The 144,179-nt window shown below is 35.7% G+C and overlaps 10 protein-coding genes and 3 long non-coding RNA genes across 23 annotated transcripts in view; 4 read left to right on the forward strand and 9 right to left on the reverse strand.

Annotated features, from left to right (window-relative positions):
• The first annotated feature begins 320 nt into the window (after nucleotides 1–320).
• On the forward strand, nucleotides 321–1,707 carry LOC140986057 (uncharacterized). The gene is made up of 3 exons (XR_012176882.1): nucleotides 321–453; nucleotides 978–1,037; nucleotides 1,504–1,707. It is a non-coding gene; the product is annotated as an uncharacterized lncRNA (long non-coding RNA).
• Nucleotides 1,708–14,483: 12,776 nt separating this feature from the next.
• Nucleotides 14,484–16,509, reverse strand: LOC140985763 (L-ascorbate oxidase homolog). The gene has a single exon (XM_073453676.1). The coding sequence runs from the start codon at nucleotides 16,497–16,499 to the stop codon at nucleotides 14,742–14,744; it is 1,758 nt and encodes a 585-aa protein (XP_073309777.1). The 5' UTR covers nucleotides 16,500–16,509; the 3' UTR covers nucleotides 14,484–14,741.
• Nucleotides 16,510–23,141: 6,632 nt separating this feature from the next.
• On the reverse strand, nucleotides 23,142–24,962 carry LOC140986036 (uncharacterized). 3 transcript variants are annotated; one of them, XR_012176878.1, is made up of 3 exons: nucleotides 24,443–24,962; nucleotides 23,356–24,199; nucleotides 23,142–23,267 (listed from the first exon to the last, which is right to left on the reverse strand). It is a non-coding gene; the product is annotated as an uncharacterized lncRNA (long non-coding RNA). The 3 variants fall into 3 exon arrangements; XR_012176877.1 differs by having other exon boundaries at nucleotides 23,145–23,459; nucleotides 23,950–24,199; XR_012176879.1 differs by having other exon boundaries at nucleotides 23,173–24,199; nucleotides 24,443–24,653; nucleotides 24,743–24,962.
• A 3,588-nt stretch (nucleotides 24,963–28,550) lies between these two features.
• LOC140986503 (uncharacterized) lies at nucleotides 28,551–33,215 on the reverse strand. Its single transcript, XM_073454778.1, has 9 exons — nucleotides 33,154–33,215; nucleotides 32,810–32,934; nucleotides 30,701–30,788; nucleotides 30,457–30,516; nucleotides 30,013–30,075; nucleotides 29,667–29,870; nucleotides 29,448–29,559; nucleotides 29,126–29,343; nucleotides 28,551–28,919 (listed from the first exon to the last, which is right to left on the reverse strand). The coding sequence occupies exons 2-9, from the start codon at nucleotides 32,932–32,934 to the stop codon at nucleotides 28,827–28,829; spliced, it is 963 nt and encodes a 320-aa protein (XP_073310879.1). The 5' UTR covers nucleotides 33,154–33,215; the 3' UTR covers nucleotides 28,551–28,826.
• Nucleotides 33,216–37,229: 4,014 nt separating this feature from the next.
• LOC140986837 (uncharacterized) lies at nucleotides 37,230–41,809 on the forward strand. Of its 4 annotated transcripts, none has more exons than XM_073455206.1 (5): nucleotides 37,230–37,829; nucleotides 38,941–39,027; nucleotides 39,136–39,262; nucleotides 41,098–41,196; nucleotides 41,528–41,809. In XM_073455206.1, the coding sequence occupies exons 1-4, from the start codon at nucleotides 37,531–37,533 to the stop codon at nucleotides 41,146–41,148; spliced, it is 564 nt and encodes a 187-aa protein (XP_073311307.1). In that variant the 5' UTR covers nucleotides 37,230–37,530; the 3' UTR covers nucleotides 41,149–41,196; nucleotides 41,528–41,809. The 4 variants fall into 4 exon arrangements, with proteins under 4 accessions (XP_073311307.1, XP_073311308.1, XP_073311305.1 ...); XM_073455207.1 differs by having other exon boundaries at nucleotides 37,230–37,757; XM_073455204.1 differs by having other exon boundaries at nucleotides 38,941–39,262.
• Nucleotides 41,810–61,203: 19,394 nt separating this feature from the next.
• LOC140986615 (E3 ubiquitin-protein ligase SIRP1-like) lies at nucleotides 61,204–62,533 on the forward strand. The gene has a single exon (XM_073454921.1). The coding sequence runs from the start codon at nucleotides 61,204–61,206 to the stop codon at nucleotides 62,338–62,340; it is 1,137 nt and encodes a 378-aa protein (XP_073311022.1). The 3' UTR covers nucleotides 62,341–62,533.
• An 833-nt stretch (nucleotides 62,534–63,366) lies between these two features.
• On the reverse strand, nucleotides 63,367–71,754 carry LOC140986343 (glucosidase 2 subunit beta). Of its 4 annotated transcripts, none has more exons than XM_073454544.1 (16): nucleotides 71,502–71,753; nucleotides 71,278–71,403; nucleotides 71,045–71,140; nucleotides 69,593–69,832; nucleotides 67,611–67,798; nucleotides 66,706–66,816; nucleotides 66,551–66,619; nucleotides 65,411–65,723; nucleotides 65,186–65,290; nucleotides 65,002–65,103; nucleotides 64,843–64,900; nucleotides 64,693–64,761; nucleotides 64,477–64,564; nucleotides 64,104–64,165; nucleotides 63,969–64,020; nucleotides 63,367–63,655 (listed from the first exon to the last, which is right to left on the reverse strand). In XM_073454544.1, exons 1-16 carry the CDS (start codon nucleotides 71,626–71,628, stop codon nucleotides 63,590–63,592), a joined length of 1,872 nt encoding a protein of 623 aa, XP_073310645.1. In that variant the 5' UTR covers nucleotides 71,629–71,753; the 3' UTR covers nucleotides 63,367–63,589. The 4 variants fall into 4 exon arrangements, with proteins under 4 accessions (XP_073310645.1, XP_073310644.1, XP_073310647.1 ...); XM_073454543.1 differs by having other exon boundaries at nucleotides 65,411–65,726; XM_073454546.1 differs by lacking the exon at nucleotides 66,706–66,816 and having other exon boundaries at nucleotides 71,502–71,754.
• A 5,759-nt stretch (nucleotides 71,755–77,513) lies between these two features.
• Nucleotides 77,514–80,778, reverse strand: LOC140986816 (protein MET1, chloroplastic). The gene is made up of 7 exons (XM_073455183.1): nucleotides 80,331–80,778; nucleotides 80,101–80,207; nucleotides 79,550–79,644; nucleotides 79,367–79,443; nucleotides 79,168–79,288; nucleotides 78,105–78,164; nucleotides 77,514–77,952 (listed from the first exon to the last, which is right to left on the reverse strand). The coding sequence occupies exons 1-7, from the start codon at nucleotides 80,684–80,686 to the stop codon at nucleotides 77,812–77,814; spliced, it is 957 nt and encodes a 318-aa protein (XP_073311284.1). The 5' UTR covers nucleotides 80,687–80,778; the 3' UTR covers nucleotides 77,514–77,811.
• Nucleotides 80,779–112,195: 31,417 nt separating this feature from the next.
• Nucleotides 112,196–117,823, reverse strand: LOC140985770 (uncharacterized). The gene is made up of 4 exons (XM_073453685.1): nucleotides 117,569–117,823; nucleotides 117,153–117,258; nucleotides 112,665–112,761; nucleotides 112,196–112,542 (listed from the first exon to the last, which is right to left on the reverse strand). The coding sequence occupies exons 1-3, from the start codon at nucleotides 117,678–117,680 to the stop codon at nucleotides 112,683–112,685; spliced, it is 297 nt and encodes a 98-aa protein (XP_073309786.1). The 5' UTR covers nucleotides 117,681–117,823; the 3' UTR covers nucleotides 112,196–112,542; nucleotides 112,665–112,682.
• On the forward strand, nucleotides 112,768–116,762 carry LOC140985771 (uncharacterized). The gene is made up of 2 exons (XR_012176843.1): nucleotides 112,768–113,590; nucleotides 116,482–116,762. It is a non-coding gene; the product is annotated as an uncharacterized lncRNA (long non-coding RNA).
• Nucleotides 117,824–136,526: 18,703 nt separating the features above from the next.
• LOC140986610 (uncharacterized) lies at nucleotides 136,527–137,093 on the reverse strand. Its single transcript, XM_073454914.1, has 2 exons — nucleotides 136,919–137,093; nucleotides 136,527–136,798 (listed from the first exon to the last, which is right to left on the reverse strand). Exons 1-2 carry the CDS (start codon nucleotides 137,091–137,093, stop codon nucleotides 136,527–136,529), a joined length of 447 nt encoding a protein of 148 aa, XP_073311015.1.
• Nucleotides 137,094–137,328: 235 nt separating this feature from the next.
• LOC140986611 (uncharacterized) lies at nucleotides 137,329–138,612 on the reverse strand. Its single transcript, XM_073454915.1, has one exon. It carries the CDS (start codon nucleotides 138,610–138,612, stop codon nucleotides 137,329–137,331), a length of 1,284 nt encoding a protein of 427 aa, XP_073311016.1.
• Nucleotides 138,613–139,298: 686 nt separating this feature from the next.
• The window catches only part of LOC140986096 (DEAD-box ATP-dependent RNA helicase 37-like), a 6,748-nt gene continuing 1,867 nt past the window's right edge, over nucleotides 139,299–144,179 (reverse strand). For all 3 annotated transcript variants that reach the window (XM_073454091.1, XM_073454092.1, XM_073454089.1), the window contains 4 exons: nucleotides 143,078–143,320; nucleotides 141,434–141,601; nucleotides 141,080–141,193; nucleotides 139,299–140,017 (listed from right to left, as the gene is read on the reverse strand). In XM_073454091.1, coding sequence (XP_073310192.1) covers nucleotides 139,520–140,017; nucleotides 141,080–141,193; nucleotides 141,434–141,601; nucleotides 143,078–143,320 — 1,023 coding nt within the window. In that variant the 3' untranslated portion in view covers nucleotides 139,299–139,519. The remainder of the gene's footprint in view (nucleotides 140,018–141,079; nucleotides 141,194–141,433; nucleotides 141,602–143,077; nucleotides 143,321–144,179) is intronic.

Raw genomic sequence — 144,179 nt, forward strand, 5'->3', positions numbered from 1 at the left:
CTGAAGTAAATATTATAAGTTGTTGATTTAGTAATATGATATTACTAAATAATTAATGATTTTTAAAGAATGAAATATGACATATTTTGGTCATATGAAGTTCAAATGATTTGAAATTTGGATATGACGTAAAAAATCAAAGATATAGAAGTTTCGTGTTTTGAGTTTTGAAAACTTTGATTGTTTGACTGGTCCAAATTTAAATATTGACGTTGAAAANAATATTTAAAAAATTAATATAATATAATATTAAAAAAATATAATAATATAAAATAAATGGAAATCGGTGGAATTCAATCAAACTCATTGAGATTGACGAGAAACAGAGAGAACGAGAGAGGTGAGAGAAAACAGTATTTCGATTTTTCTTTTCGATCTTGCGACTTATCGGTTTATCCAATCGACGAACCGACTTCAGTTCTGGAATCATTGACACGAGGTCTTCAATTTGAGGTATAAATTTTATAGTTTTGGTGATGTTTGAAATTCGTCGATTTTTGGAATAAATCCGATAAATTGTTAAATCATACTGAAATTGAAGATTGTTGAATAGTATATGATTTTAACGAAGAAGAGAAGATTATAGTGTTGTTGTGTTGAAATATTCTCAATTTATTATAATTAGGGATTTTTAATCGTTGGATTGAGATTGGAGAGTTGTTTGTCAGTTGTTATTAATTATGATTGTATATTCGGAGTCTACGAAGTATAGGCTACACGTTGATATAAAGTTTTCGCAATTTGACGGATGTTGTAAAATAGCATATTATTTGATGTTAAATTAATTAGTGTGTATTTGATAGCAGTATTGTGAATTAAATAAACTAGAATATTAAATTGATGAACAATAAGAATTTATAATCGAGTTTATATGTTGTGAATGAATTATTGTTGGGCTATTTGATGTTGTATATTGAAGATGTTATGATTGTATTGATACAGTGATAATGATTTGATAATTTTGTTGAATTATTTAGATACAACACAAGCCTCGGGATCAAAGAAATAGCTAGATTATGTATATACTCGATTATCAGGTACGTATTGACGTACGAGCATATGTTGTTATTGTTTAGTATTGATGAATACTATTGCGTTGAACGATGATAAATCACTGGTATTGGGTGATTTGATATTATATCTGTTGTTGTTTATTATCGTTGATATTGTTGGCTGTCGTTTGTTGGGAGACGTCACGTTGATGTTGTTCGTTCGACGATATTGCTGTCGCCGGTGTTGGGGTGCGACGTATCGTCGATGTTATTCGTTCAACGATATTGCTGTCGCCGGTGTTGAGGTGCGACGTATCGTCGATGTTGTTGTTGCAGTAGTATTGGACTTATGACGTTGATATCGTTGGTGGTTGATTGTCCAGAGATAGCAAGTGGAGTATTTCTGTTATCATTCCAGTTATATTTTATATTGTTGATGATATAATTGTTATGTATTACGATGATAATTGTTGTGTATGCTCACCCTTTGGGGGCTGTTTCTGTTGGATAGGTTACAGGACTCTGCTGTGAGACAGGATAGTGGTGAAGGACTAAGTGTGTCTAGTCAAACAGTCCTGTAGTTTATAGTAGATAGAGACAGTATAGTTTATTGTCTTACTTGAGTTGTATGTGTGTATTTATTATACTGTTTCTGCTGCATTGACGTAGATAGTGTGGTGATTGCACTATTTTGTCGTATATGTATTATATTATTACGTCGTTGAAAAGAAAATTTTTATGCATATGGCGTCACATGTTGTATGATTACGTGACGAGATTTGGGGCGCCACAGTTCGAGTCATCCCAGACCACGACTCAGACCCACCAGGGTCTGGTCCAGGGCTGGGGATGACCCTCGCACAACCGGAGCAACAGAATTTCCAATTGAGCCCCCACACAAGCCTCAACTCCGATCGGCCCTCAACAATCTCAACGAACCCGATCGAGCTTCGACTGCAGCATCTAAATCTCATCACCCTCGACCTTAACAGCTCTCTTTCAACCTATTACAGCAGCCCCTTACACCACAAACTAGAAAATTCGTGAGTGAACAACAAAATAATGCAAGAAATACATTATATCACCGAAATCTTTCAAGCACAAGGAGGGATCGAAAGTTTTCTTGCATTTACACATTCAACAACATATAAAACGTGTGTGATGAGTAAAGAAGAGATATAACGCATGCCTTGATGATTCCTACGCAAGAACATCGAAGAAATGAGCAACGGAGAAGCGCAGGAAGAATTTATTTGCAGGAACAAGCCAAGGCCGATGCTATTCAGCTGTTGGGGGTGCTGAAACCGAGAGGAAAGCCTGCTGACGGGAGGTTGTCGGCTGAAGGAGGGATTATGTTTAGGTTAAGTGAGGTTAAGGTGTTAATTAAATAATAATTTAGTATATAATGGGCCCTAAATTGCCAATTAAGAGTTTAAAAAAATATTTAAGCCCAATAAGCTTAAAATTAGGCCCATTAAATCCAAACACACTCTCGAAAAATATTTCGTGTTGGAAAATTTTTAAAAATATTAGCCGAACCCTCAAAAAGTCTTCTGATTTGATAAATTTGGCGTATCGGATAAAAATAAAATCATGCAGGTAAAAATATCCAATAAAGCAAATTTTTAAAAAATACACTTAAAAACACTCCATATTGATTAATAAAAATTAAACATGTAATTAAAATAATTTTCCTGATAATTCTCCGGTCTCCGTTCCTCGTTCGAGCGCGAAAAGCAACTTAAAATCCTAATGCATGAAACTTTAAATAAACTATTAATTAAAACACAAATTAATGAAATAAGCATGCATTTAATGCTTTAAAACAATTTAATAAAATACCAAAGAAATTTAATAACTTGCATTCATGTGGTACTTCACGTGGACCTTCAAATTTTCGGGACGTTACAATCGAAGTATATGTAAATGCTTAAGAAGTATATGTAAATGATGATGATGAGGCCTAGGCACAGTGGATGGGTAACACTGTCATTGATGTCCGACAACCGTCGGATACCGCGGTTCTATGTATGATGGATCCATCGTAAATGATGATGATGTACGATAGTCACCTCTAATAAACTGAATTCACTAAAGAAAATGATGAATGATAAATGATTATTAATGAATGATGATTAACGATGAGCTATTTTGACATGTAAGGATTTCATATGACACGTTTACATTATGCTGTTAAAGTTCATGAAATGTATGTTGATTACATGATATTTTCACTTATGTGTGCTACGTATATGTACTTGTTATTCCTGGTACAGGTGTGTTGACTCTTTAGATTCACTAGACGTGTGTGATGCAGGTGAGCATGATATCGATGGGACTGGAGGTGCCGGACTCTGAGTAGGCAGGTCTGGTGGGGCGACACAACCCGAGGACCACATGTTTTCCGCATATTTATGATTTTATGAGTTGAGAGGATTTGACTACTTTTATATACGCTGTTTTATTTCACTGATGGATGTTAAAATTTTTCTGGTTTATGTTTTCGCTATATTTTTATTGGCAAATACTTATGATTATTTTTTATTGGACTGCATGCATGCAAAATATTCAAACGCCTATTTTCATAATGTGAGCTTTAAAAAAAATATTTTCGCCTTTTTAAATAAGTAGATGTTTCAGTTAGTATCAGAGCAAGGGTCCTATATAGGATTGTGTCGCCGCCAGCTTCTGCAGCTCAGTATTCAAACATCAAGTCTGTAAGCTTTTATGTTTTAATTGTTTTAAATGATTTACTATCATAACCTGCGTGTTTACATGATTTACGCTCTGCGACGATTTACTGTACATATTTAGCTGCTTTGATGATTTAAGGATTTATTTTTTTTAAAAAAAAACTAGATTAATTTCATGATGGGTTACGTTTATAAATTGGACTGTATTCAGATATGCCTCCCAGACGTGCTCCTAGTACAGACAGGCAGGATGAGATTCCTGGAGGTGGCAGAGGACTACCACCATCAACGCCTATGGATGCAGTTACCCGAGTTCTGGAGGGTATGGCTAGGCTACTGGAGCAGGTACAGCAGGCTCCTAGGCCTCAAGTGGATGTTTTTTTAGCATTTCAGGTGACTAAACCCGAAGGAGTTCGGGGGAACTATTGATCCGTTCATAGCAGAGGGATGAATTCGTTCACTAGAGCTGCATTTCGAGTACCTTCAGGTGAGAGATGGCGACCGGGCCAGGTGAGACATTTATATGTTGAGAGATGATGCATCCCTTTGGTGGGAGGGGGCCGCTCATGCACTGGACTTGGCTACCCTCACCTGGGACAGGTTCAAGGAGTTGTTATATGGGAAGTATTTTCCAGCTGACGTCAGGGACCGCCTGACGAAGGAGTTCATGAGTATCCGCCAGGGGGACTCATCTGTGATGGAGTTTATCCGCAAGTTCGACAGAGGCTGCCATTTTGTGCCCATGATAGCGATAGATGATGCCCATAAGCTGAGGCATTTCTTAGATGGACTGAGGCCCACCCTTCGTCGGGACGTCATGCTGATGAGGCCGGCAGGTTATGACGAGGCCACCGCCTGCACTTTTTAGGCGGAGCAAGCTCTGCGGGATATAGACTTTGAGATGCAGAGGAAGCGGCATCAAACTCAGTCCAGCTCCCAGCCTCAGAAGAAACAGTTCTCAGGGCCACCGAGACAGCAAGGGCAGCAGAAGCCCCAAGGTCAGTTTAGGAGGCCCCAGCAGCAGAGATCTCCTCAGGCGCCAGGAGCGACTAAGCCAAATGACATGCATCCATACCCGTAGTGCAGCAAGATCTGTGTCGGCAAGTGTTTGTGGGGGATCCACAAGTGCTTCGTTTGCGGGCAGGAAGGTCACAAGGCAGCGGATTGCCCTAAGAACAAGAGCCCCACTACTAGCTGAGCATATTTGATGCACGTCGAGGAAGCCGAGGCCGTCCTAGACTCGACGCTGATTACTGGTAACCCTTATGCTTAAGATTTTAAATTATCACTCGATTGCATGGGTTATATGTTTGTTATGATTTATTTGAGGGAATTGAGAACGTAGAAAGAATTAGGATGCATGCTCTACCTAATTGGGATTAAGAATTTAATTGTTTGATTTGAGAAATTCTAATAAACGATAATTTGAGGACCTAATTGCAAAAATCGAGATTTCAGGGGACACTTTTCGAAGGTTTTGGATTTTTGGGAGATTTAATTCTTAAATTTTCGGGACTTATGTGATTGTTTTGGGGTTAGGATTCGAAAATTCTAAGGGGACATTTTGCAAATTTTCGAAACCCTAAGGACTAAACTGCAATTTTCGAATTTTTGGGGAATACTTGGGTTAAATCGTTAAATTTTGAGGATTTTGGGATAATTTTCGGTAAGAAATTACTTAAGTTTCAACACGATTAGATTTGATTATATGTTTTGTCGCAGGGAGGATATATATTTCAGGTCTAGCCACGCATGCACTACTAGATTTAGGGGCTACACATTCGTTTATATCCGAATCTTTCGTCAAGCGACTAGGAATCATACCAGTAGCGATGGATTCAGGGTTTAGAGTATCGATCCAATATGGAGATCAGATGTTCATTTCCCAAATAGTGAAGAAATTGGAGCTTCGGTTACATAAATATGCAGTACAGGCAGATTTGATATTGCTACCCTTACCGGAGTTCGATATCATCTTGGGTATGGACTGGCTATCTTCTCATGGTGCAGTCATAGACTTTTTACATAGTTCAGTATCTGTCTGACCGCCCAGTGGTAGGCCATTTGTTTTTGAAGCAGCCAGACACCAGCAGCTGCCGCACGTCATTTCCTGCATGTGTGCGAGGAAGCTTATCAAGAGAGGCTGCCAGGCATTCTTAGCCAGCATTGTATCAGTGGCAGAGCCACTCAGTCAGAGGCTGGAGGATGTGGATGTAGTCAGTGAGTTCTCATGTGTGTTCCCTGACGATGTTTCAGGCATTCCACCAGACAGAGAGGTGGATTTCTATATTGAACTAATGCCAGGGACAGTGCCGATCTCTAAGGCATCCTACCGTCTAGCACATACTGAGATGAAAGAACTGAAAGATCAGATACATGATTTGCTAGATAAGGGATTCATTCGCCCTAGTTTTTCTCCATGGGGAGCACCAGTTCTGTTTGTCAAGAAGAAAGATGGCAGCATGCGACTGTGCATTAACTACCGAGAGCTGAACATGGTGGTCACAGTCAAGAATAAGTATCTGTTGTCGAGGATCGATGACTTGTTTGATCAGCTTCAGGGAGCATCTGTGTTCTCAAAGATAGACCTTCGATCTGGATACCACCAGCTGAAAGTGAGGGACGCTGATGTGCATAAGACATCCTTCCGGACGCGATACAGGCACTATGAGTTTTTGGTGATTCTCTTCGGCCTGACGAACGCGCCAGCGATCTTCATGGATCTCATGAATCGCGTGTTTCAGCCATACTTGGATCAGTTGATCATAGTTTTCATTGACGATATCCTGATTATTCGAAGAGCAGAGAGGAGCACAGTCAGCACCTGAGGACAGTACTGCAGACTCTACAGAACAGACGACTGTATGCCAAGTTCAGTAAGTGTGAGCTCTAACATGACACGGTGGCATTCTTGGGCCACATTGTATCTCAGGATGGCATAGAGGTCGAACCCAGCAAAGTAGAGGCAGTCAGAGATTTGCCAATTCTTAAGAGCGTGACAGAGATTCGTAGAGTCTTGGGTTTGGCAGATTACTACAGGGCTTTTCTTCCATTGTGATGCCTATAACCGCCTTGACGAAGAAGAATGCCAAGTTTATCTGGGTACCTGAGTGTCAGGAGAGCTTTGATAGACTGAAGCTAGCATTGACCACTGCATCAGTAATAGCTATGCCATCAGGGCACGGAGAGTTCGTGGTTTATACAGATGCATCAAAGCTCGGTTTTGGGCACGATTCTGATTCAGCAGGACATAGTGATAGCCTACGCGTCCAGACAGCTGAAGGTCCATGAGAAGAATTATCCGACTTATGACCTCGAGCTATCAACAGTGGTATTTGCCCTGAAGATCTGGAGACACTATCTGTATGGTGAGAAGTGCAGGATTTTTATTGACCATAAGAGCCTGAAATACTTTTTCTCACAGAAAGAACTGAATATGCGACATATGAGGTGGCTTGAGCTGGTGAAGGATTATGATTGTGACATTAGCTACCATCCGGGTAAGGCTAATGTGGTCGCGGACGCTTTGAGCAAGAAGCACGCAGTGATTGCTCATTTGTCAGTGCAGAGACCGCTACAGGCTGAGATTCAGAGATTTGAGCTTGTAGTTTATGCTAGTGGCGAGGCCCCAAATCTTGCTACTCTGACAGTACAGCCGACTTTGAGAGACAGAATTCGAGCAGGGAAAATTTCTGACGAGTAGTTACAGAAGTGGAGACAGAGGGACGAGGCTAAGGGTCACAGACTGTATATAATTGTGGACGACATAGTCAGATATGGGGACCACCTATGGGTTCCTGACAATGATTCCGTTAAAGTAGATATCCTGAGCGAGGTTCACAGCACCCCGTACTCCATCCATCCATAGAGTAAGAAGATGCATAAGGATCTACAGACTCTGTATTGTTGGTCAGGCATAAAGCGGGATATTATGTGATTCGTCTCCGAGTGTTTGACTTGTCAACAGGACAAGGCAGAGCATCAGAGACCTGCAGGGAAGCTGAGACCACTCCCAATTCCCGAGTGGAAATGGGAGAATATCACCATGGATTTTGTGACAGGGCTTCCGAGGACTACTGGAGGATTTAATGTCATCTGGGTGATTGTTGATCGGCTCACTAAATCAGCTCATTTCTTCCCGATCAAGAAGACTTTCACCATGACTCAGTACGCAGAGCTGTACATCAGAGAGATCGTCAAAATGCACGGGATTCCAGTGTCAATCGTGTCAGACAGGGATCCGAGATTCACGTCTGCATTCTGGAAGAGTCTCCATCAGGCGTTGGGTACGAAGTTATTATTCAGTACTACTTTCCATCCTCAGACAGACGGACAGTCAGAGATGGTGATCCATATTCTGGAGGACCTATTTCGAGCTTGCATGATCGACTTCCAGGGCAGCTGGGACTCGGAGTTACCTCTTGTGGAGTTCACATACAACAACAGCTATTAAGCATCGATCGGTATGGCTCTATACGAGACACTGTACGGGAGGAGGTGTAGGTTGCCAGTGTATTGGGATGAGGTAGGAGAGAGAGCAGATTTGGGTCCGGATATTGTGAGATAGATAGCAAAGTTAGCGATCAGGATTCGAGACAGAATGAGGACCGCTCAGAACCGTCAGAAGAGTTATGCAGATCAGAGGCGGCGAGATCTTGAATTCGCAGTAGGGGATCATGTTTTTGTGAAGGTCGCACCGATGAAGGGTGTGATGAGGTTCGAGAAAAAGGGCAAGCTTAGCCCAATGTTCATCGGACCATTTGAGATCCTAGAGAGAATAGGGACACTTGCTTATAGAGTTGCATTACTGCCGAATCTGACGGGAGTTCATAATGTATTCCACGTCTCTATGCTGCTTAAGTACATATTGAATCCTTCACACGTACTGAACTATGAGCCGCTTCAGCTGACACCGCACCTGTCATTCGAGGAGAAACCCACGCAGATACTGGACAGACAGGAGAAGATGCTCTGGAACAAGGTGATCCAGATGGTTAAGGTCAAGTGGCTGAATCATTCCGAGGAGGAAGCTTCTTGGGAGACCGAGACCGAGATGAGGAGTCGCTACCCGAAGTTATTCGATACGTTCTAAATTTCGAGGACAAAATTTTATTTAAGGGAGGGGGAGAGTTGTAAGGTCCAGGAATTTAATTCACGTGCCTGACTGCATGCAATCTAGGGTTTTATTTAAATTATGTGTTTAATTATTTTTATGCATTTTATGCATAATTATTGCGTGATAGGATTTATTTCATGTTATTTTGAAAGTTCATGCATTAGGTTTTCTAGATGCATTTCACGCTTGATCGAGGAAAGGAGACCGGGAAATTATCAAAAAAATTATTTTAATTACATTTTAATTTTTATTAATCAATATGGAGTGTTTTTAAGTGTATTTTTCAAAAATAGGCTTTATTGGGTATTTTTAGTCGCATGATTTTATTTTTGGGTTCGAGCAATAATTTTAAAAACGTACCTAAACAAAATATTTTTCAGAAGTGTGTTTGAAATTAATGGGCCTACTTTTAAGTTTATTGGGCTTGAAACCTCTTTTAAAAAAAAAGTTCCTAGGGCCCATTAGTGCATACTTAGCATTTTTACTTACCCCTTAATCATCCCTAACCTAATATTATTTTACACCAGCCGACACCCCTCCTTTCAGCTCAATTTTCTCTCGGTTTCAGCACTCCCATAGCAGCTAGGCTTCGACCAAATACTTTTGTTGCAAGAAAAATTCATATGGCGATACCCCGACACTCGTTCTCTGACATTCTTGCATAGAAAACATCAGGCATGTCACGTACTTTCATTTATGCATCTTATACACCATATACATGATATTTTGTGTTTAATCTTATGCGAAATTCACGATCCGGCCTTATGCTCGGAGGTTGTTCGGTTTGCTTCAAGTTTATGCATTTCCTTTTTATCCACTCACGGTTTTCTTCTGAATTGTTGCAAGGGGGCTGATGTATTGTGTGTTGAGGGTCTGTTATCACCGAGAAAGAGAGGTTTTGTAAGCTGGAACCGAGGCCTTGTCGATTTGGGAGGGAGTTGGGTGCATTCTTTGAAGTATTGGCTCATAGAGGAGGAGATCGGCGAATTTGCTTGAACCAGCGGTGCAAGGGCTGATCCAAGCCATGGACCAGACCCTGGTGGGTCTGAACCACGGCCTAGGAAGGCTCGAGCCTTGTTGGAACAAACCTTGTAGCCGATTGTACGTGGGGAAGTGGGTTCGGACGCGAGGGGGGTTTGGGGGTGAACTTCGAGCAGGCGAGCTGTGCTTCTTGCATGGGAGTGTAGGTGTGGTTTCTTTGGGTCCAAAGGAGTCCTAGGGTGGTCTAGGAAAGGCTGAGTAGTGGCTGGTCCGCTTGGTTTTGGGTTAGGGACGAAAACGCGGATAGGTGTTGCACATGGGGTTCGCATAGGTGAGTTAAGAATTTTTCCAGCAACTTACAGGTCATGGCCGAGGGGTTTAGGGCTTAGTATTGATGGTTTTAGGGCCTTTTAGATGTTTATAAGGTGTGGTAACAAGTTGGAAAAATTTTGGTTAAGTTTCGGTTCGAGTCGGGTTAAAACCGGGATCCTGATCCAAGTTTTAAAATGAATCAAATAAGTTTTGAAACGGGCTTGAGTTTACGTCTAAGAAATACATTTATTTATGTTTTGGGATGTTTTAAGGAGTTTGGTAGGCTTCAGGTTGAATTTTAGAGGTCCATAGATAAAACGGTCATTTTGGGTTTCTAGAGGAAAAATGGTCGAATTTTAGAGGTCCAGGGGTAAAACGGCCATTTTGGGTTTCTAGGGGCAAAATGATCATTTTGCACTCGGGGTGAGATTTTGGTCCTTGAGCGCCCTGAGCGCAAATTTATCTTTTTTTAAATGTTATGCATCATGATCACGATTTTTATGAATTTATGAAATGTACGTTGCAATCTTGGTTTAAAGAAAAATTTGTTTATGTGCATGGTTTTGATAAGTGATCAAAATGATGATGTTTTGAATGATGAGAATTAGTTGTGGCTATCGAAGTATATATAAATGCTTAAAACGTATATGTAAATGATGATGATGAGGCCTAGGCACAGTTGATGAATAACACTATCACTGATGTCCGACAGCCACCGCGTACCGCGGTTCTATGTATGATGGATCCATCGTAAATGATGATGATGTACGATAGTCACCTCTAATGAACTGAATTCACTAAAAAAATGATGAATGATAAATGATGATTGATGAATGATGATTAATGATCAGCTGTTTTGGTATGTAAGGATTTCATATGACATGTTTACATTATGCTTTTAAAGTTCATGAAAGGTATGTTGATTACATGATATTTTCACTGATTTGTGCTGTGTATATGTACTTGTTATTCCTGGTACAGGTGTGTTGAGTCTTTAGACTCACTAGACGTGTGTGATGCAGGTGAGCATGATATCGAGGGGACTGGAAGTGCCGAACTCTGAGTAGGCAGGCCTGGTGTGGCGACACAACCCGAGGACCACATGTTTTCCGCATATTTATGATTTTATGAGTTGAAAGGATTTGAGTATTTTTATATACGCTGTTTTATTTCACTTATGGATGTTAAGATTTTTCTGGTTTATGTTTTCGCTATATTTTTATTGGTAAATACTTATGATTATTTTTAATTGGACTGTATGCATGCAAAATATTCAAATGCCTATTTTCAAAATGTGAGCTTTTAAAAAAATAAAAATTCCGTTTTTTAAATAAGTAGATGTTCAATTGCATTGGAAATCCGTGAAGGACATTAATCTTAAGTACTTGAGAATAACTAAGAAATTTTTCTTGGTTTACAAGAGTGAAGAATTGAAATTAGAAAGCTATACTGATTCTACTTCCAATTAGATGTTTATGATTCAAAATAACATCTGGATTTGTATTCAAGCTCAACGGTTGTGTTGTCTCTTAGTAGAGTTCCAAGCAAGATACCATTGTGGATTCAACCATTCAGGCCAAATACATAGCTGCATCCGCTATAGCAAATGAGGGGGTTTGGAAGATGTATTCCGTTTAAGAGTTGGGTGTTATTCCTCAAACAGTTGATCTAGTCTCGGTATACTGCGACTACGATGTTGTTAAGCAAGCAAAGGAACCGAGGTCTCATCAGCGATCCAAACATATACTGAGGAAGTTCCACATAATTCGAAAGATTGTGAGAAGAGGAAACATATCAGTAGAGGGAGTTGTCTCTGCAGATAACGTTGCTGATCCACTAGCGAAGCCCTCGCTAGGACCATTGTTTGTAAAGCATCTTGAAATAATGTGCATAAGATATATAAGTAGTTGGTTATAGGGCAAGTGAGAGATTGTTAGAGTAGGTGCCTAGTGAGCCAACTTGTGTTTCGGCTTTACTGACTCTAATGTAACAAAAATCTTTATTTTAATGATATTTTACGATTTTATCCAATAATAACATTTATTTTATCTGTATACTTATGCAAGCTGCGTAGATAAAGTTCTTGAATATATAATATGTACCATGATATCTGTCTCTCAACGTAAGATCATGAAAATTATTAGGAAGTTTACCATATATTCTAAAAAGATTCCTAGTCAAATCAACAGCCTAAAATTAGGATAATGGTCACTTGAGCTTGAGACTAGTATATGTTACGTAAAAGTCATGTTTTATTGGTAATGGCATGAAGATGTTCATTCATACAGATGGGTGATCATTTGATGATTCACTAAACAACCCTTCCTCGACTGTTCAAGTGGTTATTATTTATCGAGTAGAATAGTTTTCGGTTACGGTTGCACTCTATTAGTCCTTTGACCCTGGACAACGTAGAGGCTCTACGTACTAACATGCATTTTGATCTGTTTACCGACTTTATTGAGGGTTATTTGATGACGAGGTTGGATGTAGTTTCGAATATGTATGAGCAAATGCATTGTAATCGAGGATTCACTGTTTGCCTACGGGTGAAAATATCATATATGATCTGATGAATTATATTTTTAGGAATCTCTTGACAGAGTAAGACGTGCACATTTTGGAAAGGTGTTTTCTCAGTTGCATATATCATGTCACTATTATTACTGAAAGATACATCACAACTTTATCGAATTGATATGCAACTCTCGATATACCTATGGTTGTCGATTCGATCAAGATATATGAGTTGAAGGGACCGTACTATACGCTAACCATAACTTAATGTTATTGCAGGCACTATCAATGACACCTAGGGGATCATGGGACAATGCTACTAGATGCTCTTACCATGATTCGATATGTGCAAGCAGACTTGAGTTCTGGCATTCTTGATCAAGGGGTTGATGAAAAGAATGTGGCTAATTAACGTAAGTACGAATAAGAATAAATTTTATTATGAATCACATGAAGATGTGAACTCACAACTATCTGTATCCCTGAACAATTGAGGATCACACAAGTATCGGACTCTGTGTTCTCGTTGAGATAGTCAAGTTCAAGGTGTTGAATTTAGTAACTATAGTTTGATGGAGATCAAACAGATTGCTTATAAATGATTTTATAAGTTGATTCCATGTATTGGAAGTTGTCGAGGTTAGCATAATTGCTAATTAAGTAAGAATAGTAAAACTTCCTGTTTTGGTAAATGAGCTAACAAAATTGAAAGCGGCCCAAAGAAGATCAGTGAAAATTTTGATCTTCGAAATTTTCAATTTTCATTATTTGAACAATATTTGTATCTTTGATACAGCAACGTTGTCAGATCATCAATTAGGGTTATAATGAATTCACAATTATTTATTAAATGAATTTAAAATTTACTAATTAAATAATAGTATTACTAGTAGTGACTATTAATATGTACAAAATTCTAATTAAATGTTCAAGAGGAGTTTAGAAATAATTAACTAATGTTAGTTTTGAAAATTAAATAATGATTATTTAATTTTAAATAATATATTTATGCATATAATATATGTGCATGTATAGATGTATTATTATATATATTTTAAATGGAGATATAAAAATGTATATATAAATATATAATACATTATCAAGAGTTGATTAATATATGATATAATAAACATGAGAAATTTAATTAATGAAAATAAGGAATCCTGATGAGAGTAGAATTATGAATCCTGATGTGATCAGAAATCAAACTTTATAAATATTTTCTTAAGGGTCATATGAAATAAGATTGTTTTTGTACACAAATTTTGTCTGCAAAATTTTTCTTCTCCACCCTTCACTCTAAGTCTCGACCAACACAATTTTTAAGGAAATAAATTCCGCTGCCCCTCTCCTTCCACCTCACGTCCCCATCCCTCCCAGATTTCTGAAATTGCAGTGATCAAGTCTCCACGCAAAATTTGTTTAGATCTCTTGTGCAATCTAAACAAGAAACCCAGTGATCAAGTCTCCACGCAAAATTTGTTTAGATTTTTTGTGCAATCTAAACAAGAAACCCAGTTTCGATCGTTGATTTGATTAGGCGATCAAAATGAGATAGATCTATTCGAAAGGATATACAAGAACGACTATCTTCGTTTAAAATTTGAAATAGTTTGGAGCCAATGTTGAATAAGCAAAACTTGCAATTTTAAACACAAATTCATATTATGCCTAAAGAGTCTTTCAAACATCGAAACAAAATTTTTAAACTTCTGATGTGCGCGAGAAAACGAACCGTAAGTTAAAGGCCAGTTTTCAATATTAGAATTTATGTTTTTAAATTTTACCGAACTCGAGACCTTTCGGCCAAATAACATTCAAAAAAAATACTAATACACAGCATTTCTTGTTTTAGTTTTAGGAAAACAACAAAATTTTTATTCGTGTCAAAAAAGGGCCATAGTTCAAAGGCTCAAAAAGCCAAGAATTCCGGCTCAACTCATCTACTCAAATTTCCATGCATCATGCAAAAATACATAAATGTAATCTGTATCAAGAATTCAAGATACAATACTTGTTCGCTCATACGTCTTTATTGCTAAATGATTATCAATTAAGATAGAAATAATAATAAAAGCAACATCTTGAATCAAGTAGTTGCTAACGATCGAGTTATATGTTTGTTGAATTTTAAGTGCCAGAATATGGAGTAGGCTTGGGCAAACCCTTAACAATGCCACAAAGCTGCTGTGATTCAGGAATGTTGTACTCATCCCTCAAAGACTTTGCCGGAGACAGCACACTGACGTACATTTGTTGTCCTAAATAGGTCCTCTCCAACATTTCCGACCTCAGGTTCCACATTCCAGCGTTGTCCAATGTTGTCATTACTGTGGCCCACGAGTTCGGGTACACCTGGATCGTGTTTCTGCTCACAGCATCTTGCAGGTTGTAGAGCTTTCTCTTGTCAGGGCTCCACCTCCCGGGCTCGATGGCCACTGCGAAGAACGAGTAGCCGTCCAAGTGCCAAGTTTGGATCGTCTTCTCGTGGTTCTCGAAGATGATCTCCACGAAGTTCCTGAAAACAGCATTAACCACACTAGGGGCCACCACGACTGGCCCGTTTGCCGGCTCGTCCTTCACGAGGTCGTACTTGAATACCTTATCTGCGAGCCCGAAGTATTCCGCGAGCTTCAATGGGGTCTCGGTATCGACATGGGAGACACCGTTGATGCCAAACCGTAGCTTGCCGTTCACCAGTGACCTGGTGTTGGTTACCTTGATGGTGCGGGTGATGTTGATCTTTCCATAGTGGTAGGAGCCTTGAGGGTTGGGGCGGGCCGCGCTGGCAGTGAGATTCCACCTGAATGAACGGAACTGGTTCATCGACCAGGCAATGCCGGCAGAGTTCTCAGTAGGTGCTGGTGGGAGCACTGGGGATGCGGGGCCGTTACCATTCGCATAGCGAACCACCGCTACAGCCACATCCGGGCGTCTTGCAAAGCGGCTTGATGCCACGAAGTAATAGTCCTTTGGAACTTGATTTGCGGTCACCAAAACAGACAAGCATTGCCCGACATGAAGGTCGATCGATTCATACACGTTCTGCACGGTGTGGGAGCCCTCCAACTCGACAAGCTTCATAGTATGGCCTTGGAGCCTAAAGTTTATGGAGTTTTTCAAACCCGCATTGCAAACACGGTACCTGTAGGTCTTCCCTTGCTCCATGACAGCTAGTGGCTCGGCAGCCAGGTCACCAACCTTGCCAGATTTGCCATTGATGACAATACCATCAGGCTTTCCGATGGAACGGCCACTGTCAAGAAGCCTTTTGAGAGTCTTGTGGCCTTTCTTATACCAATCTCCAAGAATGACAGCGAATTCGTCGGCAGGCCTGTCGAAAGGTACCGGGATAAGGTCACGGCTGTGGACCTGGAGAATTCCAATGCCACCGGCAGCCCTGTGGAGGCCAGTAGTTGGGAAGTATAAGTAGCTACCGATCTGGTCCTTGACCTGGAAATGATATGTAAAGTTCTGGCCAGGCAAGATAGGACACATGGTTCCAGGAGTACCATCTTGCCAAGAATTCTTCCTCTGCTGAACTCCGCTCCAGGTGAGTAGTAGCGGCTCATCCAAATAATTAAAAACGTTAACGACGATGTTGTTGTTCGATGTGCAGTTGATCTTGGGACCTGGGAACTCACCGTTGATGAGAATACCTTGCTGGGGAACGCCTAGAGGGGCGATTGTGCCGTAAGTGACTTTCCAGTCGAAGAATAGATATGGGTCCTCAGCCATAACCCCCATAGAGACGCTGAGCAACAAGGCCACAAAGATCATTCTTGACCCCATGGCTTGCTTATTCGAATCTTTTCGGCAAACTCCAAGAAAATGAGGAAGAAGAAGGATATGGGATCCGACTTCTTCCTGCAAGAGCTTGGGAAACATGATTTTAGCTATGAAGCAAGGCCCTTTATAGAAGATGAAAACAAGTTGGCTGAGAGGTTAAAAAAAAGATGGGTTATTTTCTTCCATCAATCTTCATTCAAAGTTCAAATAATTTGAGCCTTTTGTTCTTCTCGATTCATTCGGGTTCCGGTTATTGCTCTTTTCCTCACTTCTCTGATTACCAAACTAAAAAATTACGCGGTATATGCGAAAGATACAGGTGAAAGGGTGATGTTATATATACAAATAAACTTGCATGTGTGGTATCATAAATAAATAATTATTGATGTTAATAAGTATAAATAATAATGCTCAGAATACATGAATAATCAATTAATGCAGTGCGAAATGGGACTCTTGGAATTTAAAATTAACTTGAAAGTTATTTTAATGACATCAAAATCTTGAAATATATTGAAACCGGGTTTTAGCCCAGTGGTCTCACCCGTCAGATTAGCTGACTCCCTCCCTGGGTTCGATCCCCCTCTCCAGCGTGTGTTGTAATAAAAAAAAAATCTCGAAATATATTATAATAAAAAAATTGTAATACTAAATATGTCACTCTTGAGATAACAAAGGCCAACCCAACATAGCGTTGTCAAAATCAGATACGACTTATCAATCCGATACGATTCAACTCGAAAAAATTCAGGTTTGGATTTAAGATTTTCAGATCCGGGTCAGATCAAGTTGGACCCAATAGCTGACCCGAAAAAATTATTGGGTTGGCTTGGGTTCGGTTGATTCGGATTGACCCGAAAATTTAATTTTTTTAAATATAATTAATAAATATTACCTACATTTTTATATATTGTATGTCTGAAAAATATTTGTTGTATATTTAGATCATAAATTTTCATAATTTAATATTTATTTTGAACATTTTTTTATTTTTTAAACAGTTGTTTATTTGATTAAGTAAATATACTTTATGTTTTTACAATTAGACTTTCAAATTTAAGTCATATATACGAGAGATATTTTGTTATTATGTTTTAAAATTAAAATATTATTTTTTTAATTTTATTTAATTTTCTTTAAAAAAATTTCAAAATCTAGTTAATAGGGTTGGTCGGGTTCGAATTGAGAGTTTTCGGGTTGGCTCGAGTTCATGTTGAGTTAGAGTCTGTCCAACCCTACCAAATTACCCAATCCAGTGTAAATTGGATATTTGGTCAAAATCAATTACGCTATTTCTCATGCTATGGCGTCCGACTGCTCTGCAGCAGATATTAGCTTTGCAATGCTTCTCGCCTCCAATTGAAAATTTCCACAAACTTTAGCAAATTTCTCCCAAAGAAGATCGATCATTTTACTGGTGATTCTATCTGGAATCAACGCTTCTAAATCTTTGAAATGCAGGTTCTTCTTTGTCGTTAATTTGATTCTGGATTTTTTCTTCGAATTTATTTGTGTTTTTTGGGAATTTTTGTAGCCTTATCTGATTCATTGTATTGTGAAGTTCTGGTTGAGCCTTTCGTACCCGTGAATTAATGCAGCAACCTGGGGTGGGGTTGTAATTCTTCATCCCTCAAAATCATGTGTCCTGCTCGAAATACAATAAATTGTTGGTAGTTTTTTTTTTCCTTCACAATTTTCATTTAATAAGTTGCATAATACTTTTACGATTGTTTCATTTTGAAACTCAACTAATCATAGATCGATCTGTTTCCATTACTATATAAAATAGCATATGACTGCAGGTGATACTTTGCCATTAAGTATACTCTGTGATCACCCCCATTTTCTCATAATTTGTTGTTATGTGAATGCGCTTGTCTCTTCATTGGTCACCAATAAAAACACAAGTGAATATTTATAAATAGGTACTTGGTTGTATTTTCTGTTATGAAATGGAACCCAGTTTGTGCAAAACAAAGGTTTTCCTTTTCTCTTGAGATATGAGGGTCGAGGCTGGGCTGCTGCATTTTTGCTTAGCTTTTTTGTGAGTGTGCGATAATAAGTTTCTAAGATCTTATGATCACGGAATATGTCATGATGGCTTTTCTTTTCCTGCTGAAGGTCTCTTAGACTGTGGTATATTCTATATACCCTGGGCAAGATGATCGAGGGGATATTTTTGAAAACTAAGTGTGACATCTGGGGGAGTTATGACTCCACTAAGTTTTTCCATTTCTTGAGGATGTTTATGCAGTTATGGTGCGAAGTATTGAAAGGGTATTTATTTACGGATCGTATCTTAAAACCATGTACCTGGGATATGGTCCTAACTGGTTACTGAATCATTCTTATATCTTTTCGCTACTTAGATACTCGATGTCTATATATTTTGCCACAACGAACTTTTTATGTCCTCAAGAAATTTATTCAATCGATGGTGTCATGCTCTATAGGTTGATCTGCTCTATAGGTTGATCAGAATGTTGAAGGCAATGCTCAAGTTCCATCAAAAACAGTTTCAAGCCATCATGGAAAGTAAAATACGGAAGCTTAAAGCCAATGCTGGTCTCAAAACTGATTTGAGCTCTAGGGCTTCCACTGTGCTTGAAAGGGAGCTTAGTTTGTGATGTGGCCATTTTAGTAATTGGATTGGCTTTCAAAAATCTTATGTTGAATCTTTGAACGGGTGGCTTCTTCTTTGCCTTCAGTATGAACTAGGCGAGACTCCTGATGGACCTGTTCCCTACTCCCAAGGTCAGATTGGAGCTCCTCCCAATTTTGTTAGCTGTGTTTGGAAGTTATTCGATATATTTAGTTAACAAAAATTGTGTTGAAACATATTGTTTATGTTCCTCTACTATAGTTATGCACATGTGGAATTTAGAAGCACCAATCAGTTGTTTCTATGATAGTTAAACTCATTATTTTTTCCCATTATTATTTTCCTTAATGCTTACTTGACAGTATAACCTTTGTTTTCCTCTGGCTTATGTCTAAAGGATATTAATTCTTCTATCAAGTGGCTTAAGTTTAGGAGTCAGATATTGGTTTTAGTGATTACTAGTGACTTATTATCATTTATATTGGGAATATTTTAATTTTATTCCTATTGCTCTTTGTTCATTTGATTTATTTGGTTGAAGAATTTTGGTACTTCTTATGGGGTTTCTGGCATTTGCATGCACATCTAGATACATGATATTAATTGCTTCATTTGATTCTAAATTTTTCAGAAAATTTTTGTTGATCTATCAATTGATATGTTATTTTCTGTGATATGTTACACATAATGACATAATCAATTCAATTAGCGCAGTCACTATTTAGAAGTGTAAAACTCGATGTACAAATTTTGTTTTTTTTTAAAGAAAAGAAACACTGTGTAACGGGGGATTCGGCAAAAACCTACTTGTAAATAAATAAAACATGAGAAGTGTCAAACGTACAACGAAAATAAAATCTAAACGAAGAGGGAGACTAAACCAAGATTTCCTCAGGAGACTAAACTCATATGAAAACAAACATAACGAAATAAAAGTAATCAGGTTCACTCAATGCCGAAAACACCAAGGACCTCGAGTGGAAGAGAGCAAATTAGCGATGTGAAACCATCCTCTGAAACCGGTGAAAGCAGTGGACTGCTTAGAGTCTCGATGGAGTGGTGTCTAATGTCAATGTCTCTGACTGGAGGGAGCGTCTGATTCCGCCAGGGCTCCTTGATAGGTGGAGGATGATAGTTGCCAGACAATAGGGCAGATAGCTTCATAGCTGGCGCCTGAAGCTCCGTGGCAAAATGAATAATGTACAATGAAGTAATTGTGGTGGCATGTAAGCAAATAATGTTTGCTTAGTTGATGATATATCAAAACTTAACTCAAATCAACCCTATCATAATAAATACTAATGAATTGAGTATAAATATTTAAAATCTCGATTATGCAAAATAATTTTTTTGCAGTTAAAACTAATTTTTTGACATAAAAATAAATATTTTTTTTAGTCAAATGTATTACTTTTGATATTTTAGAAGTAAAAGTAATATTTTTGTTATAAAATGTATTATTTTTTAGTGAAACAAATATTGATACTTTTGAAATGAAAAATGATACTTTTGACACATAAAGAAATACTTTGGAGTCAAATAAACATATATTATCAAGTAATATTTTTTATATAAAATATAATACTTTGTAGTGAAAATTAATACTTTAACACAAAAGAAATACTTTTCAATCAAATAAGTATATTTTTCAAAAAAAATACTTTTGACATAAAAAATAAAATTTTTGCAATGAAAAATGATATTTTTAACATAAAAAATAATAATTTTTAATCAAAGAAGCATATATAATAAACTAATACTTTTGATGAACAACATAATGCCTTTGTTGTGAAACATATATTTTTGACATAAAAAATAATATTTTTCAATCATATAAACATTTATTTTAAAAATATATATATTTGACATAAAAATTAATATTTTAAAGTCAAATCAGCATATATCACGTAATAATATTTTTGACATAAAAAATAATATTTTAAATCAAACGAATACATAATAAAAAGTAATATTTTTTTACATAAAAAAATACTTTTGTGGGAAAATCTAATACATTTGACTTAAAAAGTAATAGTTTCATTTAAATAAACATATATTACAAATTAATATTTTTGAATTAAAAAATAATATTTTTATCGTAAAAACTAATATTTTTCAATCAAATAAACATATATTACAAAGTAATACTTCTGACATAAAAATAATAGTTTTTGACGTAAAAATTAATATTTACTTAAAAATAATATTGTTCAGTCAAGTAAACATATATTATAAAGTAATATTTTTTACATTAAAAATAATAATTTTACTATCAAAACCAATATTTTTTACATAAAAAACAATATAAATAATTATCTCTCTCTTTGTCTTGCATCTTTCTCCCCTAATTATCTCTCTACATCTTTCTGCCCTATTCTCCGCTAGCCATCCCGATATTTATTATCTTTGTTGGTTTCTTTGTGGTATTTTCCACCTCCTTCGTAACATTTTTGTGGTCATCTCCATATATTTATGTGAGAGCTCAATATCCATTTTGGGTCCAATCTATTTCACTCTATTAATTAACCCAACCCATTTGATATAAGAGATAAGGCTCAATCCAGAAAGATCTTCTCCCTGCCTTGCACCCCGTCGCTTTTCTCTCTTCTCTCTGCAGCCATCACGTCGCGCCGCCAGTAGCCAGAGGAATAGTACAGCAGCCAGCAATCTTTTTCCTCCAGTCTATTAGCTTCTTTTCTGCCATGAATCAGAAGATTTCGAGCTCGATCGGTTTGTTTTCCAGCAACTGTGTGTGTGAGCTTTGATTCGGTTTTAGGTAAGGTTTTGGCTTCGATTCTTAGTTATTCCTGGTGGATTAGTTTATACAAGTGAAGTATTAAGTTTTTCTCTATTTTCCAGCTTGTTCTCTTACCGTGAACAGTATTTCTTGCAACTTTTCCGGCGAGCCACCTTCACGAGATCATCGTTGTGAATTTTAGCCTCGATTCTTGAGATATTAAGCTTGAAATTCCAGATTTTTGAATGGGTTTATAGGTTGCCGAGAATTCGATTTTTAACCGCTCCGATTTAAATTGTTTTAATCAGTTGGAATGCAGCATATTAAAGTATATAGCGAATTTATATTGTAGGTTATATCGTTGGCTCATCAGAAAGTCCTTAAGAATTACTGTGGTATTGTAAGTTGTAGTTGAGATACGCTCAAACCTATATTATTATGACGCTTATATTGGCGTGTAAAAATATTCAATGGATGTTGTTGTTTGCTATTATTTGTCTTGAACGTTTATTCTGATGCATTCATGCATAAATTGTATTGACATAACATATTGAGCCTTGACTCCTTTGACGGTAATTTATGATGATTCTATTGAGATATATTGAGTCATCAGAGGGACGAGTTGGATAGGTTTAGCCACATTCCCAGATGACAAGCTAGGGATGAGTGACTTAACTACTCGCATTCCCGATGCTACGTGCATGGACGAGCGGTGATTTGATGCTGCATTCCTGGCACGAGTGGTCACTGTTACTGTTGATGATGCTATTCGTTTGGACTCTGTTTGGTATCCGTTATTTCATTGTTACCATTCATGCATCGCATATCATTGCATTTACTTGGTATTATTACATGTCTTTTATATACGTCGTAATTTTATTGATTTGTCGTACTGAGGTCCAACCGCTGTTTTCTTTTTATGTTGTAGTTGTTTTAGATGTCATAGCAGGTCATTCTCGGGGATTTGACGCGTCTGGTGGAGCCTCAGCGAGTGGTACTCAGTAGTAGAGTTGGTTTATGTCAGAGTTCCAAGATATCTATATATTATACTAGTTTGATACATTTGCCAGGGAGATGCCTGAGTAGCTATATTGTGATGGTTTTTATGTTGTTTTAGATTTTATTTGTGGTATGTTGTATCTAGTCCTGGCCATTGCGGCTATATGATATTGGTTGATTGTGAACTTGATGTTATTTTCGAACGTATGTTGTTGTTGTTGTGTTTTGAAATTTTTGAGATGTCATACTTACAGGGAGGTTATGCCAAAATTTCTGTAGGCCGAAATGAACATTTTAAACTCGTTTTCGCTGTTTAGACCAATTAATTTTTGTTATTTGGTAATTAAATATTAATTAAGAGAACGGACCTTCACATTTATCTGCATAAATTTCACTTGTGCTTGTCATCTCCATATTAGGCATCCTTGCCACGGTCAATTCTTGATGTGAATCTTTTTTCCTTTCTTTAAAGTGACGTTCAATCTGCTATTTTCGATGCTTCCAAGGCATAAACACCCCTTGCACCAGCCTGAGAAAATAACTGGTGTTGATTTGTGATATTCAATGATATGCTGATTGAATCTAAACTCTGAGAATAATCACGAGTACTTCAGAACCTAAGCAGCAAATAATGACAAGATGTTGCTAGCAGCACCAACATCAACTACCATGCGATCAAGAAAATCCACACGATTCTCCATCACTGCAGCATAACAACTTCCTGGAACACAAATTTCATCATATGAGTAAGTAAAAGGCAGACTTATGATCACCAGCGCAACTACAAAAGCACGACAAGCTCTTGAACATCCTACAATCGGATTTCGAATGGGGATGAATACTAGACCTCAACATTTGACAATATACTCAAAACAAGAACAGAAGTTATCAGCAATCAAAATCAAGTCATGACCATTGTGACATCAAAAATTTGCAGTCTACAAACTGTAGGAATTTGATACAACCATATATCATATAATCTAAACTTCTTGATTAAATATACCAAACTAAAAGCATCAGTAACCAGAAAACAACACTTGTTCCCAGAATATGATAGCAAATCAAGCACAGAAGCAAGAGGATTTATGCTGCATTATAACCTCAGCGTGATCCAGAGAAAAGTGATTATAAATGTTCAGGTGTATTGAAAGGTATTTTCCCCAGAAGTCTAAACAGAACTGTTTTTCCATTAATGATAAATGGAAACTTACTTTTCTCCTAGAAATAACTTCACTTTTTTTTGTTCATCCGGGTAACTCTTGTTGCCTTGATATTTTTTAGCAAATCCAATTCCAAACTTGTAGAAGGATCCTTGTAAAGTGGAGTGCTGCTTTTCTTTAATCTAATTCTTTGGTCCGTGGTCTCATGCTTTGCAAGATCATCAGACCTCAAATTTCTTCTTTGTACTTGTTGTGTCCCATGAAATTTAGCCAGCCCAGAGCAAACACGATCCCGGTATTCCTATAAGCATTAAATAGATAACAACGAAAGAAACAAAGTCAATACTGCTGTAATGATAATCTTATGATAAGCAGAGGATTACAAAATAACCACTGGCTTGATGGTATAGTATTTTCATTTTCAAACTACACTGGTTAGAAGATTAAGATACAAAAAATTCAGTTATAAAGAAACGAAGACATCATATAATAATAAGACTCGAGAACAGAAAATACATTGTTAAAAATGAAAATAAGGTATTACAGGATCTGCCCACTTGGCAGCAATGGGTGCAGCTATCTTTCTCTTCTGCTCAGAAGATTTGGGTGCCCTTTTTCTCCCTTTGGGTCTCTACATATTTTTTCTAAGTTCGACACTCTAGTGCCATTCTTTCTGACACTGCTTATTCAAAATATTGTGTCGATCCCATTGCAATTCTTCCTCACCAAGAAGGCCCTCTCAGGAAGGCTTGAAGCTGCAGCAATTAAAATTTTCCACTCATAGTTTCTTCATAATATAGACAGAAAGAAGGAAACAACATGCCGTAAAACAAGATTGTCGCACCGAACACGCCACCACATGCGCCCACTTACTCAATCTGTTCTTCACCATCTCCGGGTTATCACCTATTTTTAGAGAAGAATCTTCCGTTTTCCCAACAGAATACGAATGATTAAATCAGTTGAATTCTATCTGGATCAATAAAACTAGAGCTGTCTCTGACGTAAGAAAGCGTCGAATCGGACTCAGAAAACGAGGCCGTGGTAAAACCCGAGCACCGGAAGGTATATATTAGTGTATTTTAATTTTATATATAATAAAATTTAAAATTTTATTAAATTAAAAAAATTAAAATTCTAACGACTCGCTTTTCATCATGTTTTACAGAAACGGTATCGTAACGGTCGTCCGTTACGGGGACGAGGCCCACCTTGACGAAGTTCCGGGGTGTGAATGTTGATAATTTGGGTCGTCGTTACATAGATAGAAAACACCGTGTTATCAGTGGAACGACGCAGATCGACGAAACAAAACGTTAAAATCTTAAAAAATTGGGTTGAGTCCTCGACCTATCTCGGGGTCGAGGTGGGTCGAGCTCTTTTTTTGGATCGAGCTCGACCCAAGAGTTCTTTACTTTTGTGAAACTCACCCAAGCTCTTCACAAAAGAGAAGATCTCGACCCAAGAGTTTTTCACAACTCACACCTGGGTCGAGCTGTGACATTGCATTGCAGTAAAATTTGATTGATTCCAATTTGGGTTAACATATGTACCTCCAATTAAATTTTTTTCAAAAGTTTAATTGATTATAACCCAAAACTTTCTTAATAGTATATTTCAATTTTGATAGGGTTGTGAAAATTTCGATATATAATATAATTTCGATATATAACAGCTTGGAGTTTTGGGTAGAGCTCGACCTAGAGTGGAGTGGCTCGACCCAACTTGGGTCGAGCTCGACCCAAAGTGGAGTTTTTGGAGGTGACTCGACCCACGTTCAGTACACGAATAACATTGAAGCTCGACCCATTGAGATACATTAAACATTCATTCGAGTGAACATGTTGGAGTGAAATTTGTTATGGATTTTTTAGGTTCCACTATTTTTATGAAATTGTTATGAATTTTAGATACATTAACCATTCAGTCGATATTCAACTCACATGGCTCGACTAAATGATACATTTTTGACATAAGGTTCTACTATTGTTATGAAATTTTTAACAACATACTTAAATTATAGTATATAACTCGTATTAAAATGTTTACATAATTATAAATTTTTTATATACTTCATATACATTCTAATTTTATTTAAATAGATCATCATAAATATTAAATATATATTATATCAAAAGCTCAAAATCCACCAACTCTATCCACTCGACCCAAAATCGACCCAAACCCTAAACCCTAAACCAAACCCCAAACTCCACTCACTCGACCCAACCTTCTCAACTCGACCACAAAACTCGACTTACTCTTATGTTATTCTATCAATTTGTTAAAAGTTCATTTAATATGTATCATTTATGAAATCTATACAAATTAAGAAAAGTGGGTCGAGCTATACAAATTATGAAATTTATACAAATTATATGTATCATTTATCATTTACCCACAATAAAAAGAGTAAAAATAAAAAAAAATTAGAAGAGTGGTCGAGCTCATTTTTTTTTTAAAATTTAAAAAAATTAAAAGAGTAAGACTTGAGCTCGAAAAAAAAAATTTAGAAGAATGCTCGACCCACTCTTCTAATTTTTTTTCTTTTTTTTTACTCTTCTTATTATGGGTAAATGACTTGAGCTCGACCCGCTCTTCTAATTTTTTTTAAATTTTTTTTACTCTTCTAATTGTGAGTAAATGATTTGTATCATGAAGAGCTCGACCCACTCTTCTTATTTTTTATTTTTATTTTTATTTATTTATTTATTTATTTTTCATTCTTCTTTTGAAGAGTTCGACCCAGCACCTCGACCCACTTAGGTCAAGTTCTTCACACCTGGGTCGAGAGTCTGAAGAGTGGGTCTAACTAACTAATTAATGATCTCACCTAACTAACAGATTCAACTCCTTTTTCTCGATTTAAAAAAGTCAAAATCTCTTTTATTTAATTAAATTTTAAATATATCGTATATTTTTTATTGACCCAAGCAGAGCATAGTTTATTTTTGAATTTAGTGAGCAGATTACAATTTGGGAGACGATGGTAAATGAGATTTCTTATTCAAATATAATCTTATTAACTATTGAATATAAACATCACGGGTCTGAAGATTAGAGATGTTCATCGGTCAGTTCGATTCGGTTTTCGATTTTTTATTTCGGTTTTTGGTTTTACAAATATATAATCCGATATCCGAACCATTTTTTTCGGTTCTGTTCGGTTTTCGACCGAAATGGTTCGGTTATTTCGGTCGATTATTTCGGTTTGATACAATTATTTAAATTAATAAGATAAATATATTGTAAAATATAATATGTTATATTTTTAAATAATTTTTTAGTAAAACATTTAAATATAAAGTCTAAATGAATTATATAAACAACAATCAACAAACTATTATTGAAAATAATTCATCATTCACTGATATCATATCAAAAAATATGTAATAAAAATAAAATTATTAATTTAATGAAATTTCGGTTTTTTTTTCGGTCGGTTCGATTTTGACTTATTTAATCCGAAACCGAACCAAATAAATTTCGATTTTAACATTTATATCCTAATTATAAATTTTGATTTTCAGTTCGATTCAGTGTTCGATTTTTTTGGTTTGAATTTTCGATTTTTTCCGAAGTTTGAACACCTCTACTGGAGGCTGAGTCATCACCCTTGCCTAGGGGTGTGCACCGATCGGTTTGGTTCGGTTTTAATAAACTTCGGTTCTGTTTTTCGGTTTACGGTTTTTCGAATGCTTAATCCTAAACCAAACCATTTTAATTCGGTCCGGTTTGGTTTTTTTGTATTACGGTTTGGTTATTACGGTTTGTGTAATAAATTTAGTTATAAATGAAGTTGTACGTTATAAATTTTAAAAAATATATAATAAAAAAACCACAATCAAATTGATTTTGATTATCTTACAAAAAATTAAAATAAAGTAATCAAAAACAGGCATAGCTATAATTCTTGTAACAAATTCGTTAAGTATCTCACAAACGTCAAAATAAAATAATAAAAAATATAGCTATGACAATTTTAAGCCATAAAAAAACCTAATGAAATTACTTATATTAATTATTTTATTATTTACAAATTACTTATATTAATTTTTTATTATATTTTAAATGATCGGTTCGGTTTTTTCGGTTTTAAAATTTCAAAAACCGATAACCAAACCGAAAAATCGAAAGTACAAAAAATCAAAACCATAATCGACCGAAAAACCGTTTAAACCGAACCAAAAAAACCGAAATTTATGGTCCGGTCGGTTTTTTCGGTGTAAACCGTTTAATGAACACCCCTACCCTTGCCACTAAATTAAAGCATTATGTCAATATTTCTAAATCAAAATATGTAGTAATTTCAATTATTAATAAGATAAAGAAGCAAGAAATAACTTAAAAGACTCTTTAAGTACAAGTCAAGTTCATGTGTTGATCGGATTTTTGTTTGCACAAGTTTCTAAGGAAGTTAAAATAAAAATGTGTCAAAGATTTGCATGAAAAAATCTATTTTCGGCTTCTTAACTCTTCAAGGATTAATTTTCAACATGAGCTGAATCGAGTGTTATTTATACATTTTCGACATGCAATATAGATCTCTTATGAAATACTTGGAAATAGAGGATGAGATAAAAAACGGGGGAAAAAGAGCATGATACAATCGGGCCATAAAACTGTCTGTCCTATTGATGACAAGGGGAGCAGCAAAAGAAACAAGGAGATGTAATTCAGAAACCAACAGCAAAATACAAGCACTGTGAGCATGCTTTATTAGATGATTCAAATCATGAAACTCATGAGTGAACTAAAATTATTAACCAACTTTCCCAATCATTTAACTATTTTCCTGGAAATGGACCACTGGTGCAAAAAGGAGCAACATAAATCATGATACAGACAAAGGTATGCGAATGCCCCAATAGAAGCGCATATCCAAGATCACCACCGTATAACATATATATATTCCACAAGCAGCTAGATCAAGAATCCTGTGGAGTCTCGAACCTCGTTGGGGTATCAATTCCCATCATGCAGCAAAGCCCAGATATCAAAATTATGAGCAAAACAATTGCCTGAAACATTGCAAATAGCATGAATTCGAGTGTCGTGGCTATTGAGAATGACAAGCAACTGAAATAAATAAATAATGCAGCACAGAAACTGATAAAGAGCACGGAACTCCAAATTCAGAAACCGGATAAGACTTATTTTTGCAGTCAAGCTCCATATCTCTCACAGCAAATTATATAGACATTGGAAGAATATTCAACTGACTTACCACAAGAATCCCCTCCAAAAGAGATGACTTGATTTGGCAAACTCCATCACAGGCTGATAAGTAAGATGATCCATTTCCTAAGTGAGCTTCAGTGAGAAACCTTTCTATACCCTGATGAGATGGGTGCTGGATTGATCTGAAGGGATCCGAGACATAAAGAACCGAGTATTTCACACCTAACTGCTCCACGACATTGAGAAGTTTAGACAGAATGCTACCTACATGTTAGTCAAATTACAAAGTCAAATTGCCCGCTTATGGAATAATAAGCCTGTGAAACACCAAAGTGTCTGGTTAGAAAAACTTTCTAGGCCATTTATACTTTCAGACTGTCGTTGATCAGAATCTTGTGATGAATGAGAATGTCCACGGCAGAAGACAATCAGATTTGTGTTCCCATCTGAAATTTTTTCCATCCTTGAGTGCACATAATCCTATCAATGAATTTGGTTAAATATATCAATGAATAAGGTTAAATAAAAAGGACCATCTATAAGTAAACACAATGAATAAAGATAACACTGCCGTTTCTAGTACTTACATGAACCGAGTGAATATCTTCTAGTTTTTCAAAATTATCACTCTCCACTAAGCAAGATCCCATTAGAGCAACATTGTTGATTCCCATTTTATTCTGACAAGAATCAGCAAACTCTTCCATGAGAGTATACTCAACTGCCACTTTCTCCTCTGATGCAGCCACATATGGGAATGCCAATGAGAAGTTGGAGTTCGAAAAGGAATCCTAAAATGAAGAGACACTGCAATCAACACCTTTCCTACCATGTGCTGCAGTGATTTTATCTCAAATAAAGGAAGCTGTAAATGGATATAATCATGTAGGTTCTAAAATGGAAATTTATAAACAACCGGACAAACTTGTTGACCTTGAGAAAGTCTACAAGTGCTGCATCTGCCTTTGTGGGTCTGGAAATATCAATAGATTGTAGCTGCACATGGAAACAAAAATTTGGATCACCGAAAGAAAATGTCAGATCAAAAATAAGAAAATTGTTTACAGAGTTAAATATTTCTTGATTAATTAAGACATACATCCTTAATTTTGAATTTGTTGTCCATGCATGTCAACGGTGGAGATTTAGATATGAGAAAAAGTAATGACAGACACTTGACATCCATCCTAAGTCATGTTCATCCATTCTAAACCGAGCATCTACTGAAGTTAGGAATAAAATGTAAGTAATCATCATCTAAAATAAATATGGGACATTTTGTCCCCAATTCCTCTTTATTTGCATGCGTATCGTGAAAGAGAGAAAGGTTGCTAGCTTTTGCCTTGACAAAAGAATAGAGAAGAGAAATACTGCTACCTCTGTTCCAACAAACAGAAAGGCAAAATTCTGTGACTCTTGAGCTTCCTCTCCAGAGCACTGAAGAGGATTTAAACACTATAAGATTTCGCTTCAACTGTAATCAAAAAAATTAATGCCCTCAACTACTGAGGGAACAAATGAATTATTGATCATACTTTCTGGGCCAAAAATGCTTTGATTCTAGGATAAGCATGGCAGGACAAAATTCAATCAAAACATAAAGCAAGTGCACAGAATATACCAGGTAGTTCGACCACCTTCCTTCTGTCATCACAGATTTTGCTAAATCTTTTGGAGAGAGGGTTCTATAGTCAACCATTTCTTTCAATCTGCCAGGCAATCAGAAACACATATGTGATGCTGTATATAAATTAGTGTGTAAAAAGTTCAGACATAAACTACTACATAAATCAGAACAGATTTTCAGAAAGTCGAATAAAGACCGGGTATGAATCAAGGAAAAAGAAGTTTATTTGGTGAAAAGTGGTACAAAGAAAAAGGAAAGAAATGCAAGGATTCTATACATATAAAACATGTAAGACAGAATAGTGGTGACTTCTTTGAGCTATATTCCTCTGCTTTACCCCATGTTCAAGAAGTAGAAAGCAAGAGTTTATACCAACGTGAAAAACTGGCAAAGTAAAGAGAGAGCGAATACAAAATTAGTCAGAAGGTAAGCAAAGGACAAGATATTGAGACTTTGTGAGAGAATCGGGAAGAAGCAGCCCATTTTTGTCAGTTTTCCAATCTGAAATTTGTGCTTGAGGCGGCATAGAAAAAATTGGAACAGAACTATATTGAAGAGGGAGAGCTCTTTGAACTATAGATTTATCCATATCCCATGTCACCTTCCCGCAGGTAAAAATTGCTTATATCGATATTGCTTCCAATATGTGAGGATATTAATATCTATCCATACTGAAATGAAGAAAGAAACGGAACAAAGGATATCATATTGGTAGTAAAAACATTAAGCTTGAACTCTACGAGACATAAATAAGGGTACGCCATATCGAGAATTGTATGCTGAGAAGTGGACCCTGGACTGTAAGTTATTCAGCATCTTTAAACAATAGGCAAAAGGAATGTCATTCAACCAACAGCATCATTGCTATTTACTCATATGAACCACAGTGCGCTACACAGACAGGAAATGGTTAAGAATTTCTGGCGGCAACTGGAATTAGAGCATTCAGAATGCTGAGATTCCTGATGAATTACATATTAAAGGTAGTTAGCTAAACAAAATCCTTTAGCTACTTTCGAAAAATGATCCAATTTGAATCAAAATAGAATTCAAGTTTTAAAAAAGTAGCTTGAATTTAGTCCATAAGTACAACGCATTCAAGGTAACATAAAGGTTTCTGTAAAGGATGGACACATATCAACTCTCAGATAAACGACTATAAGGATCCTATCAAGGAGATCAAACACAATTGAAGTAGCGAGTTAAACATAGACCTCATCCTTCCTTGAAGCTTGTCTCTACCTTATGTGCTAAATGACCCACATGTATCACAAACTAGCATATCCTCGCAGCGCACATCGAAAAGAAAACTCTAATATGTCTAAAAGCTTTACTCATAGCACACAAACATGTGGTATAAGAATTTAAATAAAGAAAATTCTTATTAAGCTACTCACTAAGGCCCACAATCGTAGGTGTTGTCTTGGTGACTTGGTCTTGGTCAGAACTCATGGGATTCAGCATCCGTGGAAATTACAGTTGCAACAGTTAAGAAGTCAACCATACCAATCAAGCTAGGCAAAGAAATGTGAATTTGGTGGTGACGAATTGGTTTACAATCATATAGTCTGAGTTTTTTCATGTAAGGATTTCAAAGCCCTACAGATCTACACTAACAGCAACATCTTTCATACAACCCACACTCCAATGAGATGAACCATACAGACTCAATTGGGCTCTCGTGACATGGCAGTTAACGAGGCAGATTTGCATGTCTGAGTAATGTCTTAAACCAAACACGGAGACCTTTCCGCAAAAAAAAAAAATCTATACTCTGCCTGACAAGGTAATTCCCCAGTAGGCATAATCACAAGTCACCGAACATCGATGTCATTACGAACTGCAAGTCATCAAGATTATGGGCCCTATCAACCTTCCAGTATTCATTTTCAAACGCTCCCTTACACCATCCATCGTTATTTTGCAGTCATTCCAGCAGGAATAATGACTCAAAAACACAAAACTGAATGTCACAAAATCTAGTATAAGTATATGTCAAGCTATAGAAGACTTCCAATTTAGAAAGACGCCACAACGCAAAAAAAAAATTCAAAACAAGAAATAAATAAAACTAGAAATTATTAATAGAACGCGGAATCGTACCCATCTAAATGAGGGGACCATAGGAATGCGGGGACGGTTGATTGGATAGCTATACCAAGGGGAAGTTGAGCAGCTACAACAAGCAGCGCCGCCACTACTGCCGCCGCAACTGTTTTCATCCTCATCTGAATACCAAGAAAGCAAATCGAATGAGTGGATCAAACAAAAATTAGATAAAGTTGGAATATAAATCTATAGAAGAAATTTGCAGGTAATTACAGATGGAAATCCAAAAATTCTGCGACGAAACCTGGATCAAGGTTCCTTGGGATGAAGGAATTCAATTGGCAAGATTCAGTTTCTATTTCAATTTCAAAGATATAAAGGATAGATCCTCTCGTCACCTGTACAGTAGAGGAACCGCAGATATTGAATCGCACAGGAGAATACGAGTTAATTGCAAATGTCCCTCAAAATTTGTCTTGATTTTCATTTTAACCCCTCATATATAGTTTTGATATCCTGCACAACTGTGCACACCTATGTGAGCTAAAAAATCATCCATAAAAATCTTCACACGTCATCTCTTGGAAAACAGGCAAAGAGATACAACATGGACTTATAAATTCATGATTAAACTCGAACATGTTTGTTTTAAAAAATAATAAATTTTTCTGAATTTAAGAGTTAAATAAATTAAAATCATATTTTAGTAAGGTTATGATCCAGCACAAATGATTTAGGATATCATTTAGACTAGAAATAAAAACTAAATATTTAGATACTAAAAATTTAAAATTTAAAATTAAATAAATATAAAGACTTACAATTTGTACACCAGAATCTAAGAGTTTTATTATTTAGATAAGAAGATTTTACAAGGAGAAAAGAGAGAGAGTGGAGCAAACTGGACAGTGCTCTTAGGACAGAAACATCTCTAATATTTAGATAGTAGAATCATATTTCAAACTTTGGATTCCAAAATAAAATATAAACAGAAAATGCTTTTATGAAAGCTAATAATATGTTACATAGTGGTGGTATGTCACTTCTTCACAAGGTCTGTGGCGGTATGTCACTTTCTTCACATGGTTGTAGATCCGTCTTTTCATTTGATATTATTTTTTAATGATTCTTTTAATTTTTGAAATACATTATCAATCAAAAATTCGGGAATATCTTCATCAGGTTCTTGAACATCTTGTATTTGCATAAGTTTCGTAAACTGAGCATCACTTGATCCGGAAGTCATTAATTTATCAAATTTTGAATATAAACAACCTATATTTTTATAGAGGTCCTTCTTCATTTCTTCAATACATATGTCAATCGTTTTTTCCTTTAAATAAATCGCATTAAATTTGTAAGTGGTGATTTTGAAGGGACTAATAGAATCATATATGTTTTCTTGTTCTTTATCAAATTCTTGTTTGTATACTGCAATTTTTTCTTCCATATATTGGATAGTTTCGAAGTCATAAGACTTTCTTATTTCTGGATCATCTCTTAGCATCTTTTTCCAGAATTTTGTAAGTCTGACCCACCATAAAAGAGGAATTTCATTTTATGTATAATCGAATTCTTATTTCCATTTCCATATCCATGGAATACCAAATTCCATAAAGAATAGACGCATAGTTTTTCCATCCATCAAATTTTCAGAAAACTGTTTTTGAACACTTGGAGAAAAAAAGATCTATTCCTCCATGAATTTTTTTTTTTGAAAGGTTCTAGCATAATTGTTGCTGAAGCACCAAATATCTTCAACAAGGTGAAAAACCAGATCGGGATCGAGTTTTGAACACTATTTTCAAAAGTTTTTAAAAATCAAGAATATTTTATTTTTTGGTTTTAATATAATAAATTTTATTAGAACTTTCAATATAATCCCAATAATTGAATTTGAAACTCATGTTATGAGTTTGAGAATAAAATTATGTTTAAGCTAATAGAGATATGTCTCATTTTCAATAAAAATAATTTTCTTTATAATAAATTTGTAAAAAACAATAACTTCCTTGTTGATGAGTATTACTTTAAAAGTGAATAATTTCTACACTTTTAGTAGACAACAGGAGATTTTCATAAAATCTTCTTTATTTGTATGAACCATATACATATAATATATTGGTTAAGTATCTTTCTATAATAATCCATGAAGTTTTTCTCACTGAATATTTTTTTCTTCTATAAGAAGAATTAGGTCATGATATTTCTTTGCTATATAAAAACCTGAATCATTTTCCTTATCTTTAGCAATATTGACATATAATGCCTGAGAATCATAATTCTCATATTTTTTCTATTTTTGTTTCAAGATTTTTTGGAACTCCTCGTATAAAGGAACATTGTTACTGGCTGATGAGCTAAATATGTTTTGGGCTATAAGCATCTTTTACCATGTTTTACTGTAATATTAGGGGTTTTTCCTCTATCTACTCTGCCTCTATAAGAGGAATAGTCTCCACGGCCACGCTGAGTCATTTCTGTAAATTTTCATGAGTAAAAAAGTCTAGTAAGTGAATATCTTCACATTTTTTTTATAAACTATTTCAAAATCAAAATGGGCTAAAAGAGCCTGCAAACGAGCAAATTATTGTTTAGAAACATAATGTTTAAAATTTTTTGGAACATAAACTTTGTAGATTTACAATCAGTTTTTATAATAAATTTCTGATTGTATAAATCATCTTGAAATTTTTATATACATTTAACAATAGTAAGAATTTCTTTATCTGCCGTTGAATAATTTTTCTGGGCATTATTCTATTTTTCAGAATAAAATCTTAATAAATATTTTTGTTTTATTAAAGGATCAAATTGTTTTAAAATTCTTTTGAAACCTATATCAGAAGCATATGTGTTGCATTTAATGCATTAAAATAATTTAATAAAATACATAAGAAATTCGATAACTTGCATACATGTTGTTCACGTGGAGCTTCAAATTTTCCAGACGTTACAAATAAAATATTTTAAAAATTTTCTAACTTTGAATTGTTTTAACATTTTTTACGCTGTTAAAAAATATTCTTGAACTGTTAATTTTTGTTAGACCACTAAAAAGTAAATATGTGCGGAAATTGTTTAACTTGACTAGTTATGAACTATATGATGTAATCAATAATTAACAAGAAATGGCTTGAAAATAATATGAAAAAATGTAAGGTTCGTAATGAAATGAGACATATATTTTTATGGATGCTTGGAGATATCACTTCTATTTCACCTCTTCTTCCACTTATGAAGAATTCTACTAAGGGACTTTGGTTTTACAACGTCTTGTGACCACTTACTTTAGCTATGACTTATCGCTGTTTAAGCCGAAACTCTTAGTGGTCACTTTACAAGATCTGGATGTATAAGAATCCTCGATTCACTATAAAACAATATAAAATAACCCAACGGTCAGCTTGACATTTTGAGTTGGTAATGTAGCACATAATGATCTTTGGAGATCTGATATATTCTGATAGGTGTTTGCTAAGTGAATAGCTTGAAATTGAAAGCTTGAGTGTACTCGAATTTTTGGAAATATACAAGATTTGAGAAAGTAATCAAACAATTCAAATGGTTTCAATATGTTCTACTCTTTGAAATCTTCATATATATAATTGAAAAAATCCAACGGTCGGATTTGTTTTTCGAATTGTTATCTGACATAATGGACATGTCACTTTCAGTCTCCATACCTATCATTAAATTTTCATTTAATTTTTTTTTTGTGTTTTTGCGATTTAAAGGTCCTTGCTTTTCAAAAAGCTAACAGATCATGGATGAAATATGCAATTTTATGTCATTCAGGAGTTGGTAGAATACCGTGTAATCATTTTAAATATGACAATTGTTGAACGGCTTGACTTCCAGTATCCCTTTTGAAATTACTCAAGTTTGTGACCGGTTGCAGCGTCGTTGGAGTTTCAACGGTTTGAGCACACGTATTCAAAAAGAACTTTGATCCGGTCAGTTTGACAGATGATATCTTGTAGCTAGAGTTTAGATAATATGTCGTTTGACTTTCTTGCGAGAATGACTTGAATCTCTGATGTTATATCTGAACGGCTTGAAAAGATACAGGGTCAAAAACCTGAAATTATAATTAAAGAGCAGTTAAATCTAAAACAATTCTATGATGATATTTGTCAATTACAAAAACTTATGGCAAAAACTTGTGTGAGACGGTCTCATGGGTCGTATTTTGTGAGACGGGTCTCTTATTTGGGTCATCCATGAAAAAGTATTATTTTTATGCTAAGAATATTACTTTTTATTGTTAATATCGGTAGGGTTGACCCGTCTTCCAAATAAAAATTAACGAGATCGTCTCACAAGAGAACTACTCAAAACTAATAATACAAAACTTATTATAGTAGAAATATTCGACAATAGAAATATGGATAAAAAAATTTAAAAATAAAATATTCTAATAAAAATTCCCAAAATCGCCGATACCGAACTTTTTCAAGCCGTCTCTGTTTGTTTGTTTTTAGGGGAATGAAAAAGAGTAATAAATGTTAAAAACCCTAACTGCCATGCTCTCTTCATTTCAATCAGGAAAAAGGCAATAATATTACATAATACTTAATTCACGAAGCACAAGCGCAGGAGGAGGTGTTCTATTCAAATTCAAGCAGCTTCCGGGGTATAGATAAAATGACGGGTTTTTTATTATTGGAACGTGGGCTTCGATGATTAATACTCCTTTCAATTGCACTTGTAGTTACAGAATTCTATGCGCATTTGTCTGTGATTTGGAATTGAATGGATTAGCAATTATATAAATGATGGGCTGTAATGGATGTGTATTGAGGTGGACAGATATCGAGGCGTGGATTCAAGACTATGACAGGATTCAGTCTATGGCAGTGAAACTCATCTACGCTCAGATTGGGTGCGCATTGATTGGATCGCTTGGAGCGTTCTTCAACGCCGTGCTGCTTGTGAATTTGGGGGTTTCGTTGTTCGCGCTCTTTGCCATTGAGAGCGGCAGCCAGAGCCTCGCTAGGACGTATGCCGTCCTCCTTTTCTGCTCCATATTTCTTGATGTTTTTTGGTTCATTCTCTTCTCACGCGATATCTGGTACTTCCACCCATACGTCTTTTTTTCATGCTTTCTTTTATTTACTTGTTTTTCTTTTTAGTTATCTTGCTTTTTGTAGAACGAGTCTTGGAATATCTGCACTATCTTGCTTCATAATCATCGTGTTTACATATTGTCTCGTGTTCTTCCACCATTATGACCGCATAAAGATTAACGTATAAGCTTTGAACCATGATGCCATAATGTCCGCTGATGTGAGTTGGTTCAGTACGTGAGCTGATGAGCATGATAATTGGTGTATTTTAGTTTGCTTTTTAGGATTGGTCTTGTTAAACGTGTGATGGTTATTTTTCAGAATTATAGTTTAAGATCCAGGCTCGTGACTAAGAACAAAATGCTTGGATTATAGGTTATGCTGATACGAGTGTACAATGTCCGTCAGATCGTCTTCTACTTTATCAAGGTTAACTGCCAAAGGTTTTGGGTATCGGTGCTGCAAATGGCTTTTTACTTGTAATATCAGATACTAATTTCAGTTTCCCGTGTTTATGGAGCTATAGGAATTTTATAAATTAGAGTTGTTTTCTTGTTCTTTTATCTAGGAGACTAGGACGTCAAAAGTTGATTCTTCATATTAACCGGGGTGCTTATTGTGAAAATTGTTTATTGATAATTGTATTCTACTTTCCCCCCGTATTTAGCATTTTGTTTCTTCAGACAAAGTTTCAGAAAGCTATTTCGCTTCCACGGGTGCGTCTTTAGGATCCATTCATGGTTCCATATCAACTTTATTATATTTGCACAATCTAGTTATGCAGTGGTACCCTGTGATTTTCGATCACAAACTTGTGGGTGCCAAAATGTTGCTACATATGTTTCAAAGATTTTTTGATTCCTGACCGAGTATCCCCATAACTATTGCCGTAGCTTGCCTTTGATGTATATATCACAGCAGTCATGTCGTGAAATGATATGTTTCCTTCCTCTAAATTTTAGAGGTGCCACTCATTCCATGAAAGTGGTGGGTATTGCCTCACAACCAATACCTGTATTGCATAGCCTTTGTTTTCTAATAGAGCCAGCCTATTAACCTACTCTGTCAATTATCTTATCCATTTGAGCTTTATTAGATTTATATCTGTTGGTGCAGGCGCATGCCATCTGAGACATTTGGAACCTTTGTTGCCTTTTCTGTGAAGCTCACCCTTACAATGCAAATCATTGGCTTTTCTGTAAGGTTATCATCTTCGTTGTTATGGCTACAGATGTACAGACTTGGTGTTTCCTACATAGACAACTCAAATTTACGAGATACAGACTTTGATTTGAGAAATAATTTTCTCAGTCCTCCAACTCCTTCAGTTGTTAGACGTCCTTCTGGTTCTGATGATGCTGTTGGGGGCTCAATATATGATCCTGCATATTACTCGTCTCTTTTTGAGGATGGCAAAGATGAGAGTTACTTATGTGCGGTATGGTCTTGTCACTTTGTTTAATCTCGTTTAAACACACAATACCCCAAGAATACACAATGTTAGGAAGTTAAACACTATCTGAACTTTTTGTTTCTAAATCTTGCTGGTCTTGAAAATGTGGATCAAGTTTGTGGACTCCCTCAGTAGAGTGTTAATTCTATCGATTTGTTTTCTATAGAAGAAGAGAGATATGATGCAACAACAATATGGTTAGTGGATCCTGAAAAAGGTTTAGGTTCTAACATGAGTTGATGTGCTGACTATTGAAGCGATAATTTTTATTATCCAAGATGGATGGGCTCAAAATAAGAGCACATTCTACTTGCAGTGATGTGCCACAGCCTACTGTACGGTGGAAATATTCCCCAGTTATTACAACTAGATGCAATTGATGCAGTGAAAATTAAATAGGTGAGATGAATGTGTATGTCTAATACATATCTCCCCTCTTTAGACCTAGATTAAATTGGTTTATTTTGAGGAATGCTGGTCAAAACTAGCTCCTATTAAGCTCTATCATAACTAATTATTGCATTAGACTCCCAAGTCTTGGATTTTGTGGTAACCTTCGTTCCATTGTGGATAATGAGCTAGAAGAAACTCTCTTGTGATTTGATTTCAAACAGTGTACATACTCTAACCACGGTGTAAGATGGTTGAGAAAATTAAGAAGAATCTGATGTGGATTAGTTCACCATAGAAAAAGGGAGGCGGATCTGAAAACAACAAGATGATATGCCGGGGAACGTTAGGTGGAGAGCAGGTGTGTCTGGGGGGTGATAGAGACGTTGCGTGAGTTATTCTTAGTTGTTGGCAGTGTTTTTATTTGTTGTTGTATGATGCTCCATCTGTTGATGTCTCTCTCTGTCTCTGTTTGTGTGTTTAGTTTCCATCTTCCACAAAATATTCCACTAATTTCACAACGAACATGCGAATAAAAGATTCTGTTCAAAGTTCTAATTAACTATCAGTCTGCTAATGACAGTTGAAGTGGATAAACAACTATTATTTTCAGTATGAACTCATGTTGGTAGGACAGCTTTGACTTTCATGTCTTTTTCTTTCATATGGGTGTGAGCTTCAATTGCAATTTCAGGGCACTGATATTAGATTAAAGGATTTTAACTTCTTATTAGACACTACATAATCTAGTGTGCGATTAAAATGGACTAAAATGCTATATTACATAGATGCTTTAGATGGAGCCTAGTATGTCATAGTACTGGTGAACTTTTTAGGGTTGAGATATGAGAAGTGAGGCATTCAAAAAAGAGGATGGAGATAGATGTGCGAACTATTATATTTAAATTGGAAAAATCCTACAATTGCACTACTATGGGCATCAAAACAACTCCACTGATGACTGAACATTGTAGGTAGATTCACATACATGAATCTTCTTTCTAGTAGGGGCACATCGTTGTAGATCGGCCACATTCTTTTACATCCATTATTTTCAACATGAGCTTAGATTGTCATCTTTGTCTTAGTTTATCGTACCAGCTAATATTCCTATTGCACAATCTAAAGGCAAACGTGCTGAGGTGACCTGAACGATGTCCTTGCGTTTTTCCACGTCTGCCACCAGATGAGCGTGCATCTGTTTGTGTGATCAAACTCATTCGAATTACGCCAGCAATTAAACATGTGAAACAATTCCGTTGAATCATCCTCTTCATGTGAACTTGATGGTTGGATGACCTTCATAGTGTTTCTGCTGTTAGAAACAGCGTATAATTTTGATGCTTGAGTTGATGACCTGATTTTTTCGCATAGTGGAGATGCAGTGATGCACTACTAATACTTGTATGGTGGACTCTTTCTGATTGCAGGGAGGTCAATGTCATGGCATTTCTGTGGTTGAGTCTGCGTCATCTGCTTAAACTTCTCAGATGAATCCATTCAAGGGCATTCCTTTTCATGTAAAAGATGTATGTTTCTTTGATTGATAGCCCAACAAATGGAACACCATGTCTAAATTCTCTCATCACATTTTACCTGAAAAAAATACAACATGGATGATATAAAAGAAAGGGAATAAAAGACAACTTGATGATCTTGATTATTCTTAATAACTTTTTTCATTAGCCATGTTCTTGAAAGAGAAGAGAGTTGATTCTGAGTCATGAATGTTATTCGAAGTATTTTATTATCTTGGTCCTATCATTTTACAAGAAGATGATTTTCAGTTTTTGGTCAAAAGCTCATTACTTATTGATGATTATACTACCAAACATCTGATCAATGGAATGTTGGTTTCAGGTTGAGTATGTCATGAGAAAGTTCCATATGGTTTGATGATTGGAATTATTGTCCACTTTTTCTGGCGATGCTCTTTTGTTTGGAATTGGAGGAATTATATTTCGTTTTTTTTAAACATGGTTCATATAGGTGGCAAGATATTGTACAGCGATAATTGACATTGTATTCTTTTTCTGAGGCTAAACATGCGAAAAAGATCCGGAGATCCTATCTTGTTTACTGTTTTGATCTTATGTTTAGAAGGAAAGTTAAACGTATGAAATCTCTTTCTTTGGATGGTTCTCTCGAGCTCCTATCTACCTACAAGTTTACTTAAAAAAAGTACATGTTGGTTAACTTTTTTTCTTTTGTTTAGAGGAAGAACATATTGGTTATTACGAGCTACAAGGTTTTTTTTTAAATAAAAAAATAAATATTAGAAATTTAAAAAATATAACAAAATTTTATAATAAAGTGGGGTCTGAAACCTTCCTCCTTTCATGTTAGAGAAGGCGGGACCTTGTCTCCTCTTTAATATAAGAGAGAAGTTGGGGTTCATCGTTGTTTTAATTTTCTAGTTCATCTTATTTAAATGGAATGATAGTTAAAAATTATTAATATTTTAATATATATAAATTTTATTTTGTTCAAACATTAATACAATAATATTAAAATTTTCTAACTCATTTAAATTCAAAACCCTCATGTCAGAATTTAATATTTTCAAATCAAAGTAATCATATTTATTTGGGACAAACTATTAATATCTCCTCGTCTCCAAACATAATTTTCTTTTAACTAACTATTCGTCCAAATGTTTGTTTGAGCTTCTTAATCTTTTAAAATTTTCAAAAATATCCTCAGTCTTCATAATTATGGTACATGACATTGTTATACTTATCGATCATATTCTAAAAAGCATATAACCCAAAAACATGCAGCTACACAAGATTTCCAGCATATATATCATGTTTCAGATGATTGATCATTTTTAAATTGCCATCATGCTTCCGTTTAATAAATTGAACATTTTACCTCTTTGACTGGAGTGTCGTCGGATTGTATCCAACGAGTTTTATAGACTACTCCTCACAGTCCAACCACAATCACAATATATTATTCCTGACGTAGATTCTTTCAACAGCACCTAGCACAACCCTGTTTCGTTTCTTATCTTATAGTAAAATGGTTCAATTTGGAAATAATATATGAGAGAGGCAATAAGCCTCTGTCTTTTTATTCAAACATACAATTTATTAAAACATAGTAACCTCTTGTAGAGGAGGAAGAACTTGTTTAACTATCTATAGTAGTCGGAATTACAACCCACATACAATAAAGAAAACTATTACAAGCTTATTTTGAGAGAAAAAAGAAGAGGTTGAATTACGTCTTCATCATTTTTCTGCCTTGGTGTATATAAAAGTCTTGGTAGATTTGAAATCAGGACTTCAAATCTTGTGAATTTTCTGCCAGTTGTGGCCGACATCTTGTGAGTGGTGGTCTTTTCAACCACTAGTTAATGATTTATCTTTATGGGTGGTTGAATGGTTCATCTACCAGTATTTAATGGAATCATATTTTATGGTGGTTCATTCTCCACTAATGAAGTGGTTGGATCGCATGTCTGCTTTATCTTGGTCAGGAAATCTTCTATTTTTGTATGGTCTATGAAGAAATTGTCTTTCATGTGTTCTCGCACCACTTGGTCCTGTTTCTGCAATATGCTTTCAGTCCGTCCTGCGTCGAAAGCCTTTATCGAATTCTAGCTCCTTTTGATTCGAGCATTCTGGCAGTTTTTTTCTGACCATCTTCCCACATGAGCCATATTATAGAATTTTTGGCGAGTTTCTTTGCTCCTCGACAGCTTGCTATTCTACAGAAGATTTCTTTCTTTTCAAATAGGTCTTTTGCAAAACTTCTTGTTTTTCTTTCATAATGTTTAAGAAAAAAAACCCATTTACAGAATTCTGATATAACTTAAATGGACTTGACTTTGTTCATCTCAGTTAGATAGACTCATAGACCACATGCTCTTCTACTAGAGATGTCATCTTCAGTTAATGAAGTGAAGGTCGACTTGAAAACTCGAGATAACGATATCAAGTTTCAATTTTTGTTTTGACTGACTCATCTGAAAATGATCTTGACTTAAAACTTGTGCTATGAGTACTTGAATCCCCTGCTACAAATATATAGTCATGTACTCTAAAAATCTACATTTAGGAAACCAGTGGCTTCTCAATGTCTTGCAGGATAGGTCTTTGCATTACAGACCACAACTGAGTATAAACCTGTAAATTTTCCTTCATCACCAATCTTGCTATAAAATTGGATTGAAAATTTTCTATACAATGCCTCTCTTAGTGTCTGGATTAGGACTTTGTGATCGCATGATGTTGTGAATACTAATCTTCTAGTCTTATTTTCTTGTGTGTATGACTTAAAAATTTGTAGGAAATTGTTTTCTAACAGAATGTCAGCTACTGTATCATGAAAATAAATCGATAATGTTTTTACCTTTTACCAATGTGTTTGTTCAGCACCTCCAATTAATATTTCTGTCACCTTAATTTTTTACATAAGATTAATATTTGTTTAGAGAAATCTCGTATAACAATATGAGATAATTCTTCTTCCAATTTTATTGGAAAATCTCATTTTTTGCTGTACAAATTCCAGCACTGAATCAATATAAGAAGCAAAATATTCTACCTTATATTGTTCATATAACATCTCTATTTGAATGTTTATCGAGAATGAGCTCGTGATAATTGGATCTTTTACATATTATCATCTTGCCTAAATTCCATTCCATTCTCCAGTCGTTTCAAAAGTTTGTGTTCCTATAGAAACTTTTGCCCAATAACCAATTGATCTGCTTCTTTTCTCGGGATTCTTTTGATATGAATTTTCTATTCTCCGATATTGATAATTCTTTTGTAAGTTCCTATCATCAGTTTTTCAAAAGGGAATTGGTTTCTTTGTCTTATAATATCAAATACTATTTCGACTTCCCTACATCCTTCCGGACATCTAAGTTTTCGTACTTTTGAAAAAAAATTTGTTATCCGTTGGATTTCTTGGACATGTGTTTTACTCCACCTGTGACTTGTTATTCTATCTACTTGAAAATATAATCTTATTGGTTCAAGTTTAAGACTTTGATTTCTTTGTAGAATCGATTTGTCTTAGATCTGGATATTTTTTTTTTCTGTACTAACGGAAACTTGATTCTTTCTGGATAATTGCCTGAACAACTTTTCATATATTTGTGGTATTTCAATAAACTCATTTCTAATAATGAGTTCTGAATTATGTGTATTAGATTCAACATAAGAAATTTGATAGGTAATAGAATATAGTATATCACCTTCTTTCTTCAGCCTTTTTTGTTTGTGTTTTGATGATACGTCAAAGCTCGGCCGATGTCTCGATTTGCCAAGTTGTAAGCAATTCTTGGATAAATTACTCCTATGATTTTTCCTGCACAGAGATTCTCTGAGATAGTTCCTAGTATTGAATCTTGAAACCTATTTATTTATCACATATTGCAATATCAATGGGCGAGTCTATTCCTTATTTAAAAGTAGCTTTTATCATAATATGGATTGCTCCGATATGAATCCATGACATGGTTTGTGTTACTTCTATATTGAGTTTTTGTAATTCCTGCTTATTTTCTTCAGAAGGAATTAATTCCATCTCTATTCGGTTTTCTGTAAGTTCTATTGGGATTGTCATTTTCCTTCTGGAACTTCATAGATGAGTTGATGCTTTCTGTTTCTTATATCAAGATTTCCTAATAACTTTTCTACTTGTCCTACAGAGAATCCTTGATATATCTATAGGTTAGGATTTTCCCTCACGATATTTTGGACTATGTTATGAGATATTGTTGTCTAGCTAACGAAACCATACAAGTCTTTATGTATTTCATGTAGAAACACCTCGTTTTCAGTCAGATTTTGATTCAGTTCCAACAGATTATTCTTAACTATTGACTTCTTCATAGATACTTTCTTCTGAGGTAATATCCTCAAATTGATATACTTGAACAAGATCTTGGTAATAAACTTCTTCTTCAATATCTGGGGTCGGATCGAAGCATTTTATTCCCCTTCTATCATTTTCTGGACAATTGGTACTTGAAATGTAACCTCTTGCTCCACATGTCTAGCAATTATAATATTTAAAAATTTCATTAGCTTGGCTGTAAGATCTTCTGAAATTTTTCTTTATAGGTATTCTTCATGTACTTCGAGATGTGTTCGATGCTTGAGATGATATCCTACTTCTTGATGATCCACTTCTTTGCTTAGATTTGTAAGATCTGGATTTTTGTCTGGGCCATACTGTTCTTGGTTTCCAAGAATTAATTCCACTTCTTCCACATATAGCTTGAGGATGAGTCTTAAAACTCTTCTTTTTTTCCCTTATGACTTATTTTCAATGATTGTTGGAAAGTCATATTTTTTACAACAAAAAGGATTATGTTATTAATACCCCTTAATCATTTGTAATTCTTTTGTAATGATGTCATATAACACCATTCTGCAAATTTTCTTTTGAGAAAAGAGGCTCTTTGTGCCAAAATATCTGGATTGCCATGGACATATTTTTTATTTAGCATTTCTCTCTAGGAACTTGGTATTTTGGCAAAAAAAAGTAATATTGTTATATTTTCTCCGACCCCCCCTGAATTCTATCTATAATAACATAATATATTCATCTACTGAAAAAATGTCACGTAATTCAAGACTATACAGAGCTTGAGTATATTTCTTTTTCTGCTCTATGTCTTGACTATTAAAATAATCTACTCCAATAAAGTGTGCTTTAAATAGGGTAGTCATTTTTTCGGCTATCTCACTGAGAGATTATTTGACTAGGACTGACTCTTTAGTTTCTACCGAAGTCATGTCCCAAGCAATTTTAACTGATTCCATGAGACTCATTTCTAAAAGTTTAATGATCTTTTTCTGTTGAGATCAAGTGTTCTTGTTGTGCTTCTCATAGCAGATGTCCAATCATCTATAAGATCTTCTCTGTTTTTGAAGTCTAGTACATCAAGGTTAAGAATAATCCCATAATGATGTATATGTTCCAAAACAGATTTTCCATAGGGTGTTTGGTGCAAGAGAATTTGACTTTTCCTTGACTTTGTTCCCGTTGGATGTACTTCTCCACTAACATGAAAATCTGTTTGGAGTCCTCTCATATTTGTATTATGAAATCCCAAACTTTTCCTTGGTGGTTCATTAGAAGATTACCATGTTATTTCGCGTGGTTCACCTCCAGTTGTGCTCATCACCTGATTTACGACCCTGAGATTTGCAAAAGATTCTGCAAGATCTTAGAGATCATCTAGACCAATCATTTCTAAAGTTGTAATCAGATTATTTTATTTTGTGAGAAATTTTTAATTAGATTGATCATTTTTCTTCGTTCGTTAAAGGTTTGGCATCAAATTGGTCGTCCCTGTTTGATGTAATAAGGGTCGGTACCAAATGATGTTGGCAACCTTCTTACAAAAATCCTTTTACTAGAACTTGTTTGTAGTTCTAAAGTTTGGATTCGTGTTTGAATATCCTTTAGTGTTACAAGAATTTCTTCTTCTTTTTCAAGTATTTTTTCTACCTTTTGTGGTATATAATATAACATACTGCCATAATTTTGTACCTTCTTTTTATTTCTCTAACATTACTGGAAAGTTTAGAGAAATCTTGTACAATTTCCATGAACTTATTAGACTGAATCATAATTTTACCTTTAGATTATGATAAGTTCCACTTTGCTCCTATTATCTGACATTAATTAGATCTTTTTGTTTCAAATATTCCAAAGTATTGGAATAAGTCTTGCAAATAATTAATTTTGAACTTGTGTTCAGATCCATATTATTTGAGAAAATTCTCCTCTTCAAAAATTTAATTACACATTAATAATAATTTGTATGTTTGAAATAATTTTACTTAAGCTCTAATACCATTTCCGACCCAGTAAATAATCAATCAATAAAATCAACAAATATAATGATATTTTTGTCGTTTTAGCATTTAAGGGAGTTTGAATAAATTTTTTGGATGTAAAAAGTTAAGATAAATTTAAGTTTTGATTTGGGGATTTATCTCCAATTTATTCTATTCATTTTGTAGAATTAATTTATTAATTACATAGATTTTAATATGAAATATGAATAAATATAATCTCTGGATTTCAAAATAACTAAATCAATTATATTTTCTATTTTTGAATGTATATTTAAGTTTTTAACTCTTATTTAAAATAAATATATGAAATTTTGATTGTATATTTGAGTTTTTAGTACTTATTTCGTATAAAAAGAGTTCATTTCTTTCATTTTAATATAAACTCGTATAAAAAAATTCATTTATTTCATTTTAATATAAACTTCTAAGTAATTAAAAAATAATATTAATTCTAAAAAATAAATATGATTACTTAATTTAAAAATTTTTGGGTGCAACAATTGTTCATGTTGACAGAGTAATAGAAGCATTACGTTTGGACTGTTGTACGGTTTTAGAAAAACTGAGTTCCACCATTATCACTATGTTAGAATATTTACGTGACCCTAAGTTTTGGTTAATGACAAATAATAACATTGAGTTGTTTCAGAATCCAGCCATTTTTCTTATGTATTTACAGGTCTCTTGCCGCTGGACAACTCAAGTCGCTCAATGATCTTATCAAAGTTATAATTGGAAAACATCAGCATATCATATCAGAATATGCTATATACCGAACCTCTGAAACAATCAATATTTAACCTTTCAACTCTAACTGGTCAGACATTAGCATATCAAGGTGTATACTGCAACTCGAGCTTTTCAATGACTAACAATTAAATTAATCAAAGCACAATATCCTACCAACTCCCAATTGACATAATATTTCCCAAAATGTCTAAAGTCAATCAACTTTTCTGCAAAAAGAAAAAGGACATTAAATGAAAGTTAATGAAGTGTACGATGATTGAAATCGACAGGCCATTCTATCACGAGTTAGTACAGATGATCATTAAAAAACATTTTTCACTGTCGGAGCCTTTCAATTATAAATATGTTGATCCATAAATGAAGAAAACAATGGATAGCTAGAGAGAACAATAACAAGATTCACGCATTTACAATCTGCAAGATTTCGAGCACTCTTAATTGTTTTCGTATCAGGCTTCACACACATATCAGATTATATCATATCGTCTGAGGACCATTCTGTTCTACCCTACCAACTCAAACCATTAAAAATAATTGTTGGTGTTTGCATTGGTTTCTGGCGAAACAAGAGTTCCTAAACAACCAGAAGTTGTTGAATGATCACTAATAATTTCGATTTAAGAAGTGATAAATGCTATTTGAAATGACTTGTTACAACGTGCTGTAAAACTAAAGTTTTTTATTGGATTCTTTCTTAGATGGAAGAAAGAGTGACGTAAGAGTATTCATCTCCGAACATCAATAAATCAAGCCTATTTACTTGCACACTTTATCTTGCTTTATTGTTTATATCTAGCTGTTGTGTTAACTGTTTTTTGCATTGGATATATAAAATATCACTAGTCTAACCGGATCGTTTTCGCACTTATTCATTTTCAGTGGTCCAGCAAAGTCTTGAAATTCAATAAGTGTTTTAACAGCCTAAAAATTGTTAAAGCCAACTTGTTTTTTTCAAATATTTTCAAAGAGTTTATTCACACCCTGTAAACTTCGTTCTGATCCCAAAAAGTAGTATCAGATAGGGTTTTTCTTGAATTCTGATAATTATATATTTATAATGACTTATTTTAATAAGATCCCAATGTTCTCAAAAGAAGATTATGATTATTGAAAAATACGCATGCAAGCACACTTAACAGCTCAAGATGATTGATTACATTGGTATGTCATCACAGACGATCTAATGAAGATACTTAAATCCAACACACCAATAGCCATATCAGAGTGTGCACCCCTCAAATGGTTGAAAAGAACAAATTAGAAAAGACAACCTTTGAGGACAAAAAGAAAGCATGTGTCCAAGGAAATACTTTACAAGAACATGTTCATCAAGATCAAGACATGTTCAACCACAAAATAAATTTGGGATAAATTGACCCAACTGTGTCAAGGAAATGATAAAACAAAAGAGAACAAGCTGATTGTGGTTTTCCAAAAGTTCGATAATACAAAGATGAAGCCCGACAAGATTTTGAATGAGTTTGATCAATGATTTAATAGTATCTTATTGAAATTTTATCACTTTGTAAAGAATACTCTAACTATGAACTTGCATTGAAGGTAATGAGAGAATTGCACAGAAATGAGATGTAAAGACGGTAGCTATGAGGGAGACCCAAGGATGAGATGAGATCTTTCAATAAGAAGAGAGATTATAAAGTACTTACTGCTGAGGATAGCAAAAGCAAGTGGGTAGATTCCGAATCGGATCCTTCAAGCTCAGATATCTCATCCAACGAGAGTGATGATGAGATGGTCCAATGTCTCATGACAGATGTTGAGTCGAAGACCACATACATTGAGCAAGAATCTGTCAATAATGATCGGGTACTTGATTTTTATTTTGATGATTTACACGAGTAGATCTTGTCAGAACATTGCATAACGTGGTAAATGAGTATGAAAAACTCTCGCAATCATTTGAGAAAGTCAAATCAAAGAATAAAAACCTGATAGATAAGTCAAACAACTCTAAATGCTCACATTGAAAGGAACTTGACTGTATGAAGGTAAGCTTAATCTGCTTATGGTTGATAATGATGATATGTAAAGAGTGTTCCAAGCAACTATAAATGAAAATAAATGAGGGACACAATAATTTAGATCTTGGAACAAGTCTTCTGCATCTATTGAGAAGATGCACGAGTTGCAAAAGCCATCAGAGAAAGAATTTTTTTAGGGTTTTAAAACAATGAGTGTAGCTCTTTGAGGCAAGTACTCAATTATGTTTGAAAATACTAAAATAATAAAGTTTTTTGGTCTAGCACAATATATGAACATGATTAGCTAGAAATCCAACCTAACCGAAATGTAAATTTTGAGAACAAGGTCAAGCATACATGTTTAGGCTATGCTGAACCGGAGAGTTCTAAGTTTAACCAGACATGACTAAAATGAAAACAAGGTCAAGTTGGTTACACCAACTTGAATTGGTCTCACAAGAAATCAAGTTAAACCAGACATTACTCTATGAGAGGGAAACCTAGTTGTTACCACATCTTGTAGGCCCATTCAAAATAAACATTGACTGAATGGGAAGGATGAACGACTTAAAAAACATCTTGTAAGAGAGAGAACACACCACACAATATCAAATAGTTTTGCACATGATTACACTCTTTTGTATACACACACTAGTGATTTTGTTAGGCTAATTCAAGTGTGGATCTCGAAAGGGTTAATCTGTTTAGGACTCAACTAGATTTGGGTACCAAATATTATTTGATTCATTGTAGGCTTCAAAGAAGAAACTCGTCAAAGAATCAATCTAATACTTGAACAATGGATGTTCCAGACAAATTACTGGTGATGTCAATTGTAACGTCACGAAAAATTCGAAGATCCACGTGAACCACATGCATGCAAGTTATTAAATTTCTTTGGTATTTTATTAAATTCTTTTAAAGCATAAAATGCATGTTTATTTATTAAATTGTGTTTAATTATTTTTATGCATTTTATGCATTATTATTGCATGATAGGATTTAATTCATGAAATTTTAAAAGTTCATGCATTAGTGTTTCTAGATGCATTTCACGCCCAATCGAGGAACAGAAACCGGAGAAATTTCAGGAAAATTATTTTAATTACACGATGTATTTTTATAAATTATTACAGGGTGTTTTTAAGTGTATTTTTCAAAAATAGGATTTTATTGGGTATTTTTACTCGCAGGACTTTATTTTTAACGGTACGCAAATTTTATCAAATCGAATGACTTTTTAATGGTTCGGTTAATATTTTCAAAATTCTTCCAACACGAAATATTTTTCGGGAGTGCGTTTGAATTTATTGAGCCTACTTTTAAGCTTGTTGGGCTTAAAACCCTTTTCAAATCCTTAATTATCATATTAAAGCCCATAATTATTTGATTAAATAGGCAATTATTATATAGGAAACCTTTACCCTCCCGTAACATCTCCCACAGCCGATAAACATCCCTCTTCCCTTCAGATTTCCCTCGGTTTCAGAATTTGGTAGCTGAAAGCATCGACTCTCTTCTTGTTCTTGCAAAGGAAGCTTCAACCGGGTCTCCATTGCGTCATTCTTGTTCTTCAATTGTTAAGGCACGCATTGTATCACTATTTCTGCATCATTCACGTCGTTATATGCTGTCATGTGTGTATTATTTATGCTTGGCTCGGTATTTTCATGACATATTCTCATGGCTTCAGTTTTCATGATTTAAGCTTGCATCTTCGGGCATCTCACGTTTTTTTAAGGTTTGCAAGGGGACTGCCGATCTGTGGTTTTGTGGGCGATCTTGCTGTGTTTAAGGTGAAATGGTGAAGGAAGTCTATGGAACACTCAGCTATGGGTGAAGGTCGATGGCTTCATGCGTGTGGCTAGGGTCTTGCGTGATTTGTGTGTATGGTTGGGGAGAGATCGGTTGAGCATGGATTGAACCATGCCGTGGCTCGATCCCAGCCAAGGAGCCGACCCTTGTGGATCTGTGACGGGGCTGGGTGAAGGCTGGAAGTTGCTGGTCTTGACCCTTAAGTGGTTCGACGAGGTTAGTGCACGGTTGGACGCGGGCGGTTCGAAGGTGGAGTGGTTTGAGTTGTGGGCAAGTCCGTGAGTTTGGGGGTTTAGGGCATGGTTGGGTCGGTCCAAGGGGAGGTCCGTGAGCTGGTCTTGTTCCTAGGATAGTTTAGTTCAAGGCTGGTCCAGCCCGGAGTCGAGCTAGGAAGGAAATAATCGAGTCTTATTGGGTTAGTGTTGGAAGCAAGTGTGCTGGAAATTTCCAGCAACATTTGAGTTTGTTTCCATGGGTCATAAGTGGTCTGGAACGGAGGATTTAGTGGTTGGTCAAGTGGGTTTAAGTCACGATTTAAGTTTGGGAAATTTTGGTTAAGTTTCGAGTCGGTTCGGGTTAAAACCGGGACTCCGGCCCAAGTTTTAAAATAATTTGGTTAAGTTATAAAATGAGCTCGATTTTACGTCTAAGGATGCTTTCAATTATGTTTTGGGATATTTTAAGAAGTTTGGTAAGCTTCGGGTCAATTTTAGAGGTCCAGGGGTGAAATGATAATATTTGGGTTCCAGGGGCAAAATAGTCATTTTGCACCCGGGGTGAGATTTTGGTCATGGCAGCGCCCTGAGCACAAATTTATGATATTTTAAATATTTATGCATCACTTTTACGATTTTTACGCTATTAGGATAAATACGGTGCATGCTTGGTTTAAAGGAAAAATTATGTATATGCATGTTTTTATTAAGTGATAAATATGATGACACGTTTTGAAGGAAGTGATTTAGTTGTGACTAACACGATGACACGATGACATGTAAGGCCCGGACTCAGTGGGCGGGTAATGCCGTCGCTGATGATCCTCGCCGCCGGGTACCGCGGTTACACGAAGATGGATTCATCGACTGAAATGATGACATGATGATACGAAGGTCACAGCTAATGAACGGAATTGAAATTAAGATTTTAACACGTATATGTTATTACGATGATACATGCGATTACCATGCTTTGACAGGTCACGGTTACGCATACGATATGATAACATGATGAGACATGTTTTGACACGTTACGATTTTGCACGACAAGCTTATGTTCACATTTTTAAGCTAATGAAATGTATGTTGATTATACTATTTTTCACTGCTGTGTGCTACGTATATGTACTTGTTATTACTGGTACATGTGTGTAGACTCACTAGGCGTGTGTGATGCATGTGAGCATTTTGATCAGGGAACCAGAGGTGCCGAAGACTGAGTAGGCAGGCGGCATGTACGGTGATACGACCCGAGGACCATTATTTTTCCGCATTACGATTTATCAGATTTGAGAGGAAATGAATATTTTAATACGTTGATGATTTTAAGATTTTTATACGTTTATGTTCACGTATGATTTTAAATGTTTGGTTATTTTAAAATGCGCTATTTTACTATCAAGTATTTAAGATCATTTTTAAATGTTATATTCTTATGTTTAAATGTTATTTCGAAAATTGCAAAGCTTTTATTTAAAATGAAAAAAAAAACTTTAAAACGAGTAGACGTTTCATCAATATATTATCCAAAACCATTGATTACAAATGACAAAGAATCACTTTCGATGACAACTCCAAAATAAGGTTGTGGGTAAGAGTAAAATTATCCCTAGCAAAGTAACACTATTAAATATGTGTTATTAATTTAAAATCTTTTTTACAACTTGATTAGTATTGCCCTAAAATCAAGAGAGATTTTCAAATTTTAAGAGATGTCGACTATAGAGAGATGATAGACAGAGAATTGATGGTGGAACGAGAAGAACTATATATTGGAAAAGAAATGCAACAACGAAGGCAAAATAGAAGAACAATATGAAATAGAATTGCCTTCAGGGCAAGGAATCCAAACTAATAGAATATTTTAGGCATGTCCTATACAAGTGCAAGTCTGGAAATTGTTTGCTGACTTAATTGACTTCGTGATGAATAACTTTGATGTAATACTAGGAATGGATTGGCTTTCAAAGTATCAGGTTACCAAAGACTATGGAAGGAAAGCAATCAGATTTGCACCAACAGGGATAGATCCATTCACAGTGTAGAGCACATGTAAATCTCCTTCACTTCCTATCATTTATGTAATGAAAGCTAGGAAAATGATTCAAAAGTGATGTTAGGAATTTCTAGCCGCTATTACAATTGATGATCATACTATTCCAAAGTTGGAAAATAGTGAAATTGTTTGTGTGTTCAAGAAGTATTTTTGTATGATATAACATGTTTACCCCCACACAAAAAAATAGAGCTTGTGATTGATGTGGTACCAGGCAAAAATCCCATCTCTAAAGCCCATACCGTATGGCCCCAACTGAAATGAAAGAGTTCTAAGAACAACTACAGGACTTACTCGACTTAGTTTGTCATCATGGGGCGTACCAGTACTATTTGTTAAGAAAAAAGATGGTACTCTTCGGTTTTAATAGATTACAGGGAGTTGAATAAGGTAACTATCAAGAATAAGTATCCACTCCACATGATTGACAATTTCTTTGACCAATTGCAAGGAGCTGCTAACTTTTCCAAGATTGATCTATGTTCGGGCTATCATCAGTTGAAAATAAAGGAGGATGATATTTCAAAGACTGCATTCCGAACAAGGTAAATGCATTATGAAATCCTTGTAATGCCATTTGGATTGACTAATGCACCTACTGATTTTATGGATTTAACGAATATAATATTCAAGCCGTTTCTAGGCAAGTTTGTGATTGCGTTCATCGATGATATTCTTATGTATTCACGAACAATAGAAGAGCTCCGAGAACATCTAAGGCTGGTTTTGAAAACTATGAAGAACAAGCTATTGTACGAAAAATGGAAGAAATGTGAGTTTTGGCTTGAACACATGGCATTTTGGGTCATATAATATTAAAGAAAGGTGTATCTGCATATCCTAGTAAGATTGAAGCTGTCAATAACTGGCTCAGGCCAACCAATGTGTCAGAGATGGGTAGTTTTCTTTGTTTAGCTGGTTATTATCGTTGCTTTATAGCAAGATTTTCAAAAATATTTTTGCCATTAACTGCTTTGACAAGAAAAGATGTGAAGTTTATTTGGAGTCAGACATTTGATCGAAGCTTTCAGGAATTGAAATCTAAGCTAACATCAAAATTTGTCCTTGCAATTCCAAAGAGAACATGAGGATTTTTAGTATACAACTATGCTTCGAAACATGGGCTAGGTGCATTATTGATGCAAAAGAGAAATGATCTTACTTATGCCTCGAGACAATTGAAGAGTATGAAAAGAACTACCCGACACATGATTTGGGACTAACAACAATGGTGTTTTCCTTAAAGATATAGAGACATTACTTGTATGGAGAAAAATGTGAGATTTGCATGGACCACAAAAGTCTCAAATACTTTTTCACTCAAGAGAAACTAAATACGAGGCAACAAAGATGACTAAAACTGGTGAAGGATTATGACTGTGTAATCCACTACAATCCAGGAAAAGTAAACATGGTAGCATATGCATTAGATAAAATCAAGTTTTATTGCCAATTTGAGGGTATAAGAACAAGTGTTGAAGGAATTATAGAAATTACAGATTGAGATTGAACCTAAAGGAGCTGGAATCAAGATCTCAGCTTTAATGGTACGACCTACACTAGCAAAGAGTATTAAAGTCGATCAAAGTTCATATGAAGAGCTTAATAAATTAAGGCAAAGGGAATTAGAAATATAATCTTCCAATTTTAAATAAAATGCCGAAGGAATATTGACGTATCGATGCAGAATGTGTGTGCCAAAATAGGGAAACACTAGGAGAGATATTTTAATTGATGATCATGCTAAACATTACTCAATCCATCCAGGAGCTACAAAATGTATAAAGATCTAGAACACAGCTTCTGGTGGCCGAGAATGAAAAAAGATGTAGCCCAATTTGTTGCAGAAAACCTAACATGCCAACGAGTGAAAACATAACATCAAATGTCAGATGAACTATTGAAACCATTGCCCATTCATGATGGCTGGGAATGAAAAAAGATGTAGCTCAATTTGTTGCAGAATGCCTAACGTGGCAAAAGTGAAAAAGGAACATCAAAGGCCGACAAAACTATTGAAATCGTTGCCCATTCATGAATGGAAATGAGAAAATATAAGATGAATTTTATTCTTGGTCTACCCAAAACATCAAGAGCATATAATTCAATTTGGGTGATTGTGGATTGCTTGAATAAATTAGCTCACTCCCTCCTAGTAAAGTCTACATATAATATGAACCAATACGCGAAAGAATTTATAAAAGAAATTGTCATATTACATGGAATTCATGTATCCATTGTATCTGATCGTGATCAAAAGTTCACATCAACCTTTTGGAAGAGTGTGCATCATGAATTGGGAATCAAGCTATCATTCAGTACAACATTTCACCCTCAAACAAATGGAAAATCAGAGCAATTCGATCAAATATAGGAGGATATGTTAAGGGAATGTACTATTTATTTTCTGGGCAGTTGCGATAGTAAGTTACCTTTAGCATAATTTACTTATAACAACATTTATCAGTCATGAAGCATTGTATGGTCGAAAATTTAGATCTCTTGTACATTGGGATGAAGCTGAGGAAAGGAAATTATTGGGTCCTAAACTAGTACAACAGACATCAGACTTAGCAACAAAGATACGAGAAAGAATGCAAACTGCACAGAGTCAACATAACAGTTATGCATATATCCAAAGTCGAAAACTGGGATTTCATGTCGGTGATCATATTTTTGTCAAAATGTCATCTATAAAAGGGATTTTTCGGTTTGGCAAGTGAGGAAAATTAAGTCCTCAGTATATTGGCCCTTTGAAGTATTAGAAAGATTGGAGACCAAGCGTATCAGATTTCATTGCCACCAAATCTCTCAAGTGTTCAAAATGTTTTCCACATTTCCATGTTCCAGTAGTATCAGGCCAATCCATCACATGTTCTTCGTTATGAACCACTCGAACTTGCACCGAATCTATCTTATGAAGAACGACCGATCCAAACACTTGACAGAAAATCAAATTTTTTGAAAAACTATAAATTAATTTAATGAAAGTGTTTTGGCGTAATCATGAAATCGAGGAGACGACTTCGGAATGAGAGGAAGAAATCAGAGAGAAATATCTTGTGCTATGAGCTACGCCAAATTTAGTGGGCGAAATTCATTGAAAGAATGAAGAATTGTAATACCCAATTGTCTCAAAAAATGATCTCATTATTAATTACATTGTTATGACTATCATTACAAGTTTAAAATGTTCATTACAATAGGTTTAGGTTCAATATGACATGATATATGGTAAATGTAGTATCATTCATTTTATGATATAAAATGTGATTGTGCAAATCATGTAAATGCATTGATATTACTTCTATGACATCGATGTATTAATATTGATATTGAAATATGTAAACCTACTGAGAAATTGATTAATCGATGTTGGTGGTTGTGGAAATGAATATTGGTAACATGTTTGAGGAGGTATAGATGATTATTAATGAATGTGATAGGATAGAAGAGAAAAAGATTGGCACGAAGATGATTTAGGAAGCTTAAAAGGAAGAAAAAGCCTGAAAATTTGAGGTAGGGGCGCCCCAGCTACCAAAATGGACAGCCCCAGCGCCCATGAGGCAAGGAAATAAGAAGCAGTGTCGAGCAGGGATCTCCCTAGAGGCTAAAAAAGACCACCCCAGTACCCTTATAGCAAGAAAAAAAAAAAGAACAGGTCGAGCAAGGAGCGTCCTAGCGACGGAAATGATCCGCCCTAACGCCCGGTCTACGAAGAAGATAGATTTCTACTTAAAAACGTGAGGGCTTCAAGATTTACTTCATTAACCACCTCCAAAACACCAAAAACAGGGAGAAAAACTAAGGTTCTTCACTTTCCTTCCTAAAATCACCTACAAGCATCCATCTTCACTTGTGACTGAAGTCATATTAGCGTTCTGCACGGAATTTGCAACTTATTGCTGTAAGTTTTCTTCAATTCTTAAGTTCATGTCATGTAAACTATATGGCAGGAGTAATTTGCATGATTTATAATGAAATGAGGGTATTAATTGATGTTAGTGGAATTTTGAGAGCCTAGAATCATGAAAAGCCACTCCAGCAAATGTTCTTAAGTTTTGAGAGTAAGCTAAGCTTATTCTTTGATGTAATACATGAGCATAATATGAATTTCATCATGGTTTTCAAAGGACTCATTTTATTTGAAGATATATGTGCTTGTATTATGCATTTCTTCATTGATTCGTAATATTTATCATTTTTATAGCATACAAAAAAATCCACTAATCCCTGTCATCCCAAGCACTCTATGCGAGCATCTCTCATCTTCTCTTTGCTTGCACAGTATGGAAATGAAGCAAGTTATATTGTAAAATGAGCTCGTTGATGAATGAATATTGGTGGTCGATACCTGAAAGATGGAAACACCACCGAATCTATTGCGAATCATGATTACAGACGCGGATCGTAGGACCCATCATAGTAGCCTATGAGCATCATGGATCCTATGATCAACCACAATAGTATATGATCAACCACAATAGCTTATGAATATCATATATCTGGACCATTGTTTTCATGTTATAAATGTACTACGTTTTCAAGAATTTATAGTTTGATCTCGAATTGAATAGTATGCAATTTTTTTTGCATATTAATATGTACAAAGCCCAATTTGCTTAGTTTATAAACTCATATAGCTCATGTATTTTAGGATCAGGTAATGAGGATAACTAAAATTCTAGTTCACCAGTGGATGCTTGGTACTTGTCTAACCTCGACAAATACCTGGGCTTGATAGAGTTATCGTTTACATTGTATATAAATGTAAAATTCTTTTGCTATGTATATGTAAAACTGAAATGATTTGTGGTATTTGAAGAGAGTTTCTATATGTTTATAGATGTGAAGATAGAGATGTCATATGACCCGGATGAATGAATGACGTTTTACACGTGATATGATTGAAATATGTTTTTGTAAATTGGGTATGAGGTTGTGTTATAATTTAAACTGTTGATTGTGATATTGAATAGAGCAAAATACGAGAAAACCCTGTCGAGATTTTTATAGAACGAAAGTAAATTTTAAAACAATTTTCGTTTATCCTGGTTTATTCTACGATTTTACATTAGTTTGTCAAACTCTATTTCAAATATGAAACCTAGTAAAAGTATAGTTACAATATAAGAGAAGGTGTCACAATTGTTGTGGAGTGTCCGATGGGACAGAAGACTGCAAAGAGGAAAGGAAAAGAAAGAGTCCCAAATTGATTATATTAGTCAGACTATGCGACAATCAGTAACAAATTTGAAAGAATATAATAACAATTAGAAAGTGGATCAACTCATCCAAGCACATAAAACTCCTCGTAATGAACACATGAGACATGACGGACGAATAACTTCAAAACCATCGAGCGATATGTTAGCAACTGAAAAAAAAAGATTCAACGTGTTGTAATTTCTGTTTTCATGTCATGTGTTTCAGTATCTTCATAGTTTGTAATTTCAATTATTAATGTTATAATTGTTGTTTTGTGGTAAATTAATTTTGCATAGTTCATTTTTTTTTTTTTTACAAATTAGTCGTTCAAAACTAGTCGTCATTGAGGTAATCATTACAAACTAGTCGTTATGAAATAATATTTACAAACTATAACATTTTTAATTTTATATTTGAATAAAAATATAATATTAAAATTTAGATGAAATTAATTGATTAAAGTTGAGATAAATTTATTAGAAAAATATAAATAATTTTATTTAAATGAAAATAGATATTTTAAATTATTAAAATAAAAATGAGATTCATAAATATTTGATTGTCCAATGTGAGGTATTTAAATAGTGAGACATTTGATTAAAACCTCACAAATATCTAAAAGAAACAATCTTGTTATTGTGGATGTTCTATGAATAATGATGACGATGATTGATAAGTAATGGGGCAATGACGACCTCAAACCACGTATAGCTAGCGACCCCTATCCCTCTTCCGATTATTTTTAATCTTCAATTTTCTCCTCGTTGAATAAAAGATTCCATGGTTGCTCCCAAGATCATTCAACTCTGCTGAGTAAACCAGGAAATTTCGCCTACCTCGGACTTTTCTTTTCCAGGTACATCTCAGAAAATTTTCTGATATAGAAATTCGATGATGAATTTTCTTGTTGTTGGCTGTTATAAATTTTGTGGCTGTAATGTATTTTTCGCAATCTTGAAAGCGACAACCTTTTTTTTTTTTTTTTTAATACCGGAGGGTACTTTATTTGGTGAAATGGGCTTTTTTAATTCTAGCATATATATGTTTTGTTCTACAGATTGTTACGCAATATGCCACCTTATTTTTACTCTGTTTCACCTACCCTTTGAATGTTGAATCTTTAAGGTGGATTGATTGTTAATGTCATGGTATTATTTAACCATTAAAAAAGTTGTTCTTCAAGATCCACGGACCGTCATTCTGGTTGGATTTTGCCATCTCTGGAATCTTGTTATCCTACTCTATAATTGATTGGTTCTGGGTGGTCTCAAAGGGTAAAAGACAATGCAATGGCTTTTTTATAAAAATATTTTGATTGTATTTTTCTGGTATTGATATATCAAGTAATTAAAGATCTCGGTTAAAGATATCATCTTGTTGTCCTGAAGGTTGGATTTTGATCTCTCAATTTGATCTTGTACTTTTTTCCTTCCATTCTTTCGTTTAAAGATTCTGTTGTCTGGGTAGTTAGAATCCATCTACCTCAAATGAGTGGCAGCTTTTTTTTTTCTTTTTTCTTTTTCTCTTGAAAACATTGAAACTTTCCGAGAGAGCTTGATTTTGTCATGGACAAAGTGGACTGCTTTAACTGATATATATTTTTTGAAATGGAAATCTTGTTTTTTGTTATCAGGGGAGCAAGAACAAGAAAACAAATAAAAAAAATCTGAATTAAAAAATGGACGAAGCGGAGGATTCAAGATATTGGTGTCATATGTGTTCACAGGTGGTGAATCCGGTTAGGGAGATTGAGACTGTAAAATGTCCATTTTGTCAAAGTGGCTTTGTTGAAGAAATGGCATCTGCCACTGCTCCAGGAAATGATAGCCCTCCTGATTTTGGACTTGGAGGGTCAGATCCTGATGGTGCCCTCTCCCTTTGGGCCCCAATCTTGCTTGGTATGATGGGTAATCCTCGTCGTCCTCGATCAAGGCGATTGGAATTTGAGGACAATGATGACCTTGATGGCTATGAAAATCGTCACCGACGTAACAATGGGGAGATGGAACTTGATCAGCTGGAGTCCGTGATACTGAGGAGGAGGAGAAACTCAGCTACGATTCTTCATCTTCTCCAGGGAGTACGAGCAGGAATGATATCTGATTTCGGGAACTTGGAAATTGATCCACAGAATAGAGATATGGATCATGATCAGGATGGAGAGCGTGTGGTCTTGATCAACCCCTTCAATCAAACTATCCTTTTCCGTGGTTCAGTTGAACCTAATAATGATTCTCAGAACCATGCAACGATTGGATCTTTGGGCGATTATTTTGTTGGTCCTGGTTTAGACTTACTACTGCAGCATTTGGCAGATAATAATCCGAACCGGTATGGAACACCGCCAGCTCGAAAAGAGGCCGTGGAAGCATTGGTCGCTGTTAAAAATGATGAGACAATCCAGTGTTCTGTCTGTTTAGAGGATTGTGAAATTGGGGCTGACGTGAAGGAGATGCCGTGTAGGCATAGGTTCCACAAAGGGTGCATCTTACCATGGCTCGAGCTCCATAGCTCGTGTCCCATCTGCAGGTATCAATTACCTTGTGATGATCCCAAGATTGAATCAGACATGTCGAGAAACAATAGTAATGACAGCAATGAATCCAGTAACAACGATAATCAACGTGATGGGGTTGGTGTGGATGACAGAAACGGTAATTGGAGACGATTTTCTGTACCCCTTCCATGGCCATTCAACAGTCTCTTCTCATCATCTAGTACTTCTCAATCTGCCAGTGGAAATTCGTCGTTTACATCATCTATGTCTTCTAGTGCACCCACACCCCCAAGTAGTTCGCCCCCGGACAGGAATTGATTCGCGNTAAACTTTGTTTCAACTTTCCTGTACTCTGAAAGAACATGTTTCCAAGTGGAGCAAGAATATGTGTGGCTTTTCTTTTTATCATGTTTAAGCACTTGTAAGAAATGTTTGTGTATTATGTTTCTGAATATGAGTAGGGCTGCTGAATGAAATTCGTTAAATTTGAGTTTTTATTTGTGAGTTTTTAGTATATCTAATGGTTCGAGTTTGTTTAGTTTTAATATTTACAAAATACTATTAAATATTATAAAGCCAATAAGAAAATTATAAATTGTCCAACAAAATAACTTGAACTTACATTCAGCTTAAAATATACTACAACATGCTTGAATTTGCATAAAGTTCAATAGTTTATTCAGTTGATGTTTTATAGTCAATAATTTGAGTCATTCAAAATAATCGAACCAAATCACTCCGAGCTACCTTGTGGGTTTAAATGCATTTATCGACTATACACAAAAATCGAAAAGCAAATGAGCGAACAAATTTAATTTGAATCTAAACATTTGCTTACTAGAACTCGATATCAAGTTCCAATAAAACTAATCGAGCTCTAACCCAAATTATTTTATTTTTCGGGTTTTAATAAAAAAATATTAATCTTGAGCTTAATTTGGTTTGTTAACAATAAACTAAACCGAGTCGGATCGTGAACTTTTCAAGTCAGCTCGAAAAATATTTGATTCATATTCGATTTTATCGAATTCGAATTTCGAACCGAGCTCAAACCTAATTTATTTTAGTCGATAGTTCGCAACCGCTCGCAACCTTAGTATTTTATAATATAATATAATTATATATCAAATAAACAAATTTCAAATCTTTCAAGTACTTATTTTCGAACAATAGTTCGAAGAATACGCGAACATATTCGAATATTTCGAGTCGAACTCAGATTCGAGCTTTAATTCGAACCGATTCAAACCAAAACTTTTAGAATTTTCGAACTTTGAATCGAGCTCGAACTCAAATAGCACTAATTTGAGCATTCAAAATTTCGTCATATTCCGCTCGATTCAATTCGTTTACGCCCCTGAATTAACAAGCCTGCCTAACACACGCAGACGTGGAAATAGGCGATTAGAATTTTTTTGACAAGTGCTAATTGATTGTAATATATTTCTTACTACGTAATAAAAAATGGAGTTCGTTCTCAACCTACCACTATCATATTTGACTCCCTTCTTTATTCTTCTCAGAGTCGCAAAGATAAACACGACTTCTCCATTTAGATCACTGTTGTTCATAGCTCGTCGTGCACCTCTACTGGCTGTTCTCTCTTCAGTGCCTCTAATTTCTCTTGCAGTTCCTGCACATCACATTTTTCAATTGAAAAAGTCCTTAACAAAGGACATCGTGCCGATTGTTATCAATATTATAATAGTAATAGTAATTTTAAAAAAAAAGGGCCATTGCATATTGATCCGAGTGTTAAAAGAGCTCGACTTTATTTAAGAAAGATTTCAAATTTGACTCCTATGAATAAAGAGAGAAGCTATGAGAGAACTTTTCCCATTGATGGGTCCGATTCGACTCAATTCTGAATTGGATGAGACCCAGTATACTACGAACATCGGAGGTTTAAACCAGGAAAAAAAAGGATCAGGAGCTTGAAGATGAACCTTAAGTTTGTCGTCTAGACATAAAGCTGGAGTTGATAACAACGCTAAGTATCTGCAAATATAAAAAAATAGAAGACATGTTACCAGCATAAAACAGAAACACAAAAACATGCCTACGAAAGAACAGATACGCACTCGCAACGACTTGGTTCATCTATATCCATAGCCTCATTTCTCAAACCACATCTTAACTTGACCTGTACAAACATATCCCAAAACACAATAGAAGAAGTCAAGATACGTATATTTGGAGGAACTCGTGCTTTTGAAGAAGTGTCATCTATTACTCTAGCTGCACGTTCCAGTTGGTTTTCAAGCAAGTGAAGACCAAACAATATATTTATTTTCAAGGCCATATTACATTGTTTTTAAAAGATTTAAAACAAATCAGGTCACCAAACACATGACAGGATAAAGTACACATTAATCGTTTGCTCGTGGCAGAAAGGAGACAAGAAGCTTATGCTTGAGGTCATAAACAAGAATTTAAGATAAGGAGTTTATCTACCTTTAAGCTTCTATCTGGGCCATTCCAGCACTTGTCGCCATTTGAAAATAGCATAATTCTATAGGAATCATCAAATTTCTCCCAGTTCCTATATTATTAAACCATTATCATGAGATGTGACCCAAAAAAAAAGCCCCAATCAGTAGAACATATACATAGAACATACTGCAAGTGAAAGCAATTTGACAGAAGTGCTCAAACCACAAAAATGCTTACCCCAAACCAGATGTACTATGACCCTCCACTTGTGTAGCTTGTTTAAACGGACAGATTTTGTAAACATACCTGAAGCAACAGTTTTCATGAAGTTAATAAATTAAAGAACTGCGCGAAATAAAAAACTCAAATGGAAGCTAAGGAGCTAACTTATTCTGATTGATCTCAAAACATTGACCATAGAATGAATGGAATTCCTTCTCCGGCCCTACAACAAAAAAATAGAGGTATTGACATCTCATCATCTCTCTCTAAAATTAAGATGCAACTTTTAAAAAAGATTCAACTTCACTAATGTGTCTCAATTACCAAAATCTTGTTTCAGCTTCTGTGTCAAACTTGTTATCCTTGACTGCAGTTTGGACAACTTGGCACTGGATTCATCATACTCCTTGCGGACACGTTCAGCATCTACAAAAGTGCGACACGAAACAGATGACTATCTGCTTTCTTATGTTTATGCCTGCTGAAAAATGGGCAAACTCTCAAGTACCTGATTTATCTATCGGAGTTCTGAATAAATTGACAGCCTTAAAGATGCTCCTTACTGTTTTCTGTATCTTCTCCAACCAAGATGGGACACTAGTGCTAGTTATGTCTGATCAAGTTGCATCACATAGAATTAAGACAATAGTTATATTTTAACAGCGTTTACAATAAAAAAGCATTAGCAATGTGTAAGAACTGCAACCTTATATCCAAAAAAGAACCAATGTACCTGAAAAGCTTGATTCATCATCTGACTCAGGTATGTGTGAAGAACTTGAAACATCATGATCACCACCCTCAAATTCGTCAATCTGTTCCACACCATCATCCTCATCATCATACTCATGCCCATCACTCTCTGAGTCATAGCCATTGTATTCCTCATTGGTTTCTTTAGTCTCATCACGATTTTCTTGATCCTTATCTAGAGAGACATCAAGCTCCTGCGATGGTTGCTCATTTTTCTCCCCTGTCCACCGGGAAGCAACAAGACGCCCTAGCTCTTCCCGTGATAGCGACTCAGTGTCTTCCGCATCATTATTCTTCTGGAAACACAACACAGACTTATATAGTCATCTGTCATTGGTAAGACATAAGTCAAGCAGATAAGGATTTAACGTTGTTGGCATGGTATAGCATGTTTTGCAAAGGGCTTGCCCTTCTGACAGCAGTGTTTATGCACCATTCACTTATCTTATCCACGAACTATCAATAAAAAAATATCCAATTTCCATAGGATATGTCAACCAGTGTCTGTTGATATAGAGGCAACATATTTCCAGTGCCAAAAAAGTAGCGTTCTGCCACAGAGTCGGCATCTGAGTAACAGACTTCTAAAACCATCAGCCTGTCACACCCAGAGATCTTTATCAGCTCTTCAAGCACAACTCGGAGAAGTGTAGGATTTTCGTTTCCCAGTCATTTATCACAGGCTCACAGTCATGAGCATGGATGCTACTTCCATCATGTGCTCCTTGCCTTCATTCCTTTATTTTGGCTAAATGCCTAAGACCACAGCATACAAGATATGAAGTAGTGCTAAGGTGTATCACATCCGAAGCTGAGAACACCATCACAGCTTTCAGCAGATTACAATTTCTTGCTGGAGATTTTATCTACTGAAAAGTGACGCAATTTTTTCATCCTTCTCTTTTCTATTATTTGTTTCAAGCATATGGGTGAATTTGTGACATCTATTCTTATTTATTAAGGAGATTTTGTCCTTAAAAATCTGAAACTAAATCGAGGGACAAAATGATGAGACAGGATGCTCGTGGGACACTTCAGTGAGAGTACTAGGTTCCAAAGTGGAATCTACCTACCAAACAAAAACCAAAAGAAGGACAAACGGGCATAGATGAAGGCATACCACATTGTCAGTGTCAAGAACAGCTTTTCCATCATCAAATGTGGAGCTTTCCAACTTCTGTTCTGTGTCCTATATAAGAGAAATACATACGGAGCATCAATACAAAAAAAAAACTTCAAGTGTTCTGTGTCAAGAATTTTTTAAAGAAGACTGGCCTGGAAAGAATCAGTTACATGCTCTTCTACTAAATGGGTTGAAAGTTCTTCTTTCGTCCTATGATCATTATGTTCAGGTTCAAGGATGGGTTCAAGGTCTCCTCCAGAATTCTATTAATGTCATATGAACAAGTTAAGGTGTGCCAACGTAATTGAGACTGTAAATATTTGAGCAGAGAAAATGAACCTCTAAATAGCTTTATGAATAAAAAGTTAAAAGGCCTAAAATTTTCATAATACAGATTATTGAGACTAGGAGAGATTGGCAAATCTAACAGAGGTTCACATAAAAGTGAACATAGAACAAGTCTACACTAAAAAGTTCCGGCATCCCCGATATCTAATCTTGAAGGGGTAAGGTAACTAGATCTTTTCTTTTCTGCACCACGGTAATAGAACTCGAGGGCCATGATTGGTACATTAGAATGTATTAAAATATGAATTGAATCAACTTTGGAATGAAATAAGAATGTAAATTAAGTGATATTTCTATTTCATTCCAATTATTGGTACAGAAGAAATGAAAAAAAGAAAGAAATAAAATTATTTTTAATGATAAAATATTTTATAGTTAAAGTAAATTCGGGAAATATTTTGTCAAATATAAGAATGTAGAGTGAGAATGACTATTGTCATCCACAATAGATATGAGAATAACCATTCTAATTGGAACGAGCGTATTGCTAACATGGTATAGGAAATAAGTTGAGAATGATCATTCCATTCCCATAATATTCTCCCATACCAAGCATGCCCTAATGAATTGATATTATATCATTTACACTTACAGATTAATATATACACACACACAAGATTCATCATATATAAATTTTTCTTCAGGCTCCAAAGGCAGGCTTAAGATTTGTGCCAACGAAAAAACCAAGGAAAATCTCATCAAATAAAACCTGTAGATTCTGATCAACTACGCCCATCTCATCATGGATATCGTTCTTCCCATATTCAATGTCTTCACCTTTCTCACCAGCTGCAACTTTCTTCCCTTCGGCATATTCCGCTTCTCTTCTTTCCTTTTCTTCTTTTTCTTTCTGCAGACGTTCTTTTTCCTCTGCCTCTTCAATCCGTTCCTTGTGCTCTTGACGAATAGAAAACATAAAACAATCATTTCGAGTTAGATAAATTCATTGATCATAATGAGTGATCATAAACTTGATGGATAGAAAACATAAAATGTGCACAACCAAGCTCCTCTATCCAACTCATGTAGTCAGATTATCTACATCATTCACCTGTTGCTACTCCAATGTAAGCACTGTTCTCCAGCACACCAAGGCAATGCAACATTTATTTTCAACAACAGGCTTTTTCAATCATTCAAGCTAACGAACAATGTAAGATGTGACTCAAACCCAAATCACTGTTGAAGTTAGTTGGCAACATGGGATCTTTAAGGAAGATCTTAAACATAAAAAGAATATTGTGCTCATCGTATAAGAGATGAGTTGGCTGTTCAATAACTAACAAGGCAAAACATTCTCTGACCCTTCTGCTTTTAAATGATATGATCTGATCAACATCTAATTGGAATAATAACTTCACTCAGATCCTCAGAACTTGGAAAGGATATAAATTATTTATTACACATTTTTAACACCCCTCTAGGCTCAATGGTAATGGAGAAGTCTTTGTCAAAGAACAAAAATCTGGAAGTTTTAGTTAGGAAAATGGAAAAATAACACCATCATGGTGTGGGGGCAGATGTATAGCCTTGTTCTTTAATAAGTATATGCAGGTACTCAGTAGAAGGGAATGTATAACCTTACCTCCAATTAATAAAGAACTTTTACTTGGTCCTGCAAAAAGGACCAGGTGAATGGTATGGGTAAACTGTAAACATAAAGGTAGGTACCTAAAGTGATGTGATCCCTACGAAGATCAATGATCACTCAGACGATTTGTTCTACGTTCGGATGGAAACAACGTGAAAGATGAAGTAAATGGAGATTTATAGAAAGGAAAATGTTAGAAGACTATGCTTGTTATCAACAAAGTTCAAGCCCAAAATTAATTAGTTCTGGGCTAGGTTAACTTATATTTAAATTAATTAGAGAGGCTTATTCATGTTAAAGGGTGCCTCAAATTTTTTTTATTCTATTGGTTTTGAAAAAAAATTTAATTCAGTATTTTTATAAGCTAGCTTAGGTAGTATTTAATCCCGTCATGCTTGTTTTAAGTTGCCAACGCACGTATAAAAGGTAGGCAACAAATATTATGTAGAAATAATACTGTTTGTCATTAATAAAATTGTGAGTTTTCTTCAACTTGAGAGTTTATCTCGTATTCTTATCGATCAATTTCTACTTATTCCATTCAAAATTCAGATTTATCATCTTCCCTGAAAAAGTATCGTCCAAACAAATATAAAACCATATAATTGTTGGGTCGATCTCCCAATTCAAACCAAAACCTAGTTTCTTGGATCATGGTCTAGTATCATTGTGTTTGCATTAAAGACATCCAGAGAAAGATTTTGGAGCATATTTTTAGGGTCCATTTAATTTACTACCGAGTTTCCTCATCACTAAGGCTCCAATATTTGGCTCCTCGGGTTCTACATACAAACTGCCTCTAACACATACTTAAAAGAAACGATGTCACACTTCAGGTCAAATCCCAGGTAATTTGGTTGCCAAAAATGAATGCAAGAACTCAAACAAATTTCCAAGAAGATTTCATTTCTCATGAGTTCAAAGAATGTGGGCATATAGTCAACAAGCTCATTAGCACATCACCATGTTCCACACATTAAAATCTATTTTAAAGTTTTTCCTTTTGTTTTTAATTTAACAGGGAAGGGTGTGCATGTCTGAAGAAAAATATCATGGTTTAGTACCCCAAAAAATTATTGATAAAGAAAATAATCTTATACCCTTGAGTTCTTGAACCAATCCACTGAGCACTTTCTCCTCATTTTTTAGCTTGGATAATTCTACTTCATCTTTGGCTATGGCTAGTTTTGCTTGCTCAATAATTCGCTTGCGCATGGTGACACCTTCCTGATAGGTGGCGATCTTTTTCATCAACCTGTCTCTTGCAACTTTGCCAGCTTCCCAACAGGTGTTTGAACATTTGATTTTGCTATTATACTCATCACTCCCATCACAGCAATCTGCCACAGTTGTGCAAGTTCAGTATTTCAATCCTAAACACATGAGGTATGAGGCTGATAATTTTTGCTGTTTATGGAAGAACAAGATTCTACATAATACATATTATTTACTATATAGAGCAAATGAAGGAGAAAAAAGTAAATATTTACATAAAAACTGCAAACACATATGCATACTATCAATGGAGGACAAAAAATCGGCTAGGTCGACTATAAGCCATTATTGTGACATATTATATAATGACTATTAACAAGAAGTAACTCATTAAGAAGAGCATGGTATGAGAACATAAAGAAACAAACATGTAGCTTCATACATAATAATGAAACAGACATGTAGATAGCTTCATGCATAAAATTAGTACTAATCTTTCTGTACTTTATGAAGGCAGTTTAAATGAATGATAAAAATTAGAAGCATCCATTACAGTGCAAAGCATGTTGGATAAGAAACTCCTCCTATGGATACAAGACCATATAACTCTTGCTTCCAACAAGAAAAGATAGTTCAACTCCGAGTTAAAAGAAATAAATCTATTTTATGCAAATGGTAACAGGATAGAGTGCATATTTCTTTCCCGATTTAGAAACCGAATAGCTATTTGATCTCTGGGTCTCATCTTCATTATGACACAAGAAAATCCACACTTAAACCAAGGTAAGTAAACGAAAACATGCTCTTCCAAAGCTTAAAACTGATTATGCTTGGGATATGGCAAAAATGTCATTTAATACTTTACAAGGTTTATCAAAAACAATCCTGGGACAAGTATCAAGATCTCAAACATATCAAACATGGATTGCGAGTCATGATGCATTGTGTGTCAAATCTAACACTTGTCATATCAAAATTTACAAATTTGATACAACAATTTGCCAAAAGTATTTAGGGACCCCAGAACCATCTCCCTCAATCATAGTTGACATCTTCCCATGTCAAAAACAACTATTGTACATTCATATATTTAAACAAAATAACTTTGAAATAATCAAGTAAGCTTTCTGGGGACAGAAAAATGAACTATTGCTCAAAATCCAAATCCTTAATTTACAAACAAAAAAGAGACAATTCTGTTATCCCGCAACTTATACGCTGTAGAGTCTATAAAATAGATCAAAGGCTAGACAAAACAGTTTTCATATAGTGCTCAAACTTCAAAGCAATATGGTCCTAAGCAGTTAAAACAGCTTTCGTGAAGCTAGAATGCTTACCACAGATACCATCATTGACCCTAGAAGAATACAAGACGAGTGGAGTATGCCCAGTGTTCTTGCAAAAGAACTTCCCATTGGGACAAGCTGATGTTCCTGCACGACAGAGCCCCTAGTCACTAAACAGAATGTTACTAAATGCAAACTTTAAGAACTCACTTTGCCACAAGGACAGATATTCGAACCAAAATTGCCTAAACACTGCATATTCTAAGGGGGGATAAAAAGAGTACCGGGTTCATCGGAGCCATCAGCGCAGTCACAGAAGTCGTCGTTGAGGTGGGACTTGTTAAATTTCTTTGATCCATCTTTACACTTGATCGTTCCCCGTGATGATAACCCTTTGTAATAATTCTCGTCTGCACTTGAAATACACAACACCCGTGAGTGAATGCGCACACAGACTCGCAATTTTACACACAGGACAGACAATCACATTCATGGAGACTGAAACAACCTTCAGGGGCAGCCCCCAAAATCGAGTCCTTGGGGGAAACAGATGCCGATCTGCTTATTCCTTGTATCATCAATATTACAAAAATGCAACCAAATCTTAATATATTTTGGAATACAAGTTCTTTCATCTTCTTTGAATACCCAACCAAAATCCAACAATATAATCAAATATGCACAGCCTATTTAGACCTGAAACGGGAATCGCCCGCTCGCTCGCTCTGCACTATAAACGACTTGGAGCACAGCACGGAATGTTCTAGCACAGCTTCTTGTTGCTAAAGAAGGTCAAGCCCAATATTCTATTTGGGCTTTTGGTTTCCTTTTTCTTTCATCAAATTTATGATGTTGGAAAGCCCAGCCCAATATCCTATTGGTGTTTCAATGTTAATATTCTCTGAAAATGTTAAATCAAAGTATAATTTTAAATTGTTCTTAATTATCAGTGGTTGGTAATGATACTGTGAGAAGAGATTGTTCATACGAGAAGGCGATAATTTTATTTTCCTAAAATTTAAAAAACAATAAAAATTATTATGAGATTTTTCTATATTAAATTATTACTAAGAAAAATAAAAAATTGAGTTATAACAAATAACTAATTATCATGCAAAATTAAAAATTCAAATTAATATTTAATGAAAAATAACATCGGTGTCGGTCAACTCCATCATTGGAATTGATTAACTTGATTTTAAATGCAATAATATCAAATTTATATTTGAATATTCATAATTGCAATTTATTTCCTATCTTGAATTATTATTAGTTGAATAGAAACGAAGTTTTAATTCAACGTGTTGGAATCGTAAAAGAGTTTAGAAGGAGATTGAATAAAATGTTTAAATTTTTCTTTCAAACTTGAGTTAACATTAACAGTTGAGAGTTTTTAATGCATGTTTCTCGACTAAACAAATGGACCACTGAAAATGGTTTTTCAAATGCGGAAAAGTCCATCTGGAATAGTGATTCAATATATATACCCAATTAAACAATCTTTTAACATAGTAACTAGACAAATAACATAGGCTGATAGAGACTAAGTAGCTGGTAATAAATAACACGAGAATATTGGAAGTTTGAATGCAAAATCCTTCTTTGTTTCCCTTACTTTCACTCAAAGAAGAAATTCACTAAAATACTTTGGTTTTTAAACAATTTGTAAATACCCGCTTCAATTAGGAATTATCTAATGCCTACACTGAAATTCTTAGTATTCTCTTTAACACTAAATACAAAAGCCACATTGTCAATTTAACCTTAGATCCAGACAGATATACACAATACTCTAAACATACAGCTTGCATATTTTGACTGAACTTGTACCACAAGATTATCTTTAGTGACAGATATGAACAATATGCGTGTGCTATGGAACATATTGAAGATAAAAGCACTGAAGTATGCTCAGGATCTTTGATAAAAAAGATTATGAGAGTTTATGTTGTAAGGTCTAAAATATGATAACGTAATCCAACTGCATGCAAATCTAGGAAAAATCGAAAATGACTAATTGAATTGTTTTAATTGCATTTATTAAATGTGATAGACATGTTTACATGTTTAAAATATGATTTTATATTAGAATGCATAAAACTGTATTTTAAAAGTTATTCGAGAGGCGATCGAGAAACGGAGACTGGGGACCGTAAAAGAAAAATATTTTTATTAAATTATAATTTTAATTATTTAATATATGGTATATTTTAAATGGTATTTTTGAAAATGGCAACTTTTAATGTGTTTTTACGTGTCGGGTCGTATTTTAAACGAGCATTCGATTTTTGATGAAACTAGGTACTTTTTGGGAACTCGGATAATATTTTCGAAAATTTTTCTAAACAAAATAATTTTCCTACTATCTAATGGGCCTAAACTTGTACCTTATTATTTATATCAAAACAAGTCCTAAAACACTAAGCTCCTACACAATTAAACACACGCACACATAAAAAATACCAAGACTCTCCTAGGGCAGCCATCACATGGCGACACACAATTTTCAAGGGCAAGTTCACATGATTTTGAAGGGAATTCAGCGAGCTTTCATCTCTTGTCTCTCCGCCAACGTTCTTCGCATCTCGAATTGTTTTTCGTGCGTAAAATATGTAAAAGCACACCTTAATCTTCCTTTCTTATTCAGTTTTAGTTTCTCACAGTCATTCAACCATTGTAGTCTATATGGTTGATGATATTTTTCAATGTAGGTAAACTCAACTTCTTCATCATCTCACAACTCGCCACATTGGTACAACTTATTCCATCCATGATAAGATTACAAACCTTTTCATTCACAAAACACATAGTATGGAACAAGTTTTCTCTTTGGTTAGTCTCATCTTCTTTGAAATGTGCATTTATGATTATCCTCCTCACTCTCGGATTCAAACTCTCAATAGGCAGTTATCATCATAATTCTCTTGTTTGGACACTGGCTAGCATTATGGCCAATTCCTTGACACTCAAACATTTAATATCTCGAGAGTGATTAATAGGAGTTTCAGATTTACCTTGCACTCTTTGTTTAGGCGTTTCTTGATTGATTTCAATCTTGGTTTTGGTCACCGCCTTGCCTTCTTCACGTTATACAATGTTTGGACGCCAAGAAGATGATGAACTTCCCACTTGGTTGGTGCAGCCAACTCATATACTATTGAGTTGTTGATCCACCCTTATTGTCATTTGCACCATCTCGTATAAGTTCAAGTAGTGTCTAAGTTCCACCAAGTCTTGAATCTCCCTGTTCAAACCAAAAATAAATCGAGTCATTGTAGTCTCGTTATCCTCCTCTATGTTGGTTCTAATAATAACTAGTTCCAACTCCTTATAGTAATCCTCGACACTCTTAATACCTTATTTCACGTTTTGTAGCCTCTTAAACATCTCTCGATAGTAATGATTGGCCACAAACCTCTTCCTCATGATCATCTTTATCTCATCTCATGTTTTGATAGGTCTCTTATTGTATCTCCTAGTGGTCACAAGTTGATCCTACCAAATAATAGCATAATCTAATAATCCAATCACCACAAACCTAACTTTTTTGAATTTGGAGTAGTGGTGACAGTCAAATACAAATTCTATCATTTTTCCCACACTAGGTATGCTTCTGGATCAGATTTACCATGGAAAGACCGGATCTTCATCTTAATGTTATCCATATTATCATCTTATTTACCTCCATCATTATATATACCACGTACTACCTCTCTTTAACCTCTCCTAAATCCTCTGTCATATTCGTTCTTTTCCCAATTCTCATTCTAACTCCCATCATCGCCTCCGAAATAATATTCATCGTTTTCTCCTCTACTCATATTCTTAGATTTACTCTCACTAGTGCTAACTTCGAGTATACTCATCCTTTCGTGTAATGGCTCCAAATTTTTTAGACATCGTACCTTCTAAAAACGTTAGTAGAAATAACAACAAATTTCCTCACCCAAATTCTCACAGTTATTCCAAATATCGCTCTCAACTCGAAGGTGCGCTTAACCTTTGTAGCTTGTTTGTATCAAACCTACAAGTTCAAATTTTTAGACACTTGCAACTCTCACTTGGATTGCACAAAACCAAGAAATTTGAAGATTTTTTCAAGAATTTGAATATGACTCGTACTAATGACAAGGACAAAAATTTCAACTCTAAAACACAAGCACTAAAGTTTTGAAACACTATATATATATATATATATATTTTTTGATAATTTGATCTCTTTTTTTAATCGATACTCTTTTTTTGTGTAATAATTCAATCAATTTTTTATCGACAATTTTTTTTACAATACTTGCTTGCCCGACAAGAAACACGAAGAACGACTCAAGGATTTTCGAGAATCTCAAGATTCACGAACAAAAGAAAACGATTAACAAGAGTTTTAATAAAAATCTTACGACACAAGAAACAAAGAACCAAAAACGATAGAATAACAAAAATTTAATAAAAATAATAAACGAGATACTTACTTGAATAAAAAAAGAACCTAAGCTTTGATACCAAATGATATGAATCTTTGACGCATGAAAACCAAACACGATTTGATTTAATTTGCGCCCTCAATTCAATAAACAAAAAAGATTGTGTATATTTTGTCCCGATATTTGAAACAAGTAATTTGAGCAATTCACCCTTAAACCATAAAGTTCAATGACAAATAACATGATAAATAACAGCCAAATTCAAAAGAACCTTAAAAAAAATTGTCTATGACCATCCATATGAATAACGATAGACAAACGCCACAAAGATTGAATTTTTGATAAGTTTCATTTTTAAAGAAACAAAGCCAAAACTTTTTGGTTTGATAAACAAACTCACAAAATAATGATAAACTTCAATAATTGTCAATAATTTTGTGTATACATGTGACCAAAAGATAACAATAGTAATGTTTCCTAATTAATTTTGACTCTAAAATAGGAAAATAAATCTTTCCTACGCGTTGTCGCGTGCAAGTGGACACCAAAATCATGCGAGTGCGTGCATGATTATGCAATTCTCCATGTTGGACAGTTGAAGCTGTTGCGCATCGGGTTATGTCTTTGATGCCTCTTTTGTAATTTGTGCGCGCGACTGCATGAACGCACAGTTGCTACTGTCTCCCTTAAACACTTGAATGATGATGTAATGACCTCCAACTTGATTGACATGCTCCCCAAACCCTACTAATCTTGACGATATGATTCTAGGCTTTTTTAGCTTGTCACCATGAGTTTTTGAAAAGTTTTCTTAAACTTCTTATTTCGCCCTCTTGTTATTGGTCCTTCCGACAATTATAGCGAATATCATACTTTCTTAGGAGCTTGATCATTCACGATCGCATCATTTAAGACAAGATTAAATTTTATCCATCAAGATTCAGGGGTCCGGATACGTGTCATATTCTTATGTTCCTTTCGGAGAAACTCATATGTGATTTGGGAAAGAGTTTTCCTGGTTAGAAATTGTAAGGAATATTGCTTGACAGATGTAAGTTTATATGATAACAGTAGTGTAAAATTATAAATTGTGTTTTATCAGAATTAAGTGTTATGCTAAATGTTACAACATTTAAGACAACATGCAGCGGAATATTAAAGTTTGTAACACAAATTGACTTTAAGTAAATACGGTGGGCAAGATTAAATTTGCACAAGTATTTTATACTTGTACGATGCCTCAAGGCAAAAATTAATCACTATAAAACCAATGAGTTTACACGAAAATAATACCAATAGTGATTATGACTAAAATCAATTTCCTCAACACGTTGAGAAAATAAAAGTTTTCTAAAATAACCAACAACACTAAAACAAAAACATGAAAGCAAAAACGTGATGCCAAAAACTTGGAGCAACAAAACGATCTTCAGCCACCACTTGCACGCGTGTTGTCTGCAGATGTCCCCAACAATCACGGAAACACGTGCAACATCACTCTTCAAACAGCTACGTCCTTGAGAATTATTTGTCTCTAAAAACCACGACGTGCAAAGTGCACACAATATGCAGTCACGAAAACTTTAAAGCGAAGAGTGAAAAACACGAGAGCAATAGATCGAAAGAGCCACCTTTTCTTTGCTTGATTCTCTCTTATTTATTAATCACTTCATCTCTAAAAAGAAATCTATAAGATAAGAAAATCAAAAGTTTTATTAGTGACAACTTCCTTTCCAAATCAATATCAAAATCTTTATCATAGATATAATATCTAGAAAGACAAAACCTTATTTAACTATTTCAAAATTATATTAGGAAAAATCAATCTAGGAAAATAAATTCAATAAGGAAATTATATTTCCCTTCAAAAATGATAGTAATTCTTCACAATCTTGTTAAAAGATAACGGCGAGACTTGGTGACTCCTGGAGAGAGAGTTGCATATGACTTCACTCACCCTAGCCGAAGGACTTCCAATTCACCTTCAAAACCTCATGACACCTGATAAAATTCTAAGCCATGATGACTGAATATAATTTTATAGGCTACACATCAGTGATGTGGAATGAGTCGATGTATGATGATGATCAGAATCAAGGTTTCTTGGATAAATATTCTTTTCTAGGAGATTTTGGATAAATAATTAAAACTCAAATCCTTCATACATCCTTTTTGTAACCATAAGTACATATGATGGAAAAATAAATGAAGGATTTCCTTTCAGAAGTATCAGGATGTCACTGAACACTAAACTGAGGAAGGTCTATACAGAAAATCCGAGAATGGGAACTCCATCTCGAGGTCAAGTGATCTTGCATGAATAACACATCAATTGCGTTTGAGTTTGTCTGTGTAAATGAACCCTGGTCTCTGGTAATGTGTACGTGAAACCAGCTTTCACTTCTTGTTGAACCCAAATAGAGATTTAATTGCATTGATGGCGTTTTCATTTATAAATGATTCATCATATTTCTTCAAAAGAGACTCAAATTCTTCAGTTTTCCTTACATTAGCAAGGTCAGGATCTGTTCGGATTCTCTGTCAATAGCGGTAACATGGGATCAGCTCAAAAAATATCTGAACAAGAGTTGAATGCACTAAGATAATATTTGTGAAATTGCCCCGGATAAGGAAACAGATTTCTATTATAGAATGATAGCTACATTTGGCTTTTGATCCTGTCAACTTACCTTAAAGTCTTCAAATCCATCTTTCAAGGCATCACCAAGAGCTGAAAGCGCAGCTTTTATCTGGCACGAGTAAGAGAAGACAGTAAGGGATCTAAACTGTAAGCTACAACAATTATGATGAGATTGAATGCCATCAGGGTGTTCGACTAAGTTTATAAGCAACTTAAACTCGAGCAATTTTGTATTACGCTTGGTGCCATATTATTTGCTCTATTCAATAAATTTTGCCATGTGCCCTAGTATAATAGATATGATATATATTGAGCTAAAATACAAGATATCTGGAGAACAATCAGTTAATGCAACATAAGATGTAATAATAAATGTAGAAGAAGACTTGCAAATGGTTCAAACATCAACCATCTAAAATAAAATACAGTGTGTATATTATCATACTTCATGTATCACCATTGGTTCAGAATTACCCAAGATTTAGCTTGATAGTAACAGATGCATCTTACAGTTTCATACGGAGGTTTGTTCACAGTGAAAAAAAATCTCATGTCTACTTTGCAGCTTTTAATTTCCGCAATATTTATCCACCAGTTCTACATTTTTTTCTATCCACCCACATACTTGATTTACTAACCATTTTCAACTTGCAACTTGTTGCAACAATGCAAAACTGTTTTAGACTGATTTGGTGTGCAGAAACTTGTTTGAAAAGGGAAATTTTTGAATCAGCTAAATTTGGCCCTCTGCTCTTAGGCCATTTTCAACTCACAAAACTTTGAAACAAAGTCTCATTAATTTACAAAATAATATGATAGAAGCCTGTGATCTCTTCTTCTAAAAGGAATTTAAAATCTTTGAACTCCAGTTCCTTCAGCATTAAACTAGAAAGATTGGCAATAAAATCATCTATGAAGCTTGTGGGATCTAACACAAACTGGGTTAAAAGAGAAACCTTTTAGCACAATATACAATATAAGTAACATAAAGTAACTGAGATTGGGATGTTGCTGGTGGAGGAGATTAAATGAGACCTTTAGAAACATAGTATCATATGATAACTTAAACCAGAACTGCAAACAAAAATTGGTTTAAGCATCTACAAAGTTACCTGATTAAGCTTTGAATAACAGCATGCTACATTGTAACTTGCTACAGCAGATTCCTCTGGTTCTGGTTTAGAACCTAATACCGACTCAAACTTCTCTAAAGCCTCATTGTATTTTCCAATCCTTAAGTGATTGTTCAAAGAAACAAAATATTGGTCATAGGTTTATGTGAGATTCATGACTATGCTACAAGGGTCTTACTTGTAAAGCTGCAATCCTTCACGAAGGTCCTTCTCTCTTTGCTCCTTCTGTTCTTTTTTCCTTATGTAGTTTTGCAACTATATACAGTCAAGTTCAAAGTAGTGCTTCAATGATTAATCATCGGGTTGGTGAACAAATAGAAACATCACCTTGTAACTATATTTCAAGAAATATAGAACTCACTTGAATTTCCCGAACTTTGTTACTAATAAAACCCGCGTTCCTCTCATTTCTTATGATTTCCTTTTCCGTCAATTCACCAGTGTTATCCAACTTTCCTGATATTAGCAAGGCAAAAAATGATCACATACGGATGGTATGAATAAATCCCCCAATTAAAAGCTCAAGTTGGTTGGGATGTTATATCTTTAATATTTCAGAGTTTCTAACAGATACATGAGACGTTAATGATCAAATGAATCTTCTGAGAATTTTCCAGTAGAATCAATTTCAGGTTTCCTTAAAAAATTAAATGGCTCCATACACACACCAGGTTCTGTGCAATAGCGTGTTGAGGAGAGCAAACATGTTAAACTCAAGTCTCTTTGTTAAAATATTTCATGAACATATATATCTAGGCTAATGAGTTTCCAAGTTCGAGGCACTCACTAATCTAATTTATAATCGATTTATTCAAAAATCTAGTTCATAAGCTTTTTACCGGTAATAAAAAACTCAAGCTTGACAAAAATGGAGTTCATGTCAAATGGGTCTAAAGTCCCTCTATCACATACCATCTCTTTTTTGCATTTTCATGAGCAGTGGACCTATTCTTTGCCGAATGGTGTACATTGTTCTTCCGTACTCAGCAGCTGGCCATATTTCATCCCCAAAAACTGCACTGCATCATACTCAAACTAGTTTTATCCAACCGAGAAAAAAAGGCCCGAAAGCAAGCACCCAACAGTTTGAAGCACAATCATCACTCATCATGTCAAAATAGCGAAACACAAAAGCAAAGTACCTCGTAGCAATCACTCTATCCCCAACAGAGAACTTGCCAGATTTATCAGCGGACCCACCAGCTGCAATGGCGTCAATGTAAGTCCCTCCGTCCCTACCTTTTATGAATTTCAACCCAAATGGCTGAATCAACTCAACTTCATACTCTTCATATTCCGAACCGGGTTTCGGGGTCTCCGAGGCTCTAACTACCAAAACGGAAGGTTTTGGATGATTGCAGAAAGTGATTGGTGGGGTGAGAAATTGATGATTCTTGAGCTTAATGACCGAGTAGAGTGATGGGTATTGCTTGGTGGGTTGAGAAGTAGCTGCGGCGGCGGGCAGGGGTGGGGAAGAACAAAGGCAACACGAAGCCATGGAATAGATGAGAGGAGGAGTGGCTACGGTGAGCCGTTCAAATTGAAAATGGTTCTGCCACGTCGCCCAACGATTCCGATTGTATTTTCTTATATTTTTAAATTTATGTTTAAATAAGGCAACAAATATCAATTTACGCCCCTGAAGTTTCTAACATTTCAGAATAGTCCCGAAACTGGAGAAATTTCATTTATTTAGGACTAAAACACACAAAATTGGAGCAAGGGAAATAAATATGGAAGGACATGAAATTTAATAGATAATCCACCAATTTAAGAGAAATTTGACTCAAATCATTTATTTAAAATATAAGGGTAAATAATATGTATTATCTCAAAATTTGTCATTATTCTAAAAAACACGTTTTTTTATTTAAAAAAATGATCAGTACAAACAAAATAATCAGGTCAGACCAGCAGGAAAATTGAAGTTCTCTCGAATGACTGGTATATTGGGAAGTGATGTGATCCGGCTGAATCGGATGAGCTGGGTCAGGGCAATCCATCGAATATGATAAAAGTTTGTTTGAAAGGAAAAATGAGCAAGGAGATATATCTTGAGGAAAATATATCTCTGTGATATGGCTACAAATGTGTCCTGCAAATAAGAATATGAGCTCGTGAATGGGCGCTGGAGGGGTGTCCAGCGTGGTCACTTCGATGCTTAAGTCAGGAGATGAAGTGTAAAAGGAACCAGCGTAGAGAATAAATGCTACTGGTGTGTGTGTCCATATATCTCTATGAAATAAATACGAAGCAAACCTGCTTTTTATAGGAAGAAAGAGAATGATTTTCCTTATTTTCGGTGCCTACTTGCCACTAGTAGCCTCCACATACTTGTTGTCACGCCGTCTTTGACTTTTTCATCACGTCAAATCAGCAAGAATTTGTCAGGTACGTCTATCGAGAGAAGATATTATCTGTTTTCGCACTCGAGTGTAGTGCTATTATCGAGGCATCTCGGGTAGAGAATCATCACCCGAGAATTTGCCCGAGAGCTCGGGTCTCTGATTGCCCGGTGAGTGATATCTCGGGCATTATCCTACCCGGTTACTCATGAGCCCCTTCTGTAAGCTTACCCTAATCAGGATTATTCATTTACTATCCCGGGTCATCCATGACCCAGGCCCTTTCAGGGGTATCATCACTCCCTCCTAAAATAGTCGGGCTATAGTAATACTCCCTGTCCCGATCAGTTATGCTTGGGCTTCCACAGAAAAATAATCAACTTTGGTTTATAAAAGCATCGGGGCCTCATGCCTCTTGCACATGAAATAAGGTGTTGGGGCCTCATGTCTCCCGAGAATAGAATAAGATGTTAGGGTCTCATGCCTCCCGGGCTTAGAATAAGATGTCGAGGCCTCATGTCTCCCGGGTGGTAGGGCTGATGTCATGATGACATGTACCCTAGAATTTGAATGGCCCAAAACGCTTCGAATTCTGAGCATGCCAAAAGTCTGAGGCACCTCGATGCATGTCTTTTCATCTACCAGCACAATTTTCAAGTTGCTCCCTGATTGTCCGATTTATCTTTAGATCAACGGTTGAGATCATTCTCCATCGCTTATATAAAACAATGAACCCCCTTCATTTGTCACTTTTACAATTTCAAATTCTCTTCCACAATCTTCCTCCACATCTCTGACGCACCGTGCTCTGCCGCTCCGACGTTTTCCAACCAACAAGTACTCCTTCAATCGATACCATAAGTTCCTTCTTCCATTTTTCTTCAAAAATGTCAGATTCCACTTCTTCGACCTCCAGAGCGAATGTGTGAGGCTCGTCTAGTTACGAGTCCGCCGCGATGTTCTCCGATTCACCTTCTTCTCCTCCCACACAACGTTTTTCTTCAAATTCCAAAACCCTAAAATCCAAACCTTCCTCTGATAGCCCGTCCCGAGCTCTAAAAAAGGGCAAGGGAAAAGCTCGGGCTTCCTCCCTTTCTCACTCTGAGATTCCTGGGGTTTCATGGTTTGCTTCAATGAGCAGCACTTTGCGCTCGGGAGCAGAAGAAGAACTTCGGGTTCTCGGCTCTATTCCTCTTTCCTAACCTATTCTGATTCCCGGCCCCTCTGATAGGGCCAATCACCCTCCTCCTAGTTTCACTACTTTCTTCCGGGACCATGTTAAAAATGGTCTTCGGTTTCCAGTTCCCTTCTTTTACATCGAGGTTGCCAAATTCTTTGGTGTCCCCGTGAACCAACTTCACCCTAATTCCTTCTGCAGCATGGCTTCCACTTATATTCATTTTAAGATGCACACTCTTCTCATCACCCCTCTGATTTTACATTACTTTTTCGTTTACCGAATGGAAGATAATGCCTTCTCATTATCTGCCCGACTGAAAACTCGTTTCCTTGATGATATCCCTTCTTCCCAGAAGAAATGGAAAGGACGTTTCTTTTTTATTCTCCTTTCGGCTGCTCTTCCCTGTCTCACTAGTTTCCTTCCCACTCTTCCTCCCCAACCTCATCTTCCTAGATCTTATAAATTCGAAGAGTCGTACCTTCGAAGCCAAGAATTGGTAGAGGGGAAACGATTTTCTTCTTCCTCCCTCCTCGTGGAGGAAAATTTGATTGCTTACGGGTTGAGTGCCCGGGCAGAGGACCCAACCGACCGGGTAATAGATGAAGTTGCTGGCTCGGGCGCTCAACCCCGTAATTTCTTCGCCTGTACTTTATTTTTTTTCATCCTCTCTATCTGTCTGATTTGTATACTTATCTTATTTTTCTTGTAAAGCCCAAAAATCAGTATACGTAAAATCTATGCATTTATTTAATTTATGAAATTTCATTATTTTAATATTTATGTTAATTGATCTACGTTAAAATGTTTTCTTGAGTTTTATGTTTCAGACGATTATTCGAGGCGGGATCGAGGAAAGGAGACCGGGATGATTTTTAGTGACTTTAATTGTGATATTTTATTTTAAGTTAGGTTTGGGGCATTTTAAATAATTTATGAATTTTTAATATTTTTAAAGCCTAATTTAAATATTAAGTCATTTTAGGATTTTTAAACTTTTAAAGTTTATCAATTAGGGGATTTTAGTAAATTTATTATGGGATTAGAATTTTATTAATTTGTTGATTTGTTAACATTTTTATTAGCATGATTTATTTATTTAAAAAAACTTTATAATTACTAACTAGGTGGTTTATTACACACCACACACACATATTAAAATATTCAATTATTCCAACACCTTTTCACACAAACTCATACACGTATACACACACCCCTTCATTATAAACAAAACACACATGTTTATTATTTTATTTGACTAAGGAGAGAAGAGAATTTTTCTTTAAACTCTCCTCCATCAACCTCTATATCATTTCTCTCCTCTCCAACTTCTTCTTCAGCAATCGTTCCTTTCCTCTGAAATTTCCAGCAATATTTTTTTGAGTTTATTTCAAGAAAATCGAGCCACCTTCGTCCCGGATCGTCTCTCGCTCCGTCTCCGCTTCAGTGTCGTCGTTTCGATATTATTTAATCGTCAAAGGCACGTATAATCCCCCTTTTCTGTATCGACCATGTCCTATTATCCGTGTGTTGTTATTTATGCTTAAAATCATGTGTATGATGTGTAGAAGTTTGAGCAAATACGTTGGAACAGCTTTTGAAACGATTTTTAGATCTACAATTTTTGTTTTTATTGTTCTGGTAACAACTGAGAAATTTCGGTTCATATTTTGAGAAAACTTTCAACAAAAAAAATGTAGAACTTTTCAATGCCTTCGATTTGATATAAAATTCGAGATTTTTGGATTAAAATTGAGTGAGTTATGGAGTTTTTCGTGGGACTGCTCAAACTGCAACTTTTACGAAAATGGTGTTCTTGAAGTTTTATGTTGCAGGCCTCGTTGGGGATCGACGGGTGATCGTTGCTGCGTATAGGTATATTATTTATGAGGTTGGGATGTATAATGAAGCTTCGTTTCTTGTCGTTAGGCGCTGGGGAGATTGAATGTCGTATAGAACCGTTTGTTGTCAAAAAGTCTCGTTCACGGGTTTGTTGGGTTGATTGTGATTTTAGTTGTTTTGAGACAATTGTTTAGGCTTGGGTCATTGAATTAGTAGCCTAAGATGAGCTCGTGGTGTTGATTCTTGGTCTGTGCAGTCGAGTCGAGGGAGTTAAGCATATCACATTCAGAATTTTCGTAAGTTTCGTGCCACCGCAGGTACACGGACCCGGACACGGACCTCTCCACGGGGTCCGTGCCGCCTATTCTTTTTGAGTATTACTTGGCAGTACCTAGACGGACATGTACACGGACCCGAGGTCGGGGTCCGTGTACTCACGTATTTTAGGAAAATTTATTTATGATTTTGAGGTTTGATGTTATGGTTTAGTGCAAGGATTTATCAAAGTCGTGTTATTTGAAATTATAGAATATCCTAAGAAATTATTGAGCTTGAGAGTAAGCATGATATTTATGTCTAAGTTATGCAAGGTAATTATGAAATTTCATGTAGTATGTTGCAGCAACGGCCCCAGTCAAAGTCCAACGAATCCCTCGACACCCAGTAAGTATGTATGACGTGCAAAGAAAATATTTTAAGTTTTTGAGGTATGCTAAATGTCGTGTGACCAAATTATGTTTAGGATTGGAGAGCGTTAAATTATGAACGGGGACCAATCCACCCGTTAAATTATGAACGGGTTAGATCGAGGTTAGAAAGCGTTAAACTATGAACGGGGACCAACCAGCCCGTTAAATTATGAACGGGGATCTTATGTATGTGGCAGTGGATACGTTTCTGTCAGCCCAGTACTGTGGTTTGTCTGATCAGGCATTTATTATGTTATGGGTCACTTGCTTTGAAACATCCTCTACGAAAAATATTGAAGTTATGTATGTTCAAGTATGTTCAAGTATGCAAGTATGTTTATGAAAAGTTTAAGTTGATGGCACGTCTAATTATGTATGTATGTAAGTTCAAGTTTATGATGTAGGTTCAACTTTCAAGTATGTATTTTATATTTTGAAATTTTATGTTGTTTTATTATGTAGTACTTGCTATCTCCAGTTTATACGTGTTGAGTCTTTAGACTCACTAGACTTGATCGATGCAGGTGAGTATGTTGAGGAGGAGACAGGAGGTGGCGACCAAGGGGCAGGCTTGGACTGAGCGGAAGGCTAAACCCGAGGACCACTAAGTTTATGTTTTTATGAAAAGTTTAAAATACTCTGCTTTTATGTTGGATGTGAGACATTTGAAACAAGTATGTTGTTGGAAAATTTATTTGGTGATGTTGATTTCATATATTAATATGATGAATGATGAGTGACGACCTTATAGATTTTATGTTTAAGAAAATCTTAAAATTTTTCGCAAATTTTGAAGTAGTAAAAATTACGGTAGGTTACAGTTGGTATCAAAGCCGTGTTCTTGTAAAGAGTTATGCCTACTGCCAGTCACAAGAAGCTCACGAAGTCACATCTCCAGTCAGTGAGTTTTAAAGTTTTGAAATTATGTCATGTAATAAGTATTTAATCATGATTTCTACATGGGTATATTTAAAATTTAAGTTATGTGCATCTTATGTAATTTATATTATGTTCATGCATGTTGGGTAAATTTTAAAGCAGTATGCCTCCTAGACGTTTGATTGCCCGTGGAGCAAGGGATGAGGACAGAGAGACTTATGATGGAGGGAGGGCCACTCCTCCTCCACCACCAGATATGCAGGCACAGATGCTTGCGGGTATGACGCAATTTTTCGCACAGTTTGCGAGGAACCAGACTACTGTAGGCCCTGAGGAGAGGCCTAGACCAGAGGCAGTATATGAAAGGGTCAGGAGGATGAGTCCGAAGGAGTTTTCGGGTACTACTGACCCGATGATAGCCGAGGGATGGTTAAAGACTATAGAGGTAATCTTCGATTTTATGGAGCTGACCGATGCTGATAGGGTCAGGTAATCTACGTTCCTTCTGTCAGGGGACGCCAAGATATGGTGGGAGAGTGCGTCAGTGGCAGTAAATTTGCAGACTTTGACTTGGATGGGATTCAAGGAAGTGTTCTTCGCCAAGTACTTCACTGAAGAGGTACGCTCTCGTCTGACCAGGGAATTTATGACGCTGAGACAGGGAGACAGTAGTGTGGCAGATTTTGTCAGAAAGTTTGAGAGGGGGTGTTACTTCGTACTCCTCATTGCGAATGATGCCCAAGCAAAGCGGAGGCATTTCATGGATGGATTGCGGCCGATCTTGCGCCGTGACGTGGGGGTAGCTGGCCCTACTACTTATGCAGTCGCCGTATCTAGAGCGCTGGCGGCAGAGCAAGACCAGCGAGACATTGAGGCAGACAGGCAGGGCAAGAGGCCCTATCAGGCTCCACCGCAGCAGCAACAGCAGTATCAGAGGCCTCAATTTAAGAAATCGTATCAGGGGCCACCAGGGAAGAAGCCTTATCAGGGACCGCCGAGGGGCAAGGGTCCCATTCAGCAGCAGGGGGCGCCTCAGAAGCCCGTTAATTTTCCAGTGTGCCCTAAGTGCAACCGTCAGCATCCAGGGCAATGCTTGTATGGGTCAGGTAAATGTTTTAAATGTGGAGCTACTGACCACATGTTGAAAGAATGCCCACAGTGGAAGCAGCCAACTCAGGGTAGGGTATTCGCCATGCATGCTCAGGAGGCGAACCCAGACACTACACTACTGACTGGTAAACTTTTCTACCTAAACTCAGTATTATTTTGACTTGCATGTGGAAATTTTTATTTGGGATTATTAGTGTGCTAGTATTATCTTGTGTGACTTGGGATATTGAGTCCTATTATGCTTTGGGTTACTGTTAGTAATTCTGTGATATAAGTTTCGTGTTGTGCTAACGTCTCTCAGGAAGTATTTTCATTAAGAGAATAGCTACTCAGGCCTTGATAGACTAAGGAGCCACCCATTCATTCATCTCAGAGACGTTTGCTAGTCACTTGGATATCAAGACCATCGGCCTCAACGTGAATTATTCAGTGACAGTCCCATCAGGGGAAGAGCTGTTAGCTACTAGAGTGGTCAGAGATATCGATCTAGAATTGCATGGCCATTTAGTGTATGCAGATTTGATCCTGCTACCAATGCCAGAGTTCGATATTATTTTGGGAATGGACTGGCTGACTAAGAACAGAGTTCTGATTGATTTCCAGAAAAGATCAGTACTGATTAGATCGTTGGGAATGGAGCAGTTTTTATTTGAGCCATCCAGATGGAGGAGTTTTCCTCGCATGATCTCCTGCATGCAGGCGAGGAGACTGATTTCCAAGGGTTGTCAGGCTTTCTTAGCCAGCATGGCATCTGCACCTGAAGTACTCACTCCATCTTTAGCAGACGTGCTAGTAGTCAGGGACTTCCCAGATGTCTTTCCAGATGACGTCACAGGCCTTCCACCAGATAGAGAGGTGGAGTTTGCCATTGATCTCATGCCAGGCACAGTGCCAATCTCTAAGGCACCGTACAGATTAGCTCCAGCAGAAATGCTAGAACTTAAGCAACAGATTCAGGAACTTTTAGACAAGGAATTTATCCGCCCGAGTTTCTCACCGTGGGGCGCGCCAGTGCTCTTTGTGAAAAAAAAGGATGGGAGCATGAGACTGTGCATCGATTACCGTGAGCTGAACAAGGTAACGATCAAGAATAAGTACCCGTTTCCTAGAATCGAAGATTTGTTTGATCAGTTACAGGGAGCTACCATGTTCTCTAAGATAGATCTTCGATCAAGGTATCATCAGCTGAAAGTGAAGGATGCAGATGTCCACAAGACAGCTTTCAGGACCAGATATGGGCATTACGAGTTCTTAGTGATGCCATTTGGAGTGACAAATGCTCCAGCTATTTTCATGGATCTCATGAACCGAGTATTTCAGCCGTTACTCGATCAGTTCGTCATAGTATTCATTGACGATATTCTTATATATTCAAAGAGCCATGAGGAGCATAGTCAGCATTTGAGAACAGTGTTACAGGTTTTGCAGAGACACAAGTTGTATGCAAAATTCAGTAAGTGTGAATTTTGGTTGGAGAAAATGGCATTTTTAGGACATATAATATCTAGCAGTGGTATTGAGGTGGATTTAGCTAAGGTGGTGACAGTTAAAGAATGGATTGAGCCGAAGAATGCATCAGAGATCCGCAGTTTCCTAGGCTTAGCAGGCTACTACAGAAAGTTTATTCAGGGATTTTCTTCGATATCAGTGCCACTCACCTCATTGACCAAGAAGAATGTCAAATTCATATGGAGTGAAGAGTGTCAGAAGAGCTTTGATACCTTGAAACAAGCTCTTATCACAGCGCCAGTGTTAGCCATGCCAGCAGGACAAGATAATTTTGTGTTGTACACCGATGCTTCTAAGCTCGGTTTGGGCGCAGTATTGATGCAGAATGGTCGGGTTATAGCTTATGCTTCCAGACAGTTAAAAGTGCATGAAAAGAATTATCCGACTCATGATCTCGAGTTAGCTGCCGTGGTCTTTGCTTTGAAGATTTGGAGACATTATTTGTACGGCGAGAGATGCCAGATATTCACTGATCACAAGAGTCTAAAGTATTTCTTCACGCAAAAAGAACTTAACATGAGACAAAGACGGTGGTTGGAGTTAGTAAAAGATTATGATTGTGAAATTAGCTATCATCCAGGGAAAGCTAATGTTGTGGCAGATGCTTTGAGTAGAAAGGTAGCAATCTTAGCACAGCTGTCAGTGCAGAGATCTCTTCAGTCTGATATTCAAAGGTTTGACTTGGAAGTTTATCGCGAGGGCAGAGCTCCTAAGCTGTCTAATCTGACGGTCCAATCTTCCTTGTTAGACCGTATCCGAGCAGGTCAGCCTTCAGATGAGCAGTTATTGAAATGGAGGCTGAAAGATGAAGCCAAGGGCAGTGTACTCTATTCAGTGTCCGATGGTATTGTGAGATACAGAGATAGAATGTGTGTGCCTAGTGTTGATTCAATTAGACAGGATATTTTGTCAGAGGCACATGCATCTTCATATTCTATTCATCCAGGAGGTACCAAGATGTACAAAGACCTACAGATTTTGTATTGGTGGCCAGGGATGAAACGAGACATCCACAGATTTGTGTCAGAATGCCTCACTTGTCAACAGGTGAAGGCAGAGCATCAGAGGCCAGCAGGAATGCTTAAGCCACTCCCTATTCCAGAGTGGAAAAGGGAGAATATCACTATGGATTTTGTCGTTGGGTTGCCAAGATCAGTAAGGGGATTTAATGCAATTTGGGTTATTGTGGACCGACTCACTAAGTCAGCACATTTCTTACCGATGAAAACGACTTTCTCCATGACTCAGTATGCAGAGCTTTATATCCGGGATATAGTCCGTTTGCACGGGATTCCAGTTTCGATCGTGTCCGACAAGGACCTGAGGTTCACATCGTCTTTCTGGAAGAGCTTACATGCAGCCATGGGGACGAAGTTGCTTTTCAGTACAGCGTTTCACCCGCAGACAGATGGTCAGTTTGAGCGTGTGATACAGATTTTGGAGGATTTGCTGAGAGCCTGTATGATTGATTTTCATGGGACTTGGGAGTCGAAGTTACCTCTAGTGGAGTTTACCTACAACAACAGTTTTCAATCCTCTATAGGTATGGCTCCTTATGAAGCACTATATGGAAGAAAGTGCAGATCACCGATTCATTGGGATGAAGTCGGTGAGAGATCAGAACTTGGTCCAGAGATAGTTCAGCAGACTGCAAATGTGGTAGTCAAGATTCGTGACAGAATGAAGACCGCCCAGAGCCGTCAAAGGAGTTATGCTGACAAGAGAAGAAGGGATCTTGAGTTTGCCGTAGGTGATCATGTATTCGTCAAAATAGCACCTATGGAGGGTGTTATGAGATTTGGGAAGAGAGGCAAGCTTAGTCCGAGATTTATTGGACCGTTGGAAATTCTTGACAGAGTTGGAACTCTAGCTTATCGTGTCGCCTTACCGCCGAATTTGTCCGGAGTGAACAATGTGTTCCACGTTTCTATGTTGAGGAAGTATCTAGCTAATCCTTCGCATGTTCTGAGCCATGAGCCATTGCAGTTGACTCCAGATCTGTCTTATGAGAAAAGACCGATTCAAATCTTAGACAGGCAAGAGCGTAGGCTTCGGAACAAGACGACTAAGCTAGTCAAAGTCCAGTGGCTGAATCAATCAGTGGAGGAGGCCACTTGGGAAGCTGAAGCAGACATGAGACTTCGCTACCCGGAGTTGTTCGGTAAGACTTAATTTCGAGGACGAAATTTTTATAAGTGGGGGAGAAACTGTAAAGCCCAAAAATCAGTATACGTAAAATATATGCATTTATTTAATTTATGAAATTTCATTATTTTAATATTTATGTTTAATTGATCTACGTTAAAATGTTTTCTTGAGTTTTATGTTTCAGACGATTATTCGATGCGGGATCGAGGAAAGGATACCGGGATGACTTTTAGTGACTTTAATTGTGATATTTTATTTTAAGTTAGGTTTGAGGANAAAATCTATGCATTTATTTAATTTATGAAATTTCATTATTTTAATATTTATGTTTAATTGATCTACGTTAAAATGTTTTCTTGAGTTTTATGTTTCAGACGATTATTCGAGGCGGGATCGAGGAAAGGAGACCGGGATGATTTTTAGTGACTTTAATTGTGGTATTTTATTTTAAGTTAGGTTTGAGGAATTTTAAATAATTTATGAATTTTTAATATTTTTAAAGCCTAATTTAAATATTAAGTCATTTTAGGATTTTTAAACTTTTAAAGTTTATCAATTAGGGGATTTTAGTAAATTTATTATGGGATTAGAATTTTATTAATTTGTTGATTTGTTAACATTTTTATTAGCATGATTTATTTATTTAAAAACACTTTATAATTACTAATTAGGTGGTTTATTACACACCACACACACATATTAAAATATTCAATTATTCCAACACCTTTTCACACACACTCATACACGTATACACACACCCCTTCATTATAAACAAAACACACATGTTTATTATTTTATTTGACTAAGGAGAGAAGAGAATTTTTCTTTAAACTCTCCTCCATCAACCTCTATATCATTTCTCTCCTCTCCAACTTCTTCTTCAGCAATCGTTCCATTCCTCTGAAATTTCCAGCAATATTTTGTTGAGTTTATTTCAAGAAAATCGAGCCACCTTCGTCCCGGATCATCTCTCGCTCCGTCTCCGCTTCAGTGTCGTCGTTTCGGTATTATTTAATCGTCAAAGGCACGTATAATCTCTCTTTTCTGTATCGATCATGTCATATTATGCATGTGTTGTTATTTATGCTTAAAATCATGTGTATGATGTGTAGAAGTTTGAGCAAATACGTTGGAACAGCTTTTGAAACGATTTTTAGATCTATAATTTTCGTTTTTATTGTTCTGGTAACAACTGAGAAATTTCGGTTCATATTTTGAGAAAACTTTCAACAACAAAAATGTAGAACTTTTCAATGCCTTCGATTTGATATAAAATTCGAGATTTTTGGATTAAAATTGAGTGAGTTATGGAGGTTTTCGTGGGACTGCTCAAACTGCAACTTTTACGAAAATGGTGTTCTTGAAGTTTTATGTTGCAGGCCTCGTTGGGGATCGACGGGTGATCGTTGCTGCGTATAGGTATATTATTTATGAGGTTGGGATGTATAATGAAGCTTCGTTTCTTGTCGTTAGGCGCTTGGGAGATTGAATGTCGTATAGAACCGTTTGTTGTCAAAAAGTCTCGTTCACGGGTTTGTTGGGTTGATTGTGATTTTAGTTGTTTTGAGACAATTGTTTAGGCTTGGGTCATTGAATTAGTAGCCTAAGATGAGCTCGTGGTGTTGATTCTTGGTCTGTGCAGTCGAGTCGAGGGAGTTAAGCATATCACATTCAGAATTTTCGTAAGTTTCATGCCACCGCAGGTACACGGACCCGGACACGGACCTCTCCACGGGGTCCGTGCCTTTGTTTCCTTCGAGTAGCCATTTTTGCGAGCCAACACAGACCCCTTACGGACCTAGGCACGGGGTCCGTGCCTCCTATTCCTTTTGAGTATTACTTGGCAGTACCTAGACGGACCTGTACATGGACCCGGGGTCGGGGTCCATGTACTCACGTATTTTAGGAAAATTTATTTATGATTTTGAGGTTTGATGTTATGGTTTAGTGCAAGGATTTATCAAAGTCGTGTTATTGGAAATTATAGAATATCCTAAGAAATTATTGAGCTTGAGAGTAAGCATGATATTTACGTCTAAGTTATGCAAGGTAATTATGAAATTTCATGTAGTATGTTGCAGCAACGGCCCCAGTCAAAGTCCAACGAATCCCTCGACACCCAGTAAGTATGTATGACGTGCAAAGAAAATATTTTAAGTTTTTGAGGTATGCTAAATGTCGTGTGACCAAATTATGTTTAGGATTGGAAAGCGTTAAATTATGAACGGGGACCAATCCACCCGTTAAATTATGAACGGGTTAGATCGAGGTTGGAAAGCGTTAAACTATGAACGGGGACCAACCAGCCCGTTAAATTATGAACGGGGATCTTATGTATGTGGCAGTGGATACGTTTCTGTCAGCCCAGTACTGTGGTTTGTCGGATCAAGCATTTATTATGTTATGAGTCACTTGCTTTGAAACATCCTCTACGAAAAATATTGAAGTTATGTATGTTCAAGTATGCAAGTATGTTTATGAAAAGTTTAAGTTGATGACACGTCTAATTATGTATGTATGTAAGTTCAAGTTTATGATGTAGGTTCAACTTTCAAGTATGTATTTTATATTTTGAAATTTTATGTTGTTTTATTATGTAGTACTTGCTATCTCCAGTTTATACGTGTTAAGTCTTTAGACTCACTAGACTTGATCGCTGCAGGTGAGTATGTTGAGGAGGAGACAGGAGGTGGCGACCAAGGGACAGGCTTGGACTGAGCGGAAGGCTAAACCCGAGGACCACTAAGTTTATGTTTTTATGAAAAGTGTAAAATACTCTGCTTTTATGTTGGATGTGAGACATTTGAAACAAGTATGTTTTTGGAAAATTTATTTGGTGATGTTGATTTCAAATATTAATATGATGAATGATGAGTGACGACCTTATAGATTTTATGTTTAAGAAAATCTTAAAATTTTCCGCAAATTTAAAAGTAGTAAAAATTACAGTAGGTTACATTTCTGTTTCCTAAGATAATTCAGAAATGCAAAAGGCTTTTGCCAAGAGGTGGGCAGCCGAGAAGGCAGCAAAGGAGAAGTAGCTGGCAGCCCGAAAAACGGCTGCTGAGAAGAAGAAAATGGCCCAGTCCACACTTTCCGGGGCTCGGTCATCTGCGGCCGAGGAGGAGGTGGCCAGGGTCGACAATTCTGCCCGGGTGGAGCATCAGCAAGAGAAGGAAGTGGTTCGGGCTGATTCTGAGGAAGATTCGGCGAACCATGTTCCTCTCATCCAGAGGAAAAGAAAAGCTGTGGTAAGTCCGGAGCTTGTCCTTCTTGAGAGCAACAAATGAGGAGATCAAGACGCCTCCCGGGCAACCCAATCCACCCCTCCTCTACAAAATCAACCACTTACCAAGCCTCTTCAACCTGGCTCGCATGGATCCCGAGGCAACATCTTCTTGGAGGGGGCTTCCTCCATGGGGTTCAAACTTTTTAAGCAGATGCTTCTTCTTGCTGAGGAGTCACACTTGAATAACTCCTGTCCCACCCCAAACTCTTCGAGGGATCTAACCGGATCCTTTTCGTAAGTCCTCTTAATCTTTTTTTACTAACTCCTTCTGAACAGGGTGTTCGAATGCTGATATCGGCCTTTGAAGAGGTACCAGTAGTGGCTACCAAAGAAGACGGTCGAGCTCCAGCTACTCAAGAGCTACGCGAACAGCTTCAAGGGGAGCTTTCCTGACCTCGATCAGCTCATGATGAAGAAATGATTGCCTCTGCACTGCTCTGGACGCAGCCAACTAGCAATTGGCACTGGCTAAGAGAGATCTGGAGAAAGCCCGAGGCGATATTGATGTAGGCCTTGCCCGAAAAAAAACTCTACAGGGGCACTTCTCTGCCTTGGAGTCAAGGAATAATTCTTTGTCCGAGGACTTAGAGAGACAAATGTCTCGGGCAGGTGCTACTGAAGATGCCCTGGCTGCCTATAGATACTCCCAAGAGAAATGGCGAGCTTTCTTCCTTCAGTCTCCTGAATTTAAGACGGTCGTTGAGGATCCGGCCTATTCCTTCTTCCGAACTGGCTTTTATAAATGCCAAGAGCAGTTTGAAGAAGTCGGGCTTCTCCCGGAAGATAAGAAAAATTTTCTTGATTTTGAACGGGCCATAGCATCTATTCCAAAGGATTCTGAAGAGAAGGAAGACAAAAAAGAAGGGGAGTAGCCAGGATCAAGTCCTATAGATTTAGAGTAGGACTGTAAATTTTTCTTTCTTTTTCATTGTAATCTTGGCCTTCGGGCTTTTTATTAATAAAATTCTCTTTTTTCTAACTGTCTTGTCTTTCATAGATAAACTAATAATGCTTGCAAGATATCCTGTCTCAAAAATAATTTAGATTCTTCTGATTTATAATCTGCTTTTGAATGTTAAATCTCCGAATTTTTCTATGTGTTGAAAAATAACCATGATTTGTAAGAAGTGGTCGGGGACTTCTGCTTTCGAGCCAGGGTGCGGATCCCTTTAATAAATGGTCAGGGTACGGAGCCCTGAGCCAGGGTATTGGTCTCTGGATTTAAGAAATGATCGGGGTACAGAGCCTTGAGCCGGGGTACGGATCCCTGGACTTAATAGATGATTGGGGTACGGAGCCCCGAGCCAGGGTACAGATCCATGGACTTAATTAATAACCAGGGTACAGAGCCCTGGGCCAGGGTACGGGTCCCTGGACTTGATGAATAACCAGGGTACGGGGCCTCGGGCGAGGGTACGGGTTCCTGGACTTAATGAATAACCAGGGTACGGAGCCTCGGGCCAGGGTACGGGTCCCTGGAATTAATGAATAACCAGGGTACGGAGCTTTGGGCCAGGGTACGGGTCCCTGGACTTAATAAATAAGCAGGGTATGGAGCCCCGGGCCAGGGTACGGGTCCCTGGACTTAAAGTGCCGGGGCCTCATGTCTTCCGGCTTAAATATGACATTTCATGCACTTCTTGAGAAGAAAAGAACTTCATTATCACTTCAAATAACATATATGTTGGAATCAGAATTAGAAATTTGACAGAATCAAGCGTTGAGGATTACAGAACTATTCAACTCAACTGAATGCAACTGAACTAAAATGTCTCGAACTGAAGTTGTCCGACTAATAATTAAAGAGCTAAATAATCGAAGGCAACTGAACTGATCAAAGCTAACTGAAGATGTGTTGTTAACTGGACGATCAGTTAAGACTGATCAGTTACACAGTCAATTCATCAATCAGCTATTAAAGTCAAATGATAAATCAGCTTGACACGTCATCAGTTAAGGAGCATATCTTTCAAGCGAAAATTTGTACAAGAGCATATTGCAACTTATAGTAGGAACGCCGCATATCATAATGCCACAGTGTACGATTGTCAGAAGAATGATGACGTGTCTACTAAAGACAAATCAACGGATATAATTATTTGAACGAATTCAATATTGCCGTTGGAAAGCAAAACCTATAAATAGCCAAGAAGATCAGCTGAGAAAGAACTTTTGTGCGCACATTCATTCTTTAGTTAAAAGCTTTCAAAGATCAGAAGCTCACGCTTATTAGATTTATTCATAGCTTTCAGGCTATACTTCGAGCTTCAGTACAAACATTCATTGTTGTAATATTCGATCTTTTAGAGATCAGTTGTGCTTCGAAAAACATATCAGTCACGTACTAAAAATATTGTATTGCTGCTAAGAATTTCAGTTTGGTAGTGTTAAGTCCAAACTGAAACGGGTTATTACAGTTGCTGTAATTAATCAAAGTCTTTTAGTAAATATCATATCCTTGAGATAGAAAGGGTGACGTATGAGCATTTGAAGTCCCTGAACATCCACAAATATTTGTGTTCCTTATTTTCAAGTATTCAATCTGTTTTTCAGTTTGTTTCCGCACTTCAAAGTTAACTGATCAACATTGACAACAAGATTATCGAATTCAGTTTATCACTAAACTGATTCACCCTTCGAAAATATTTGAAAATAGTCAAATATTTATTCAACCCCCCTTTCTAAACACTTTAACTCACCCAAACGATCTTAACAAGTGGTATCAGAGCCCTGTCAATCTTGTTTTTGAATACTTTATATCCTTACAATCTGATTACCATGTCTTCCTTCAACAAAATCCCCATATTTTCAAGAGAAGATTTTGATAACTGGAAAATAAGAATGCAAACTCATTTAGCTGCACATGATGATGATATGTGGTACGTCATAACTGACGGACCAATGAAAATACTGAAAACAAATACAGCAGTTGCTATAATTGATGGTGCTCCCCATCGCATCGAGAAACCACGTGAAGAGTGGACAGCTGAAGATAAAAGGAAAGACAACCTAGATAATGTGGTTAAATACATTCTGTACAAAACCTTGGATAAGGTTACATTCAGAAAAATAAAGATGTGCAGAACAGCAAAAGAAATCTGGGAGAAGCTGATTCAGTTGTGCGAGGGAAATGAGCAGACAAAAGGAAATAAACTCTCAGTTACAGTACAAAAATTTGACAATATCAAAATGAAGACTGGAGAGTCAATGGCTGAATATGATGAATGAGTAAGCAGAATTGTAAATGAACTGAATGCACTTGGGAAAGTGTAGTCAAACAAAGAAGTTGATTTAAAGGTATTTTGAGGTCTTCCCAAGGAGTCGGATGTCAAGACCATGGCTATGAGAGAGTCAAAGGACCTGAACAATGTTGAACTACATGATTTGTTTGCTGATCTCAAAGCCTATGAGTTTGAATTGCAAACAAGACAGAGAGCCATCTACTCCACAAATCACAATTGCTCTTAGTGCTATCAAACTGAAACCAACTGGTTCAGTTGAGAAAAGTGTAGAACAACTGAGTAATGACGCCATGTCATTATTTGTCAAGAAATTTGGAAAGTTAATCAGAAGAAATCAAGGTTCCTTCCAAAGACATTATCAGAAAAACAATACAAAGGAAGAACCAAACTCTTGCTACAATTGTGGTAAATCAGAACACTTCATTGTTGACTGCCCAAAGCCAAAAAGGGACAGTCGGGATTCAACTGAAAAAAGAAAGAAGTCAGTTGAATACAGAAGACGAGATAAGAATGACAAAAGGTCATTCAAGAAGAAACATGAAGTTCTGCTAGCTGAAGAAAGCAAATCAAAATGGGCAGAGACTGACAGTGACGAGTCAGAGCCTGAGAGCTTGAGTAGATCCAGTGATGAAGATGAAGTAAAGTGCCTAATGGCAGATGATGCAGAACTAGAATCATCAAGTGAACATGTATTTGATTTCAGTTCTACTGACTTTATACGAGAAGATCTCATTACCACACTGCATGACATGGTTAAGGAGTATCACAAACTTGCTCTGTCATTTGAAAAAGCCAAAGCTGAGCAAATTGATTCCAAAGACAACAAAACTGAAACTGATGAGTCAGTTGAAATGTTGAGTCTAAGAAGAGAGATTGCAAAGCAAAAAGCTGAAATGACAGAAAACCAATTCTTGATTCAGCAGTTAAAAACTGAAATTTCAAAACAAACTGATCTGATTCAAGCTTGGAACAAGTCATCAATCACTCTGACTGAAATGCAAGGTTTATAAAAATCAGTTACTGATAGAACTGGTTTGGGCTTTAACAGTCATGATGAAACCTTGGCAAGTGATACGATGCCAAAGTTAAATGAGCACAAAGGGAAGTACATTACCTTTGTGAAATCAACTGTGGCACATGAATTCTCAGAACTAAGTAAACATATTGTTCAACCGATTGAAAATATGAACAAAGCAAAACGGTATGGAATTGGATATAGCCCTGAGAGTCCAACTGATTCAAAAAGCTGGTCACCTAAACGGTTCAGCTACAAAAAACAGCAATCTAGGAATGACTATTACAATTATTATAACTGTAAGCCAGCTTAGAATAGATATAGGAAGAACAATCAGTTGAACAGGGTTAAAACTCATGTTGTTTCTCCTGCACACAACTCACCAATTACACATAAATCGAGAAAAACAATTTGGAACACAGCAACTGAAAAGTTAGTTAGACTAATCCAAGTCTGGGTTCCTAAAAGAATAATCAGTTTATGACCCAAATAGATATAGGTACCAAGATTATTTATTGTGTGTGATTGCAGGTGACAGGTACAACAAAAGAATCAATCTGGTATTTGGACAGTGGATGCTCACGACATATGACAGGGGATGCAAACTTGCTATCCCAACTGATCAAATACACTGGTCCAAACATCAGTTTTGGAGACAATTCCAAAAGTAGAACTGTGGGTAAGAGTAAGCTTATCTATGGTAACATTATTCTTAATGATGTCTTACTGGTTGATAATTTAAAGTATAACTTGATTAGCATCAGTCAGTTATACGATAATAATTTTTCATTTCAGTTTAACAAACATACGTGCATAGTTAAGAACTCAACTGATGAGATCATTATAACTGGAAATCGTTGTGGCAATACTCACAAAGTAAGTTGGACTGATCAACCAAATGCACTAGTTTGTTTTATAGCCTCAAAATCTTCTAAGAACTGATTGTGGCATAAAAGGTTGAGCCACATGAACTTCAAATCCTTAGCTCATCTGAGTAATCATGATCTTGTAACTGGTCTGCCTAAGATCGATTTTTCAAAAGATAAAATTTGTTCAGCATGTCAGTTTGGTAAACAAGTAAGACCTTTATTTAAAAACAAAGGTAGTAAATCTTCCTCCAGATGCTTAGAATTGCTACATATGGATCTTTTTGGTCCTATACCAGTCGTGAGTTTAGGATGAATGAAATACAACTTGGTAATTGTTGATGAATTTTCAAGATTTACTTGGGTTATCTTTCTTAAATCAAAAGACCAAACTGCTGCACAACTGATTAAACTTTTCAAAAGATTATTAAATGAAAAATCAGTTGGAATTACAGAATAAGATCTGATCGAAGGGCTAAATTTGTCAATCAAAATCTTTCTCAATTTTTAGAAAATACTGGAATTAAGTATGAGTTCTCAACTGCAAGAACACCTTAGTAGAATGGTGTAGCTGAAAGAAGAAATCGTACGCTTAAAGAAACAGCTAGAACAATGCTTGCTGATTCTGGTAAATCTCAAAGATTTTGGGCAGAAGCAGTAAACACTGCGTGTTATACTCAGAACAGATCAATAATTAATAAAAATCATTTGAAAAGACCGTATGAGATCTGGCATAGAAAGAAAAGTGTGGTGTCCTACTTCAGAATATTTGGCTACAGATGTTTTATCCATAATAATGGCAAAAATTATTTAAAAACCTTTGATGCTAAATCTGTCGATGGAATATTTCTGGGTTATTTATCAGTTAGTAAAACTTATAGAGTGTTTAACAAATGTACTTTTTGAATGTAGAAGAGTAAATTCATGTTGTATTTGATGAATTTGCACTAACTGATAAGCCAACTGATCCAGTTGAGCTAACTGATCGCTTTATATATATCAGTTTGGAGGATGATAGTGAAGAAAAAGTTCACATTAATCGAAATATCCTTCTGTTGGAACTTTTCAAGTTCGCAATCTTGATTTTGATGTTAACAAAACTTGTTAATTTGTGTTACTAATAATCTATCTTAGTGTGCAGAAGCTAGGATAAGTCACGAGTTGTTTACATCGCAAACTGAAGACCTAACTGATCGCATAAACTGAATCAGTCTAACTGTTACGCCAATTGAGCAGTCCAGCTGGTTGTCTAGTTGATATGTGGTTCAACAAGAGAACCTCAGAATCCTGGCCAGCCGAAGGAGTGTTCAACTGATGAAGAAACCCAGCTGATCAATTCAACTGAACGAGAGTAAAATCAGTTCAACTGATTTCACCAACCTAACTGAATATCAGTTCAGCTGACCAGTCCGAAGCATAAGTCAGAATCTTTCATTTGTAGATGAAGACAAACTCTTTCAGTGGATTCCAGCTGTACGTGAAGGTACAAAGCCTTTGTCCAGTCAAAGGACAATAATGGACGTTGCATCAGAGCATTAAAGACAAAACGTTTCAGAAGAGCAGTCGAAAAGTCGAGACACAAAGTCCAAGAAACGAAGTCAAGATGCAACAGATACAATAATTGAGTCTCACTGTACGATCAGAATTCCCATCTATATAAAGAGAAGATCAGTGAAGACTCAACATACAGAGAGTGAAGAAACTTAAACGTAAACAAGAGAGAAAAGAAAGGACACGCACATTACAAATCAACTTTCAGAAGCAGTCAGCCCAGAGGGACACTTCAACGTGTTATCAACTTAGTATAGAAGCTTATCTCCCTCAGTGTGTGAGAACATCCTTGTTCAGTTCTCACACACAAACACTCTCAACCACTCAAATACAGTCTTGCACAAAGACGTTAAACTTGTGTATGTAGTCTTTGACACAGAGACGTTAAAGAAGTGTTGGCTGGAAGGTGCTGCCTTCAGTCGTAGCTAGGAGTTCAGTTTAGGAAGTAGTGTAAGTCCTGGCTGAGTGGGTTTGTACAAAGAGTTGTATAAATCAAAGTCTTATAGTGGATCATACCCATGGAGGTAGAAGGGGTGACGTAAGAGCAGTTGAATTCTCTGAACATCCATAAACATATCTTGTGTATTTAACTGACTAACTGCTGTTTTCAAATTGTTTGGATCAGTTAGAGTATCTGTCAGTTCAGTTGTCACCATAACTGAACTGATGAATGCAAAAACTAATCTACCCTTTTTCAGTTATTCGGTTTACATAAGTTAAAATATTTTCTAATAACAGTCTTCTTCACGAAGGATTACTTTGAGTTTCTTCCGCTTAGTTGTAAACCAAACTCGATTGAATGTATCGGTGTTAACATCCTTAGAACACTAGCTATTGCAGCTCATTGGAAAATATAGTGTTCGAAATGCCTTCAAAGGCACTAGCATACTCGATCCTTCACCTTCAAACACCTGAACCAGAGATATTGGATCAAACAGCTGAACATGAAGCTATTTCTAACAATCATTTGGCAGAGCAACGCGATAATATTCAATACCAACTGAAGCTGTTGCAACTCAAACTGATGTTCAGTTACCAACTAAAACAGTTGCTGAAATCGATCAAAACTACAGATGGAATAAATCACATCCACATGAATTGGTGATAGGTAATCCATCTGATCCGGTAAGAATAAAAAATCAAATGTTTAATCTATTTGTTCATTCATCATTTGTCTCAGAAGTGGAATCGAAGAAAACTGATGAAGTTGTAGCTGATCCTAACTGGATAAATGCTATGCAAGAAGAGCTAAATCAGTTTACCCATAACAATGTCTGGAATTTAGTTCCAATACCAGTTTCTAAAACCATTATAGGTACAAAGTGGGTCTACAGAAACAAATTGAACGAAGATGATTCAGTTGTGCGCAATAAAGCGAGGCTTGTAGTAGAAGGATATAGGCAAGAAGAAGGAATTGATTATGATGAGACATATGCACCAGTTGCACGACTGGAAGCAATCAAAATGTTCCTCGCTTATGCCTCTTTCAAAGATTTCAAAGTATACCAGATGGATGTCAAGAGTGTATTCCTGAATGGTCAGTTGCAGGAAAAAATGTATGTTGAACAACCATCAGGTTTTGAAAATCACTCTTTTTTGGATTATGTTTATCTCTTGAATAAAGCTTTGTATGGTCTTAAACAAGCTCCCAGAGCTTGGTGTGAGACCTTATCAAAATTCTTAACTGATCATGATTTCACTATTGGAACAGTGGATAAGACTTTGTTCAAATTTTCAAAGAATGATCATATTTTACTTGTGCAAATTTATGCTGATGACATTATTTTTGGGTCAACTAACCCCAAATTATGCGAGAAGTTTGCCAAGTTAATGCAGAAAAAAAATGAGATGAGTATGATGGGTGAACTGACGTTCTTTCTTGGTCTGCAAGTGAAGCAACTGGAAACTGGTACATTTATCAGTCAAACAAAATATACGAAGGAACTGCTTAAGAAATTTGGCATGGAGACATGTTCAGCTGCAAATACTCACATGAGTTCATCGATTAAATTAGACAAAGATGAAGGAGGAATATTTGTTGAGACGGCACTTTACAGGGATTTAATAGGTTCTTTACTGTATCTAACTGCTAGCCGTCCCGATATTGTATTTGTTGTTTGCATGTGTGCTAGATTTCAACCTGATCCTAAGCAATCATATTATTTAGCTGCCAAACGCATATTGAAATATCTTAAAGACACACAAAATGTGGGCTTATGGTATGCTAAGGACTCATATTTCAATTTAGTTGGCTCTTCAGATGCAGATTATGCAGGATGTAAGCTTGATCGTAAAAGCACCAGTGGATCATGTCAGTTTCTAGGAGACAGACCGATTTCCTGGTTCAGCAAGAAGCAAACATCCATAGCAACTTCCACAACTGAAGCAGAATATCTAGCTGCTGGAAGCTGCTGTGCCCAACTGCTCTGGATTCAGCAACAACTGAAAGATTATGGATTCATTGCAGAAGAATCAACAATCTTCTGTGATAATACAAGCACGATTACGATCACATATAATCCAGTTCTTCACTCAAGGACCAAACACATGGATGTCAAACATCACTTCATCAGAGACCACGCTCTCAAAAGAGAAATCAGACAGGAGTATATTTCAACTAAACAACAAGCATCTGACATCTTCACCAAGCCACTACCCGAGACTGAGTTTTTTTATTTTAGCAATATTCTTGGCTTAATTGATTTGTCTTAATAATTATTTGCATTATTATATTCTGGTTGTTATTCAGTTATTGCCAGCTGTTATTCAGTTATCATCAGTTTGAATGCAGAATATAACAAAATAGTAAAGAATAAACAAGCAATGGCTGAAATAAACAATTTATTGATAAAAACAAGTATCTATTACATTGTTTATTTCTCCCTCTACTGCATTCGGCCAGAAGGACATCCACGCGGATAACCTGTCGGTGGCAGTCCTCATTAATTCTTCTGACAAAGCAATTTTTTCCAGAACCCTCTGCTCCTTGAGGAGATCAGGTAGTAGACACCTTCGTCTGTGAAGATTTCTGAAGCATAAGCGACGATGAAACGCCGCTTATACTTATTTTTAGTTTCCATTCGTTTCCTAGTGGCAACCAGTCCCTCCTCTCAGAAGGACTGCAGATCCTGGATCTTGGTCCAGGTCGACAATGTCTTTTCAAAGACATGGTCTTCTATCTTTAACTTCCTTGCTACTTCAATTGTCCGTTTGAATTATTCAGCCGAATCTGGTTGATTTGAACTGCTTGCTGCATCCATTTTCTGCTACTTTAACTTGTGTTATCTGATGATATTTTCAAGTGATATTGTGGCTAACCATATTATTCTTATTTGTAGAAAATCTTCGAGTCAACTGAAGAGACGCATTTATTATCTCCGAAATCTTCCGAGGATAAGATAACCGAAGGGTCAAAGTGTTTAGAATGTGGGTTGAATAAACACTTTAGGATTTTCGACTATTTTTCGATAACGGTTCAAGAATCTTTTTTAGTGATAAACTGAATTCAAGAATCTTGTTGTTGATATCAGTCAGTTAACTAGTATAAGTGCGGAAATAAACTAACCGATAGATTGAATACTCAAAGAATAATTGTAACAAAGAACACAAAGATTTTATGGATGTTTGGAGGCTTCAAATGCTACAACGCCACCCTTTCTATCACAATGATAGGTTTTTCACTAAAAGACTTTGATTAATTACGAAACCTGTAATAACTCACTTCAGTTTGGCAGTGTCAGTTTGGACTTAGACAATGCCAAACTGAAACTCTTAGTTGCCTTTACAACTTATCAGTATACAACTGATTTTCTTTTCTTATCACAGCTGATATTAGAAGATCGAATACAACAATGTAATGTGCTAGTGCTTTAGCTCAGATGATAGCCTGAAAGATATGAAATATCTCTATTAAGTGTGAGATTTTCCGTACAAATATCGTAACTGAACTTGTGTGCTTGAATTAAAATTCACTCAGAATAATTGTGCAAAAGTTCTTGTCTCAGTTGAACTCCTCGATTATTTATAGGCTTTGCTTCCAACGGTAACATTGAATGCATTAATTAATACTTATTCGTTGATTTGTCCTTTCTGAATTGATCAGCATTCTTCTGACAATAGTACAATGTGGCATTCTGATATGTGGCGCTCCCACTATGAGTTACAGTCTGCTTTTGTACAAATTTTTGGTTGTTGGCTGCGCTTTAACGGATGACGTGTCAAACTGATTATTAGTTGACTATATAGCCGATCAGTTGAGCTGACTGTATAACTGATCAGTTCCAACTGATGGTTCAGTTATCTTTACAGATTCAGTTAGCTTCAATCAGTTCGATTACCTCCGATTATTTAACTCATTAATTATCAGTTCAGACAATTTCAGTTTGGGTAGTTTCAGTTCGAATAAATTTAGTTGAGCCGATCAGTTATGCAAACTTCAAAAGCTTTATTTTTCAAACTCCGAAATTCTGATTCTAACAAATTCCAATTAAGCGAGAGGAGGAATTGTAAGGTCCAAAATACGATAACGTAATCCAAGAGCATGCAAATCTAGGGAAATGATAAATGCCTAATTAAATTATTTTAATTGCATTAGATGTATGTCCAAAAGCATGTTTAAATGTTTAAGTAGAAAGTTTTATCTGATTGCTTAAATAGGACTTTTATCATTTTTCGATGCTTGGACGAGAAACGAAGACCGGGGACTGGTTAAGGAAAATATTTTTATTAAACAATTATTTTTAATTATTTAATATATGATGTAATTAATATGTAATTTTCGAAAATATGGTGTTTTAGGATATTTTTCACGTCGAGTCATATTTTAACCGATAATCGATTTTTGGCGAAATTAAGGAATTTTGAGAGATCGGGAATTATTTTTGAAAACTTATCAAAACGAAATATTTTACTACACGTTATTGAGCTTGATGGGCCTGTTATAGTAGGATTTTGAGCCAAGATCACTACTTTCTAATATTTTAAAGTTTAGGCACATTATTCCATCATTCTTTTCACCACTTTCACTCAAAACCCTAGTCCCTCCCCCACCCCTCTCATGGCAGCACACACACACACAGAGCAGGATTTTTGCCACGGTTTCTCAAGGGAATTCATAAGGAACGTTATCCCATCCCTCCGGTGTTCGTCTCTCGTATCGTTTGTATGAATTTTCGAGCGTTTAGACGCAAAGGCACGTCCTATACCTCCGTTTTATCATCATTTACACCATAATACGTATTTTTGAATGTTCTTGCATGGTATACGATGGATCAAATGTTTTATTTACGTTTTGATTGATTATGCATGGAAAAACCTTTCTTTTCTTCCTTTGAGGCTCACGTTTTTGCTACAGCTTGAAGGGGGCTGCCAGGTACGGTGTTTAGAGGTCGAGTCACCAGGTTTGAAGGTGTTTATGTGCTGGAATCGAATTGGGAGTAAGCAATGTAGAGGGCCGATCGGAATGTAGGGTGGGTTTTGGGGATATTTTTGGTTCGATCGGATAAGGGAAGAAGGGCAGCGTGCATGGGACCGATTTGAGCCATGGTTCAGAACTTAATGGGTCTGAGTGGAGGCTCGGCATGACCCATGGACGGCTGGTCGTAGTGTGTGGCTTGGATCGAGAGGGTAGAGTCGTGCGATGGTCAAGTTGGTGCTTTCATGTGAACAAGCACGAAGGGGCTAGGTCGGTACAAGAGGGTTCGGTATTGTCTTAGGTGGGTCTGGTTCAGGTCTGTTCTAGATTGGTTTGGACTAGGGTCGATGGATAGAGCCGAAGGGTGCAACTTGGGTTCGGTTGCATTGTGTAGAATATTTCAACGGGGTGCTTCGAGGTTCAGGGGTTATTAGTTGGTCTGATTTAGGTTGTTTAAGGTCTGGTTAGGTACTATTATGCCACAGATAAAGTTTGAGAAGGTTTAATTGAGTTTCGGGTTAAAACCGATGCTCCGGCCCGAGTTTTAAAATGAATTATGAAACTTAGCCAATGGGCTTGGATTTATGTCTAACAAAAGATTTAAAATGTGTTTTAAGGGTTTTAGTAAGCTGGGATAGATTCGGGTCGAAGTTCTAAGGTCCATGGGTAAAATGGTTAAGTTAGGGTTTCAGAGTCAAAATGGTCATTTTACACATGAACTATGTTAGCAGCCCTTGCAGTACCCTGATAACTGAAAGTTTATGTTTAAAAATGTTTATTTTGAATGAATATGGATTTTTATGTAAAATGTTAAGAATACGTTGCATGCTTGGTTTAAAGAAAATGTTATATGCATGAATTTTTATAAGTGATGGGTATGATAAAATGTTTTGAAGGAGGTGATTTGATTGTGACTAATACGAACACGAATACGAAATGATATGAAATGATTGTGTCGTTGATGTCCTCGTCGCCTGGTACCATGGTAATACGTAAGATTGATCAATCGACAAATAGCTGATACGAAAGTCGGCATTAATTATCTAATTTCATCTAAGGGGGAAAACGTATATGTACATGATGTCAGGAAATGATTATGTTTATGTTTATGAAAGATCATTAAATTTATTTTATTACACTACTTTTCACTTTTGTTTTATATCTATATGTATTTTGTTATCGTAGTTAAGGTGTGTTGAGTCATTATACTCACTAGGTGTGTTTGATACATGTGAGCATGAGTATGAAGAGACAGGGGGTGCCGATGACTGATCTGACTGAGCTGGTGGAGCACGAGAACCCGAGGACCTTGCATTATTTCCGCAAATATGATCTTTGAGGATATGTTTAAACTGCATTTTTAAACAGTTTATGATTTCAAGGTGTTTATGGTTTGACAGATTGTAGCGTCTTACTTGATGCTTTTGTTTTTACACAGTAGATGCGTAGCATGGTTCATTTCTATGAATGCAGTGATTTACCCGCTAGCCGGATTTGTTTTTAAAAGCATGCTTCGAAATTTTAATATGTATTGACGTACGTATAGGCTTCGGCCGATTGCTAGATTTTCAAAAAAAATCAGTAGATGTCTAGGGTCGTTTCAGCTGAAATACGACGAATAAAGAAAGAAATTTTAGAGAAGAAGATTCCAGCCTATTGCTCCCAAGAAAAGATGGAAACATGATCTTTGAAGACTTGGGAATGAAGACAACTTGGAAGGAAAAGAAATAAAATTGACGAGACACTTTACCAAAATTATCATCATATAGTTGATGATAACAGTGAATATCAAATCTTTTAAAACGTATTAACAGTTCAAATAATTGATAAGTAGATCATCCATCATAACACTAGTAATTAATAATTTAATATATGCCCCTATAGCTTGCAATAACACGAATATCACATTTACTAATAACTTCCAGCAACTTTCATACACATTATCCGTTTTAGACTTACATTGTTGTTAGTTACATAATTAGTTGAAAGAATATTTTTAATTCAATTTCTTTTAAAAGAAACATTTACGATTTGCATACACATATAACTTGTACCCATGTTCTAGTAGTAATTATGGTGAGAGATGTTAAATAATTACACATATTGTAGAAAAAGGGCAGGGAAATAAATAATAGATATTTAATTTGGAGAAGGAGATATAGTTTAGGAAAAACGAAACCAAGCAAAAGTTTTGTTTCTTGAGTAGGTCTCTTGTGAGACGGTCTCACGAATCTTTATTTATGAGACGGATCAACACTACCGATATTCACAATAAAAAATAATATTCTTAACATAAAATATAATAATTTTTTTATGGATGACCCAAATAAGAGATCTGTCTTACAAAATACGATCCGTGAGACCGTCTCATACAAGTTTTTGTCTTGTTTCTTTATGGGGCAAACTGACTTATCATGAACTTAATGTTTTCATAACCGAATTTATGAACGAACCGATTTTTCTTAAAAACAATTCAACCGATCAAACCGACAATCACTAAAAAATTATGCAAAAACTTGGGTGAGACGGTCTCACGGGTCATATTTTGTGAGACGAATATCTTATTTATGTCATCCATGAAAAAATATTACTTTTTATGCTAAGAATATTACTTTTTATTGTGAATATCATGAACACGTACGTACTACCACAAACTTGACGGTAAAATAGAGCAAACCCAGAAAATTGATCAAGAGGACTTGTAACGTCCAAAAATCAACCCACGTAAACTACATGCATGCAAATACTTTAAATAGCTAAATTGTTTTATTTAATTGATTAAATGCTTACATGATACATATTATATGATTAAGGGGCATGATTTTATGAAAACTGTAAATTTTACTCCAATATTCGATAATTGACTGGGGAAAATAGATCGGAGAAGATCAAGATAAAATAAATATTTTCAAAGCTTATTAATATGATTAATTTTTTCTAAAAATGGTATTGTTCAAATTATTTTACGAGACGGGCTTGATTTTATCCAGAAAGTCGATTTTGGGCAAACGAGTAACTTTTAAAAGACCAAAATTATTATGTTTGAAAACTAATTTTTATAAACTTTTATTTCAATTAAATAGGCGTTATTGGACCTAAATTACCTAAGATTAGTACACCCAATTGCTCTTAAACTCAAAGGCCCAAAACTCAAATCTATTAACATGCAAATTAAAATCTATAAAATAGAAACCTGGGGTCATTTGTACACCATAGAAGCCAAAATCACACACACAACACACACAAAATTCGAAACTTTGAGGTGAAGAAAACAAAGATTCTTCGTCGCCCGTTCGTCCTTCTTCGCGTCCCACTCCAACTATCGTATATTCGAGCGTTCTAAAACGCAAAAGCATGTTTTCTAAATTCCTTTGACGAATCATTCAAATCATATTATGCTTGTTTTATTTATTTTTGCATGAAAAATATTTATGCACGATTCGTTTAACGATAGAACAAATATTTTCAACGTTCTTGACGATTTTACGCTTGTTTGATAAACATTATGAATCCTAAGGACACGCTGCCATTAAGGGGACGTTTATGGGTCGTAAAGGAGTCGTTTTAGGAACAAAGTGAGGGCTGGTCATAGGCAAAGGAGTCGTGCATGGTGAAGGAAGGGCTTAGGGTTTCTTATGGTTCCCACATGAAGAAGCAATCGGCTAGCTTGCACGATTACGTGTGGCTCGGCCAGAGCAGGGCTAGGGGCTTGGCTGGACGTGATCAAGGGCTGGGAAGAGTCCTAGCATGGCTAGGACTCGAGTATAGCAGCTAGGGAAGAGTCATCATGAACTAGGACTCTCCCCATACACACACAAGGGAGGCTGTGGCTAGGGTGGCTCGCGGCTCGGTTGGGAGATGGCTAGGGTTGGTCTAGTAGGGTCTAAGGAAGATGGCTATGGGTCGGGTCAGGGCCTGGTGCAGCCATGGTCCATAATGGCTCGATGATAGTAGGAGAGAACTCACGCGGCTAGGGAGTTGATCGCGCATGGGCTCTTGCATGGGCTGGGGCTAGGTGTGCTGGTGCAGGAGGGTTCGAAGAGGGTCCAGGAGAACGTTGGTCAGGGTGTGGTCGAGGGTGGCTCGTGGTGGCTTGTGGTTTGGTGAGGCCGAGAATCCAAGAGAGCATTGGGTTCGGTTTTAGGCTAGGAAAAAAAATGGTTCGAACCATGATCAACGGGGTCGGTTTATGGTTCACGAGGGTAGTTTAGGTATAAAAAGTTGAAGTTTAAAGTTTGGGAAGAAAATATTAAAGTTGGGATTAATTCGGGATTTAAACGCTTCAAGGTTTAGTAATTAAAGAATTAAATCAAAAAGCTCGAAATTACGTTAAATAAAAATATTAGAAGTCAAATGTAAGTTTAAATAAATATTTGGGATAATCTAGAGTCAATAAAAGTAAGAAAAAATCCTAATTTTAGGGTCCAAGGGCAAAACCATCATTTTACACCTGGGTAGTACAAAAAAGTTTGCAACCGAGGGATCATAACGCATGCTAAATGATATTTCAAAACGTATATGATGAAAATATGAGGTTTTATGATTTATGGTAAATTTGTGCAATTTTTATTTTTAAAAATGTTATTTTACGAATGTGGAAAGGACATGATATTTTATTATTAAAAAGAAAAGAAAAATATTTTGAAGGATACAAAAATGATATGATATATGATTTTTGAGAATATCGTGAGTGGGGATGTAAACGAACCAAAACGTTTGTGAGATATTCGAAGCTCGATTTGATAAAAGCTCGTTTGAGATCGTTTAATGAGGCTCGTTAAGATAAACAAACCAAACTCAAGCTTTACAGTACTCGGCTCGTTAGCTCGTAAACATGTTTGTTGGTAAGTTCATGAGTAATCTTTTAGATGAAAAAATAATAGTTTTGACATTTGATTTATTGATTTTGCATATTATTTATGAAATATATAGAAAAATCTATTAAATTTATTTATTATATTAAATTTACAAATTTTAATAAGAATAATATATTTTTCTTTAAATATATAATTTACTTTTTAATTAATTTAATGAAAATTTAAATATATAATTCATATTTATTAAGCTTGTTTAGGCTCGATAAATGCTTGAATAAGCTCGTGAACCATGTATATATTCGTTAAATAAAGCTCGAGCTCGGCTCGATTATAAACGAACCAAGCTCAAACATTCAAAAGTTCGGCTTGGCTAGACTCGATTACATCCCTAATCGTGAGGGAGAAGACTCCAGAGGAAACCCGTTTACGGAAGAAGGCCCCAGAGGGAACCCAACGATCGTATTTCCATTTCACGTCGATGCCTAGTGCCCGTCTCCATGCGCAATGGTGAGCTAAGACGGATCAGTCGACCAGAGAATACAGCTAGTCACTTTCAAGGATCAAACTTCACCAAAATAATAAATGATTGAAAGCTTTATGATTTTACGATTTATGATTAAATTATGCTTACAAATTTATGATAGTTTATTTTGAATAAAAGTATGATTTTTAATGCATGTGTTGTATATGTATTATTTGCTACTCATGTTTAGAACGTGCTGGGTCATTAGACTCACTAGGTTCGAATGTTGCAAGTGAGGATGAGATTGAGGAAAACACTGACGCTTGAGTGGATCGAGTCCGACGGTACACTCCCGAAGGACATAGTTAAAGTTTTAAAATTTTTGTTAATGATTTAATTAGAGATTTTTATTCTTTATATTCAAGTTAGTAATGATCATGTTAAAAAGTAGAAGTTTGATTTTGTTAACTGACGATATAGATATTTTATGCACTTAGAGATTTTAAATGTTAAATTTTTTGTTATGGAAATATTGAGTTAATTTAAATATAATTTGCGAAATTTATGTTTAAAAAAAAAAAATTTTAGTAGGATTTTAAAGTTAAAAAATAGTGGACGTTTCAAGACTATATAATGTAAGATTGAGCGAGGAAAACTAAGATTTTTAAAATTATTATCACATATAGTATTCCATTCTTCTTCATATGCCACCCTCGTCCCTTCTAGAGTTCACCCGTGAAAAACAGGAAGTTTCCAGACGAAGAGGAAAGTAATAGGTTTGGACGCATTTCAAGTAAACTTTATCGCATAAACTGCTGCAGTCTGATGGAAAGAGTCTTGCCCTAAGTTTGTTCAAACTACCATAGCTATACGACAAGCTTGTATGGCTACGAGCTCAAAGATTAACAGCAAAGTCAAACCTTAAACAGTCTAGGTACACCAAACAACTAAAAGAGAACTGGACAGCAACGAAGTTAAGGCAAGAAAAAGTCTGTGTTTCTGCAAGAAAGCAACGTTACGTTTGATGAGTACTGCTTGAAATGAAATAAACAAAATTTGGAACAAAGTTGATCTGGAAATATAAAAATAAAGATGCAATACTGATGTAAAAGTGTGCTTACAAAGCAAGTGGTGCCCTTTCAGGTGTGCAGATAATTAGCAGCCATCATAAGTTCCAAAGTCAATTCAGGTTCAATGTCGAATTCAGATTCTTTCCCACTACAGAAAACAAGTCCATAAGAAATCTCCCAGTTAATGATTCAAAGCAAAATTCAAGGGAACAAGACAAGTGATATGCTGCCAATTTGAAGTACGCCAACAACCCTTCAATACAGCAAATACAATTTTCAATAGTCAATCCACAAGGATATGATTCTTAAACATGTTTTAACCCTAAAACTCTCCAACTCAGATCCAAGTTTGATGCAGAACTTATGCTAAATGAAGACATCAGCAAACAGTAATCCAAAATGGAAAGATTTATTTGAGCTTCATTCTATGCTAGTAAGATGTTAGTATCACAGTCATTTCTGACGTTCTTGGCATAGTATTTTGTTGTTGCAATTACCAGGAATTGCTAATGCCAAAATGACACCTAATTTCTTAAACCTATTACTTCAGGTATAGTTTAATCCCAACACCTCATAACAAATATTCTCTTTTCTTCCGATCATCATGCATAGACCTTCACAAAGCTTATTGCCCTAAAACTAACAAAAAACTTGTAATTAAATATTCAATAAACTTCACTTTCATCATTAGATTGCTCCAATAATTACTCACTAAGCAAATAACTTCCATGGTTGATTACTAGGTCGTGAGTAATATTAATCATCCAAATTCTTTGTTTGAAGAACAGATCCAGCCCAAACTTTACTCGCATGATTCTTTAACAAAACGACATTATAATTTGAATTAAATCTTAAGTGATGTGCAATCCATGATATATCAGATCCTAACAACATTGTTGCCCCAAGACAAAAGTGACGAGATTTTGCTGGCATCATCAGGAATCAGATCCTAACAACATTGTTGCAACAAGACTGTAGTGTCCAAAAACCAGTACACATAAACCTCATCATGATTAAACTTGTTAACTTATTTAATTAATTTAAAATGATTTAAATGATGCATGTAACATATGTTAATTATTTTTTTTATGTGTGTTTATATGTCCTTGTTTATGCAAAATTAAATATTTTCTTGAGTTTGAGTTTTTCAGGTGAATATTTGATGTTTGACCGGGGATAGAAGACCGGAGACGATTAAGGCGATAAAAATTAAATGTTATATTTTATTTTAAGTTAAGAAATTATTTATTTTTAATTATTTATGAAATATAGCATTTTAAGGTAAAATATAATTTATTAGATGAATTAAAATATTTTAAGTATTTTACTTGCAATTTTCGAAAATTAGGAGTTAATTCTTTAACTTATGGTTTATTATTTTATAAATTTTGTGGACTTAATTATTTAGCCTAATTAGTATTTTAGCCATTTAATTAAGTTGATTAAAAGTTTTTTTTTTAGAAAAGAAAACAAAAACTCACGCACACATATACTCACACTTTCGCACACAATAAAACTAACCTAAAAAGCTAGGGTTGTGCCTCCCTTGAGAAGCAGCCTCTTGAGCACTCATCCGAGCAATATTCTCTTGAGCACTCATCCTAGCAATATTCTGGATATTTTGGTGAGTTTTTGTCAAGAAAAACGTCAAGAAATCGTCCTCCGTTCATCTTCCACGTATCCTCGTGCCGGTATTCGTTTATTCGAGCGTTTAAACGCAAAGGCATGTTCTAAACCTTTCTTGGCGCATCGATCATGTCATATATGTGTATTTGATGTAAAACATGCATGAAAAACGTTGGTTATATGTACAAAGTTTGATGGGTTATGATATAAATGATTTACGAAAATTTTGGGTCGCCAAAATCCGTCATCCTCTGTTATTTGGATTCCTCCGGTTTATAGGTCCGTTTTCTGGAAACGTCTTCAACATATGATTTGTAGTACTCTGTAATACCTTCGATACAATAGAAAATTCGTAATTTTCTGATAAGAAACGAGGGAAATATGATTTTTATCGTAAAACCGCTCAAGCTGAAAAAAAATTTATGTGTCACAAAACCCATCATCCTATGTTATTTCGATTTCTGCGATTTATAGGTTGGTTTTCTGGAAATGTTTTCAACATATGATTTGTAGTACTCTTTGTCATCTTCGATTCGATAGCAAATTCGTAATTTTCTGATAAGAAATGAGAGAGAGATGATTTTTATCGTAAAACCGCTCTAGCTGTAAAATTTTTTGCATGTTCTTCACGTTTTCTCAAATTTTGAGATCTCCTGGATCTTTGCTGCTGTGTTTGGCTATGATTTAGGATGTGTTTCGATGTTGCTAAGTAAACTGGTAGGGGCTGGAAGTGGTCTGGTACAGCAGGTGCCGTGAGATGAAGTTTTGCGCAGGTTACGTGCTGTAGGGGCTATTCTTGGGTTTGATCGTGCGGCTCACTGTATGGCTTGACCAGGGCTCCTGGCTATGGTCTGGGGCATGTCTTAGGGTCCTAGGATGAGTCTTGTAGTGGTGGTTCATGGGCTGGATGGTCGGGCAGAAGGCTAGAACCAAAAAACGTGCAGCTGTGCACAGATCGAGTTGTGCGAGGGAGCTGTCACGGTTTTGGCTTGCTGGAGGCTTGGGCTGCGGGTATGGGCTGGAAAGACTGGACCAGGGTCTCATGGGATGTCTAAGGGTCGAATCTAGGGTCTGGTTCGGGTCCGGTTCGCATTGGTTTAGGCATGAAGTCATGAGAAGCGTATTCGGGTTATAGTGCATCTCATGGGCTGTTTTTCTTGGATGCGCTGTTGTTCACGTTTTTAAGTGATTCGAACATGGTTCGGGGATAGTTTAGGCTCTTGGACAGTAGGTTAAGGTGTTGGCTAAGTATGGTTCGAGTCCCGAGTCGTTCGGTAAGTGGTAAGCTATTTTAATTAATTCAGGAATCGTACACGTCTGAGTGCATCTTTGGGACTATGTTTAATTAGTTAATTTTGATGTTGGGGCAGCATGTCCAGAGCATTCCAACGAATCCCACGACGTTTGTAAGTATGATCGACGTGCAAAAATATTTTATTTTTGAGGTATACGATTTGTCTTGTGGCCACTCGGTAAAGCATGACCGAGAATTTATGATTATGGGATTGACGGGGAACCTCTCCACCGGGTAAAGTATGATCGGGGATTTATGTATGTGGGAGTGGACATCCGGTCGAAAGGCTGTGGTGATCCCTGCCAGCCCAGTACTGTGGTTTAGTCTGATCAGGCGAATTATGTTATGGCCACCTGCTTTGAAAAATATTTCTACGCAAAATTATGTATGATATGATGGAAGCACTTTTATGAAAATGTTTATGCAGCTATGACACATCTCTGCTTATATATGCTCAGCTTTTACTACGTACTCGCTACTTTCAAATGCATGAAGTTTATTAAGCATTCCTTGCTATTTTTGGTTTATGTATGTTGAGTCATTAGGCTCATTAGATTTAATCGATGCAGATGATGATGCTTTTGAGAAGACAGGAGGTGCTGAACAGTGAGCTTGCTCGGACTGTATGCAGTGCAAACCCGAGGACCACTATTGTTATAAAAGGAGTTTATGTACATTAAATATTTTTACTCTGATTTTGTTAATTTATGTTTCGTTGGCAACCAAGTATTTTCTTATGCTCGTTTTCGAATAATGCTTTTTCAGTTGTTTTGAACAATATTTTATGCCCTGGAAATATTTTTGTACTTGGACTAATTTCAAGAATTTAGTCAAACATTTTATTTAATTCAGAATGCGAGGGTTACTATTTAAATAAGAAAATTTTTATTTTTCCGAAAATTTTAAATAGTATTAGATATTTTAGCATGGTACGTTACAAAGACAAAGTGATGAGATTCTGCTGGCACGACTAGGCATGAGATCCTAACAACATTGTTGCACCAAGACCAAGCGATGAGATTCTGCTTACATGATAAGGTCCCATACATGAGTATTAAGGTCTGAACTGAATATAACATATTTGAGTCTTATGGATGTTGATGGATTTTTCTTCAACTCAATACCAATTCTATATCATATATAAATTTAAGCTGTGATCTGCATTCAAACATTTCCCAAAATAGCACCTCGACATTCATTTGATATCTAAGGCAACTTGAAAAAATTCCAATGTTCGTACTAAGATCGGCAATTGTAACTACAAATACTCCAAAGTTTACTAATCCAACCACTAATAACCACATGTGCCTAAGCAAGCAATGATCTGTCACTACCACCTAATCAGACAGTTAACACATAACAGATAACAAGTAGTCAGTTGCATACGCAAAACATTAATAAGAGCAAAAAATGTTGATGTCATCAAAATTTACACTCTGGCTAAGGAAACAGAAATTAGGAACTTGGTAAACCACGAAATCAAATGAAGATCCATATAAAAAGTTTGCTACAAGAAAGTATCACTGCGCCGATGAAAAAAAAAGGAAAAAGCAATAACTGAGTTTCTTTGAAAATCAACAGCTAACATATTATAACAGCAAGGAATAATTAGGAAAAACCTGGCGTATTGAAGAGACCAGTAGAAGTATCGGCAAATCTTCTCCAGTATAGTGGTGCTTATCTCTGGAAATGTCACTTCTCCATGCTCCGTTTCAGCAAAACCACCTGAAATTCTCAAAAGCCCAAATGTAATTTTCGCTCAAGATGTTGTACATCCAAAAATCCATCATATTACACAAAAATCATATCTCAAGAATTTGATATTTGAATCGTTCCCAACACCCAAATAACGGGTAAATTCCAAGAACCCGTAAAAAATCTTGTTTAATTAAGAAAAGAAAATCCATCACAAACGATAGGATAGCGACAACAAATGCAAAGAATTGAAAATTGAGCCACAAATAAACCCTAATTCATCTCAAAACCCAAAATTGAGACAGTAAATAGCCAGAAGTCAAAACTTAAGGAAAAAAACCTGGTGAAGAGAGCATGTTGCGGATGGTTTGTGAAACCATGGCAGCTTTCTTGTCTATGACGAATTCAAACCCTTCGGCGCTAATCAGCTTCACCATATCTTCCTTCTTCATTTTCTCCCCGGATTTGAATCCCCGAGTAAAATTTTCTCTTACCGTACTCCGCAAAAATCTAACACAGCAATTTATACAATGAAAATTTACAACTCATCGTTTTCTAAATATGATTTCGGTCCCTAAGTTCTGCAATAACCAAATGGTTCTTTTTGCACAATTTTTGTAATGACAGTTAATGATTATAATTTGAAGTTAACTCAAAAGCTAGTTCCCGAGGAAATATAATGTATTTTATCCAATAGATATGAGATATGAGATAACTAACACATTTCATGTATTTTATCCAACAGATATGAGACAACTAACACACCATCTTACGCTCAGAAATGAATATTTGGAACTTGAACTTACCTCAATCCCAAAAGCTACTTGTAGCGGAAAATTGTCCAAGTACATGTATGTAACTCACATATATTTTATCGAACCGATTTGAAACAACTTACATATTATTAGGTGTAAGATATACCAAATTGAGTAAATAAATATTAAAAAATATATATATAAATTCTAAAAACAACAATTACGAATCTCTAATTTTATTAATACTTCTCATCTTCTGTAAAAATATAAAATAAGAACGAATGAAAATAATTAATATTTTTTTATGATTATCTATTTACAAATCACAAAAAATTCACAAATACTAGAAATTGGAATAAAAACATGAAAAGTGTTAGAATCTGAAATAAAACGATGAAATTACTTGAATTGATACTAAAATTTGAAGAGTTGTTGCTGGAGTATTTTTGAGTTTGATCTGTTGATTTGTGGTGTTTTTCTGTCTTGTTATCTCCTTTGTGAAACATCTTCTAGTTTTCTTTCACTCGCCACTACCCACTTTCACTCTCCATGATCTGTATTATTTGCTCGTTATCTAACTTCTTCAATAACCGATGACTTTTCTTGGGTAAACTAGCCGACCAAAACACCTTTTGGGATTGAGCTTTTCAAATCTCGGGTTAAATTTTTTTTGGTGCTAACAAGTACCCTCCCACAGGCATTGGCTCACTAAACCCCGCTTGCCACCACACGCCTCTCCTGCATTTCTTCCCATCTCGAGACCACCAAGTTCAACTCCTCAACCCCTTTCTGTTGTTTGAAAAACACACACACTGCGCTCGATGCTAGCTTGAGATCGTCAAACGAGTTGTTTCAATCTTCTATGCAAGATTCTTTCTTGTTTTGCATGCAATCAACCATAGCATCATAATCTCTTCTGTTCCTTCCTTGCAAGGTGCTGTCCCTGCTTTTTCTCTGCTTGTTATCCAGCTGTCTTCGTTCTTAATTTGCTGTTTCTGAATCTCATTTGAAGCAGCAACCTTAGTGAAGATTTCTTAGGTAAATCTCTTGTCTACTTTATGACATTTTGGGAGTTTATACTACCGTAATTTCTTGGTTCTGGCCCAGGTTAAAACGTATTTTTCTCTAGCATCATTGTTGTTCCAATCATCCTTCCATTTGACAATGTTGTGAACCTCAATATGTTTACCTGCTTATGAATTATAGTGAATTAGTCAAAACTGTCATTACCAGTAGTTTGATGCCCCTGTGTTTTTTTAGAATCCCATAGTTGTTGTGGTGATGACTTTGATTAAATCTTTGGACATAACAGAGGATGCTTTTTATCTTGCCCTCAAAATCTCAGTATCAACACTTGGTTATTTATTTATTTATAACTGATCACTGTTATTGTTGCGACAATCTCAGTTGAAACCTTGAGACCTTTGTTGGTCCCACTTGCGGTAATTTGAGATAATAAAACACGAAAATAAAGAATAAACTGGATACCGAGATTTACGTGGAAAACCCCTAAAAATTATTAGGGTAAAAACCGCGGGCAAGATGAAAAGAATTTCCACTATAATATTTTGTGATGTACAATTCACTCACTGTGTTTCCAAAGAAAACACATTCTCTTAATACAGGAGAACAAAACACCTCATAAATATTATAGAACTAAGCACTCAAATGCTATAAGATGAGAGAAAACTCGAATAAGGGATTAATTGAAATGAAGGAATGAGGCATCTATTTATAATAGAATTTCGAGGTGTGAAACCGCGTATAAAACGCGTTACGTCTGAACACATTCTTTCATTTCAAAATTCTTTCGGCCATTCATATTTAAAATGTGTCACTTTGACTTGCGGACAACCTTTATACTTAGTGGGTTGGGGATTTGATGAACCCGTGGCATTTGGCCATTTGTTGGCCCATAATATGGATACATTTTTTGGCCTCTGTAGATTTTCCAGCTTCCGTTGGTATGGTGTTATTATTCTTGCAGCAATCTCAATTTCTCGTCAACCTACTGGGCCGAAACTCCTAAAAAAAGTCATTACTTTGCGTATTCCAGAAAAATAGTATAAATTCTCTGTTCTAGTTTTGTAAGTGGAGTATCTTTGATTTTAACTCCCCCTTCTTCTTTTTATAGGTTTGTGGCTGTCGAAGTTGCTTCTCGGGTGACTCCCTTATCCTAGATAGTTGTTACTTCACCAATTCAGCTCGTAAACATTACTACACAACCAATTCCTACCCCCATTCACTTGAGTTCACCTTGTTGGATCTCAGTTTTCTACACGCCCAAACGCAGCGAAAGTTTTAAAATTTTTATTTTATTTTGACAATCAAAATATTTGATTGGGCGTTCGTATGGTTTTTAATAAAATCAAACATTCATAGGACGTTAGAAATTATACCTTTGGTGAATTAATCACATGGATCCAACTATTCCGGGGTTGGCGGAGATAGCTCTTGATGAATTTCCTACGAACGTTCTTCAGAAACTCCTTTGTTAATTCTTCTAATCAAGTCCACGACAAGATGATTTGTTCCTCTTCTAATTTGCACTAGAAAATTATAAAAAGTTTTTCGAAGAGATAGAACACGAATTTGGTTCAAAACCTTTTGAGAGCAATCATCATGGCGATGGAGACTTTCTCCTTGTTCAAAAACAACTTTTGAAAGCTTCGGTGATTTATTTATAAAAATTCGAATGAATCATCCAATAAAAATAATAAAATCTATTATTATTTTTCTAATCCATCATTAACTTAATTAATCTAATTAATTAAGTTAATTGAGGATTATCAAAATATCTCATATCCTTTCCTTTCCATATCACCGAAACAAGTTTAGAAAATTTGTGGTCTCTTGGAGGTTAGGGTTATGGCTTACTTATCTTATTTATAATTAAACCATGACCTTAATGTACATAAAATAATACATGGGCCTTTTAATTAACATTAATGAGCTTGATTAATTAATTGGGCTAGTCCAACTAGTTTATTTAATTAATCAAGGTCCATTAATAACTTTAAATATTTAATATGTTGGACTTGTACTCCTACAAACCCATTAAACATATTGCCCACTATATTTAATTTAATAATTAATAAACTCAACATTTGAGTTTAATAATTTAAATCTCTTATAAATTCAACATTTGAATTTATTATTTAAATTATAAATTCAACTCCTTGAATTTTATCACCTCCAAAATTTAATATTTAATAAACTCAACTTTTGAGTTTAATAAATTAAATTCTCAAATTTTATAAATTCAACTCCTTGAATTTATTCTCTCAAAATTTAATTATCATAAATTCAACTCCTTGAATTTACTATATAATATAAATTCAACTTATTGAATTTATTCTCTCAACGGGAACAAATGATCCAGTGCTTGTGTGACCCTCAATGGTTCAGGGATACAGCTAGCCGTGGGTTCACAACTCCTTGTGATTCAGAATAACATTTATTCTTATTCGGGCTTACCTTAGTTAGCCTCATTCTTTTCATTAACACCTTGATCAAGAATGTCATAACTCATTTCTGATTGCACCCATCGGATCATGGTAAGAGCGTCTAGTAGCATCGCCCCATGATCCCCTAGGTATCACTGATAGTGCCTGCAAAAACCAATCGATTATGATTAACGTACAGTACGGTCCCTTCATCTCATATATCCCGATCGAATCTGCAACCATTGGTTCATCGAGGGTTGCGTATTTATTCGATAACTATATGACACATATGATAGTGGCATCGCGTGTACTATTTGGAAAACTTCTTCTCCAACGTACATCTCATACTCTGGCCAGAGATTCCATGCACTATTATTACTTCAGATCACATAGTATATCCACACCCGTAGGTGAGCGGTGAATCCCCGACTACAATGCACTGGCTCATATATGTGTTGCAACTATACCCAACCTCGCCACCTGATGACTCTCATGGAGCCGGTAAACGAGTCAAAGCACAACCCTAGCATATAGAGCCTCAGTGTTGTCCTGAGTCGTAAGGACTAATGGTGTACAATCATAACCTAAGACTTATCCTCTCGATGAATGATAATCACTTGGAAAGTCCGAGGGAGGGTTGCTTGGTATAATCATCATATGACTACCCATCTGCATGTTTGGACATCTCTATGCCTTTACCAAGAAACGCAGTACACAACATCACAGATGTTAATCTCAAGCTCAAGCGACCTTTATCCCTGTTTTAGGCGCCTGAATCGACTAGGAACGAATTTAGAATATGCAGTGTTTACAAATGAGTTTCAACATCGAATTACGATTCATTTGTATTAAAGCATAATCAAGAACTTTATCTATGCTTCTTGCATGTGTATACAGATAAAGTATAACGAAACCATTAAAAATTAAATTATATTAAAATAAAGATTGTTTATTACAACTGAGTCAATAAAATCCCTAGCCAACAGTTGGCTTACAGGGCATCTACTCTAACACACCTAATGTCGTGGCCGCGACATTACCTCCATCAGTTTTAGCCACTCCATTTGTCTTTTCTCTTGCGTATATTTCATGTCTCAACCATTAGTTTGGCTTCTGAGTTTTTGTTTGATTACATGATGGTATTTGGACATTCATTGGTAGGATTTCAAAATCTTTTGATGCTCTTGATTGACTTGTGGAGTTTATTTGATGTGGGGTTGCTCCTTTTTACAACTATTTCTTCTTTTGGCATTGGTCCTGAACAGGCCAAAGAATACACTAACCTATGCAGTAGATATAAACTCATACTTATATGCTTCTCAAGTATTCTAGAGGCTCGCCCCATGTGTTACCATTGCACAAATAATAAAAACAGATTCACAAAAGAGGCTAAATAGCCTACTTTCTTCATAATCTGTCCATAAAGTTCACTAAAAGTACCAATAACATCGACATAAAAATATATTCAAAGTTTCCTAAGGACCAACAACCTACAAACCATAAAGTTTCCCTTGTCCCTAAGGGTAGTAGCTCATCTATACCATTAGGTATAGTTAAGGAAGACATTGTATTCTTCGCTTCATTCATCATCAGTGTCGTTAGCTCATAGCTCATAAAGAAGAGCCAGTACTCGTAGGACTCGTCAGGCTCGTAGCTCATTTTCTAATTCAGATCTGAATTCTTTGAACTTTTCAAATGCTTCAGATTTGTGTTTCATCAAATAAACATACCAATACCTCGAATGGTCATCAGTAAAGGTAATGAAGTAGGATCGCCCATATTTTGTGCTAACACTTATAGTGCCACAAACGTCTGTGTGGATCAAATCCAGTAGACCATGCGCACGTTCCACGTTTCCATTGAATGGAGTCTTGATCATTTTTCCTTATAGACAGGATTTACAAGTAGATAGACAATTTATGTCTGACAAGTCAAACATGCCTTCTCCCACCAGCTTGTGCATCCTTCTTTGGGAAATATGTCTTAGTCTAGCGTGCCACATTTTTGTGGGATTTGGATCATCTAACTTTCTTTTGTTTGTTGTTGAAATCCTGTTTACTTGGACATTCACTTATCATTTTCAGAACATTTCTGACGTATATAATTTATTATGTTCAGACTTCTTGCAGTGAAATAAATATGTTCTGACTTATCGAGCTTTGTAGGCCCTTTAAGTGTCCTTCAGAGTTTGCCTCTTATTGGGTTTGTTTTTCTTCTGAGGGACAGAACATTTCTTTCCCTTACTTTGTGGGCCATTTTTTGTCTGACGAGAGGCCCATTAGAAAAATAACATTTTTCTCTTTTATGGTGCTCTCATAAGTCATAAGCTTATTGACTAGCTCTTCCAGGCTATCATTTATCTTATTCAAATTGACGTTTACCATAACCCCGTCAAATGAGGAAGAGAGAGACAACAAATTGATGTTATCTAGTAACTCGTAGGCCCACCACATTCTCAATAAGCCCAGTCATATGTACACCACGTTCATGGGCCAAAGCCCCATCTTGCATACGTGTAGTCATGAGCTCCTTGAAAGTGGTGTGCATCATTGTATGAGTTTCATGCACCATGAAACTCTTGCAAGTGCATTCAAATGTCAGCATCATTCAACATTTCCTCAAACTGTCCCTACAGTTCATTTGACATAAAAGCGAGCATGTTACACTTTAGCTTGCATACTATGGTCCTACCATCTTGCCTGTTTTGTCAGTTCAACAGGACTGACATTAGTGTGTATGCATTTTCTCCTAATTCAGAACAATTACTCAACCAGTCTTGAAAGTTTGGTTCGGTTAGCTTGTTAATAACAAAAGTGTATTACGTGACGAAGTCGAAAATGTACTGATATGGAAACAGAATAATTTTTGCTGATTATTTTAAAATAATTTTAAGATATAAAATATGGATTTTATTTTATAAATTTCCCTCCCACTATTTTGACATTTCCACCACCCTCTGATAAAAAAGGGAAATCGTATTTCTTTAGTGGGCACGTAGAGTCCAATTAGCCAATTATAATCTCGAATAATATCAGCCATTTATAATTTCTAAAAGGTAGAATCCAATTGCATCACTATGCAACCTCCGCATGTTTTGCCTCACGTTTAATAAGGACCCAATAATATGACGCCGTTTATTTTCACGTGTCAAACCGACCCATCAATATTGAATTGTAGTAGACGGTTGCCATGAGTTCCCCCAATAATATGAGCCGAAGTCATGGGAGTTCCACTCAATCCACATCATATGTCCAGTGGAAGTCACAGCTTTCCGGCGTCCAGGCCTCCCCAATAATATGAGACAGACACTGTCCGCGGGTAGCGATAAACATGCAACCACGGTTGATGGAAGGCAAGGAAAAATTAAACTCTTTTAATTTTTACTTTTACGGTTTGATATAAATTTTGAATCATATTCAAAATGAGGGATTTTAATTTTAAAATTGTCTCATCATTTTAATTTAAAAATCGCGTGCCACGAGTTTGTATGTTTGCCGGATTCATGCAACTATATTATCTAATAATATACATACATGCATACTACTATACATCGCATATATATCATAATATGACATTCAACAATAAATAAGGATGATCGATCACCAACACTATTAGATTCATGTGAGCCAGACAAGGATCCAGGTCCAAAACCTAGGTGAATGCAGGGATGCAAATGCAACTTATTACATGAGCTTCCAATATTTTACATGTCTTCATCTTGTGCTCTGGGCCCACCATCTTCCAGTCTTGATCTCCCACTATTTCTAATAATTACATTTAAATAGCCATGGCACATAAGGGATACATCTCATGGGGTGGGAACGAGCCAGAAACCAAGCCCACTTTAAAAATATCAAATATTAACAAAATGAATAAAACAATAAAATATCCTAACATACACCTAACACATTGGTCAAGGCTCCCGATCATCCTTTATGCATTTAATATGAAATATTAACATCAATTAATTAAACAAATTTAATTAACTGATAAATCATATATCTAATAATTTATCATTAACCACCACAATTATTAAAGAATTTAATAAATTAAATAAACATCTTTATTTAATTTCCAATTAAATCAATAATAATTGATTTCTTGTAAAAACTCATTTTTACCATAAATAATTAAAATCATATTCTAATTATTTATTTTACAAGAAAATTATAAATTTTCAAAAATTTAATTTCCAAAAGAAAACTTCAACCAATTTTCAAAAATATCAATTTTGCCCAAAAATTTGAAAAATCAGAAAATTGCAATGTAGGCCCAAACAATTCAAGCCCATCATCCAGCATGCTTCCCGAGACACTCCCGAGCAGCCGCCCGCGCTGCCCACCCGCTGCCCGAACGTTTCGGGCAGTGGCAGCAGCCCTGTGCACGCGCACAAGCGCGCGGCGCTCGCGCAGGACGGCGGCGCACCGCATGCGGACGTTCCGAACGCCGCGCACGCACCACCGCCCGCGCTGTGCGGATGCTACGCACGCTGCGATGCGCAGCGCGCCGCGCTGCACTGTGCGCGCGGTTTGCCCTGAACAGTTCCGCGCAGACCCCAAAATTTTTTTTTTTTTGTTTTCTGAAAAAAATTAATTTTTATGGTCTACAATTTTTTGAAAAATTTTCTTGTGTGATTAGACACAAATTATTCAATATCAAAAACCATACGATTTAGAAAAACCTTAGCTCTGATACCACTGTTGGATCTCGGTTTTCTACACGCCCAAACGCAGCGGAAGTTTTAAAATTTTTTATTTTATTTTGACAATGAAAATATATTTGATTGGGCGTTCGTATGGTTTTTAATAAAATCAAACATTCACAGGACGTTAGAAATTATACCTTTGGTGAATTAATCACACGGCTCCAACTATTCCAATGTTGGCGGAGATAGCTCTTGATGAATTCCCTACGAACGTTATTCAGAAACTCCTTTGTTAATTCTTCTAATCAGGTCCACGACTAGATGATTTGTTCCTCTTCTAATTTGCACTCGAAAATTAGAAGAAGTTTTCGAAGAAATAGAACACGAATTTGGTTCAAAACCTTTTGAGAGCAATCATCATGGCGAACCTTGTTCAAAAACAACTTTTGAAAGCTATGGTGATTTATTTATAAAAATTCGAATGAATCATCCAATAAGAATAATAAAATCTATTATTATTTTTCTAATCCATCATTAACTTAATTAATCTAATTCATTAAGTTAATTGAGGATTCTCAAAATATCTCATATTCTTTCCTTTCCATATCACTTAAACAAGTTTAGAAAATTTGTGGTCTCTTGGAGGCTAGGGTTATGGCTTACTTATCTTATTTATAATTAAACCATGACCTTAATGCACATAAAATAATACATGGGCCTTTTAATTAACATTAATGAGCTTGATTAATTAATTGGGCTAGTCCAACTAGTTTATTTAATTAATCAAGGTCCATTAATAACTTTAAATATTTAATATGTTGGACTTGTACTCCTACAAGCTCATTAAACATATCACCCACTATATTTAATTTAATAATTAATAAACTCAACATTTAAGTTTAATAATTTAAATCTCTTATAAATTCAACATTTGAATTTATTATTTAAATTATAAATTCAACTCCTTGAATTTTATCACCTCCAAAATTTAATATTTAATAAACTCAACTTTTGAGTTTAATAAATTAAATTCTCAAATTTTATAAATTCAACTCTTTGAATTTATTCTCTCAAAATTTAATTATCATAAATTCAACTCTTTGAATTTACTATATAATATAAATTCAACTTCTTGAATTTATTCTCTCAATGGGAACAAATGATCCAGTGCTTGTGTGACCCTCAATGGTTTAGGGATACAGCTAGCTGTGGGTTCACAACTCCTAGTGATTCAGAATAACATTTATTCTTATTCGGGCTTACCTTAGTTAGCCTCATTTTTTTCATCAACACCTTGATCAAGAATGTCATAACTCATTTCTGATTGCACCCATCGGATCATGGTAAGAGCGTCTAGTAGCATCGCCACATGATCTCCTAGGTATCACTGATAGTGCCTGCAAGAATCAGTCGATTATGATTAACGTACAGTACGGTCTCTTCATCTCATATATCCCGATCGAATATGCAACCATTGGTTCATCGAGGGTTGCATATTAATTCGATAACTATGTGACACATATGATAGTGGCATCGCGTGTACTATTTGGAAAACTCCTTCTCCAACGTACATCTCATACTCTGGCCAGAGATTCCATGCACTATTATTACATCAGATCATATAGGATATCCACACCCGTAGGTGAGCGGTGAATCCTCGACTACAATGCACTGGCTCCTATATGTGTCGCAACTATACCCAACCTCGCCACCTGATGACTCTCCTGGAGCCGGTAAACGAGTCAAAGCACAACCCTAGCATATAGAGCCTCAGTGTCGTACTGAGTCGTAAGGACTAATGGTGTACAATCATAACCATAGACTTATCCTCTCGAATAATGATAATCACTTGGAAAGTCCGAGGGAGGGTTGCTTGGTATAATCATCATATGACTACCCATCTGCATGTTTGGACATCTCTATGCCCTTACCAAAAAACGCAGTACACAACATCACAGATGTTAGTCTCAAGCTCAAGCGACCTTTATCCCTGTTTTAGGCGCCTGAATCGACTAGGAACGAATTTAGAATATGCAGTGTTTACAAATGAATTTCAACATCGAATTACGATTCATTTGTATTAAAGCATAATCAAGAACTTTATCTATGCTGCTTGCATGTGTATACAGATAAAGTATAACGAAACCATTAAAAATTAAATTATATTAAAATAAAGATTGTTTATTACAACTGAGTCAATAAAATCCCTATCCAACAGTTGGCTTACAGGGCATCTACTCTAACACACCTAATGTCGTGGCCGCGACATTACCTCCATCAGTTTTAGCCACTCCATTTGTCTTTTCTCTTGCGTATATTTCATGTCTCAACCATTAGTTTGGCTTCTGAGTTTTTGTTTGATTACATGATGGTATTTGGACATTCATTGGTAGGATTTCAAAATCTTTTGATGCTCTTGATTGACTTGTGGAGTTTATTTGATGTGGGGTTGCTCCTTTTTACAACTATTTCTTCTTTTGGCATTGGTCCTGAACCGGCCAAAGAATACACTAACCTATGCAGTAGATATAAACTCATACTTATATGCTTCTCAAGTATTCTAGAGGCTCGCCCCATGTGTTACCATCGCACAAATAATAAAAACAGATTCACAAAAGAGGCTAAAGAGCCTACTTTCTTCATAATCTGTCCATAAAGTTCACTAAAAGTACCAATAACATCGACATAAAAATATATTCAAAGTTTCCTAAGGGCCAACTCCCTACAAACCATAAAGTTTCCCTTGTCCCTAAGGGTAGTAGCTCATCTATGCCATTAGGTATAGTTAAGGAAGACATTGTATTCTTCGCTTCGTTCATCATCAGTGTCGTTAGCTCATAGCTCATAAAGAAGAGCCTGTACTCGTAGGACTCGTCAGGCTCGTAGCTCATTAGCTCTCCAGAAATGTCTGCGATCTAGTAAATAGTTCTACCCAAGGGAAAGTGATCCAAAGCTAACTCTAACTAGGAATACATGTCAGCTTCTTTCGTTACACGTAAGCCCACCTACCAAATCGTCGTTCCATAAAAAATTACATTTACAAAAGAAGCCAAATATCCTTAACACTTTTCATGTTTTCATCAAAGGTGGTCATGTTTTGTCCAATACACCACAGTTTCTAAGGGGCTTCAGACATACTTTACACAATCGATCCACTTTTAAAAAAATGTAATATTATTCAAAGTGGCTCATAAGCTTACTTTTCATTAATACCACAACTTTACATACTCATTTTATATTCAACCAACTCCGCTGGCTCTTCCATATTCTCAAGCTACACTCTACATCTTTTCTACTGTATAAACAACTATTTTGAACATTCTATATTTCTTTTTTGTGCTCTTAAACCAAAGACTCTCGAAGTTTTCAAACAATACTCCAGATTATTTTTCTTTTCGAACATTCTATATTTCCTTTTTGTGCTCTTAAAGCAAAGATTCTTGAAGTTTTCAAACAATACTCCAGATTATTTTCCTTGAGACAAATTTTGTTTAGATATTCTTACAGCCATATGTTGGACAACATACTCCATAAATCTTAAATATTGAGACAACTAAATTAATAATCTCTCAACATTCCACAACCAAAAAATATCTCATGTTCTCAAGCGGCTAGCAAGGATTCCTTGTATAACATGATAAGCGTTCTTAAAACAAATAACAAAAGTAACAGCTGCCAAAAATACATGAACTCCTCATCTTTAGGCACTCCATGTATTTCTGACTTTTTAGTCCATAATAGGTTGAAACCCCATGGTAGTGTTTACCTCTATTAATAACTTGATTTCATGGCTTTGAATTCATGTTCTTTTTTAGAAGTATCAGTTCCTCGATACTTTAATGTGAGAATGGATCCTTAAGCCTTGGAGAGACAACTCCCCAATATGCAATCGACTATTTTATTTTGATAAAATGATTTGACAGAAAAAATTTGGTCTCTCAGCGCTGAATGCAAAATTCTTTTTGAGAATTTTTGGTTCTTTGGCCCCAAGACCATGGACTCGCCCACCTCTTTGGTATGACTCCTCCCCTAATAGATAATCTTTTTATACAATTTTTTCTTCACATCATCAATATGATCATACATTTATTTCACTTCAAATATGATATGATCAATTGAAGTGTTTAGAAGGGGAAGTTGAATAAACACTTCCTAAAAATTTTTCCTTAAAAAATTATTCAGTCTGGGTAGAAACTGAACTTTATATTCTCGATTGTCAATGTCAGTTGACTAACAAAATATGTGTGGAAAGAAGCCAAACTGACATATTAGAATAGTTCAAATAATGGTTTGGCTATGTAAACTGAATGGTAAATTGAAAGTAAAATGAACGCAACTTTGTTTCTCGATATTCGGAGAACTCAAGCTTGAATTTAGAATATCTTCTTGTTGTTGATTTGTAAGATAATAGTTCCTCCAACTCTTAATTTGACAAGAAAAACCAGCTATAAAGAGTTCGATTATGGTTCTATCTTGTGTATTTGTTTGAGTTTTGTAGGCGTTTGTTGTCATAGTCATTTGTTGTAAATCTAAGAATATTATATTCAGTCATTCTATCTATGTTCCAATCATAAACGGAAGATGCATTAAAACGATATTGTGTTAAGGGTTTTATCATTCCTAAATCTAGAACATTAATAATTTATAACTTTTGTGAAGATAAATTCCAATATATTTTATTGATTTTATTTGTAGGATTTTGGAATTGTTCTAAAATTTCACTAATTATACCTGAATCATGATTTAAGGTATTTATTCTAAGATTAGAGGTTGGTGTTTCAGGAGTAGTTTGATATACGGGTTGATTTGAACTACTGGCTGTTGTTACCATTTTACTTAATTTTATCTTCTATTATTTTTATAAATTCAGAATTATTCTCTTTAATATTTTTATTACTATTTTCAGTTATTTGATGCAGTTTAAAATTTTGGTTTTTAAGTTTAGTATTTGTATTCAAGGTTTCTATATTATTTATAGGCTGTTTTTGTATTTTTTTTTCCTCTATCCTATTTAATTGTTTTCCTATGGTATTCAAATTTATATTTGTGAAATTATTTTGTGTTATAATGTTTTTTTATATTAATTTTATGATTATCTCGTAGATCTTTTTCTAGGAATTGCTTCAATTTGTTGATTTTATATAAGGAATTTAATTCCTTGTAAAATGAAGATGATTAGAATGAATTTTTCTAGAATCAGTAATGAGATCCTGGATCTTTTTATAGGAATTGTTTTTAATTTGTTGATTTTGTACAAGTCAATTCCTTGTAAAGGAGGACGATTAGATTGCATTTTACTAAAAACCAGTAATGGTTTCTCATTCTAGTGATTTATTTATTATTGTAATAGGATTTACAGAGTTTGAAAATGGATCTTCTAAGGAATTTTGAGATGTATATATTTCAAACCAATCGAAAAATAAAATGTGAATTTTATATCTATTTATAAATTCATAAAAAAAATTCTTGAATATCTTTTCTGGTATCCATTAATTTTTCAAAAACCATAATCTTTTTTTTATTATGCATAGCATAAAAATCCTTAGAAAGTTTTTATCTACTTGGAATTCTTTTTCTATTACATATAGTTCATTAATTATATTTTTTGTTATTGAAGAAAAAGTTGGACTAGTTGGATCTTGTTCTGATTCAAATTGTTATTCTGGAATATTTAATTGTCTTTCTACCATATTGTTGGTATAAATAGGTCTAGGTATTTATGAGTTATAATCTACATTTCTTATTCAAAGTTGGGTATATCTGAATTAGAATATCTAGGTTGGGTTTTATAAGGAGAATTTATTTGTGTTAATCTTCCTAGATCTATTGTAAGTAGAAGAATCATCAGATCTACTATTATGACTACTTGTTCTATCAAAAGAAAGTTTAACTTTTCCATCTAAATATTAGGTTATTTCTTTTAATTAGGTGTTGGGTTCTTCTTGATCTATTAGTTCTTGGTTTGACAATACCTTCTAAAATCCAGAAGATTTTTTTTTTGTATTAAGAGAAATAACATCTAGAAAATACGTAATCAAAATAAATCTAGTATTTTCAAAAAAAAATTAAATTTAATAGAATAGCCTTTTTTGATATTGGTGATGATTTAAATTGTACAAAATCAAGGATAGTACCTAAAAAATTTCAAGAAAAAACCAATGAAAAACTTTCAACGGCTAACGATTCTAAATTAAATGTTAATTAAAAAACAGAAGCATCAATATTAAACAATGGAGCTTTCTTTAAAACTACATTTGTTCTAGTTAATTATATACATCATAACGTAATCCTAGGAGCAACTTTTATAAGATTAATTATTCCATATAAGGTAAATAATAATTCTGTCTTTTTTAACTTCTACATCTTCCATTATATAGAATCAACTTATAAACGCATCTATAAGCGATATATTTGATCTCCATCAAACTACAGCCGTCAAATTCAACTCATTGAATTTGATTATCTCAACGGGAACATAGAATCTGATACTTGTGTGACCCTCGATGGTTCATGGATATTGCTAGTTGTAGGTACACAACTTCATGTGATTTAGAATAACAGTTATTTTTATTCGGGCTTACCTTAATTATCCTTACTATTTTCATCAACCTCTTAATCAAGAACCTGAGAAATCAAGTCTGATCACACCCATCGGATCATAGTAAGAGTGTCTAGTAGCATCGTCTCATGATCCCCTAGGTATCACTGATAATGTCTGTAAGAACTTTAAGTTATTATTACCGTACAGTACGGTCCCTTCAACTTATATATCCCGATTGGATTTGCAATCATTGGTATATCAAGTGTTGTAAATGAATTATAAGATGATATGATATATCTTTTAGTAATAGCAGTAATATTGTATGTGCAATTACAGAAATACCTTTTAAAAATGCACGTGTCCCACTCTGGCTAGATATTTCTTGCACTATTAACACATCATATCGCATAGGATATTCACATCCGTAGGTGAACGGTGAATCCTCAACTACAATACATTGGCTCCTACGTATTTCAAAACTACATTCAATCTCGCCATCAAATGACTTTCAGTTGGAGTCTGTAAACAGATCAAAGTACATGTTAGTACGTAGAGCTTCCATGTCGTCTCGGGTTAAAGGACTAATGGTGTACAACTATATCCACATACTATTCCACTCTATAAGTGATAATCACTTGGACGGTCTGATGGAGAGTTGTTCAATGCATCAACAAATGATGACACATCTGTATGAATGAGCATCTCCATAACCTTACCAATGAAACATGGTGTTTATATCACATATGCTAGTCTCAAGCTCAAGAGACCTTTGTCCTTATTTTAGGCGAGTGAATCGACTAAGAAACTGTTTAGAATATACGTTACGCTTTCTAATGAGTTTCATGATATTAAGTTGCGTGGCAGATGTCGTGATATATATTGTATATTCAAAGACTTTATATATGCTGCTTACATGAATATACAGATAAAGTAAATGTCTTAATTTGATAAAAGCATAAAATAGTGTTAAAATAAAGATTATTTTTATATAAGAGTCAATAGAGTTTAAGCCACATGTTGACTCATTGAACACCTACTCTAACAGGCATATGAAGAAGTATTGGCCTCTAGATTTAAGAGACAAGATATCTTGAATAAAACATATAGGTTTCCATTTTGATGTCTCTATGGATCTAGGCATTATTGATAGGGTTCTTCAAAATAAATATGTTATTGATATCTTTAAACGTTAGTATGATAAATTTTTTGTCTATTTTATAAAATACGATGATTTGATATGTAGTTGATTGTTGGATTTATTTTGATATGTGATTGTGTAATTGAACAATTTTTTTAGAAATTATCACTGTGTTTCTTTAAGTCTCTTTGGTTTGTGTCTATAGGTTTGAAATATATCAGTTCTTTGCAAAAATGTGATTTGATTTGACAATATTTTTATTTGTTAGGCATTTCTTTTCCAACTATGAATTAGTTTTATTTTGTTTACATCATAATTATAATTTATCATTTATATTTTAAATGATTCATCTATTATTAACGTGTCCTACATACATTGACTAATACATGTATATTTTAAATTGTAATTTATTACACTTATAATATTCATGTATTATTTTGTACATACACAACGTATGTGCCGCATCCACTGTTTGAATGATTTTTCTTTGTTGTGTTTCTGTTATTCCATTGTTTTTCTTAGTTTTGATTTTTTTTAGCATCGATCATGTCATAAGCAACGACCGACTCTCTACTTCTTTCGCTTTCCATGATCTCCATTCGTGGTCGGTCGTAAATTCTTGATTGAGAATAATATTTTCAAGTTCTATTTTTATGAAAATTGAGGAAATCGTGAATCGAGATCTGAATAAGATGTTTATGTACATTTATGACTTACATCAACACCAACCCTTCCCGATTCATTTGATTGAATCCCCGATGATTCAAGCAGATAAATACCATGAGACGGGGCTTGCATGAAACAATATTAACTGGACATGTAATAAATGAAGCTAGAGGAGAGTTACTCATAAATGTGAAAATTATGATAATAGAGTTAATGGGTACAGAAAATGTTGGAAATTTTGTAGGTATTGTGTAGGAAATGAAAATTAAGAATGTTGTGGATTAGGACAAGCTCGAAAACATTCACCACTTGTATTTTCATCAAAGAATTCAACAAATCTTTTAAAAGACTTACTGAAATTTTTATTCTTTTACAATTAAAAAAAATGGTATGGAGTGTTTTCTTATGATAAAAGATTGGTATAGAATGTTGAAATGATTTAATGAAAATTAGATAATAAGAAATGACACATCACCTCCATTTCCCTCGACAATGGAGAACATTTTTCTAGTGAAGATGTTCGGAGAAATGTCTTCTGCAAATGTTTGATTAAAATCCATGACAAAGTTTTTTTTTTTTTTTTGATAGGAAACTTGAATATTAATTAATAAAAATAGATAGTTTTACAAAGAGAGCGGATGAGTGATCCGCGTAAAATAGTACACGAAACATTTTTCATCAAGACGTTACAAACTTCTAATCCCTAACTACATATGGCCAAATGACTGAAATTTTTTAGCCTTGTTATCGACGCCGCAATCCTGAATTTGAGCTTCTCCCATACTTTATCGATTGAAGCCGAAAAGTCGTTGAATATTCTGTCATTCCTCTCGAGCCATAATGTGAATTGAACTATCATATACCAGAATGTCTTGATAGTTTTCCCCTTGTGAAATCCCGGCTCTATAATGAACATATCTTGTTCTCTTCTCGGAAAGATCCAACACAATCTCAGCTCTTGCAAAACCTTAAGACCAAATGCCTCTAGAGAAAGAACAATGAATCAGTAAATGATCCTGATTTTCTTCATGCTTATGACATAATGTGCACCAATGTGGGCTCAAAGCACAAGTCGGTCATCTTCTTTGCACCATGTCTGATGTCGGTAGTTTCCCCAAAGCCACGATCCACGAGAAAATTTGAATCTTTTGCGGGATAGGTACTTTCCATATGTGAGGATGAGGAATGAAAACTCGGAAATTATGTAATGGAAAGAAAGACTCATAAAAAGATCGGACAAAGAACAATCCCGAAGAATCCCCCAACCATACCCTGAAATCATCTAAACCCAATTCTAATCTGACCATATCTAAGACTCCCACTAAAGTAGCAAATTCCCCCAGCTCGGTATCATTCAGGTGTCTCCTAAAACGCACATCCCATCGATAATTTTGATTGACTCCTGACTCGACAACCTCTATAAAATGACGAATTGGTCTATTGATCTTAGTGCAAATCCTAAACAGAGACGGAAAACGATTTTTGAAAGAAAGACCCCCTCCCCCCCTCCCAAACATCCTCCCAAAACCTAATGAAATTACCCCCTCTCAAAACCGACCCACTCAACAGTTGAATTGCCGGGAAAGAACGGGAAATGTATTTCCAAGGGCTTCTGAATGTCGCGGTCCTGGCCAATCCCAAATCTCACCCATTATCTTGAAAACCATATATGCTTGTAACCACTTTTTTCCACAACGGCTCCTTTTCTTTTGTACCTCTCCACCACCATTTCCCTAATAAAGATGTGTTTATCAAGCAGATATTCCCCAAGCCCAGCCCTCCTCTGTCCTTTGATTTACACACTTGCTCCCACCCAACAACATGACAATGCTTATCCCCGTCCTCTCCATCCCACAAGAAATCACGCATCAATTTTTCCATTTTTTTTGCAACTTTATTTGGCACCCTAAACAAGGACATGTAGTACGATGGCATTGCGCAACACCGATTTTATCAAGGTCAACCGGCCACCTCTAGATAAGAACGATTTTTTCAAGCTTGACAGTTTTTTTGTCATTTTTGAAAGGACTGGTTCCCAAAACTCGAAAGTCATAGGTTTTCCTCCCAACGGTACCCCGAGGTATTTTATTGGCCATTCTTCTTTTTTTCACCCAATTGCTTGTGCCAAACCAAACACTTCATCCTCGCAATTGATCCCCAACACTACACTTTTTTCGAAGTTGATCTTTAACCCTGATTTTTGCTCGAATAATTTGATTATTTCCACCATTGCCATCACGTGCCTTTCCGTTTGTAACAAAAACAACGTGTCATCCACAAATTGAATATGCGAAATTTTCAAATTTTCCCTTCCCACCACCGGTCCTCTCACCTCATTCAATTCCTTAGCCTTGTCAACTAACCTTCCCAAAGCATCAACTACTAGATTAAAAAGAAAAAGAGATAAAGGATCCCCTTGTCGAAGTCATCTTTCCCCTTTAAATTTTCCCCTTGGTTTTCCGTTGATAAAAATCGAGAACGAGACATTAGTGACACAACCCCTTATCCACTTCCTCCATCTCTCTCCAAAACCTTTCTTTTGTAACACAAACTCTAGAAATCTCCAGTCAACGTTGTCATACGCCTTTCCAAAGTCCACCTTAAACACCCAACCCTTTTTTTTCTTCTTACGGTGTTCCTCAACCACTTCATTTGCAACAAGACAACAATCCATAATTTGTCTCCCTTTGATAAATGCACTTTGATTCTCGGCAATTGTATAGCTTAGCACTCTTTTTATTCTTTCAGTCAACACTTTGGCCAGTATCTTGTACAAACTCGTTGTTAGGCTTATTGGTCGAAAGTCATTGACCCTAATCGCATTTTTTTCTTAGGAATGAGGCAAATATAAGTTTCATTTGTAATGTCGTTTACCACTCCTCCCTCGTAAAATTCAGCGAACACCTTCATTAAGTCCTCCTTAACCGTATCCCAATTCTTTTGGAAAAATGCCATTGTGAACCTATCCGGACCTGGAGCTTTGGACCCTTCACAATCAAACACTGCTTTTTTGACCTCGTCTTCAGAGAAAGAAATTTCCAACGCCTCTGCTGCACTCGTATCCAAAGGGCACCATTCCAACCCATCAAAACCCCCCCCCCCCCTTCTCCCTCATATTTCCTATACAGATTCGTAAAATATTTTACAATGTCTTCTTCAGTCTGTTCCTCTTTCGTAACCAATGACCCATCCTCCAACTCCACCTTATCTATAATCGATTTGCTTCTTCTGTTGGTCAACAATGAGTGAAAGAACTTTGAATTATGATCTCTTTCCGTCAGCCATCTCACTTTCGCCTTTTGGCTCTCCAATTGAAACCTTTTAAATGACAAATTTTCCAGCTCACATTTTGCATCTCTTCTTTCGGAATTTAACCTTTCAGACCATCTTCCCTCAGCTTCTAACTCATCCAAATAATTAATCCTATAACTCAAATCTGCATATCTGACACCTACATTTCCAAAAACTTCTCTGTTCCAGCTTGAGATATCCCCTTTCAGTTTTTTTAGTTTTTTCATAAATTTATACCCTTCCCAACCTTGATTCATTCCATCATTCCACCATACACGGACCAAATCTCTAAAATTCTGATGAGACAACCAAACATTTTTGAATCTGAACGGAGTAGGTCCCCATTTCGACTTGGTGGTATCTAAAATAACTGGATAATGATCCGAAGTAATCCTGGGTAACACCATCTGTCTGAAGTGAGGGAAGAAGTCCATCCATCCATTCGAGATGAGAAATCTGTCTAATCGGCAACAAATCGGATCATCCCTTAAATTAGACCACGTGTACTTTGCATTCAAAAGAGGAGGGTCATACAGTCCCAGTTCTCCTATCAACTTATCAAAACATAACATGCTCGTAGTGTTGGAATTGCTATTCATTTTTTCTCTCGTATTTCTGACAACATTAAAGTCTCCTCCCAAACACCACCTTTCCCCGCAAATAGAACTCAGTCCTCCTAATTCATCCCAGAATTTCTCCCTCTCTCTCGGTTTGACAGGTCCATAAATCGCTGAGAACCACCACATGATGTTATCCTTAAGTTCCATTTCAATTGACACCGAGAATTCGCCTATCAAATTACTTCTGACCACCACCAATCTCGGATCCCACATCACAATTATACCCCCCGAACGCCCATCCGATGGAAGACAGACCCATTCCACAAATCTTGACTTCCACATACTAGTCACAAACCACTTATCAACACGTTCTTTTTTTGTTTCCAGAAGCACGACAAACCTTACGTATTACCGTTCGTACTAACTCTCTTCTGTTCGTCATCCCTCCTCCCCTAATATTCCAAGAGAAAATTTTCATAACAAAACTTCTTGACCCTTCGATGACGAACCTCTCTCGTAGTTAATACCACACTTCAACATATTCAACTCTCTCTTCAACGGACCCGTCGTTATCTTCCCCTCCACCCCACAAACACAATCTGCCCGGATTTCCTTTGCAACCCGCCCAATCTTCTCCACTTGTAGCCCTGCTGTTTTTTCTTTCCCGTAACCCGGCAATTCAACTACCCTCTCACCCCCTCCTCCTAGTAGGCCACTAGACAACTCCAATACATTGAAAGCAAATGGAAAGATTGAATGAAGACTGAAAGAATGATTTAGAATTGAAGATTGAAAATTGGTTAGTACCTGTCCCACAGCAGTATTCGCATTATCTTGTTGATTTGGCTTGACATGTGACACAATCCTCTTTGGAAAGATTTACAAAGTTTTAAATCCTTGACTAAATGTTTATGAATAACCGCTGAAGAACCACGCTTACTATCGGGAAAAAAAACACGCCAACAAAAACACACAAAACAAATGTAATAAAATAAGTTTTTTTTAATAAAAAAAAAAAAAAAGCAAAGGAAACAAAACAAAATTACTTCAATATTGAATTAATTAGTTGGGAGAAGAAAGAATTTACATTCAAAAGGTAGGAAATAGAATTTTTTAAAAAAATAAAAAAAGGTTAGATGTACAACTAGGATTGTGATGGAATTAACAAAGGCACAAACGATTAATGTAAATTTTCAGTAGATGAATTATTATTATTGAAGCAAAAAAGGGAGGGGAGAGAGGAATAGGTTTAGTCCCATGCACTAGTCACACTAGGAGCACATCCCCCACCATGACCAACAGACGTGCTGCTGCCATATCCACCATTCATTTGGCCACCACCATAGTAGTCCATTCCACCTCGACTGAACGAGGCATCTCTGCGGAAGTCACGACCACCAAATCTTCCACCCGAACCACCCCCTCCACGACGATTCTTTCCATATGAAGATCTGGCTGCGAAACGGGAAAGCCAAGCCGGAACTTCTTGGTTGGCTTCTTGCATCAAATCAGCTAGTGATTTGGCCAGTGAGGCATTGTTCTCGTTAAAGAAGGCAGTTGCCAACCCGGTTTTTCCAGCTCGGCCAGTTCGTCCTATACGGTGGACGTAGTCATCAATGTCGTTTGGAAGATCAAAGTTGACAACATGTGCAACATGGGGGATGTCCAGACCCCGCGCTGCTACATCTGTGGCTACCAATATTGGTGTTTTACCGCTTTTGAAACATCTCAACGCATATTCTCGTTCCTTTTATCATACAAAAATAAATAAATAAATAGATGGATAAAAACGAATGAATACGTAGTATAAAAAGCTACATATACACCACTATAAGCAAATAAATTTTCTTTGATAAATCAATTGGCAGTACAGTCTGCATCGATATGTATGTAATCACATATCAAATAAGAGCAATATATGGAAGTGAAAAGCGTCCAGATACTAATATCAAATTTTAGAAAAGTTTTCAATTGAATTTTGAGACGTCTTGACTACTATTCACTTTCAACTCATGCTACCACTCCAAATCATTGTCATCCATTCAAGATAAAAGTTGACATGTATTTACTCTCGTGCAAGTTTTATTGTGAGGCATCAATGAAAAACGATTAAGCAATCGTGATGTCATCCATGTCATACATATCAAGCCATCGTCTGACTATCATGCTAGGTTCCTCTTTGAGGTCTCTATAGCCTATAGTGGCATAGAAAAATGCCTAAGCATAAGACTTGAGCAGATTTAACCAGCCACGATGTGAGTATTTGATATTATTTAATCTAAAATATAACTTTCTTAACGAAATCCAACTTGGATGCTAACCTGGAACATTAAATAAGCACATTTTAGACAATTTCACTTCCTTGGTTAATCTTCATAAAGAAAAAATTCCTTGTTTAATCAATTTATACCTAAACCTCTAAATGCATGAGAAAAAATAAACCATCTCATGTGACTGCCGCATTGACAGTTATGGATAGAAAACATGGTTACACAAAGGAAGACAACCGGAACTAAAAGAAAGTGGAAAGGGAGAGGTGAGCAAAGGGGCATAAAATTAAAGAATGCAAAAACTCCAACGAATTAATAATTATTAAAAAAAAGCACAAGTATGATATCTTGAGATGCTTACAGGCTCAGAGAAGTATTTTTAGTGGTAGATGCGCAAATAGCACTACGAGATTCAAAATTCAAATGTACACTTATTCTCATTTAATGGGGATGTGTCTAAAATGAATATTCCAATTTCAACATACAAAAAATAATATAGGCCAAAATACTAGGCTAAAATGCCAACAACTTAAACACACCTGTTGAGTTCGATCACCGTGAATGGCAGTGGCAGGGAAGCCATTAATGCTAAGCAAATGTTCAAGTGCATCAGCTCCCTTTTTCGTTTCCACAAAAACCAGTGTAAGAGATTGCTGTAATTCAGACACACAAAACAAAGTTGTTACACTAAATGAGGATTCAAAGGAATAACTACTTTTATGAGAAGATACACTGTGGAAGAGATGCATGGTTAGGAAACAACTTGTGGGCATTAACTAAACATACAAATCAGGACATGTTTAATTCTATCACTATTTTCATAGCTCTTTCAATAGTAATGGTGAAAAATGTCATTTTGGAATGATTGGACACAATTAGTTGCAAACTTTTACCTTGCCATGAACACCAATTGCTAACTGTGCATGAAGGAGGTCCATCAAATGACTCCTTTTGTCAGTCTCAAGCACATATTCAACCCTTTGAACGATTAGATCAGTACTAGAACCAACTCTTCCAACTGCCAAAAACACGTAATTTGACAGAAAATCTGCTGCTAGCCTCTGTATGCCAATTAAAAGTTAGAAATAATTCACAAAACTATACACCGGTAGATAGGTACAAAGTGACTTGAAAATGTTAATTAATGAGAGAATATTCTGAAATCTTAAACTAATTGCAAATCGAGAAATTGGTAAGGTGTTTGCAGGGAGTGAAACAATTTCATAAGTCATAACTATTATGATATGGGCATCTCATGCAACGAGAGATCTATTTAAGCATTCTGCCTCCCACATGAAATTTACATTAACATTGAAGAACAGAGACAGTTCAGACAGAGCATATCTAGTGTAAGCGCAAACAATGAAAATTTGACATCAGAGAGTATAATAAAAACATAAAAATCGATGAACAGCATAAAAAGGCACTGCATCCTCTGGTTAAAATTTGATGTTAATACATAACAAATCGGGTTTCTCTGGTTTTGTTTAGTTAGCAGGCAACTGATAATAATCAGTAAGGTTAGAATTTCCTGACATACCATTCTTTCTGCATATTAAGGTATTACAAATTTAAAACATAAAGAGATGCAATTATTTTACTAAGAAACAAAACATTTATACAGATAGAAGAATTCTTTAAATTTTTAGTTGCATAGCTGGAGAACTTAGATATCCCACAGTGTTTATTGTTTGTAAATGTCATGAATTTATTAAGAAAAATACACACAAAAATAAAATAGGAATAAGCAGCTCGGCTCATTTCCGCCCTCAGTAGGGCCAACAAGTAGTTAAGGTATTTGAAAGTCAGGAATACTTTAGGTTTTAACAGAGCAATTCAAACAAGAGTATTCATGAAGCCAGGACAAACCATTTTTGACCTTGTTACTTGTATGATGATGATATTATCAAAATGATATCGAAATTTAGGTATACACGATTCATTTGAGCGTGCACATCGTTGATAGAAAATTTTGACATCGGCTTTTTATCAAATGATAATTGCTGTGATAAGCAATCCCAAATTACAAAATCTTCTAGTTTGCAAAAAATTTCATCGATAAAATAATATGAACAAAAGAGAAAAACAAAAAACAGATTATATAATTCATGTATATACATATGTGTTTTGACAAAAGCGAAAAAAAATGCAAACAAAATATGCCCCATATATAAATAAGTGTCACGTTCATATATGTAACCATATAACAAAATGCAGACAAGATATTATTTCGTATATATAAATATATATCATTTTAGTTTCACATACACACTAATATAAACTATTTGGTGGGGTAAAAGGATAAGGAGATTGAAAGATGAAACTTGGAAGTGTTTCTTAGTCCTCTCCTCTCCCTACATCACTACTTCATGACAACTGATGCTAATTACAATTAGGGCTAAGTGTTCTTGTTATAATATAAACAGTTGAAGTCAGCTTCCATTTACAAGGTAACAAAGAGTTTTATTTTCCAATTGATTCTTGGTTATTATGACTAGTTAACATCACGTAGCTTAAAGTAATGCTTAAAAAAACACCTGGATTTCTTTTGGAAAAGTGGCACTAAACAGCAACGTTTGTCTTATACCAGGAGGTGGCATGTCCATTTGCTGCACTATTTTCCTTATTTGAGGCTCAAAACCCATGTCCAGCATCCTATCTGCCTCATCCAGGGCTAAATACCTAATCATTTGCAATGAGACTCTTGCCCTTTCCAATAAATCCACCAAGCGTCCAGGAGTGGCGACAAGTATGTCCACACCTCTTTCAAGCTCTCGAAGCTGTCCATATATCATTCACAATATTAGAATGGGAAGATCCAACAGATTCATATCACTATTATTTCAGGGAAGAGAGTGTTAAACCATATGAAGCAGTCTCTCAGGCTCCAGAATTTACGCAAATGATAAAAGTTATCTATAAGATTCTTAAAACTAAAAGAAACATTTGCACTCAAAACACATAATTGGTAAGAAGGAGAATATATTGTGGAATTGTTAATCTGTGTTATCTATCCTTGTATTTGTTTCTGGAATAATTGTTTACCTTTATGATGAAAAAAATCATTAGAGCCAAAAAAGATCAAAGTGATAATAATAAACAAGCAGCTCATGAAAATAAAATAATGGTCGGAACAACTAAAAAAACATTTTAGTAAGTAATAAGTTGTTTGTCCTTATATACACATACGTTCATAGTTAAATAGCATCATGAGCAATAGGTTAGTCATAACAAAATAAAAATCGACAATGGGTATATATATGTGAATAATAGATTAACTAACAAATAAAAATCATATCATCACCAAACAAGTAAAAAAAGAATAACAAATGTTGACTTAAAACCTACAATAAAAAACATAACTTTCATAAACAACTTGGAAGAAATAGTGAGTGAGAATGTTGAAAATTGTGTCATTTATAAAAATTTAATGGTATCGATATAGTTTATTTCTGACCATCAATAGACAGGAACATACAATAAATAAAAACAACATGGGGCCTATTTTTGTTTAGGGCGCGTGTTCGTTTACCTCAAAAAAGGTGCTTTCAAATGAGATAAACAGCATACTTATCGTTCTCAAAGAACCAACATTAAACCCAAACATGATAAATGCATGAAAAGAATGAAACAAAAAAT

This window comes from Primulina huaijiensis, chromosome 10 (assembly GCF_012295235.1).
Source record: "Primulina huaijiensis isolate GDHJ02 chromosome 10, ASM1229523v2, whole genome shotgun sequence".
Taxonomy (NCBI): domain Eukaryota; kingdom Viridiplantae; phylum Streptophyta; class Magnoliopsida; order Lamiales; family Gesneriaceae; genus Primulina; species Primulina huaijiensis.

Excerpts from the sequence above, each read along its gene's own strand:
- LOC140985763 (XM_073453676.1), bottom strand. The coding sequence starts at position 16,499 with ATGTTTCCCAAGCTCTTGCAGGAAGAAGTCGGATCCCATATCCTTCTT.
- LOC140986615 (XM_073454921.1), top strand. The coding sequence starts at position 61,204 with ATGGACGAAGCGGAGGATTCAAGATATTGGTGTCATATGTGTTCACAG.
- LOC140986610 (XM_073454914.1), bottom strand. The coding sequence starts at position 137,093 with ATGGATTGTTGTCTTGTTGCAAATGAAGTGGTTGAGGAACACCGTAAG. Across the intron at positions 136,799-136,918 it reads ATGGAGGAAGTGGATAAGGG|TTGATGCTTTGGGAAGGTTA; the intron begins GTTGTGTCACTA and ends TTAATCTAGTAG.
- LOC140986343 (XM_073454543.1), bottom strand. The coding sequence starts at position 71,628 with ATGAAAGAACTTGTATTCCAAAATATATTAAGATTTGGTTGCATTTTT. Across the intron at positions 65,727-66,550 it reads TTCTTGACACTGACAATGTG|AAGAATAATGATGCGGAAGA; the intron begins GTATGCCTTCAT and ends TTGTGTTTCCAG. Across the intron at positions 65,104-65,185 it reads AACTCCGATAGATAAATCAG|ATGCTGAACGTGTCCGCAAG; the intron begins GTACTTGAGAGT and ends GCACTTTTGTAG.
- LOC140986503 (XM_073454778.1), bottom strand. The coding sequence starts at position 32,934 with ATGAGGATGAAAACAGTTGCGGCGGCAGTAGTGGCGGCGCTGCTTGTT. Across the intron at positions 30,517-30,700 it reads GAAGGTGGTCGAACTACCTG|TGCTCTGGAGAGGAAGCTCA; the intron begins GTATATTCTGTG and ends AATCCTCTTCAG. Across the intron at positions 29,344-29,447 it reads TGATCAACGACAGTCTGAAA|GTAGCATTCTGTCTAAACTT; the intron begins GTATAAATGGCC and ends ACTAACATGTAG.
- LOC140986611 (XM_073454915.1), bottom strand. The coding sequence starts at position 138,612 with ATGTGGAAGTCAAGATTTGTGGAATGGGTCTGTCTTCCATCGGATGGG.
- LOC140986837 (XM_073455204.1), top strand. The coding sequence starts at position 37,531 with ATGATGGGCTGTAATGGATGTGTATTGAGGTGGACAGATATCGAGGCG. Across the intron at positions 37,830-38,940 it reads CTCTTCTCACGCGATATCTG|GCGCATGCCATCTGAGACAT; the intron begins GTACTTCCACCC and ends CTGTTGGTGCAG. Across the intron at positions 39,263-41,097 it reads ATGAGAGTTACTTATGTGCG|GGAGGTCAATGTCATGGCAT; the intron begins GTATGGTCTTGT and ends TTCTGATTGCAG.
- LOC140986816 (XM_073455183.1), bottom strand. The coding sequence starts at position 80,686 with ATGGCTTCGTGTTGCCTTTGTTCTTCCCCACCCCTGCCCGCCGCCGCA. Across the intron at positions 79,645-80,100 it reads GAAAATGCAAAAAAGAGATG|GAAAGTTGGATAACACTGGT; the intron begins GTATGTGATAGA and ends TGCTAATATCAG. Across the intron at positions 77,953-78,104 it reads ATGGATTTGAAGACTTTAAG|AGAATCCGAACAGATCCTGA; the intron begins GTAAGTTGACAG and ends CGCTATTGACAG.
- LOC140985770 (XM_073453685.1), bottom strand. The coding sequence starts at position 117,680 with ATGAAGAAGGAAGATATGGTGAAGCTGATTAGCGCCGAAGGGTTTGAA. Across the intron at positions 117,259-117,568 it reads CAACATGCTCTCTTCACCAG|GTGGTTTTGCTGAAACGGAG; the intron begins GTTTTTTTCCTT and ends TGAGAATTTCAG. Across the intron at positions 112,762-117,152 it reads TGGTCTCTTCAATACGCCAG|TGGGAAAGAATCTGAATTCG; the intron begins GTTTTTCCTAAT and ends TGTTTTCTGTAG.